Source organism: Schistocerca americana, chromosome 9 (genome assembly GCF_021461395.2).
Source record: "Schistocerca americana isolate TAMUIC-IGC-003095 chromosome 9, iqSchAmer2.1, whole genome shotgun sequence".
Lineage (NCBI taxonomy): Eukaryota > Metazoa > Arthropoda > Insecta > Orthoptera > Acrididae > Schistocerca > Schistocerca americana.
Genome location: NC_060127.1, coordinates 123,232,364 through 123,376,542, shown reverse-complemented (window position 1 = coordinate 123,376,542; position 144,179 = coordinate 123,232,364). Strand labels below are relative to the sequence as shown.

The 144,179-nt window shown below is 40.2% G+C and overlaps 1 long non-coding RNA gene across 2 annotated transcripts; it reads left to right on the top strand.

Moving 5' to 3' along the window:
- Positions 1 to 63,259: 63,259 nt before the first annotated feature.
- Positions 63,260 to 110,379, top strand: LOC124551284. Of its 2 annotated transcripts, none has more exons than XR_006967800.1 (8): positions 63,260 to 63,339; positions 70,462 to 70,514; positions 71,666 to 71,753; positions 73,125 to 73,208; positions 80,086 to 80,139; positions 80,309 to 80,389; positions 86,560 to 86,725; positions 109,655 to 110,379. It is a non-coding gene; the product is annotated as an uncharacterized LOC124551284 (long non-coding RNA). The 2 variants fall into 2 exon arrangements; XR_006967801.1 differs by having other exon boundaries at positions 71,666 to 71,772.
- Positions 110,380 to 144,179: the final 33,800 nt, after the last annotated feature.

Here is a 144,179-nt window from a genome sequence, read left to right as displayed (position 1 = left end):
ATTGATCTATGGTGCGGTTTATAGGTAAATGCTGAATAACAAGTGATTAACATTGAGAATTACTTTTAAATGTTAATTCACACAGTAAAGGTGCAGAAAAGATTTAATAATGTCACGTAGAAGGTGTAATTAGCTGAATGACGGACACTAACTTGACATCACGAGGGTTTATTCAGCACTTGCACATACAAGAGCGCCAGAACACATACAGTATATATACAGCTACAGAACATACCCGTACAATGATTCTTCACATTTATGGATACTTCTAGAATGTACTCGAACCAAATATAGAAATTAAAATCGTACAGTTAAGGTGAGTTTTGAACTCACGACCCTCCGTGCAATAGTTTAGTATCATAACCACAACACCACGGTGTTACTCAGCCTAAGTTGCGACAGTATGTACACGGTGAGTCATCTAACATTACCGCTGGATATATTTCGTAAACCACATCAAATACTGACGAATCGATTCCACAGACCGAACGTGAGGAGAGGGGCTAGTGTAATTGTTTAATACAAACCATACAAAAATGCACGGAAGTATGTTTTTTGACAAAAACCTACGTTTTTTTAAATGGAACCCCGTTAGTTTTGTTAGTACATCTTAACATATAAACAAATACGTAATCAGTGCTGTTTGTTGCATTGTAAAATGTTAATTACATCCGGAGATGTTGTAACCTAAAGTTGACGCTTGAAACCTCCGACGTTCAGTTGCGTGTTGTAACAACCACGGGCCACGGTCGGCGAGCAGCATCTGCAGGGACATGTTTACGATGACGAGCGTGTTTAGGAGTGTGGGTGTAGTGCATTGTTGTGGTTTGGTCTAGCTGTCGCAGTGTCCGCATGTAGCGCTTGCTGCTATTGTTATTCTGCATTCGTCTCCGCACGCAGACCAACTGTAGTACACCGTGTTACCAGACGTCTGTGATAGTGTAGTGTTGTAGGAACTGTGACCATGGTGTATTCGAACTCTGACAAGGCGGAGATGATACTCATCTATGGCGAGTGTCGACGAAATGCAGCTGAAGCCTGCAGGGTGTATGCAGAACGGTACCCGGACAGAGAGCATCCAACGTGCCACACATTGCAAAACATCTACCGCCAACTGTATGCAACAGGTATGTCGTAGCACGCAAACGGGTCCGTAACAGGCCCGTCACAGGAGAAGCGTGTGCAGTTGGTGTGTTAGCTGCTGTTGCCATGAACCCACACATGAGTACACGGGACATTGCGAGAGCCGGTGGACTGAGTCAAAGTAGTGTCATGCGCATACTGCATCGTCACCGCTTTCACCCGTTTCATTTGTCGCTACATCAGCAATTACATGGTGATGACTTTAATCATCGAGTGCAATTCTGTCAATGGGCATTAACAGAGAATGCGTTGCAGTTCTACCTGTTTACCGATGAAGCGGGTTTCACAAACCACGGGGCAGTGAATCTACGGAACATGCATTACCGGTCCGTGGACAATCCTCGCTGGCTCAGACAGGTAGAGCGACAGCGACCGTGGACTGTAAATGTACGGTGCGGAATCATTGGCGACCACCTCATTGGTCCTCACTTCATTGCAGGGGCCCAAACAGCTGCAACATACATCGCGTTTCTACAGAATGATCTGCCAACGTTGCTCGAAAATGTCCCACTGGAAACGCGTCGACGTATGTGGTATCAGAATGATGGTGTACCTACACATTCCGCATTTAACACTAGACTGACCCTTGACAGGATGTTCGACGGGCGTTTCATAGGACGTGGAGGATTCATAAATTGGCCAGCCCGTTCTCCTGATCTTACACGTCTGGACTTCTTTCTGTGGGGTACGTTAAAGGAGAATGTGTACCGTGATATGCCTAGAACCCCAGAGGATATAAAACAACGTATTGTGGCAGCCTGCGGCGACATTACACCAGATGTACTGCGGCGTGCACGACATTCATTACGCCAGAGACTGCAATTGTGTGCAGCAAATGATGGCCACCACATTGAACATCTATTGGCCTGACATGTCGGGACATACTCTATTCCACTCCGTAATTGAAAACGGAAACCACGTGTGTACGTGTACCTCACCGCTCATGGTAATGTACACGTGCGTCAGTGAAAAAGACCAATAAAAAGGTGTTACCATGTGGACGTAATGTGCTGTTCCAGTCTCTTCTGTAGCTAAGGTCCATCACCGTTCCCTTTGGATCCCTACGTAATTCCGTGCTCTCCGATACACACGATCAAACAGCGGAGGAGTGGTACTCAAGCGTCAACTTTAGGCTACAATATCTCCGGATGTAATTAACATTTTACAATCCAACAAACGGCACTGATTACGTATTTGTTTATATGTTCAGATGTGCTAACAAAACTAACGGGGTTCCATTAAAAAAACGTAGGTTTGTGTTAAAAAACATACTTCCGTGCATTTTTGTATGGTTTCTATTAAACAATTACACTAGCCCTTCTCCTCACGTTCGGTCTGTGGAATCGGTTCGTCAGTATTTGATGTGGTTTACGAAATATGGGTGACTCACCCTGTGTGTATGTATATATATATATATATATATATATATATATATATATATATATATAATATGTTAGTAATAAAACTGCCTGAAGATAGATTCTATAAGTGATTGTCTTATGTTAGCCATCATCTTAGTGGAATATTTCAGCGGCAGTTTTAAACTGAATTTTTAAACAGACATCATTGATCGACGTTATTGCGATAATAATTCTGTATTGGTGGTCCAGAATCCACTCAGAGGTAATAAATTCCACTTAGATTGTGAATAATGTGTAACTATAGTGCAAACAGCATCTTACGTGATAAAAATTGTTCTATGCTTATGTATGAAGCCAGGTTATTTCGTAACAACTTTCATGAAATGCTTTTATGAGGAAATAATACGTTAGTGTTGTGCGCATGTGGTATTGTGTGTCAAAACTGTTCATTCCGCTTAAAGAAAAGTGTTGCTACCTCGAATAAGAGTAGCGGTAAATTGGACAGACGAGCTGCAACTAGTAACGAGACTGTTATGCAACGTGTGAGGTAGCGGGGGAGTCGTGGCGCCCTGGAAATATTCAGAGTTCAGAGTGGGCGGCCACCCCTCTGGCCGCTCGGCAGGCCCGAGATCGCTAGCATCCACGTGGTGGCTCTCAACGGCCGGACCACGTGGTCCATCCAGCACGTGGCTGGGAGTTCCTCGGTGACGCTGTGCGCCGGGAGGGCCAAAGATGGCGGACTTTGTGATACCTTAATGGCAGACGTTTCACAGTTCGTATGGAAATTAATAGTAACCAGATGAATTATGATACATCAAAAAGAAACAGGTGCATTACTATTATTTGCACGACGATTCTGATGGTGTAATCAGATTTTCCACTCATTTATTAGTTTTAAGTTTAGTATCTGGCGGTAAATTATACAAGTAACACAGAGCAACGAATTTACAATATATAAACGCTTCATCCGATTTTGTCAATCACTACGTCTGTAGGAAGCTATTAGTGTAAACCAGTGTATAGATTTAGGTGTCAGGAAGTCGTTTCTGAAAGTAGTAGTAGAAGTGAAACATGGACGATAAATAGTTTGGACAGGAAGAGAATAGAAGCTTTCGAAATGTGGTGCTACAGAAGAATGCTGAAGATTAGATGGGTAGATCACATAACTAATGAGGAGGTATTGAATAGAATTGGGGAGAAGAGGAGTTTGTGGCACAACTTGACAAGAAGAAGGGACCGGTTGGTAGGACATGTTCTGAGGCATCAAGGGATCACAAATTTAGTATTGGAGGGCAGCGTGGAGGGTAAAAAACGTAAAGGGAGACCAAGAGATGAATACACTAAGCAGATTCAGTAGGATATGGTTGCAGTAGGTACTGGGAGATGAAGAAGCTTGCACAGGATAGAGTAGCATGGAGAGCTGCATCAAACCAGTCTCAGGACTGAAGACCACAACAACAAGTCGGTATGACTTACAGGCAGGTAGCTTAAATAGTATTTCAGTTATTGAAGGTCAAAGTGGCCGATTACTGTCGATCGCGTCAGGCCATAAGTACTCCACAGTTACACGAAAAAAGCGGTAGCAGCATGCTTGTAAATATATTTATTCATCTATGTCTTTCTTTATACCCGATATATACTAGTCATGAAGAAATAGATTAAATATTTACTGTGTTTAGAAAGCACAGAGACATTATGCTACTGGCCTACCTTTTGTTCCATTCCTTTGATACATGTTTATTTAATTTGTTAATGTATATAATAACGTGTTTTAGAGCATGTTTTTGGTTCAGCCGTAGGAATATATTTAATTTAAAGTTATTTAAATATAACTTCAGTATTTCGAATATGTTTCATTATGTTTGTGAGTGTACGTTGGCTTGGACACATGGAGGGAGCGCTCTAGCCAATCACAGCGCTCGTTACTAAGAGAGACGCATGTAGGCTGGGAAGGAGCATCGTTTCCGGAGAGGACACGGGGGAGTTCCGAACAGTACGTGTGACGGTACATCACGTAAATATTGACATTTTTAGCGGTTGTAAATCGCAGTTTACGTATTTTATGAATATAGTTAGGGTAAAAGATATAGTTAATGCTCTTGAAACATCTGATATGCAGAGATAATTTAATGTCTATGAAAATGAAAAAAGATCGAGGGAGACGCGATTGTACGGCCGAGGAGGAAGGACGCATTTTATGAGACACACAGTGTTTCGTTTCGCTATACGGAAGGCAGCCATTGAGCGGCTACACATATTTTATGTAAGTTATTCGTATTTCTGCTTAAATAAACTTGTTATTATTATTAAAAAATGAATTTCTTTGTAATAGTTGTCACCTCTAATGTTCGCAGTGGCTAATTATTTTTAATAAGCATTTTTCAGTAATTTGTGCTGCAAGAAGCTCATCTTCCGATGCAGCCTCTGGGCGGCCATTACGCCCCGAACTATTAATTTATTTATCAAAGTGTTAACAGTGAATGTAAATGCGAGAGATTTCGTTGTACGAACCTTTTAAAATTGCAACAGATAATTAATTTACGTCAAAGTTCATGTTTTTAAACTATACAGATTCCATGAGTTCAGTAAGTTTTATCTTGGCCGCTCCACGGCAACAATAGAAATTCTCTCAAGTCTTGCTTTGCAATCAATAAATAGAAATTAACAAAATTACATTCAATTCAGTTAACGGCTACTATATTTTAGTCATCACGTTCAAAATCTACAGTTGGTACGCGAATAACTGAGGCCCTTCAAGAACCAGTTTCATATTTACTTATGCACGTAAGTAAAAGTGATAAGAAAAGACAATATCCCTGAGAGAAAGAATCATGCAGATAAGTTATATATATATATATATATATATATATATATATATATATATATATATATATATGTGTGTGTGTGTGTGTGTGTGTGTGTGTGTGTGTGTAATTTCCCTTTGTATATAACGAATAACGAATCCACACCGACGTCACAAACGGACGTCACATACGGCAGAGGACACGAAAAGTGCTGGGCGCGACGGCGTGGCAGACGTACGGTCGCGAGAGAGACTTGGAGAGAGTGGAGCGGTTTGCGCGTTGTCGCGGCAGATAGAAATACTTTGGAGTGCCGGCTTGTGCACTTGTGAGATTTCCGTGGCTTCTACAGTGAAGAAGTAGTGTGCGTTTAGAAGTGAATATCTCACGAGCTGTGTTGTTGTTCATAATTAATTACTTGCTGTAGGTATCTATTGTTTCCCTGTTATTCAACTTATATTTTATTCAATTGCTGGACCATCGACACCTATAAGTGTTTTGCAGAAATGTACCGCATTCTCAAAAGTACTTCTACTATCGTACTCATCATTTAAAGTCGTTAAGATAGTACCTGCAGATTTTACACTCCTGGAAATGGAAAAAAGAACACATTGACACCGGTGTGTCAGACCCACCATACTTGCTCCGGACACTGCGAGAGGGCTGTACAAGCAATGACCACACGCACGGCTCAGCGGACACACCAGGAACCGCGGTGTTGGCCGTCGAATGGCGCTAGCTGCGCAGCATTTGTGCACCGCCGCCGTCAGTGTCAGCCAGTTTGCCGTGGCATACGGAGCTCCATCGCAGTCTTTAACACTGGTAGCATGCCGCGACAGCGTGGACGTGAACCGTATGTGCAGTTGACGGACTTTGAGCGAGGGCGTATAGTGGGCATGCGGGAGGCTGGGTGGACGTACCGCCGAATTGCTCAACACGTGGGGCGTGAGGTCTCCACAGTACATCGATGTTGTCGCCAGTGGTCGGCGGAAGGTGCACGTGCCCGTCGACCTGGGACCGGACCGCAGCGACGCACGGATGCACGCCAAGACCGTAGGATCCTACGCAGTGCCGTAGGGGACCGCACCGCCACTTCCCAGCAAATTAGGGACACTGTTGCTCCTGGGGTATCGGCGAGGACCATTCGCAACCGTCTCCATGAAGCTGGGCTACGGTCCCGCACACCGTTAGGCCGTCTTCCGCTCACGCCCCAACATCGTGCAGCCCGCCTCCAGTGGTGTCGCGACAGGCGTGAATGGAGGGACGAATGGAGACGTGTCGTCTTCAGCGATGAGAGTCGCTTCTGCCTTGGTGCCAATGATGGTCGTATGCGTGTTTGGCACCGTGCAGGTGAGCGCCACAATCAGGACTGCATACGACCGAGGCACACAGGGCCAACACCCGGCATCATGGTGTGGGGAGCGATCTCCTACACTGGCCGTACACCACTGGTGATCGTCGAGGGGACACTGAATAGTGCACGGTACATCCAAACCGTCATCGAACCCATCGTTCTACCATTCCTAGACCGGCAAGGGAACTTGCTGTTCCAACAGGACAATGCACGTCCGCATGTATCCCGTGCCACCCAACGTGCTCTAGAAGGTGTAAGTCAACTACCCTGTCCAGCAAGATCTCCGGATCTGTCCCCCATTGAGCATGTTTGGGACTGGATGAAGCGTCGTCTCACGCGGTCTGCACGTCCAGCACGAACGCTGGTCCAACTGAGGCGCCAGGTGGAAATGGCATGGCAAGCCGTTCCACAGGACTACATCCAGCATCTCTACGATCGTCTCCATGGGAGAATAGCAGCCTGCATTGCTGCGAAAGGTGGATATACACTGTACTAGTGCCGACATTGTGCATGCTCTGTTGCCTGTGTCTATGTGCCTGTGGTTCTGTCAGTGTGATCATGTGATGTATCTGACCCCAGGAATGTGTCAATAAAGTTTCCCCTTCCTGGGACAATGAATTCACGGTGTTCTTATTTCAGTTTCCAGGAGTGTATTTAACTGCAATCTTTCATTTGTAAATTTATATGTTACATTCATAATTCGCAATTGCCGAGTGATAGAAACCTTCGACCATTCGATTCATGTGTGTGTTCTTACCTTGCGCTGTAGACTCAGCAGTATTTGGCCTGTAATGCGGCAGCTAGGTATCGCAGCCCCTGGACAACGAAACCAGCCAAAACTTTTAGTATTTCACCATTGAGTTGGAGGGTACGTAGTTAGGGGCCACACCATCATTCATTTTCTTATTGTTTGAAAGAACGCAAACAGCACCAAAGATTGCTAAAAATCCTTACTCTTGTATTGTTGAGATTATTTAATGTGCATGTAGCTTGTTTGCTGGTCCTATAAGATCACTTTTGTGCGTGAACTTAGTGCCATTTACACTGCCTGACTGACAACATTCCTACACGATCCCAGGTCGAGATTTCTTTAACAAAATAAAGATTATTAGCCGGGAGAAGCAGCGATTAAATTGAACCTCATGTTACGCTAATGATAAGTAACTGGTTTTTTTGTAGTCTTGCCCAAAATTGTACAATACCAATCTACCACGACACACTACAACTCCTTACATCCATCAGAGTGCAAATGTTCGGTTCCGGAAGTCACGACCATATAAATTACATTACGGTGGTGGACTGTCCTACCGAAAGATGACGTTCGGCTGAAGGGGAAGAAACTGAGTGACAGCAAAGTGCTCGAGCTTGTCCAGATAAACGATTACTGTTCCTGTTTGCTTGATGGATAAAAATGGTCCAGCAGTGCTGTATTTCTTCAGCACACACCCCACACTCATCTCTTCACTGTCTCTGACATGTACCCGAAAAGAGCCGCGGTTTTAGGAGCCGGAGATGCGAATAACGTGCCGATTAACCTTCGCACTTCGTCAGAGAAGACGAAGTTTTCTAGATAGCTACGGTTTTGGCCGATCCAGTCCAACAAATCAGTAGCAAATTCGTGGCGAAGCTGCAGTTTGTTCCGCTTCAATGTATGTACAATTTTAACTTTGTATGTTTGCATGTGAAATTGTGCATGCAGCACCGTGAGAACTGTTGTGCGAGAGATATTAGAACTCGTGATGCTCCTGAATTGACGTTGCTGGGCTTCTTTGGGAGGTCTCTCTGATCTCCTCTACCATTTCATTAGATGTGCGTTTTCTGTCGAACCTGATGGTTTACACTGTCATATCGAGGCCTAATCGTCTTAACGGGCTCCGGAAAGGCTCAAAATCATGAAAAGTTCAGTTTTTACTTTTTTGCGTTTTCTGAATCTGCAGACTATTACCTTTTAATAGATATATAATTTATTCAATTCCGAAGACTACAACTATTTTTAAATTTTTTTTGAAATGTCTTCTACATGGGCGTGACCCACTGTGGCGCTGTTAAACTGCTGTCCAATGGTGTTATTATTAACGTCCGTGTTCATCAGGTACATTTTAGTGATGTGAGATAAAGTATGTGTTGTGGCTAGCCTGTGATGGTTCAATATATATCGCTGGTGTGATTGTCGATTGTTTCATGTTTATTTACTCTGTCGTTATCTCGAAAATATTCGTAATTAATTCTGTTTCTTGAGTCTCTGTTTTGTTGAAGTATAATAATGAGTAAAAGTAAAGTTATTAGAAATCCTCTGAAGGCTTTTAAGAAAAGGAGAAATGTTGGAAAGCCAAAGGTATGTGTTATTACTGTAAACAATAAAGACGATAACCAAGTGAGTGAACCTAACCTCCCAAGTACACCTGCCCATAGCAGTCAAAGTGGGAAAGAAAATACTTCACAGAAGAAGCTTGGTTCAATGAGTGAAAACTATGAATGTTTTATGGGCGAATCAGATGTGAATGAAATATTTGATATGTCGGTTCTCAAAGGAATTTTTTCAAACTGTGTAAGATGTATTCATTGTAGTGAAGTTGGTCTGGAAGTCTCCATAATAAAGCACGTAGGACTTGCTAGTGAAATACAACTGAAATGTGATAAGTGTTCATACATGACCACCTTTTGGAACAGTGTTGCAGTAACTGCAACTGAAGAAAATGGTAGCAAAATCTACGAACACAACAACGAGCGATGCTTGCTTTAGACAAGGAACACCTTCGGGCTGCAGACAGGGCTGTAAAGAGTCTAGAAATACAAGCAAGAGTAAACAGGAGGAGGAACAAGAGGAAGCTGGAGGAGGAGTTTGCAGAGGATGAAGATAGTCCATCCTATGGACCTGGAATGCACTAAAAAGTTAATCCAATCTTTGTCGCTCGATTCCCAAAACTTTTATTTTCTCATACTAATTACATGTTTTCTAAGGATCTTCCAAACATATTTGTTTCAAACTTTCAGTAAATGTTACACAGTACCTTCTGCATAATTTAACACAGCCCTTTTCCAAAAAACTGTATATTTTTGAATATATAAATAAAAAATTGCAAAAAAATGTTGTGAATTTTCATTACAATTGAAAAAAATCATCTTTAATAACTGAACTAAAATTTTGTAAAATCCCTGTGTTAAGTTGTAGCCCATATTCCAATAAATAATCTGTAAAAAGTTCAACTTCCTATCTCAAATATTTTGTGAGGAAAGATGTAATTTATAAGCGTTATTTTAACATTGCAAGTATAGGGCGTTCCGGAGCCCCTTAACGTCGTGTGGCTCCCTTTGAAATTTACGTAGGAAATTTCTTTGGGCAGCAGTGGGTGATTTCGTGTCCGCTTACTGCGCGACGCATTTGGCTTTCTACTGAGGTGTAGTCAGTTCTTGCTTATGACCGAGCACCTGAAACAAAACAAATCGTTACGGAAAATACCAGACAAGTGAGAGTAGAAGTTACGCTTTGAGGGTTCCACATAGGCTTAATTATATATGTAGATAATAAAATATAATAAAGTTTGTAACCCTGTGCAGATATATATTTACAGGCGCCGGTGCCTATAACTTTGACGCTCTCTAGGTGGTGGTGGTGGTGGTTAGTGTTTAACGTCCCGTCGACAACGAGGTCATTAGAGACGGAGGGAAGGATTGGGAAGGAAATCGGCCGTGCCCTTTCAAAGGAACCATCCCGACATTTGCCTGAAGCGATTTAGGGAAATCACGGAAAACCTAAATCAGGATGGCTGGAGACGGGATTGAACCGTCGTCCTCCCGAATGCGAGTCCAGTGTGCTAACCACTGCGCCATCTCGCTCGGTGCTCTCTAGCGTCGTTGGGTGACATTTCAGGGTATGGTTTACTACGTAAAGCTTCTTCTACTAAGTCCCCTCTACAACCTCTACATGCATGTGTAACATGGATTGTGAAACACTATTCACATAAAAGATTGAGGGTATCTATTGATCAGTCGGCCGCTGTGGTCGAACGGTTCTAGGCGCTTCAGTCCGGAACCGCGTTGCTGCTACGGTCGCAGGTTCAAATCCTGCCTCGGGCATGGATGTGTGTGATGTTCTTAGGTTAGTTAGGTTTAAGTAGTTCTAAGTCTAGGGGACTAATGACCTCAGATGTTAAGTCCAATAGTGCTTAGAGCCATTTGAATCATTTTGTATCTATTGATCAACAGTGAAAGTTAGTGTAAAACTTAAGTAATCTGCTTTTCAGATTTATGCGCCATTAAAAGTTTGGCTTTAAGTACCTTATCTAAGCAATGCCAGTGTCGCGGTCCCTAAATGCAAACCATGATCAGCTCAATGCAGAGCTTCATCATTAGGCAGTGAATAAAACTGATGTTACAGACAGAAGAAATATTCGATAACGATTTTAAAAGTGCTGTTGAACACAACTACAGTGTTAGGGCCACCTTATGACATACTGATTGATGCTCTACATAGTGTAATAAACACGTTTCATTACTGCGTAAAGTAATCACTATAAGCTAGTGAAAAGTAGTTCGTTGCCAGTATTTTCCAGGAAGTAGGTTAACTTATACCTGTTGCTTTCTTAGTACATACTACCGTGTTCGTATCCTATTACAAACGTCTTCCATAATTATGAATAGGTAAGAACATCAGAGGTATAGAAGGCAATACAGGTGCTACGTCAGATACAGCAGTTCGTACGACGTCTAATCTGCTAATTGAATCATCGACGGCGTACGTTATTTGTGACTTTCTCTACAAGAAGCACATTGTACGCAACATGTGAAGTATTAGACAAGATTTACGTTGTGATTGCATTATAAACTGTAGTCTCATTTAGTAGAAGTGCCTTAGAGGCCCCCATATCATGACATCCATCCATTTCCGTATCATTTTCATTACCCTCACAATTACGTTTTCCTCACCGATCCGTTCCCTGTTCATTCGTTTGCTTCCTTGTATATCCCTATAATAACTGACATGCATCTCTCCATTTCTGGCTACACAAACCTTAGCTTTTCTACGATCTTAACATTGACTGTCTAAAGTGAAGACTGCTGACTTGCATTGATTCTAAACTTTCCTTATCTTACAGTTAATGTAATTGATTATTTGTCTTCTTTCATCCGAAATGTGATACTAATAATTCTAAAGTTTTCAGCGAGTCAAACTCTATCTACAACTTGTCCAGAAACAAAACTGCAGTTATAAACAGTTGGAAGACGTGAAAAGGGGGCACTGGTAGAGAATGGAGTGAAATAGGTGTGCAGCCTGTCCGCAATGTCATTCGATCTGAACGTTGGGCAAGCAGTCAATGAAACCAAAAACAAATTTAGAAAGGAATTAAAATTCACGGGGGAGAAATAAAATCTTCGAGATTTACCGATGATACTGTAATTCTTTACTTTTTATCACAAAACGATCTTATGTGACAAAATTTTCTTTTTTCTGAAAACACGATATTCAAAGTCAAAAAAATAAAAATACCGTAGTCCAACGTTTACAAAGCAGGAATGTATATTATTAATACGTCTAACGTGAGAAGTTTCCCATCTTCCACGTTATCTTGTTTTTTAAAGCTAATGATTTACCTTTAATTATTTCTTGGCCACTCACTTCTCTTTCTCTTCCGGGCCTTTGCAGAGGAAATATGTAAGTTTCTTGTACTATCCCTTACGAAATAATTTGTGATCAGATGACATAACCTGTACCTTATATGAAATAATATTCCCTGCAGTAGATTTATTATTTATCTTCACAGAGACACTTTTCAAAAGGTTGGAGAGGAACTTTTCCTTCCACAAATGATTCGAGCTTTATGTGTTTTATTTTGTTAATTAATCTCTGGAATTCTGGCTACTTTAATTCCTACACTGTTTCGGTGTAGGAAGTTTGTTAAACTTTCATGGTCGAGTGTCACTAAACAATGACGGCAAACAGCCAAAAGATGTGGACGTGAAGCTTTATCATATGTTTCTTTCACCGATGGCCACTATTAATGGTACGTTTTATTATTTTCAGAGTACGACGAGTTGATTGGAGGTGGTGTTAATGCCTATTATAGGACACTAAGAAAATCCCGTCGCCATTGGAATGTGCCTTCTTGACGCGACTTTGAAACATTCGCATTTCGTAATGTAATTTCGCTGGGGCTTGGTCGACTGCAGAATTTTCTCTACCGAGAGGGCACCTTTCAATTCTCGGAGTTGGCAAAGGATTTGAAATATAAGTTCAATGGAATGGATAGCGTATTGCGTAGACGTTGTGAATATCACTAAAGTAAGACAAGGGAAATGAAACGCAGAAATCAAGTGATGCTGAGAGAAATAGAAATTAGATTAAGAAATAAGACACTATAAATAGGAGATGGGGTTTGCTCTTTGGACAGCAAAATAACTAATGATGGCTGAAGTAGAGAGGATATAAATTGCAAACTGCCAATATCAGTTAAAAACCTTTCTTAAAATTGTAAATACGTTACCCCGTAACGCAAATTTCAATGTCAGGGACTATTTTCTGAAAGTATTTACCTGGAGTGTAGGCCTGTAGGGAATTGAAACACGAATGATAAATAGGTCTTCAGACAAGAAGAGAATAGAAGCTTCTGAGATGTGGTGCTTCAGTAGAATGTAATTCAGTGAGAAGAAGCTATTTTATGTTTCCTTCAGTCGAGTACGATAATGAAAAGATACTTATCCATCCAGAGAGCTGCAGATTAGTCGGCTGCTTTTGCACTTCTTTCCCCATTCATAATTTCTGTTATCACCATTTTTTACTCATAGAGTATTCGCCTGGACAAAGATGGCGTTCAGAATTTCACAATGACAGGTCTACTGACATTGATCATACACTATGGATCACCTGTCTATCTCTTAGTTTCGTGACGTTTTTAAGTCTTTTGACGCTGCAGACCTTGGCTGAAAGTTATTTTATGTTTTGTTTTCTAGTTTAGGAAGACAGACGCATCTGATGATGCTCTCACAAACCTAAGCCGGTCATAAAGTAAAGCAAAAATATTGCTTTAAAAGACTGTTTTGAATTTTAAAAATTTTAAGCCTTAGGTCACTGTGTACTCAATGTGATTTTTTCCGTGCAACGTAATTTGCGTCTAAAATGTTTGATTAGTAACATAAAAAAGAATAATCTACATAAGAGAAAAATGAAGAATTCGGTTTGCTACAATACGCTTTTGGCAAAGTCTATAAAACTTTTCTTTAAATTTTGTTACTGAAATTACATACCACAACGTAGGTTACTGCTCAAGCTGTGGCTGATTAGCGAGCAGAAACGCTAATTTATCATCTAGGTGTTTAGATTTTTATTAAAAAATGAGAGATAAGTTTCGCCACACCAGTATGACCGCTCTGGTAACCACACTGCATGTTTTACATGCAGCGCTGAAACGCTAGTATCAACCTACCATATACGTAAGTCATCACACATCAGTTATTTATTGACTGTTGTTCGTAATATATATTGCGCCGCAAAAAAAGCGTCCAACCCAAAACTTTCTGTTGCAGCGATATCAGCGGCATTATGACCTACAATTTCAGTGGGAATCGGGAAACACCCGGATGCTGATAAAGCTTAGGGAAACATCATCACGTATGTAATTGATATACTGACATTTTCCTCGTGTTGAAATTACTTATGTCGGAACATTATGACACGCCGAAGTGATGTCATCTGATAAGACTCTCTAAACGCAAGACTTTGACATTTTCCTGTAATATTTCATGGCTTATTGAGCGAGAAATGCTTATCGATCTTTATATCTACCCTTAACAAATCTACCCTAGTTAGGTAATACAGTACAGGATTATTACATTATCTGCAGTTGATTTTTTTTTATCCAGTAGTTACGTTAATTTATTCATTTTCCAACTACTTTCATTTTTTCGAATATTAAGTTACCACAATGCGGGAACATGTGTAATTAATATAGAAGACAGTACACGAGGAAGAAGGCATAAAACTGAAAGCAACAGAAAGTCAAATTAAACTGCTTTTACGGTACAGACATTACAGGAGCATGCTAACTGGTAACTGGATGAGTGAAGAATAAACAATTTCAAGGTTTAGTTAGTTACATCTTCCATACATCATTTGAACGAATATCTTATTGAAATGATGTAGAACGAGTCACTTTACGGGCAATATATACATGATTGGAGTTAACATTAACGAACACATTATTTTTTCAGTACTACTTATTCACTTACACATAAAACACCCTTTACTTTATTTATTTTTTAACTGGTTACCAGTTTTTTGATATAAATTAGTCTGTTGAATAGAAGGGGTGGACCAGCAGAAATTATTTTAGATTTAAAACTTGCATTGCTTCCAGAAAGACATTTTATGATACTGGCCTCGTGATAAAAAATTTTTATTGCTGCATCTTGAACTCCGTTCTGAACCACTGACGGCTTTAAAAATGTATAATAACAGTAATTTCACCCCCTAGTGCTGTAGGTATCGAGGTCACTCTTCTTCTCAAATTGTGATGGATTATTTGTGACGAATAGCGAATATATTTCAGCGAATATATGTACTGTGATCGCGAAGTTAAAATGCCTTCCTTCTTGAAGAGGTACCTAAATAATTTAGGTAGAATAACACCGCATGTTATACTTACCGTTTGCTGTTATAAAATCAGTACTTTATCTCTAAGTGATGGGCTGGTGCAGAAAATTGTTTCATAAGGCGTCACTGAGTGGAAAAATGCAAAAAATGTGAGGAGCTTAATTCATTTCTTTCCAAGATTAGCAATCGTACGAAGCTCAGTAATATGCTTGTTCCAGTTCAAGGTTTCACCAATATATAGACCAAAAAACTTGGAGCATTCTACGCTATTTACTGACTCCTGTCCATGTTCTACAGTTTTTGATATAATGTTATTCGCTGTGCAGAACTTAATGCAATGTGTATTTCTTTCTCTTTTTTTTTTTTTTTTTTTTTTCAAGCTTTCTGGAGAGTACGTTTTCTGACCAACACTTGATAATTCCTTGCACTTTCTCTCAAATGACACTTATCGTCACACTAGTATCGTCAGCAAATAGTATCATTTCTGTTTGTTGAATGTTGAGTGGAAGATCATTCTCATATATAAGAAGTAGGACTGTATCCAAAATTGAACACTGTGAGATTCCCTTTGTGTTTTCCCCCAATCACTAAAATTTTCTAGGCTTCCAACATTGTTTGAATTATTCTGCACAACATTTTGCATTCTATTTGTGAAGTATGAATCAAACCACCTGTGTGTAAGGGCATCATTTCCATTGTAGTGGCAAGGCGAGATTGGAAGCAAAAGTTATGCTTGATATGCAGCAAACTTAAATTAGAGGTAAAGAAATTGATTGATTAAATGCTTCATGTGGAGTGCTTTTCCGTACGGCTGTTAAAGCTGGGCATTGAAAATGATAAGAAAAGGAGAAAATTGAAGCATTAGAGATGCAATTTTGGAGTAGAATAGAGAAAATAAAATGCGTGGATAAACTTCAGAACACTAAAGTACTGGGAATGATAAAGGAGTCAAGAACTCTCTTAAATATAGTTATGAAAAGGAAAGCTGAATGGGTAGGACATACTGGGAGGAAACAGCTTGTCAAACGTACAGTGGCAGGACAGAAGAAAATAGGAAGAAGGTGGAAGAAGGATGAAGGATGAGGAAGGATGAAGCGAAAAGAGGAAGATGCCATGATACGAAGAAGTTGGCTTGGAACGGGCCACATGGAGATAGCAGCGGTGTTAGGAACCTTCCAATGGACAGAACATCTTATGGTGACGATGAAATTTAGGTAGGTCATCTTCGCTTCAAACATTTGTGATGTAATGTCCAGAAAAATCTAATTAACTAAAGTGCAATCATATTTGTTACAAATAAAGTTTGCACTGAGGGTATTTTGGTAGGTAGGGCGCAGCACATTATCTCGGACGGGGAGTCATCGGCAGAAGTAACTGCAGGCATGTTCCAGGGAAGTGTGTTGCCACCTTTTCTGTTAACGCATATGACATACGGAAGTTGTGTCTGGCCCAAAGTAGTGCGCGGGTAGCCTAATGGTAAGGCGAATGCTCGCAATAAGTGGAAAATCCATGTTCGACTCACCAGTCCGGCACAAATTTTTACTGTCGTCATTCCATTATACAGATGGGAATACGTTTCATGTCCTCCTGTTAATGTTGTTGGCCGTAAAAGTGTAGGGGTGTTTGAAACTGTCGAAGCTTTTGAGAAACAAAAGAGGAGACAGCGAAGGGCAAATAAATAGCACAGCCAGTAGGAGGCAGAGCCGGGTCGAGGAAGTAATCCTATCTGCAAACCTTCAAAGCTTATCACTTACTGAGTAATGTCAGGGTCGTCCTTAGTGTGTCAGAGGAAAACGTTCCGAGTATATCAGCAGCGTTAGGCTGTCAGTATCTGGAGCGGTGCTTCCCCACGAGGACAATATCAAACACTGGTGACCTCTGCCAAGGACAGAGAGGGCCTTTTCTTTGTATTTGTCCAAGAGAAATGGAAAGGATCAGTGACGACCAATACCAACGCCTCCAGATCGAGCAGTGCTTGACACATAGCCAACATTTGTTTAGGAAACATCGTTCCTGTGAAACACAACTATCGCCTCCAGATCGAGCAGTGCTTGACACATAGCCAACATGGGTTTAGGAAACATCGTTCCTGTGAAACACAACTATCTCTTTATTCACATGAAGCGTTGAGCGCTATTGACAAGGGATTTCAGATAGATTCAGTACTTCTGGATCTCCGGAAGGCTTTTGACACTGTACCACACAAGCGGTTCTTAGTTAAATTGCGTACTTAAGGAATATCGTCTCAGTTATGTGACTGGATTTGTGATTTCCTGTCAGAGAGGTCACAGTTCGTAGTAATTGACGGAAAGTCATCGAGCAAAACAGAAGTGATTTCTGGCGTTCCCCAAGGTAGTGTTACAGGCCCTTTGCTGTTCCTTATCTGTATAAACGATTTGGGAGACAATCTGAGCAGCCGTCTTCGGTTCTTTGCAGATGACGCTGTCGTTTATCGACGAAAAAATCATCAGAAGATAAGAACAAACTGCAAAACGATTTAGAAGAAATATCGAAATGGTGCGAAAAGTGGCAGTTGACCTTAAATAACGAAAAGTGTGAGGTCATCCACATGAGTACTAGAAGAAACTCGTTAAACTTCGGTTACACGATAAATCAGTATAATCTAAAAGCTGTAAATTCAACTAAGTACCTAGGTATTACAATTACCAACAGCTTAAATTGGATGGATTGGATTAGGGAAGGACGGGGAAGGAAGTCGAGCGTGCCCTTTCAAATGAACCATCCCGGCATTTGCCTGGAGCGATTTAGGGAAATCACGGTAAGCCTAAATCAGGATGGCCGGAAGCGGGATAAAAACGTAAATTGGAAGGAACACATAGAAAATGTTGTGGGGAAGGCTAACCAAAGACTGCGCTTTATTGGCAGGACACTTAGAAAATGTAACAGACCTACTAAGGAGACTGCATACCCTACGCTTGTCCGTCCTCCTTACCAGATAGGACTGACGGAATACGTCGAAAAAGTTCAAAGAAAGGCAGCATGTTTTGTATTATCGCGAAATATGGGAGAAAGTGTCACAGAAATGATACAAGATTTGGGCTGGACATCATTAAAAGAAAGGCGTTTTTCGTTGCGACGGAATCTTCTCACGAAATTCCAATCACCAACTTTCACCTAAGAACGCGAAAATATTTTTTTGACACCGAGGGAAATCGGAGCTCGTACGGAAAGATATAGGTGCTCATTCTTTCCGCGCACTATACGAGACTGGAATAATAGAGAATTGTGAAGGTACCACGCACTTGAATGTGATTGCAGAGTATCCATGTAGATGTAGATGTAGACTCACAAGTATGAGCAAAAAGTTTTCTTAAGCACTAAAAATTGTGAGATTCATGTGTCCAGTAATTGGTTCTAAACGTTCTTTTCAGTCATATCAGCCCATGGTAAAAGTTGGTATTGGTGCATTACGTGAATCATTTCTCGCATGCTAGAAAATGTGGCAAGCGTAGTAGAATTACAGCTGAGCAATAAAGCTAAATAATTTGTGGCATTCACGTCACAAGGTCTTGACTCCGTTAGTGTCGTCGAGGTATCGCATATTTATATATTTCTTCGATCAAAGATGTTAAAGTAAATAATCCACAAATTGAATCAAGAGCAACTGCGAAGATGAATACTAGTAATTTAAAAGTAGATCCCCTTCGATTATTTTATACAGGACTGTCTTTTGCTCTAGACTGTACAACAATTAGGTTCCGAAATAATACGACGAAATGTCTCCATTTTTAGCAGTCGTATAAAAACTTCCTCTCAACGAAAGACACATATGTTAAGATCGGAAAGTTATGTAGAAAACTTTAACAAACAAGCAATCCGCAAAATTATAAACCTATCTCATTAAAATCTATTTATTGTAGGATTTTGGAACGTATGGTCATAGATACCTTGAAGAAAAGTCTGTTGACACACATCTGACAAGAATTAAGAAAAGGCGTTCTTCAAATGGTTCAAATGGCTCTGAGCACTATGGAACTTAACTTCTGAGGTCATCAGTCCCCTAGAACTTAGAACTACTTAAACCTAACCAACCTAAGGACATCACACACATGACAGAGGCAGGATTCGAACCTGCGACCATAGTGGTCGCGCGGTTCCAGACTGTAGCGTCTAGTACCGCTCGGCCACTCCGGCCGGCCAAAAGCATTCAGGTGAAACGCAACTGTCTATTCACCCCAACTAGTGAATGTTTTTGACATAGTGCACCGGAATAATTCTTTCAGTAACTTACAGAATCGAGCAACATTTTTATAAAGACATGGCAGTTCACAAAGAGCGACCGTGTTAATATCCTGTGAAACTGCCTTAATATCACGAGCTGTTGCCACCACTTGTTTGTCGAAAACATAGTATTCAAGGACATTCTGTGATGATTTTTGTGACTTCCAGGAATGGTGGAGAAGAGGACATGTTTCAGTCTTTGAGGTAACAGACCCTGGTCCCAAAACGATTGGGTCAAGAGTTATAAGTGAAAATCGTTCTGGTACCTCTGACAGTGGATTACATATACCTTTACTATTATAACAAAGATTTTAGGGTAAATATCTTGTTAAGGTACTTATCAGATCGTAAATAGTTTATAAAATCCATGACAAACCAATTCTGGTTTTATTTATATTTTACTCTGACAGGTTTCTGACATAAACTGTGTTCACAGCACCGTACGAACCAAAACAAAAATCGTGTCAATTACATGAAGAAATGGCCAAGAGGTCACAAGATTATTTCGAATGGTCATACTTTGCTATTGATCCTCATGTGATATTCTCTTATTGCCTTAGATGTAGGTATTTGACTTTTTGTTTAAGTGACAAATACGTTTATTGAAGGTACTTAAATTTTATTGCTCTATGTGTAGGTCTGCTAATTTCTAGCTTTGCATGTCAGCATGAAATAATTAATTACACTCTATGTTATCCTAAGCTAGTATTTTTATACTTTACACTTAGCAAATTGAATTTTGCTTCATTTTCGTACATTTTTTTTGCGAAAAAGGCATTGTTAGTAGGGCACTCTTGACAGAAACATTATGACCATTCTTTGTATCCTTGAAAGTTGTCCCTTATGATTTTGTGAACGTATACTCTCTGTTGATTTGGTATGCTATTAGTATATCACTTCTGAAGGATTTGATCCTAATTATGCCATGGGATAGCCCACTAACGAGTCTCATCTGTTCTCATCGTTTTTCATGAATTTGACTATGCCAGTTTCTGATAACCTTTGCTGTAGATGTATCAGATATTGGGTTTAATGTGTTGCTAGATGGTACTTTTTTCCATAAAAATGTGTAAACTGAAGTAATACCTTTTAGATATATATGCCAGCACGAATTGGATATTTGCAGTATGTTATTTACCCAATTCTGATAAGTTTATATTATATTGTAAAGATGTAACTCTTTAGTCTTTACGATAAAGAATGTTGTTATCGTGTGTAAAAAAACACTTACGTAATATAATTTAAATTTTTATTACTTTGTTTTGTTGAAAATTTTTGTCTGGATACAGTTTTGTTGCGAGATGTATGATTAGTGTTATCTTCATCCTGGCTACAAATGTATTACCTTTGTAGTCCTTAATCTTCGTGTTGTTTACTATAAGTTTTGGCCCTGTACTGTCTCGTTTTGTTCTCTTCAGTTTGTTGCTCTTCACACTGATATCATACTTGTAATGTTGGAAATGAACGATACTTTTAGTTTTTACGTGTAATGTTTGCTGCAGATTAATTTTTCGATGTAAGTAGTTTTTCTGTTGTTACATTCGAAATAATCTTGTAACCTTGTGGGTCATTTCCTTTCTGCAATTGACTTGATTTTTGCTTCGTATTATATACAGGACCATTAACATGGTTTATGGCCGAAACCGGTCGGAATAATATATAAATAAAGTCCGCATTTGTGTATCATGACTTTTTTGGGGGAGTTTGTAGGGTAGACACTTTTCAGTGCTGGACCAAAACATGGAAATAAGTTTGTTAAACAGAGGCTCTGAAATATATACCTGAGGAGCTATGTCGTTCATCTTCAACTGAACAAGTGTTCATAGCTCTTAGGGTATGCATTTTAGAGTCCTTGTTTTTTCAGACGTTTGGATATGCTGTCAATTATTTTGCAGTTCGTTTTGATCTTGTGTAGACTTCAACAAATTTTGAAAGAAGGAGTTAAATGTAAGAAATCTGAGAGCGTTGCTCAGATATTTCTAAATTATTTATAAACATCAAAAATAGGAAAGGGTCAGTCATATGTCATTGGGGAATGTCAAATATTAAATTCCGCTTGATGAGATTCCATTTGTTAATACATAGTGTGACCCTTCTGACAAAAAATCACGTTTTCAGTCAGTGCTGCGAAAAAACGTATGGGGTGAATGAAGTTCTTTCCTGCACTACTTTAAAAAATATGTATAAATGGAATGATGAGTCATGTGGCTGTAGTAATGTTTGTTATTGCGTAGCTTAGTGGATGATTTGCTAATGAGCTTAGGCTCGAAACTAGTCACCAGGTAATGAATTAAATGAATACTGCAACTTCGAAGGCCCTCTCCAATTTATTGCATAATTTGGTACTTTTGTGTTATCGCTACATAGGGAAGAGAGAGTCACGGATATAGTAAGTGTACTGGCATGGTAGTCATAAAAGTGAAGGCGTGTTTCTTTGCCTATAAATCTTTGTACCAAATTTCAGTCAACGATTTTCTTTTCCCAATGTCAAAATATTTTTCCGCCAAACACTTATGCAGCATAGAAGGACGATAACAGTGTAAGAAGAGAAATCAGGGTTCGCACGGAATGATTTAGGTATTCACTCCTGCCACACCCTTTTCGACACTGGGGTGGTATAGATATAATTCCAACACCTGCAAGCAAGTGCGATTTGCAGAGCAGTCATGTAGCTATAATTATATCAGAGGAGAACTTGTGACGTAAAACTCATTAGACATTGTGCAAGATGAAATATGGCTGAATTGCATTCACAATGCTACAAGAAAAACTATGTTAACATTACGCATATTCCACTTCTTTTCGTTTCTAGGACAACAGTCTCTATAAACGATGAATTTTATTTTCAAATCCATAACTGATACACACCTCACACAGCAGTTCGCACTGCAACGCCTTGAGTAATGTATAACACGATATTCCATACTGCAGTTCACTTCATAACTCCTTGAGGGATGTATGGCATATTCCAACAATACAATACATTACCTCACAGTTTAGTTTCCGCCACAGCACCTCGACGAATTAATGGCACATTATAGAAGTATATCGCAGTAATGTACACTGCAGTTGGCACCACACCGACTTGTTGAATATACAGCAGAATCCAGCAGTATAATGCAGTAACTCACACTACAGTTCGTACCACACTGCCTTGTGGAATATAGGCAATATTCCAGCACTATAACGCAATAGCCCAAACTGCAGTTCGCACCACGCCGCCTCATGGAATGTGTGGCATAATCCAGCAGTATAATGCAGTTACCCACAATGCAGTTCGCACCATACCACCTTGTAGAATGTGTTGAAAATTCCAGCAGTATAACATAATAGCCCATACTGCAGTCCACACCACAACGCCTTTTGAATTGCATGGCATATTCCAGCAGTATAACACAATACCTCGCACTGAGTTCGCGATCCCACCACCTTGTGGAAAGTATGTGCTCTGAAATGCTTATCTTTTCATCTTACCATCTTATTTATTTATTTCACATGTTCCATTACATTGTAATATCACATCTGTGAATTTTAGATTAACAAAAATAAGACAACTCAGCTCATGCAAATACAAAATAAGATTACATCAAGACTTAACAGTTTACTGAAATGTCAAATTATATTTGCTTGTACAGATCTTCATCTTGACTTATGACTCGCAATCTGTTAGCCATCTAGCATACATTCGGGTGTTTAAAGATATGTATAAAATTACAATTGATACCAAAGAGGATCAATATAACTGAGAATCTTATTGAATTACAAAAGTTGTAAATGTATCTTATGAATTTACTAACTAAGTCTGATTTATTGATCGGCCGTCATTCACGCTTTTCAGTTATTTGCTTTCTGATAGTGTCCTGTCTGTCATAAAATTACTGCAGTCTAAAAGCATGTGGTCAATATTTTGGTTGTTTCCTCCATTGCAGGTGCACAGTGCGTCATCAATTATGTAGCACCATTTACAATAGAGTTTTAGTTTTCCATTACCCATTAGATGACTCCAAAGTTCGCTGATAGTGGTAGCTTAATCGTTAAACGTCTGAGGATCCTAGGAAAACACGGTTTCGTATTTCCTTCCTTTTCCACTAAATCTCCTATTTGATGCTGAACCCTTCTGTCAGACTTCCTTTATTCCATGTGAGGTATTTTGTTGCATGTTATTGTTTTCCACGATTTGGCTGTTCTGTTAGCCAGGTTATCAGCTTGCAAATTGCTCCACATTCCTGTACAAGCTGTATTCCGTCATAAACCCACCTATCAGTTTCTGCATCAGAAATCTTCTCATTTGGCATCGTATATCTTCAACCAAGAAGTTATAATACTTTGGATTTCGTAATTGTCAGTGTGGATTACTGCAACACTTCAGAGTGGATTTTTGTATGTAAGTTGTATGTTAACCAGGGTTATTGTGCGGTTCGGCCCCAGGTGGACCCCCCTCCCCCCCACTCACCACGGAAAGACTCACACCAGACGAGTGTAGCCCCAATGTTTGGGTGGTAGAGTAATGATGGTGTACGCTTACATGGAGAACTTGTTTGTGCAGCAATCGCCACGTAGTGTAGCTGAGGCGGAATAAGGGGAACCAGCCCGCATTCGCAGAGGAAGATGGAAAACCGCCTAAAAACCATCCACAGACTGGCCTGCTCACCGGACCTCGACACAAGTCCGCCGGGTGGATTCGTGCCGGGGACGAGGCGCTCCTTTCCAATCCGGAAAGCCCTGCGTTAGACCGCTCGGCACCAGAGTGGATTACTGCAAGTCTATCAATATTCATTAAATTGTTGGCTGACTCAAGCGGATTTAGAATGCAAATTGTTCTGCATTGTTATTTGAGCATTCATTATGCAATATGGGCCGTAATTTATGACGAAGTTTCTTATTGATAAACATTGCTACCCCTGAGTCCACTCCGTCGTTTGATTTGCTTCCAACTCCGTATATGCATGTCCTACCTAGTTTGATATTGGCTGCGTGCCGCATTCATGGTGCCGTAATTTTAGTTGTCAGCAATGCATCTCAGGAAACCTGGGAGAGAATGCTGTTGTTTCCAAATTCAACAACCAGGAAGCAGTCGAGCGGTACTATGCAGTGGTTGGCGAAGCCCATCAGCGTCATTTATTGGTGGCATGCCAGAAAGTGGTACCGTCACATCGACGCCACTGAAACCTGTTACACACGCGTCGCTGTCATGACACTGCAGTATTCCACGGACTGTGGCGTCATTCAGTTTGCACTCGTCAACATGCTTGGATCCACTCTACAGGCAGACACGTGACTCGCCCCGGCTGCTGACGTGTCAAGTGGCGGAGGCATTTGTCACTTGCAGGCGCCGGGCGTCGCTGCCAAAGTGGGCGCCCACAGCGCCGCATCACCGTCGAGACGCTTCTAATTAGCACTGAGCGCCAGCGAGTCACTGATCACGCAGTGCTCGTCTCACTCACCCACTAACTCATCATTCACTTTTTTTAAATGTCTTACACTACGTGATCAAAAGTATCTGGACACCTGATTGAAAATGACTTACAAGTTAGTGGCAATGCTGGAATTCAATATGGTGTTGGACAACCCTTAGCCTTGATAACAGCTTCCACTCTCGCAGGCATACGTTCAATCAGATGCTGGAAGGTTTTTGGGGAATGGCAGCCCATTCTCCACGGAGTGCTGGACTGAGGAGAGGTATAGATGTCGGTGAGGCCTGGCACGAAGTCGGCGAACCAAAACATCCCAAAGGTGTTCGGTAGATTCAGGTCAGGACTCTGTGCAGGCCAGTCAATTCCAGAGATGTTATTGTCGCGTAACCACTCAGCCACAGGCTGCGCAATATGAGCAGATGCTTGATTCAAAATTGTTTAGGCTTTCGTGGCCACTTGTTGACAAACTGCCTATAGGCATCTGTCTCGGGTTCTTCGGCCGACGTTCATCTAATGATTTTACTGTCGTTTCGCCAGCACGAGTGCCTGTATGCAGTATGCCAGTATGCAGTTCACCACCGGCAATGGGGGGTGAAGCTTTGACAATGCCAGCCACTCGTGCTGGCGAAACGACAGTAAAATCATTAGATGAACGTCGGCCGAAGAACCCGAGACAGAAGCCAATCAGCAGTTTTTCAGGTGCTTGATTTGTTGAAAGATACAATCGCCATCCCCGAATTTCTCTTCAACAATGGGAAGCAAGATGGTGCTTAAAACATCAGTGTAGGCCTGGGCTGTGATGGTGCCACGCCAAACAACAAGGGGTGCAAGCCCCCTCCATGAAAAACACGACCACACCACAATACGACCGCCTCCGAATTTTACTGTTGGCGCTACGCACGCTGGCATATGACGTTCACCAGGTATTCGCGATGTTCACACCCTGCCCTCGGATCGCCACATTGTGTACCGTTATTCGTCACTCCACACAACGTTTTTCCACTAATCTTCTTACACCAAGCGTAAGGTGCTATGTCTGGCTTATCAGCATCCGCTCGACCATGAAACTCAGGTTTTCTCATCTCCCGCCTAATTGTGGATCTGATGCAGTTTGGAATTCCTGTGTGAAGGTCTGGATAGATGTCTGCCTATTCTTCATTACGACCCTCTTCAACTGTCGGCGGCCTCTGTCAGTCAACATACGAGGTCGACCTCTACGCTTTTGTGCTGTACATGCCCCTTCACGTTACCACTTCACTATCACATCAGAAACAGTGGACCTAGGGACGTTTAGGACTGTGGAGATCTCGCGTACAGACCTATGACACAAGTGACACCCAGTCACCTGACCACGTTCGAAGTCCGTGAGATCCGCGGAGCGCCCTATTCTGCTCTCTGACGATGTCTAATGACTACTGAGGTCGCAGATATCGAGTACGTGGCAGTAGGTGGCAGCAAAATGCACCTAATATGATAAACGTATGTTTTTGAAGGTGTTCGGACACTTTTGATCACATAATGTATGTGATGTAACAGACCAAGGAATACTCATTGAACTAAACTATACCACACCAGGCATACCACCAGAGCTACGTGCGTTTCACGTTTATAAATACTCCGAGTAATAACTTCGTTTATTCACATGTGCGCGTTGCTGATCAATATTTTATGCTCGAATAGAAAAAACATTATTATTTTACGTGATCCAATCACATTAATGTGACCACCTGTCAAAAGCCTGAATAACAACTTTGTGCAGCACGGACGTGCAGGAAGAGGGTTACGGCGGTTCCGGAACAACCGATATGGATGTGGAGGTGGTGGTAGTGGTGGTGGTAGTTAGTGTTTAACGTCCCATCGACAACGAGGTCATTAGAGACGGAGCGCATGCTCGGGTTAGGGAAGGATTGGGAAGGAAATCGGCCGTGCCCTTTCAAAGGAACCATCCCGGCATTTGCCTGAAACAATTTAGGGAAATCACGGAAAACCTAAATCAGGATGGCTGGAGACGGGATTGAACCGTCGTCCTCCCGAATGCGAGTCCAGTGTGCTAACCACTGCGCCACCTCGCTCGGTATGGATGTGGAACCATACCAGTTCCAGTGCTGTGGCCAGCTGTAATAGGCTACTGGGTTAAGGATCTATGGCAAAAACATCCCAATCGAGTTGGTCCCATTGATTCTCGATTTGGTGTAACTTCGGGCAGTTCGATGTCTAGGGCAGTAAACTTATCGTGTTGCTCTTAGAACCACACATGTACACTGGCAAGCCGTTTATCACATTGCATTGTCCAGCTGGTAGCTGCCATCGAGGTGAGAAAGAAACAAACTGCATATAGGCGTGGACATAAGGACACACGCATACTTATGTTGATCCAGTGTGTCTTCCGGAATGACGAAATCACCCAGGGAATTCCAAGATAACATTCCACAGACCATAATGCTCCCTCCTTTGGTCTGGAACTATCCGACGATTGTAACAAGGACACTCTCTGCGCAACCCACCCACCATTTTGCACGACAATGCGCGGCGCATACAGCGCAAGCTGTGGCTGCTCTACATCGCTGGCAACGGGTTCTACACAACGCTGGTGACTACTTTGAAGGACACTAACAGGTGCAAACATGTAACTCTTTTGCATCCGTGTTGAAAAAATAGTTGCCACTATTTATGTTCCAGCCCTCGTATTTTGCTTTAACATGGTGATGCATGCAGTAACTTCTAACGATTTTGTTGTAATATGGTGATGTATGGAGCAATTTGTTACAATTTTTCTGGGACATGCTGACGTATGAGACGATTTGTCATGGTTTGGCCGTAACATTTCGGTGTATGGAGCACATTTTTAAAATTTTTCTGTGACATGGCGACGTACATGTAGTCTACACTGCATTATCAGCAGAAGATGAAACATTGTGTACTGCAAGGTAATGTCAGTACCCCAAGATATGGTCACCATAAAGTTTAGGGGACTATGGCATCAGTCATAGGCGTCCTAAGACGAGTTTTTGCCCAATAATTCATACAGTTCAGACCTGAGAATAACATTGTTTACTTCGGCACAAAGATAAACCTTTTCCTGTTGATAGGTGTAAGTTAGATTAACAACAGTGCTACATGTATTTTGCAGTGGTATAGAACAAATCATTACATATTTTGATGAATAATACAGACAACTTTGGTTTCTTTAATGTGTGGTATGAAAATCAAACTAGCTCATGGATATGTTCAGGTGCTACTTAAGCCCTTATTGAGATTAACAGTGCCACTATCCTTGCCATATGGATTTTTAGTGCTACAGAACAGTAACTTACAGCAGTAGTGAATGTGTGCCATGTGTGTTTTATATTCGAAATCTTTGTATATTTTGATAACTAATTTCTGATAAGTAATCTCATTTTGGTGTAAAGACAGAAGTGTAATTTGTAGCAAGAACTCTGTAATTATACCTATGTACTACAATACACAAACTGTATGTGTTTTGTACTTATCTTTATGTATTTTGATAAATAATTCTATTTTGGTGCAAAGATAACATTTTCAAGATATCCAACGTTCCTATCTGTGAGGAAGCTTGTTCCATTATTGTCTTTGGCCATGTTGTATTGTGTTTACAATCATGTTTCATGTATTATGAAGTTATCCTTGCATATTTTGAAACTATGTACTCGAAGTGCCACAATACATTAAACATTTCAACAAAACAGTTCTTTTAGTGTGGGTTATTGTTATAAACAGTTTGAAAATGTGGCATCGGTGTATAGATCACATGTGGTACCTAAGCACTATTGTGTTCAAGATCAGAACGTAATTAAAGAACCTATATTATCTGGTTGGTATGTTTTTCTAGAGTAAAACATGATATGTTTTCTTCTTCCCCCATAAAATAGTACTTGGTGAGGTGAAACATTACTGAAAAACTTCTAAGAACATCAGGTGACGATAGTTCTATCAATGTACATGCAGTAAAATATAGTCTCAAGTAAGTCAATGATCGAAATGCCAGCACATTTTACATACTGGGTCAAATATTTTAGAGACTAACTCAAGCCTCTCTACAAAAAATGGGACACCACAGATGTCAGTAACTACTGGCCAGTCTCCATCCTTACAGCATTTTCCAAAATTGTTCAGAAAGTAATGTATTCAAGAGTGGTTAGCCATCTCAACAGAAATGGGATACTTAGTAAATCACAGTTCAGATTTCAAAAATGCTGTTCTACTGAGACAGAAACATACAATTTCACTGCCCACATAGTAGAGTCTTTAAATAATAAAATGTCACGAATAGCAATTTTCTGTGACTTATCCAAATATTTTGATTATGCAAACCATGAGATTATGTTACAGAAATTACAAGTCTATGGTATAAATGGAACAGCAAATGAGTGTTTTAAGTCATATCCAAAGAGCAGGAACCAAAACGTTTCTTTATATGGCTTAAGTGATTTAAGGAAGTTTCCCACTTCATCTAACTGGAGTGAAATTATATTAGATGTGCCACACAGTTCGATCATGGGTCCCCATCTGTTCTTGATATACGTGAACGACATCCCTTCTTATCTGAAACAAGAAACTAAACTGTCATTGTTTGCTGATGATTCATGCATCATTATGAATCCAGTAAAAGAAACTGCAAAAGGAAATCATACAAATAATGTCTTTGGAAAAGTTATTAATTGGTTTTCTGTGAATGGGCTTGGTCTGAACATCGAAAAAGATAGCACATCCAATTTTCTCCTGCAAGGAGTACAGTTTCTTCAGTAAATATATCAACAGAAGTCAGTAGCCAGGGTAGAGCATACTAAGTTTTTTGGTGTACATATAGATGAGAGCCTTAAATGGAAAATTCATATTTTGGGTCTCCTAAAACGACTAGGTTCAGCAACTTTTGCAATCAGAATAATTGCTAATTAGTAAGCTAACATATTTTGCATACTTTCACTCTGTGATGTCATATGGAATAATATTTTGGAGAAACTCAACATGTAGGCAAAAAGTATTGACTGCTCAGTAGAAAATGCTTTGAATAATATATGTGGCTCATAGTTGCACATCTTCTAGGCATCTGTTTAAAAGATTAGAAATTCTTACAATAGTCTCACAATATATTTAATCAGTAATGAAATTCGTTCTGAACAACTTGGACCAGTTTCAAAACAACAGTGACATTCATGATTACAATACCATAAGAAAGAAAGATTTACGCTGTCCTCTACTTAATCTACCTTTGACACAGAAAAACGTAAATATATGCTGCTGTAAAACTTTTCGATAAATTACCAAATGGGATAAAGTGTCTGACAGACAGCAGTAACAGTTTCAAAAATAAACTGAAATCTTGTCTCTTTGACCACTCCTCCTATACCATAGATGAATTCTTGAACAGGAATAAATAAATCTATAGGTATAATATGCGCACTTTGTTCCATTTACGGGAATGAGCTAGGTAATAAATATTTTAAGCTTAAAGGAAAGAAACTTCTTTCTTGTGTGCATTTCTTATGCACTTGACACATTATGCATCGTAACAGTGACTGTGAAATTGATCACTGGAACACTTAACATACTAACATGACAAACAGATTGCAAACTTGGCATAAATACTGTGTGCGTTATTGATGTAGGTTTTAATACGTATTTTAGGCATGCAAATACTGTTAGTTACACTCTTAACATTTTTGATGGGCGTTTTAAATGTGAAAATATCATTTTGACTCTTGACATAGGCACAGTGTGTGTTTTTATCTTCTTTACTGCTAAAATTATTCTTGGTCATGTTTATTTCTGTGCATAGTGCCATTTAGGCATAAGACGAAACGTCAGCAGCTTGCTTAGCATCTTATTTAAGTAGAATACATGTGTTTTGTAGAGTTATATATACATGTACAGGTGGAAATTATGTAAGCTGGAGACTGCATGTTTTCAGAGATATTTTAGACATAAAAGTTACACATTGTGTCTATGACATAAATGTTGTGTTGCTGATGGATTCTTCACATATGTGTTAGATGTGGAATTACTGTAAGTTACGCCCTTTATGTATTTTAGATGTGGAAAAAACATTGTGAGACCTGACTGATGCATTCACTGTGTGTGTGTGTGTGTGTTGCTGTCATATATTTTGACATACATTTTAGATGTGGAATGAAAATTGTAACACTTGACATAAAAACTGTGTGCATGTGTGTGTGTAAGTGTGTGTGTGTGTGTGTGTGTGTGTGTGTGTGTGTGTGTGTGTGTGTGCTTACATATTTTTGATAAATAATAGGTACAATTTGATATGAATATATTTAATTTGAGGACTCCATAACGCCTTACATCAAGTGTGGTACAACAGACTGAACTAAGTTTGTTGACAGATGGTGAGTAACCTTAAAGTTAGATCACTAGCGCCAAGATGAAGATGTATTGTCATTATCTTTACATTCTTTCTGATAATTAATCGAATGCTTTTGATCATGAGACAAAATTCAACTTGTTTGGATACTTCTGAGCATTGCACATTTTAGATACATAATTTGGATGTCGAAATACTTACTATTAAGTAACACCCTTTACACGTTTTCAGTAAATAAGTCTTATCGTTTGGGCACTTTTGAACAGGGTGCAAAATTCAGATCGTTTGTATCCATTTGAACATGGAATCATAATGACTGGCAGAGAAGTTGTTGTTTTCACCGCCTTAGATTTCCTTGTAATTTCCCACAAGCGCAATTGAGCTAGTTCTGCATACTGCAATTTTTTGAAATTCCCGTCTCGCCATTTTGTGTTTTTTAATTACCTGCCATGCCATATTGCAGTTTTATTGAATTTGCCATAACCCCACTAAATATTTTTGAATTTCCTACTACTGCTATCTCATATTTTTTGGCGATTTCAGTACCGGCTATTGGTGGTTGCTTGAGCTGTTGAACAACTTTGCCACAGCCATTCAACTGTCAGTGCTTGGTTAAATGGTTAAATGATATGAAGATTGGCTATGAACTATAATGGGTGATTCATGTTAATGAATATCATGGAACCAATGTTTTCTCACATAGATCCCGTGAAGTTCTTATGTTTACTCATCATAATTCAATTCTCCAGGCTGTAGTGGCTAATTACTTGTAAACTGTTTACAAGTGAGCTCTCTGATACTAAGTTTCCCTCCAGGTGACTGCTGTTACAGAGTTATTTTCTTCTTATGGTTGTAATAGATGAAGTGGGGGACTTGTCAAAGGAAAGGTTGACCAACATTTAAATTTATTCTAATTAGTAAGGCATTCTTCTTATTTCTTTGGTGTTTTTCCCATATGTGACGTTTTAATAACGCAGTAACGCTGTTGACTCGAAATAACTTTTATGTCATGTACCTTATATTAGAGATGACCACTGACGACGGTGCTGTGCACAAATATGCATAGCATGCGATTTTTGATGCAGCAATGATGACGTATTTGTGCTTGTAACTTAGCTAACTACTGTGTTTTCTTAATACTGCATCTGATGTCGTTGTAGTACGTTCATGTAGCTCTCTTACCTTAGTATGGTGTGTTGTTGTATTTTTAGATGCACTTGACAATGGGCAGTCCCGAAACTAGTGGTGGAAATAACATCCTTCTTCAAATAGTATGGGGTTGTTTGATGTGAGGGAGCATCATGTTACCTGAGGACTTGTTTGTATGGAAGACAATGAAATGGAGTCATTGACGATGGTTATGAGGATATTGCGATTTTCCAGCTGCTATAAGAAGAGCACTGAGCCATTAGATGAGTGATTGTGATTTGATGATGGGTGAGAGTAGGCCCATATTTGGTTAATTGAGATCAGTAAAAGGAAAGAGACTGATAGCCTAATAATGATAAACAAAATACATTACCTAATACTGATCATGATGAGATGTAACCCAGTATGAGTGGATACATTATTTTACTTACAAAATGTTAGGAGCTGCACTATGAATTGATTGTTTTGAAGTTGTAAAGCACATGAATTAGTTGAGATGAAGCGAGGCTAGCGAGAATATTAGTGATCAGTATTGTGTATGAAGACAGGGAAAAGGCAGAAGCTGGAGCACTGAGAAAATGTATAAATTGTAAAGGTTCCTTCCTCTGTCACTTAGATAAATGATCACCCACTGTGAGCCACCACTTAAAAATACCAACATGTAGATAGAAGACAAGTGAAGGTTTTCAATGTTTTAATGACTGCAGTATTGTGGTAAATTGCTCGGACCAAGTTTGCTTCTTCGTTGAATATGAGATAGATTACTGAAATTTCGAGTGTTTAATTAATGATTTGAAATGAAAGGTGATGATAGATATTTTCCAGACCTTGATTATTTTCCTGGTACTTATTTTCACAGTGATCTGAATTTTTATAAAAGCTGTACCAACCAGCAGTCGCACAAGTCAAATTGCGTTCCTCCATTTACCAGCTGTATAAGAATTGGGTGTATTGAAATGATAATGCTATAATTTTGCATGTTTATGTGTAAGTAATAATTTTTTTCTTTTTAGCTGTGTAGTTTGATTTCTATGGATATCAAAATGTAGATGATACATGCGTCACCTATGTGTGGTGTTGTGATATAAATTATTTTGTTACTAAGAACACATTTTGTTGACATACCCAGCGAGTACTATGGTACTCTTCTATCGCTTGACACTCTCTTACAGGTGGTGACTTTTTTATGTATGCTCTGAGCTCAATGATTGTTTCCTTCCCGACAGATCGAGGAGTGACATCCGATTACAGATTGACCATTTAGCTATTTTTAGACATAATCACCATTTCTGTCGATGCATTTTTGTAGATGTTGTGGCAGTTTTTGTATGCCCATGTCATACCAGCTCGCCGCCATCCTATTCAGAAAGTTATGAACCCGTTCTTTCACCTTGTCGTCGGAGTTGAATGGCTTTCCGGCCAAATATTCGTTTAACCTAGGGAACAGGTGATAGTCACTGGGCGCCAAGTCAGGACTATATGGTGGGTGGGTGATTATATTTCACTGAAACTGTTGCAGGAGAGCACCGGTTTGCCGAGTGATGTGTGGGAGGGCGTAGTCATGGAGAATGTGTACACCCTTGCTGAACATTCCTCTTCTCCGGTTCTGAATTGCCCGTTTGAGTTTTTTTCAGAGTCTCACAGTACCTTCCAGCATTAAATGTAGTCCCACTGATTCAGCTCCGACGACGAGGTGAAAGAAGAGGTCCATAACTTTCTGAACAGCGTCTACAAAAAAGCATCCACAGAAATGGTGACTATGTCGAAAAATAGCTAAATGTTCAAGCCGTAAGCAGATGTAAACCATTGTAGAAATAGACAGGTCTATGTAAGAAATAGGAGACCTTACTTTTGGGATTACTCTCGTAACCTTTAGTCGTTGGCTGACGGACTGTCATACGATTCGGTTTAGCATGGTCTTTGCATGCTACTGACTTATCATCTGCTGCACATCATTCAATGGCCCACCCAACGCCATTCTCCACATCCATAATTGGCGGCATCTTCTGTCATAATAACCCCAACAGTCCCTGTGATGTGTCAGTGTGTACGATCAAGTGTGTGTTGAGTGTGCAGGGTAAGTATCCCTCTCTTTCTTAGAAAAACGTTTTGATGCTAGGATGCTATATATTCGATATACGACTTTAAACTGAATTATAGCAAACAGTTTTTCCATCAAGTTATCGTATCTCAAACACTGACTTAAAATTATCAACGTAGTTTCCGTTTTATTTAAAATTCCTGTTTGTTATTCTTATCTTAAGGTTGTTCCTAGGTTATTTCAAGCACTGCCTTGAAATTAGCAGCAGATTTTTCTTTCTTTAATATTTCCGACGTATTTTGATTCTTCAAAAGATAAGAATGGCGCTTGCCAAGTTGCTGGAATGTCGTACACAACATAAAAACGTAAAAGGTTTCACACAATTTATTTTTAAATGAGAGAGGAAGGGACGAAGTGCGTCTGCTTTTCGAATCGAACCACTAACCAGCTCAAGCAGGTCAGGCTTTTACATCTTCCTCAACGCACTACTGACTAATTGTCTCCACTTCCCTGTACCTCTCATTCTGCAATGATATAAATTTCTCCGGACTCAGCAGTTAAAATGAAAAACATCCACAGGTACAACTTCTTCAGACATGTGTAAAATGCACCTCTTTCAGATTAAAAAAAAACACTCCGTCTTCAGGCCACGGGTGGCCTACTGGGACCATCCGACCGCCGTGTCATCCGCCAAGGAGGATGCGGATAGGAGGGGCGTGGGGTCAGCACACCGCTCTCCCGATCGTTATGTTGGTATTCTTGACCAAAGCCGCTACTATTCGGTCGAGTAGCTCCTCAATTCGCATCACGAGGCTGAGTGCACCCCGAAAAATGGCAACAGCGCATGGTGGCCAGATGGTCACCCATCCAAGTGCCACCCACGCCCAACGACACTTAACTTCGGTGATCTCACGGGAACCAGTGTGTCCACTGCGGCAAGGCCATTGCTCCTTTCAGATAACATCAGTAAATTAAATTAAAAAAATACTTACGTACATTAAGGTGACAAACGTCATGCAGTAGAAATATGCACATATACATTTGGCTGTAGTATAGCGTTCACGAGGTATAAAAGGACAGTGTACTGGGGAGCTATCATTTGTACTCATTCGAATCGTATGGTTTCCGACGTGATTAGGGCGCGCGACGGTTATTAACATACTCTGAAAGCCGAATGTCTTCACTTAACGACCTAGAGCAGCGGTGATTGCGTAGAGTTGTCACTGTTAACACACAACGAGGACTGCGTGACGTAACCTCAGAAATCAATGTGAGATTTACGACGAATGGACCCATTATGACAGCGTGGCGAAAATTGTTAATGGGCTATGGCAGCAGATGGCCGACCCACGTGCCTTTGGTAAAAGCACGCTTCTCCTGGGCTTTTGGGTATATCGGTTGGATCAGACTATAAAACTGTGGCCTGGTCAGATTAATCCCTATGCGACTAGAAAACTGTGGCCTGGCCAGATGAGTCCCAATTTCAGTTGGTAAGAGCTAATGGTGGGATTACAATGTGGCGCAATTCGCACGAACCCATGAACACACGTTGTCAACAAGGCATTAGACAAGCTGGCGGTACCCCCAAAATGGTGTGGGCTATGTTTGCATGGAATGAACTGGGTCCTCTAGTCCAACTGAACCCATAATTAACTGGAAATGGTCATGTTCGGCTACTTGGAGACCACTTACAACCGTACTTGGACCTCATGTCCCCAAACAATGATGCACAATGTTACTGGGCCACAACAGCTCGCGATTGGTTTGAAGAACATTCTGGACAATTCGAGCCTATGATGTGGCCACCTAGATCGCCCGACACGAATCGCATTGAACATTTGTTGGACATAATTGAAAGGTCAGTGCGTGCACAAAATCCTGCAGCGGTAATAATCTCGCAAATATGGACTGTTATAGAGACAGTTGTTATTGTTTTGGTCTTCAGTCCAGAAACTGGTTTGATTCAGCTCTCCGAGCTACTTTATTCTGTGCAACCATCATCCTTATGAATCTGCTTAGTGTATTCATCTCTTGGTCTCCCTACACGCTGCCGCCCAATACTAACTGGTGATCCCTTGATGTCTCAGAGCATGTCCTACCTACCGATCCTTTCATCTAGTCAAGTTGTGCCACAAATTCCTCTCCCCAATTCCGTTCAGCACTTCCTCATTAGTTACGTGATCCACCCCTTTAATCTTCAACATTCTTCTATAGCACCACATTTGGAAAGCTTCTATTCTCTTCTTGTCTAAACTATTTATCATCCATGTTTCATTTTCATGGCTGCACTCTATACAAATACTACCAGAAAAGACTTCGTCACACTTAAAACTGTACTCGATGTTAAGAAACTTCTTTTCTTCAGAAACGCATTCCTTGTCATTGCCAGTCTACATTTTATATTCTCTCAACGTCGACCATAATCAGCGGTTATTTTGCTTCCCAAATAGCAAAACTCATGTACTCGCATTTCCTAATGTAATTCCCTCATCATCACCTGATTTAATTCAACTACATTCCATTATCCTCGATTTGCTTTTGTTGATGTTCATCTTATATCCTCCTTTCAAGACACTGTTCAGTTCAACTGCTCTTCCAGGTTCTTTGCTCTCTCCAACAGAATTACAATGTCATCCGCAGACCTATGGCAGTATGGCTCAGTATTCCTGCGGGGACTTCAAACGACTTGTTGAGTCCATGCCAGGTCGTGTGGCTGCATTATATCGAGAAAAAGGAGGCCCGATACGGTGTTAGAAGGCATCCCATGATTTTTTTCATATCAGTGCAACCAGGCACGCAAAGAATAATTTCGTTTCAAGTTGGATTTTCATGTCACACAACATTTATAAGAAACTGCCAGAAAAGGGTAATTTCTAGACAGTCGAAGACAGAATATCAGGATTCTCCATATACAGTGAGAGAAATCAGATGAGCCATGACTGGGCAATCAGTTATTTACAAAGCCTCAATGTAATTTTAAACGTAAGATAAAAATAGGCGTGCGTTAAAAGCTTCGCAAGAATCTGCAGAAAGGACGAAGTTCTTGTAAGTGTATACTAAGAGTAGATTCTGTTGTCTTCACTTTATAGAACGGCACTTAAAGTAATTCACGGTTAAGATTAAGTTCTTGTACTATCTTCGTCTTTGACATAGTCTAATATCACAAAATTTTTCTTGTTTAATTTGTGGAGTGCACGTTAATAAGGTATATATGTCTAAATCTTTCACCTGTTGGGTAGAAGAAATAGAGACTTACATCTTATTTTCATATAGGTTTAATTTTATTTATTAGTTATTTAATGTCATTGCAGAAATGAAGATCATATTAGAAAATAGAGAAGCAGTTTTACATGAATCACAGTAATTTTGTCAAACCAGCTAGCTTCTACGTTGATAACTTATGACTGGGTTTAGCACAACGAAGACAATCCTTGGGAAAAAAAACACTCTTGGAGATTACAATGTGGATTCCGCAGCCGCAGCCTGTACATTGACTCTCTTTGCCAGATTTTTCTCGGCAGATGAACACAATTCTTGCCCTGGACCGATGACATCGGGGTTCCACCGTGCTAGTAGTCTCTCCCTGAGCAGAGGGAGAGTTGCACTGTTGCAAACGAATAAAACGAAAAGCAGTGGACCCTGTACCATCGTAGCTACATGGACATAGTACACGTACTGCGCTATGCCTTGTGCCTGGTGGAAGCCAGTTCTAATAATCGTGCCTATGCCACTTAAAGTGACAGTCTTAGCTGACATGTAAAGAATTAGTGTCTTTGAGCCAAACGTCTCTTTACTATAAATTTTGAGCTGCCGCATGGAATTACGAGTACGTCGGTACATGTATCCCACCAGTCCAAGACAAACAATATTGTAAGCTACTGACAGAGAAATTGCGACGATGAATATTATACGACTGTGAAACAGGTAATATTCGCTCGTTCTTTCCAAAGCAATGGTTGCCACCAGTACTACGCTCCAGGGTATTAGCGAACACAACAGCTGACGGCGGAATACCTTCCTTACTTCAGCACGTTCTAGGTCGTTAGGAAGCCTGAGGTGACGAACGCATGCGTACATTTGGTAGCAGAATGAGTTGAGCCAGATACAGTTCAGAAGAGTTAGTGCGCTATCAATCTGCACCGTCGTAGATAAGTCAGGGACACCTGCCATACGATACAAGACCTCAGAAAACAAGATCTGGACCATACCTGTTATCTGAAAGGACAAGAATATCTTTCCGGGCAAGTTACGTAAATTGGGAAGGTACACGTACACTGCGGCAGTCAAAATTCGGAAGAGAATATTCACTGCTACAAATGTTATTTCTAAAGGTTCTAAGCCCTCGATTTTAAAATCCTTGTACTTCAAGGTGCCACTGTTTAGACTGTCTTTGTAGCTCAGTATTCTGTTTGTCGGCTTGTCTTTGCCCTGTATATAATATCCACAGTATGGTGAGTACCAACCACGGTGGTCCATGGGGGCGCGACATGCCTTGAGATAACTTGTGGAAGCAAAATCGCGACACTTCAGCAGGAGAATAGCCCTGCAAACAGAGCAGACGGCGTCGGTTTCGTTGAGTTCCGGACAGGGTTGGTCGTCAGGACCACCGAAAACGCAGCGGGCATCGCGCACAGACTGAATCATGCTAAAGGGGACATCCTGGCAAATGATGATCGAGTTGACAGTCATCCAGGCGAAGAGGCAGAAGTTGACGTTGGCCCTCTGCGTGTAGGCCAGGTAGCTGGTGACGGGTATGTGGGGCGACCCCTGTGACAGGTCGTGCCACAGCTGCACACGGCACTGCTCGCACCGCTTATTGTTAGTGGTTTCTGGAGGCCGGTCTTCCAGTGGGCACGTGGGGTGGTCCAGGGCGTTGGCCAACAGCTGCATGCAGCCAGTGTCCACGGACAGCGTAGCGTTGCTTTTGTCCTCCAGCTGCCACTCCTCGCCTGCAAGATCAATGACAGCAGTTGGGTGGTGGTTCTCGTCGTACGCGGACAACTTTCCACCATAAACGGTTATCGTATTATGCATGTCGCTACCAAACAATCCCATATATGAGTATCTCAACTAAGCACGTCATTCTTACACTGCCAGCTGGTGTGAATTGAATAAGTGTTCTTCAGTATTCTCAGACACTTACGATGATTATATGAAGCTGGTATCTGTTCCCAAAAGAACAGTTACCACTGATGACCGCGCAGCTTCTCTAGAATAAAATGATAATTAAACCGAAACCCTTAGCTATCGATAGGTGTTGTTGATATACATCAATGGGGACACCTGAAGATATGTGCACCGACCAGAAGTCAGACCCGGGATGTCCTACTTACATTGAAGATGCTCTATCCGTTTGAGCCACCGAGGGCACAGAGGATAGTGCGAATGCAGGGACGTATCCCTTGCACGCTTCCCGTGAGGCCCATATTCCCAACTGTCCACAACCTACATTTGTAGTGTTCCTAATATGAGGGACACTCCAAAAGGAATGCATACTACTTTTTTTTAAATCCATCTTTTATTCTACATGTCTGAAAGTTTCACAGTGTGTAGATACATTCTTTAGGAACAATATTTTCATTTCTCTACATAATTTACATCCCTCTCAACTGCCTTACGTCATCTTTGAACCAGCGCCTATATACCCGCACGGTAAAATTCTGGACCAACCTGTTGGAGCCACTGTTTGACAGCGTGCACAAGGGAGTCATCATCTTCAAACCTTGTTCTACGAAGAGAGTCTTTCAGTTTCCCAAAGAGATGATAGTCACATGGAGCCGGGTCAGGACTGTAGGGCGGGTGTTTCAGTGTTGTCCATCTGAGGTTTGTGATCGCTTCCACGGTTTTTTGACTGATATGTGGCCGTGCATTGTCGTGTAACAGCAAAACATACTGCTTTTGCAGATGTGGTCGAACACGACTCAGTCGAGCTTGAAGTTTCTGCTGTGTCGTCACATGCATCAGAATTTATGGTGGTTCCTCTTTGCATGATGTCCACAAGCAAGAGTCCTTCGGAATCGAAAAACACCTTAACTAAAATTTTCTAGAAGAAGGTGTGATTTTAAATTTATTTTTCTTGGGCGAATTTACATCATGCCACTCCAATGATTGCCTCTTGGTCTCTGGTGAAAAATGAGGGAGCCATTTTTCATCACCTGTCACAATTCTTCCAAGAAATTCATCTCCACCACTCTCGTACTGTTCCAAAAGTTCGCTGCATAGCGTTTTTCTTGTTTCTTTGTGAGCCACTGTCAACATCCTGGGAACCCACGTGGCACAAATCTTTTTTAACAGCAACACTTTCAGTATTGTGCAAACACTTCCTTCCCTTATCCCAACGTAGCGTGACAATTCGTTCACTGTGATGCGTCTGTCAGCAGTCACCAATTCGTTAACTCTCTGCACATTGTCTGGAGTGTGTGCAGTACGAGGCCTGCCGCTGTGAGGACAATCCTCAATGTTACCGTGCCGGCTTTCATCACCTAACCTGCTTGCCCACCGACTAACTGTACTGCGATCGACAGCAGCATCTCCATACACCTTTTTCAACCTCTTGTGGATGTTTCCCACTGTCTCGTTTTCACAGCACAGGAGTTCTATTGCAGTACGTCGCTTCTGACGAACGTCAAGTGTAGCAGCCATCTTGAAGACATGCTGTGACGGCGCCACTCACGGGAACAGGTTGAACTAAGTTTGAAAACAAGAGGGAAGGATGTATCTACACACTGTAAAACTTTCACACATGCAGAATGATAACTGTTTTTTTACAACAATTGTGTGCATTTCTTTTGGAGTGACCCTCGTAGATATTTGCCCATTCAGTGGTATCTGTTCTTTCAGGAACAGATACCATCTTCATACAGTTAAAGGCTACCCGGCCACTGACCTCCTTCTGTGCGAATGCGCACACTTTGCCCAAAAAATTTAAAAGATTTGTTCACGCCCCTCAGGGGGCTCACAGTTTTTTCATGAGTTTTTGTGTGGTGCATACTGGACCCTGCGTTATTGCAGCACATTTTTCCTTCACTGGCTGCATTTCCTGCACCCTGTACCTCTCTCCCTATCCTCGCTCCTTCCCCGCTGTCCCGTTCTTCCCCCTCTTCTGTGTTCTGATTTATGTCAATCTGGCTATCCACTTGGTTCGCTGTATTGCTTGCAATTTTGTTCCTCCTGCCAGTTCTTTCGTCCTTCTTGGTGTGTAGGTCCCCAATTGATGTTTGACCTCCATGTCTAAATTTTCTGTTTCTAGTCTGAGCCTTTTGATCGAGAACTTTCTCTCTAGTGTCTATGGCATGAATTTCTCTCCCCCTTCCCAGGTCTTCATGCTTGCAATGATCTTGGCATGTCCCAGTATCTATTACCCCTCTCCAGTCTCTGAATATAGTCCAGGGAATGGTTTTTCATAGGGACCTCATTTGGAAAATTGATCAGGAACTTTAGACTAATCTGGAGTGATGCGGCGATCATTATTTTTTTAGGTGTGCAGAATGGTCTTAAAGATGAGCGAACCAATACTGGTGCCTCCAGTCTGGCTTTTGAGGGGGATTCCCTCCCAGAGAAGGTCAAGGTTATGTGCTACAAGTGTGATGCAATGCCATAACTCCCACCACCCAAGAGGTGCTTTCAGTTCTTGCTTTTAAGGCATAAGTCTTCCCGCTGTACGGAGGACACTCTGTGTGGTGGTTGTGGACATCCACTCCATGACAGAAGCACCCGTGGCCTTCCACCTGTGTGTGTCAGTTGTCATGACCTGTACTCTCCTCACTTGCCAGATTGCCCAACTTACAAGGGAGAAGAGAAGATCCGAGAGTACAAGTCACTGGATCACCTGTCTTCTGCTGATGCTTGACAAAAACATGAGAGACTCCATCTGGTGTCACTTTCATCAACTTCTGCCTCCATTACATCCTTTGCCACTGACAATGCAATTTTGGCAGAAACAGCAAAGGGCTTGGAAGAGCAGTTGAACGGAATGGACAGTACCTTGAAAGGAGGATATAAGACGAAGATCAATGAAAGCAAAACAAGGATAATGAAATGCAGTCGAATTAAATCAGGTGATGTTGAGGGAATTATATTAGGAAATGAGACACTAAAGGAAGTAAATGAGTTTTGCTATGTGGGCAGTAAAACAACTCATGGTCAAAGTACGGAGGCTATAAAATGAATACTGGCAATGACCAGAAATGCATTTCTCAAGAAGAGAAATTTGTTAATGTTGAGTTAGGATTTAAGTGTCAGGAAGCCCTTTCTGAAAGTACTTGTATGGAATGTAGCCATGTATGGAAGTGAAACATGGATGATAAGCACTTTAGACAAGAAGAGAATAGAAGCATTTGAAATGTGGTGCTACAGAAGAATGTTGAAGATTAGATGGCTAGAGGACATAACTAATGAGGAGGTATGGAATAGAATTGGGGAGAAGGGAAATTTGTGGTACAACCTGTCCAAAAGAAGATATCGGTTGGTAGGGGACATTCTCTGAGTCAAGGGGTCACCAATTTAGTACTGCAAGAAAGTGTGTGAGCTAAAAATTGTAGAGGGAGATGAAGAGATAATATCAGTAAGCAGACTGAGGGATGTAGGTTGCACTAGTTACTCAGAGATAAAGGAAGCTTTCACATGATAGCGTAGCATGGAGAGCTGCATCAAAACAATTTTTGCACTGAAGTCAATGACGACAACAACAACAACATCCGTTCCCACTCGTACCTCTTCCTTACAACAGCCCTATCCTCCTCTCCCCTCCCTGTCTGCTGCACTTCCCATGCCCTCCCCTTGAGGAGCCATTTCCCCTCCCCTGCTGAAGAAATGGCCCCATTCTTTGGCACCTGCAGGTGATTGCACTCACCCCCCCCCCCCCCCTGTGGATCGGCAAGACAGCCAACCCACTATGACAGGAAGCCGAAAGGCATGTGTTTAAGCTCATGCAGGCTGGCGTGAGGTCTGGAACTGGACAAGGAAGTTAGACTTTAGCAAAAAAGGTCGTAGCTGTTGGAATACTTAACTTTAATCCATAATAGGTGAACATCCCTCTTGACGGTACATGTTTTACAGCATCAATAGTAAGTAACTGGTAATGGCGCCCTGCTAGGTCGTAGCAAATAATGTAGCTGAAGGCTATGCTAATTATCGTCTCGGCAAATGAGAGCGTAATTTGTCAGTGAACCATCGCTAGCAAAGTCGGCTGTACAACTGGGGCGAGTGGTAGGAAGTGTCTCTAGACCCGCCATGTGGCGGCGCTCGGTCTGCAATCACTGACAGTGGCGACACGCGGGTCAGTCGTATACTAGCGGACCGCGGCCGTTTTAAAGGCTACCACCTAGCAAGTGTGGTGTCTGGCGGTGACACCACCCCCCCTCCCCCCGTTCCCTGGAGCCCCTCTCCACAGTGTCTCTTGGACTGGAAAGCAACTACCGTACCTCAGCCATGAGACACACCATCTATCTGTGCATACTGGGATTTCTTGCTCTCTTTCGGTTCTGGATCTTTCACAAGCCTACCCTCCCTCCGTGCCCTACCCTCCTCCACCTCCGAAAGAGAAGAAAAAGAGATGTAAGTCCCAGGACAAGCACCCCTCCTGGTACCCCCGGAATATCAATCTCCCTCTTTGAAAACTGAGTCTGATGACTTGTGACAAATTTGTTATTAAAAACCGCTGTAATACAAAATACACACCAGCCATGCAATTAAAAGGTAGCAGGGAAACAAAGGTGGAAACTTTAAAAAACAGAGACAATCCTTTAATCTGCCTCTTCTTGGAGCATTGCTACAGAACAGACGGCTTTAGTATCAGTGCTGTAAACTTTGATGTGAAGAGAGCAGATTGTGTGAAGGATCAGTTTGCATGGTTAGTTGTCTTGCATTACTGTGTTGTGAGTAATTTTATATTTTTGACTTTATTCATTCATAAATATAACATCTCTAAAAATGAATACCTGTTTGTCTTCTATTTGTTTTCATACCATTCAACTGATTACAATTAAGCAGTAATGAGTTGTGCTCAGCCTGTGAGGATAACAACAACTAGCCACCCATAGAGATAGGAGTGAAGAGCGAGTGACACAGAAGCTTAGCTCAGGAAAATTTCGTGCAATTTCACTCAGTTTTGTATATTTATGACTCATGATGTGTATAAAAATACTGTCAAGGTAACATACCTGAATCATCCTTAGGAAAGGCATTGGGGGTGTGGAGATGTGGCATAAAAAATTGATAAAGATCAGTTACATATTAACTAGCAGAAGGAGCCACTATGAGCTGCTACTGTAAATTATACTCATAACAAACCATGGTAGCTGAGAAATATTATCTCTGGAAAAAGCCTCTGTGCTTCTTCTTAGATTGGCAGTCTGCTGTTATTATCTACTGATTCAAGCTAAGCATCTCTGTAACATCATGCACAGCCAGCACTTACTTCAAGAGGTCAAATGTTTAGCATTGTGAACAGAAACACACAAAAGTAGAAGTGATGACACTGTTCTTGCTTTAGGAACAAGTAGTTCCTTACCTGGGGAAGAGAGGAGGATAGACTGAAGAAAGTTAGAAAGGAAAAGGAAAGGCAGACCCATTGTGAGAGACGCCCATGTGTGGTTATAGTTAGGATAGGCACATGTGAAGGGGTAGCCACCTGAGAGTGTATGAGGACAACAATAATTGATGGTGAGTGAAAAGGGGGTATAGTGAAGAAAACAGCAGGAGTGGAATTTGCTTACGTATATTATATTGGGGAGGTTGTTGAGATGTTAGCATGGCAGGTGGTGAGATCCTGTCTCTAGAGTTCATGAAAACAGGTCTGTCTCAGCCACCCGCCAACCAGCCATATATCAACATCCAGTGGGTAGCCATGTTGTCTGTCACAAATACCTTCTAGCTAAACCTGGCATGCACTCACCTCGTATCTTAAGTACACATACCAGACAATGACCACAGAGGCCGATTTGTTGTCTGCAGAATCTGAGGCAGCCACCACGAGAGGCATCTGGCTCACTGCCAGTAGAGTTTGCTTGGTCTAATTTAAATAAAAATTCTAATATCATAAAAATGTTAGTATTTCACACTCAAGTATACTCTCAAATGCTTGAAACTATATCTAAGTACTGTTAAATCCACTTAATTAAATTACAGTAACCTAATTTGAAATGAAGTATTCTGTAAGCTGCTACTAGTTAGCGTGACTACGGCGAGATCATGTCACTGCGCATGTGTGCTTGAATTGGCCACCAACTGTATCAGCTCAGGCCAGCCACTGGAGGCCCCCTACGGGAGGTTTGAGCGCCATGCAGTCTCCAGCAAGCCGTCTGCCGGGGACTTGTGCATATAAATGCGCAGAGCAACACTGAGTGATCTTCTCTGTTCTTCTAGTTGTACCACTCACATCATTTGTTCTGTGTCTTGTTACATGTGGATTGAGAGGCTTATTTCTGTTATTGTTAGGAGGTTATGAATAAAACCATATTTGTGTTACTTGAATTGTTTTTGTGTATTACTTGGTTACTACACATTTCTTTATAGAACAACAAGAATATTGCAAAATATTTTAGATCATCCTAAAACATTCAGGAACATTTCAAAATGTTCATATGTCTAATGGTAAAAATGTGAAATAGAGTGAGCAGTGTAATTTCCATTTGCTCATTGCCAATGGAATATACTTGCAAAAATGTATAATATTTGTTTGGCAATGGTATGATCTCACTCCATGCCACTTCCCCATTAATTGAAAACAGAGCGATGAACTGATGTTCTTCACTGATCATGTAAGTAGCACAAAATGATGCTATTTCAAAGGAGATATTGCTTGCTCTCATATTTTGTAGAAAATGTTCTGACTTGGGATTTTCCCCAGATATCATATAATTATTCTAGAGATACCTTCAGTGGTATTAACTGAAAATTTCTGCTCAAGGAACACATTCCTGGTGGTTCACTAAAGTGCCACCGACCTGAAGCACTTGATCCATTTTGCAAGTGATGATGTGTTTGTGTTTGTAGTCTTAAGTGGTATCATAATGGAATGATCCATCTGCCAAACTATAATCTCCACGTCTCCTTTTGATTTCTCATACTCTAAATTTCTGCTCCTGTGCTTGTGATCGATGCGTTTCATGAACTTAACTAATTGTAACCATATGTATTCTGCTTCATAATGTTGTTTGTTCAGCAGTTTCTCCATGTCAGATTGCTGAGTGTCTCACTTGATCCTCTTTCCTAATTTCATTTTTTTTGTTTTCTCTCAGTTTGTTCATTCTCTTAGGTTTTGAAGCTAAACACACTTCTCACTCCTGATTTGTTTCATTTCTTCACTGCTCTGTTCCTTTCTTGTCATTTCACCACAGGCAGTATCTTCTCTACTGTTACATAACAGCATCCAGATAAATGTTAATCTTGCATAACACACTAAATGCCACTTTCTACACAGTTCACTATCTTAAACAATCCACTTCCACTTAACATTATTTCATTTTCACTTTCCCTTGATTGACCATAATAGATTTCCAAAAATACAGTAACACAGTGAGAGGATACAAGATTTTCTGTGGTGTTATCAGTAATAATCCTGAGTAAAATTACTGGACCGATCAGAAAGTCCCTCCCCATCATAGATCATAGAATATAAATGAACCATGACAAACTTCATGTTTGTGAGAAGAGGGGTATCATCATCGTCTTGTGAAATAAAGTTACTTCTACATGAAATGATGGTTTCTTTGGATTATAACCTGTCATTCTGATTGTCTGTGGTATTCCTTTTGAGCTTTGTGCAGCACTGAGTATAGTTGAGCTGCATCTGGCATCACCACAAGTGCACCACATTGTACACTGCTCAAAGGAATATCGACGACACGAAAATCGAATGGAAAGTAATGTCATCTGCATTGATGGTTATTTGTATGATATTTATTTTGATCACTAATATGTGAAAGTACAAGTCTGTCACTGCGTGATGCAGAAGAGAAGGTGAAAATGTGCTTTTATCCTCAAGTTGACAGAATACTCCCTTGGTAAGGCTGCTAACTACTGTAATGAATACATAATTAGTGTCTGGTCAGAGTCCATAACTTTTACTGAATCCAAAAGCATTTGACAGATGGGAACTCATGCAGCAGTTGTCTCATCATTGCCTACATATACACTTCTGACACACCTAAACCTCCAGATGTCAAACACTCTGGTACTAAACATCATGTGTTGATAGAGTACCAACCAAAACACTGATTTAGTTTGTGATGTATGCTGTCATCCAATAGAAGATGCATGAAGAGTAATTAATAGTAAAATCAGAAGTACAGAGTATAGGGAAAACATAACTGTGTAAGGGATAGGGAAAGGACATTTCCGAGTTTGTAGCAATGACCTTTTGACAATCTGCTTTCGCTTCATTAGTTCAAACTACCAAACCTATAGTGTATATTTGTATAGATAACCACACCTATTTATACAGATGTACACTGTAGGTTTTCTACTTTCAACTAACGAAGGAAAAGCAGGCAACCCAAAGAACACTGCTACATACTCTGAAAAATCCTTTTACATAGCAGAAAAATGTTCTCCCATATAACAATTTTACATGTCATCTGTTAAAATAAATTGCCAGCAGAGGGTTTTGAACTCATGACCTTTACTGGAATGATCTGACACTTTACCAACTCACCTACCAGAGATGTTCACATTTAGAGCTTATAGATACTGTTTGCCTAGACAGTTCACCCATCTTCTGCTGGACGGCAGCACACAGCACAAACTAAGTCAGTTGTTTGGTTGATATTCTATTGACACACAATGTTTGGTACTGATCTGAGAGTCTGACATCTTGAGCTTTGGGTGTGATCTGGTGATCACCAACAACACAAAGCAGGGTAATGAAATGTTCGATAGTGCTCTACAATGTACTGAAACATTCTGGAAGATTTTCAAACCTTCTGGAAGTCTTTACCACATTCCAGAACATTGTAAGCCATTGTGCAACACTCTGGCCAGTCACAGAAACTTCAGCACTCGATTCGCAGCTGCTTCGCACAATTCTGTAATAAGCGCATTGATATGAAGCTCTCATTTGGTATCTATATCTTTGAAACCTATTCATGCAGTTCCAAAACAAAACCACTTTCATGGATGTGGGATGAAGGGCTACCATACCATCTAACCCCTACGGTGCTACACGAATATGGTGCGCAGCTATAGTGAAATATGAGGACATGCCATTTTTACTTTTATTACATGTGTTGTAGATTATCAGCTTTCATGGATTTTTAAATTTTTATTCAGAATTTTGAAAGGTTTTGTTGTATTTACAGGTAATCTCTGTGTGTTTGCTTATTTGAATGACAGTCATTTGTTATTGTTGTGGTAGTGGATCCTAGAAAGCTATCCGATGGTTCTGATAAAGTACTGTATCTCCGTTGCACATAATTCTATTTGATCAGTTCATAAAAGGGGGATAGAAAAAAATATGGTACAACAATAGGAGGCCAAATGTTCTGGATGTCACAAGGGGTGTAGTGCAAAGCTTCTTCATTGTCAAGTGGTTTTTTGTATGTGTCCACTCTATATCCATATGCCACGATATATGTTATAGCTGGAAAAGACTTAGCCACACTCAAGTATCAAACTGAAAATCACCTTTGAGGAGTCAGTACACAGTTAGTTATGAAGACACTGGTAGTATTCTCTTCTCTTGTGTAGTAAAGATGACAATAATGGTGCTCGCATGCAGTGTATCGATCAATGCCCAAGTGCCTTTTTCTGCTGTCCTCTTTCATCTAAATTGTGTAATATTGTAATAAATAATTCACGACAAACAAGAAAACAATTCTTAGTTGGCAAAAGAAGGCAATCAGATACAATTCTAGACTGAAAATTGAAGAATTGTACACCATACTACAAAAAAAGAAAAAAAAAAAAAGAGTACAAATAGTAATGTCCCTCTTTATTCTAAATTGTTCAAGACACACATGGGGAGGGAACAGCATCATGAACAATGACAGTTCATCAACATCAGAGGAACCCAAAGTAGCAGACAGACATCCCAGCTGCCACTAATGGTTACATACACTTAGGTTTACAGTCACTAATACTTAACAGGCTGCCAGCACATGTGTGAGGTCTGACACTGTACTCAAAACACCACAAATAACTGGCTTAGACAGCACACATTTTATTCAATGCAAGAACTTAATATTGGTCCACAAAATACTAATGAGCAATACTTGAGTACTAATGTTGTGTTAGTTATGTTGTATGTTTATATATGTATGAGTTCACCAATCATACTGTAATCATTGGCAGATACTTTAATCACCCAACAATTAATTGAGAAAATTACAGTTTAAATAGTGGAGTGCATGATAAGATGTCCTGTGAAATTTTACTAAATGCCTTCTCTGAAACCTACTGAGAAAAGATGGTTTGGAACCCCACTCATCATGCCAATATATTGGATCTAATGGCAACAAGTAGATCTGACCCCTTTGAAGATATTCACATCAAAAATTGTATCAGTGACCATGATGCACTTGTGGCAACAATGATTACCAAAGATTTATGTATGTCCTGTAAACTACATAAAAAATCAGTAGGAAACAGAGATTAATGCATATGGCTATAGATAGTGAGATACGGAATGAAAAGTATTTGGCTGTGTCGAAGGCAATGTGTGAAGCCTACAGTGCCATAGCAGAATACTGACCTGTGATCTTTCACAAATCCAAAGAAATTCTGGTCATATGTAAAGGCTGTTAGTGGCACCAAAGTTAGTGTCGAGTCGCTAGTGAATGAGACAGGAACTGAAACCGAGGGAAGAAACACTTAACTCAGTTTGCAAATGTTCCTTTACAAAGGAAATCCCAGCTGAATTACCCCAATATAATCCTAGTACCAATGAAAAGAGGAGTGAAATAAGTATTATGTCAGTGATGTTGAGAAAAAGCTGATATCATTAAGAATGAACAAGGATCCTGGGCTCGATGGAATCCCTGTTGGATTCTATACAGAATTTTCAGATGATTTCCCCCCTCCACCACCACCACCATGACCACCACCACCACTACACCTTTCTTCAAACTATAATCTATTGTAGATCACTTGAACAAGAAACAGTGCCCAGTTTCTTGAAAAATGCATTGGGCACACCCATGTACAAGAAGGGAGGTAAAAGTGATCTACAAAACTACCATCCAGTATCCTTGACATCAATTTGTTGTAGAATCTTTGAATATATTTGAAGCTCAAATGTAATGAGATATCTTGAACAGGATAATCCCCTCAATGTAACCAGCAAGTGTTCCTGAAATATTAATCATGTGAGACCCTACTCACACTTTCTCCAATGACATACTGAAAGCTTTCTATCAAGGCAATCAGGTAGATGCAGTATTTGTTGACATCTGAAAAGCATTTCACTCGATACCATATCTATACTTATTGCCAAAATTATGATCATATGGGGTATCAAGTGAAATTTGCGACTGGATTGAGGACTTTTTGGTAGGGAGGACACAGCATGCTGGTTTGGGTGGAGAGTCATTTTCAGATGTAGAAGTAACTTTGGGTGTGACTCAGGGACATGTGATGGGAACCTTGCTGTTCATTTTCTATATTAGTGAACTTGCAGACAATATTAATAGTAAAATCCGGTTTTTGCAGAAGATGCAATTGTTTGTAATGAAGGTCTATGTGACAGAAGATCCTGATATGATTTCAAAGTGGTGCAGAGATTGCTTTAAATGTCCAGAAATGTAAAATTTTGCACTTCATAAAATGAAAAAAATGTAGTATCCTATGACCATAATATCAATGATTCACTGCTGGTGTCGGCCTACTCATACAAATTCCTGGGTGTAGCACTTTGTAGGGATATGAAATGCAATGATCACATTGGTTTGGTCATGGATAAAGCAGTGGAGACTTCAGTTTATGGTAGAATACTGTGCAAGTTCAATCAATCTACAAAGAAAATTTCTTACAAATCACTCGTGTGATTTGTTCTAGAATATTGCTTGAGTGTGTGGGACCCATACCAGATAGGACATATACACAGAAGGGCAGCATGAATGATCACAGGTTTATTTAATCTGTGGGAGAGTCTTGCAGAGGCACTGAAGGAACTGAACTGGAAGACTCTTGAAGACAGATGTAAATTATCACGAGAAAGTCTGCTAAAAAATTTCAAAAGCTGGCTTTAAATTATTACTCTAGGGACATATTACAAACTCCTAAACATTGCTCACATAGGGATTGTGAAGATGAGATTAGAATAATTACTGCAAACACAGAGGCATTCAAATAGTCATTCTTCCCACACTCCACATGTTAATGGAACAGGAAGATATGGTAATAACTGGTACATTGGGCATATCCTCCACTGTGGACATCATTGTGGTTTGCAGAGAGTAGATGTAGATGTAGGTGTAATGTACTGTTACAATATGAAATTGTACTGTGATGATAATGGCTTTGAATATTCATTTCCCTGGTGCGCAAGATATACAAGACAGACTTCAAGACCTAGCGAGGTGGCGCAGTGGTTAGCACACTGGACTCGCATTCGGTAGGACAACGGTTCAATCTCACGTTCAACTATCCTGATTTAGGTTTTCCGTGATTTCCTTAAATTGATCCAGGCAAATACCGGGTTGGTTCCTCTGAAAGGGCAAGGCTGACTTCCTTTCCCGTCTTCCCCTAATCCGATGAGACCGATGACCTCGGTGTCTGGTCTCCTCCTCCAAAAACAACAAAAAACCTAAGAGACTTCAAGAAGACTATAATAATTTCAATTCTAAAGAATTCGGATGCTGACAAGTGTTAATATTACTGAACTAAGAATTTAATAAGTAATTGTTGCAAAATATTGATGTGGGTTATTTACAGAAGAATAGAAAAACTGATGGAAGCCAACCTTCACCAAGATCAGTGTGGGTTTTGGAGAAGTGTAGGAACCATGTGAGACCATACCAGCTCTACAAATTGTCTAAAAAGACAGGATAGAGAAAGGCAAATATACATTTATAGCATTTGTGGAGTTTGAGAAAGCTTTTGACAATGTTGACTTCAGTACACTCTTCGGTATTTTGAATGTAACAGAGATAAGATACAGAAACTGAAAAGTTATTTATATCTTGTACAGAGACCTGACTGTAGCTATGAGTCATAGGACATGAAAGAGCAGCAGTGGTTGAGAGGGGGGTGAGACAGCATTGTATCCTACCCTGTATGTTGTTCAGTTTGTACTTTGAGCAAGGGGTATAGGGAAGCAAGAAGAAATTTGGAGATGGAATTGCAGTATTGAACTTTCCATGCAGATCTTATGAACTATGAGGGTTGATCCTAAAGTAACATTCCCAAAGATCTCCAGCTGCACTGGAAGGTGCTAGGAAAAACTGTCAACACTGCTGTGTGCAGCTGTATTGGCTCAGGAGCCATCAGCAAAGGAAGTGCAATATTCATTCATAATTCGCTTTTGCACATGTAAGGGACTCCATGCATGGATATTCATTGTCAGTTGACGCAAGTGTATGGTGACAAGTGTATGTCCGTTCAGTGCATTTGAAAATAGTGCACGGAGTTTAGTGCGAGTCAGAAGAAGGTCCACAATGAAGAACAAAGTGGAAGAGCTTCATCCTCTGAGGCAGTTACCGAAATGGTCCAATGCAAAATGCTTCAAAATAGGAGGTTCACTATCCATGAACATTTTGCTAGGATTCCTGGGAGTTCTTACGGTACAGTTGAAAGAGCTTTGATGGAAAAATTGGGGTATCACAATTGTTGCCCTTGATGGGTTCCATGTATACTGACAGCAGAACTCAAGGATATATGACTTTGCTGTGCTGGCCCATTTGTTCAACAGTAGGGAAACTCAGGCAAGCTATGCAGAACCACCAGAGAGGACAACTGGCAGAGGGTGTAATGCTGCTTCACGATAATGCCCGACCTCATGTCTCCCACCAAACCCAGGAACTTTAGACAAACTTTGGTTGGACTGTAATGCCCCACCCATCTTAGAGTGCAGACCACGTGCTTTGTGATTAACACTTATTCCCTGAGTTAAAGGAACATGTGGATGGCCACCACTTCTGGAGTGACAATGAAGTGAAAGAAGAGGTGAAGTGCCTCAGCGGGTTGGTGGCAGAGTTCTATGGCATGGGGAATCAGAAATTGGAGCACCATCTACAAAAATACATGGAAAAAGTATGTGGAAAAATAGAGATAAAAAGTTTCTTCTTTCGAACAGTGTAAATTCCTATGAAAATAATCAAACCTCGTACTTCAAGGGAGTGGTTGTTAAGAACATTGCCTCTCTGGCTATCTTGTATTAATGGACTACTTTCTTTGTTATTAAAGTCACCACACTGCTTAACTGATTACTCCTTCAGCTATTGCTCATATAGTTTTAATTTTATTATCTCAGGTGTTGATTTCAGTCAGTATACAGAGATTTTTGATCACTTTCTTGAGTACAGCACAGTGTTTCTCGGAATACAAAGTCAGTCCTACTTTATCATTTCAAACAGTTTCCTTTCCCTTGCTCATATTTTGATTCCTTTTATAATCCAGAGCTTATTTGAACCATACTCTGTCATTTCATTGGGAAAGCAGCTGCTAGAGCTTGATGGAAACCAGTAAATAAATACATTCACCTAGCTGGAATTTAAGTTTTTCACATTATATACACCCTCCTAATCAATCTTTTGTAGGGCTGCATTGAAAGTTTCTGTTGTTTGTTCATTTATTCGTATGTTTTGTATGATACAATTTAGTATGGCTAGTTGTGCATCATGGCCAGAGAGACCATTCACTATTGGATAACATTTATGTCACTGATAAAAGTTTACTTATGAAAATGTTGTATATTGTTATATTGCTTTCCTGTGTAATTCTGGTGGAAAGTTATCATTGTAACTCATGTTCATGAGTGGTAAGCAATATTCTCAAATCATTCATTTTATCTGAATGAACCAGAAAAGTAATATTACTGTATTATACAAAGAGTGTCATTACAACACTGTATGAGCCTGAGTTATTTTAATTTTGAGGCCAGTCTCACTATGTTGTATTTATGTTGGTATAACACATGTCTGTCTTCATTTTGGAACACGTAGTAGGGCTAATGGAATTTTAAGAGTAAGGCTTCTTTTGCTTAGATGTCTTTCTTGTTAAGTCTCCCTCTGCAGTTTCTTGAGCATTCCTGTGACACTCAAATGCTGCCCAAGGAAACATGAGACAAGCACAGCAACTCTTCTCTGAATTTTTCTGTCTCTACAGTTAATTAACTTCGGAAAAGTTCCCACAACAAGAAACAATATGCAAGTGATGGTTGAATGATGGATTTATACATGACATCTTATTCTCCCCTCTCCCATTTTCACATACATTATCATTGAAATAACAATACCTGTAACATGGTCTCTGTTGTAAAATTTAGAGAGAATAACCTGTAGAAGGCTATAGAACTCAGCAAGATGTGGCTGGCTGACAGTTAAGAAGAATCCGAATTTTACAGGATAAATGTATCTCAACTACTCCAGTTACCTCAGGAATACATGTAAATCAACTCAAGTTCCTGCTACTTTAGTTCAAGATTGTACATAAATTTGTTCAGATGTGGCAACACGAATGCCCATTTCAATTTAGCTTTTCCTGGGTGAAAAACCTGTTGTGATATAGGCTTAGCTGCTTCGATCCATGGCTTTCGAGATGCAATGTGAGTAAAGCACAAGTCAGATTTTGCACAACTGATGGTTTCCAAAATGCTGTTAGTTGGCACAGAGAAGGTCATTGTACCTCTTTATGTTTGTATTCAGAATATATTCCAAGACTGATATTCAACTTTACTGTTTCATTCTTGTAGTAGTTTTGATGTAGTATATGTAGGATATGGAAACTGTAGTGCTTACATATTTATTTCAGAGTTAATTATATGTATGTGACTAACATTATTTAAAGGTAAGACTAGTTGACGGATCTATTGTACGTTCTGTAAATCAAAATTTTTTTAAGTTGTTTTGTGGAACTTCTGTGAACCCTTTTTGTAGATGCACTACAAATGGGAATATCTCTACCAGGTATCTGCTGGATGTTTGTATTGCTCTTCGATATGGGGAGATAGGTGGAGACTTGCCTTAAGTTACCTACTGTATGTTGCAATAAAATGGATGGTCAAGTTTGTAAGCTTAGAAACACTCTGTATGGTTTAAAGCACTCCCTCAATTTATGAATGTTAAATTTGACAAAGCAATAGCTGAGTTAGGATCTGTGAGCAGTTGTTATGAGGATTGCTTGTATTTAAGTCTGAAAAGAGCAATAAAACGTACTTGTTTACATTGATGATCTGCTGGTAGCTTCCACTTACCAAAGTGGAATGGATGACTTACAGATGTTACTAAGTGATAACTTCAGAATTAAGGATTAAGGTCTGATTAGGAACTTACTGGAAATGAATTTTTTTCAAAATTTAGTGAAGGGTACTGTTACGAATTGTGGAGGTTCCTCTCTTGAAAAAGTATTAAAAGTTTTTGATGTATATTAAAGTAATTCTGTTTCAATTCCCATTTAGTAAAGAGTGATGAAAAGTGAATAATATGAAAATTAAAACATTGAGAACTGATGTAAAATGTTAATGGGATCATTGATGTATGTCACACTAGGTTCCATACCAGATATTCATGTAGCAATAAGTATTGTGACCAGGTACCAAACATAAGATAGTCTGTGTTTCTGGAATATTTTAAAATTTGTGCTGCATTGAATTACGTGAACCATAAGATGAGCTTGTTGTGTGCTAAGGATAAAAACTGTACTGATACCATAATTGGTTATGTTCACTCTGACTGGGCTGGTCACAGAGGACATAGAAGTCCACAAGTGGTTGTCTTTTCAAAGTTTTGGGTTGCATTGTTTCTTGGGCATCTAAGAAACAGCCTACAGTGTCCCTGTAGTCAACAGAATCAGATTTTTTAGCCTTAAGTATGGCGAATAGTGAAGGCTGTCACCACAGTACTATGTAACATAGTGTTTCTGGCAGTCAAAGAGCTGTTGTACTGCATGAAGATAATATGCCCGTAACAAGCTTTTGCAAGACCACACAGCTCCATCAAGTTTATGCATATATATGTCAAAATTTTGCTTGTGAGGGGTAAAGCTTTTGTGAAGAAGTTGTGTTAATGTATGTTAGCACAAATGAGCGACAAGCTGATGTTCTGACACAGCCAGTATGTGATAAAATTTTTGGAATTTTACGGCCTTGCTAGGACTTACTCAAATCTTATAATTTTTGTAACGCCAATAACTAACATTGAGGGAGGGCATTAGCGTTAGAATGTGAATATTCTTTTAAAAAACTCTATACAGAGACACTCATTAGTGAGCTTGATTTACGGCATCTGATTACAAAAGACCTAGATATGCTTTGTGACAGTACACTAAAAGTACTGGATATCCCTGAAACAGTTCAGTCAGTTTGTCCTATGCATATCATCTTCGAAGGGCTAAGCACATTTCTCCGTTTTCGTCCCAACGAATCAAACTACATTTCTTGTGTTTTCAGATTCATTCCATGTTCACAATCCATTACCGTTTTACCTCTTCTCTGGTACTGCATGTAAAAAAACACCACTCCGTGTACGATTATTTAGAAGTGCGGTAAAAAATGTTAAACTAAAAGCCAAGATGGCAGCAAGTGTACGCGTAACTTTAAACCGCTCTGCAGTTTTTGAGGACTTAATTTCAATCAAGTGTATTGTTTGTGACGAAACAGTGCTAAATGGAATTAGAATATGCGTGTTTAAACAAAAATGGTGCCATTCACACTGTTTTGCTCAAGAACATTTACAAATACAGCGTAAATGTGACATAGAGTGTAAAAGCCGCGAGATCGCGAGTGGAAAGTACTACGCGGGAATAGAAGACAGCGTGCATGACGAACTTCAAAAAGAACTTGACATTATAAAAAAATATATAAAAACAATGGAAAATTTGGTACTAACCATACGGGAACTGTCTGAATCGTCAAGGCAACAAGATCTCATTAATGCTAGCCATAAAATTCGTAGGTCTGCACAACCAAATGTACAAAGTGTAAACAGTACGACTATAACTAGATATATGAACGAACTGATCACTCAAAAAGACACAAGTGAATTAAACGCAAGAAAAGAAAGTGTTAATAGTGCATCTATGGATAAAAATATGAACAAACTATCCACACAAAAATATACAAGTGGATTAAACGGGAAAAACACAAGGTAAATATTCGTAAAGAAAAAAAAGTAAACTACCACGTTATGCATAAGCAAGGACACAAGCAACACACATATATTATTGCAGATAGTCATGGGAGAGGAATTACGGAAATTATGAGAAGAAATCACCCAGACCTTAATCTAACAGGCATAATCAAACCATGCGCGCCATACGCGAGATTCTGAAAAACAGTGACAACATATTAACGACCGGTAACAGCTGCATCATAATAGAGGCGCAAATGATGTTTATTGTAATGAAACTTGGCGTGCAACGAGAATACTAAAGGAAACTGTCAAAAGGATGCCTCGAGTGCATTTCTACATTGTTAGTATCCCCAGGAGACACGATCTGATGGAAAACTCGTGCGTAAACATCGAGATTGTTACAGCAAACAGGCTATTTGAGAAAATATGTAGAGGTTTCCAGAATACGACTTTCGTAGAGATAAACAGTGTTCACAGAGAGCACTTCACAAGACATGGTCTCCACATGAACGTAAAAGGGAAAAAGATTATTAGTGCCGAAATACTTAAATTTATTAATGAGTCATCTGTAATGGATGGGTCTCCAATCCCAATTCCGCCAAAACAAAAGTCGTCTGTAACAGTGGAACCATCATTTTCTGCAGGAGAGCTACAACAAACACCAGTAGCAGCAGCAAAGGCTCTGATATTCTCAGCAGCAGTGTCAGATAAACCAATAGCAGCAGAATCACCATAATCATCAGCAGGGCTGCCGTCATCAGCAACAGCATCCAGAACAGCAGACCCTATAATACTACATGAAAATGCATGTTAGGGACACATACAAGGGTCATTAGCCGCAGCAGCTAACAAAGAAGGGCAGTCACCAAGTCGGGGAGCACAGGAGCCACCTGCAACAGCAACCACACAGAAGAGGTACCTGAGGCCTGGGAGATCAACAGCAGAAGCAGCTTCCAATCAAGACAGATGCCTGAGAACTAGGAGACCTGCTACACTAAGTGAGGATTTTTTATGGTACCGAGTAAGCAGAAAGAGAACATGGAAAAAGATGTAAGTAAAACTGTCCATCTTAAATACCAGTGTGACAATAGTGAGAGGAACATAAACACCGGACAAAGATACGATCCAGGTTTAATGACACAAACTGAAAAAAATCACTGCATAGTACCAGAAGCAAAGGCAGCAAGTGAAGTGCTTAGTATATTACAGGAAGGGGAACTATTACATTTAAAGCCAACTGTTAGAATACTTCACAAAATGTTCAATACATAAACAATAAAACAGAGGAACTAGAGGTAATATTACAGGAGTATAGGTCAAACATTCTAGTAGTTACAGAACATGGGCTAAAAGAAAATCACATAGAAATGTACAACTTGAAGAATTATGTGAGAGTAGCCAGTTTTTGCAGAACCTCCTATAAAGGTGGTGGAGTTGCCATTTTTTCTAACTATAAATCAACTAAAGCCATAAATATAACAAAATATGCTATAGAATTGAACTTTGAAGCTACAGCACTGGAAACTAAAATTGCTGGTAATTTATGTTGTGTATTAGGTTTGTATCGATCACCAAATGGTATAATCAAAACCTTGTTTGAACAGCTGGAAGATATAATCCAACACCTCTCAAAAACATATGCTTATTTGATAATTATAGGAGATCTGAACATAGACACAAGTAAAAATACAGACAATACTAAGACCCTATTGGAATTATTGTGCATATACAACCTAAAAATGAAAATAGATAAACCAACCAGAGTAACAAAGCATAGTGAAACTATAATTGATCATGTAATAACAAATATTCCTACATGCTATTGTGACACACAGGTAATAAACACGTTAGCAGACCATTTTGCAATCATGATAGACATAAATATAAAGACTAGTGATTCAGTGCAGAAGATATGGGACATGAGAAGGCAGAACTACCCACATAACATAAATCTGCTAAAAAAGATGTTAGAGGCAGAAAACTGGGAAACAATATATGCAGCTAAAGATGCAAACACCAAATGGAACCAGTTTTTTCTTTATTCAAGTATTATTATGATGTTACATGTCCTGTTAGTAAAAGGCTTGTCAAACAGCAACAAAAAAAGAAAAGCTGGGTGACTGGAGAAGTAATCCATGCCAGAAATAATCTGAGAGTGTATTACGACCTCTCCAAACAAAAAAATACTGAGGCCTACAACACACTGTATAAAATAAAAAAGAAAGAGTACTGTAGTTTTATCAGAAAAAACTAAAGCATCATTCATCAGGATGTCTATAGATAAGGGAAAGAACCACTCAATAGGTTTATGGTCGTTCATTAATGAAGAGAGAGGAAAAGTAATAAATTGGGCAGAGGACATCTGCCCACTGATGAGTGGGAAAAGCAACGCAAACCCTCTAGAAGTAGCCAATACTTTTAACAGATATTATTTTACTGTAGCAGACGAATTAGTAAGTCAAAATAAAACAAATGCAGTAAGTAAATTGTTAAATCCCCCACATACAAATCATACTATGGTTTTCATACCTACAACGAATGCGGAAGTGTCAAACCTAATAAAACAACTTACAATTAAACATTCATCTGGCTTGGATGGTGTCACATCGCATCTCGTAAAGGAATGCAGAGAATGTATTTTAAAACCATTGACACACATGCTGAATGCTGCGACAGAAGAAGGTATATTTCCAGATTCACTGAAAGTAAGTGAAGTGAAGCTAATATTTAAGAAAGAGAACAGGGATGAACTAGGAAATTACAGGCCAATATCATTGATCTCAACATTTGCTAAAATCTATGAAATGATAATAGATAATAGAATTGTAAGTTTTATAACAACATGGTTTCAGAGAAGGGAAGTCAACAAAAACAGCATCTACAGACATAATTGATCACATTCTTAATTTACTTGACAGGCAACAAAAGACTTGTGGGATTTTTATGGACCTATCTAAGGCATTTGATTGTGTGAACCACTCAAAATTAATTATGAAATTATATCGGTATGGAATTAGAGGAAAATGCTATGACATACTTAAATCATACATTACAAATAGGAAACAATGCACAGAAATCAGACATACTAGTGGGGGAAATATAACAAACTACAGATCAGAATTACAAACAGTTAAACACGGTGTGCCTCAAGGGTCTGTGCTTGGGCCAATACTATTAATACTCTACATAAATGACTTCCCTAGCTATATAAATCAGAAACTTATAATGTATGCTGATGACACAACAATCATTTGCACAGCTGACTATCGAAAATGCAAATAAATATTTAATACAAAACAGCCTGTTTATGAATCAGTCTAAAACAATGAATGTAGTATTTCAGACCAAGCATAGTGAAAATTATAATATAAATGTTAATTTAAATGGAAAGACTATTAAAGAAGTAACTATAATAGAAGAAACTATAATAGACAAACATTTGGGATGGGGGGAGCACATAGATGCACTGTGTAAAAAGATAAACAAACAGATCTTCATCATGCATAAAACAGCCAAGACTGTGGATGATAAAATACTCAGATCAATGTATTATGGACTTGTCTTCCCACATTTGTCTTATTCAGTTCATGTATGGGGAAGTGGACAAGCTGGCTACCTAAAAAGAATATTCACAATTCAGAAAAGGGCAGTGAGATGCATTGCAAAAATACCACCAAGACAGACCTGTAGGCAAGCTTTTGTACACTATAATATTATGACAGTATATTCACTGCACATATACCAAAGTATAATGGCGGTAAGGTCAAGTGATAAACACCTCCTAAATAAAGATATACACAAACACGGTACAAGAGGAAATGAAAATTACTACATGATAAACAGAAATCTAAAACTGTCTATGACTGCCCCAGAAGAAGCAGGCAAAAGGTTTTTTAATAAACTCCCCAAAATCATTAAAAAAGAAACAGACCTAAAATGTTTTAAAAATCATTTGAAACAATATCTCACAGAGAAATGTATATACAGTTTGAGTGAATACTAAGATGGTGTTTAATATGTTATATCATTACTGAAACGTACGTTTAAAATTATCATGTATGTTGTTTGGATTTGTGTGTGCATATAATGTGAAACATGTAATACCTTTGTATGATTGTGGACTATTTCTGTTTAATCATTTGTTTCATTTATATATAATGAAATCAAGTATGATGTTAATAGCCTATTGTATGACACACCCAATACTCTCGCTGAATTTTCAGCTGGAGTCCATGGGCAAAGAATAAATAAATAAATAAATAAATGTTATTTATTGAGTGGGAAACACGTGCTGATAAAATTTATAAATTATATAAATCTGAAATAAAAAACCAACATTACAATATCATACTGTATCACATTTTATTTAGTACTTTTAGAGGAGCTGGCATACGCCTTGTCTTGTGGCGATCGAGGGAAACTATGTCCGTACACATATCGTAAGATACCGGCATGTTACATATTTCATTATTCGCTTTTTAATTTACGTCCATATCATGGAAAGCTTTCAAATGTCTGTACAAATCCTTCGTGATTGTAAAATTGAAACCATATATTCTGCACAGTGCCTTCCAAAAACACGTATTTCGACTATATCTGAAATAGAACACACAATACAAAAATTTTTAAGAGGTCTTATATACGGGTCAGTTAATTTTTATTAGAAAAACAACACAGTTAACTGTTAATTATATCGTACTTCGGGCCAGAGAACTTATACGTTGCGATTATCATAGCAATCTTACTTCTTAGCAACATTTTCGCGAACTCGGTTGTCTAGACAAAGATCTCTCCCCACAGCTTCCTTCTCAGGCTATCGTATGACACCAACGCCACCTAGGTGGCATTGATGACACTCACGCCAGATTGTATTTAAGATATTTGTCAGTGGCCTCTATGTTGCTTCTCTGTCGACTACACCCGTGTTGGGCGTTCTTGATCTTTCGAGAAAAGAAAATGCACAATTTTGTTTTGTCATATCTATCACCACTCTCGCTTTAGTTTAAAAATAGCTCATTCGGAAAACCATCGTCATCTCAGTAAATTGATTATCTCCGTCAACGAAACATCTTATACGAAATCGTTTGCGGGAATACGAAAAATTAACACAAATGCCACATATTTCCGTGCATTCAAGGGTCGCTGACAACATAATCCTAATCACACTACGCCGTGGCTGCGGTACATAAAATTTAATCGGGTAATAATATTATCTTTCGTACACTGCTCGTTATTTAAATGGTTTTACTATTGGTATTTTTTTCCGTTACTTTTTTTTTTTTTTTTTTTTTTTTTTAGTAAATGTTGATAGTTGTACCTTATTACGGAAACAGGTTGAACCATCGACAAAATACTTCACTATTATTCCGTTACCGCTGCGGATATTTGTGGGATTTATGTCTTTAAAGCAGAATTTCATGTTCTGTGGATTTCCTGTCATCCGTTATTTTTTGCTCTGTTGTCGAATTTGTTTATGATGCTCATTACCTACTGTTGGTGCAAAATAATCCAGCATGTAATCGATTATACCACAAAACATGGCGTAAGAAAGTCGTATGTGTTGGCATAGCTGAAGCAAAGATGATTCACTTTACCTCAGGCGAGTAAAGGAGCGCAGTTCTATTCTTGCTGTATCAGGTGTAGTTGGTGTTTGATAACGGAATAACGCATTCGTAATGGCTGATGGTAAGCGTTGCAAATAGTATTTTGTAAATAGTTTAGACGGCAGAGTCTGTTCAGTGATGCAGAACGCATTGCTAGTCGATTTGAGTAGTATGCATGTGGTATTTTCCCCCCCTGCGGGTTCGGGGGTTAGAATAGGCCCGCGGTATTCCTGCCTGTCGTAAGAGGCGACTAAAAGGAGCCTCAAACGTTTCGGCCTTATGTGATGGTCCCCTGTCGGGTTTGACCTCCACATCTCAAAATTTTTCCGAAGAGCGAGCCGATTGGGGAAGGGCGCCTTACTTGGTGCATTGTGTCCGTGTTGTGTTGAGAACTTTCGCCATCTTATTCGTCGTTGCATTGCAGTCTTGCCCGCTCTCCATCTCTTGGGCATCGATGCGCCCCTGCGTGCACTTTCTGCCAAGCACTGTGCAGGGCCATTTTCTGCACTGACGACGCCCATGGACCACATGTCACCTAACATCCAGCACGGTAGCCAGTCCGTTGTGGTGGGGCCGCCATGTACCCTCTTGGTTGTAGCCCCCTGACAACACAGGGATAGCTCTACTGATGCCTGCGCCGTTCACTCCCCACGTATGCCGAGGAGTAGATGCCCATCTCCCTGGGGCATCAGGACTCCCGGCAATGGCCATCCTGCCAGGTGGCTATTGCTGTGGCTGGGTGGCGCCCGTGGGGAGGGCCCTTGGTCGGAGTAGGTGGCATCAGGGCGGATGACCCGCAATGAAGCGTGGTACATCATCTCTCGCTGGCGGCCAGCCGCCAGCAGTCTCTAAGCGTTCTCGGGCTCAATTTAATGCTCAGAAGTACGATCCGAAAACGTTCCCTTCCCTGGCCACGCCGTGGGAAGAGCGTAAGTCTCAGGATGGAGTTAACAGTTATTCGCCCCGATTCTTAGTTTGCACGCGAGCTGATGGGGAGTCTTTTCTCTCCACAAAGCCTCAGTTCTTCGTCGAGCATTTAGAGGACAAGTTTGGGGAGGTGGAGGGCTTGTCTAAAATGCGCTCTGGGTCAGTACTGATACAAACGGCATCCTCCGCCCAGTCCCGCAGATTACTTGTTTGTGACAAGTTGGGGGATGTTAACGTTTCTATTACACCACATAAGAGTTTAAATATGGTCCAGGGTGTTATTTTCCATAGGGATCTCCTTTTGCAGTCTGATGACGAGCTGCGTGCCAACTTAGAACGTAGAGGTGTTCATTTCGTCCGGCGTGTTCATCGGGGTCCGAGGGACAATCAGGTTGCTACCGGTGCCTTCATCTTGGCCTTTGAGGGTGATACGTTACCGGAAAAGGTCAAGGTGATGGTCTACCGATGTGACGTCAAGCCCTATATCCCTCCCCCGATGCGGTGCTTCAAGTGCTGGAAGTTCGGCCATATGTCTTCCCGCTGCACTTCCAGCCTCACATGTCGAGATTGCGGACGCCCGTCTCATCCCGATACTGCATGTGCCCCGCCTCCCATCTGCGTCAACTGCGGGGAGCATCATTCACCTTGCTCGCCTGACTGCACAGTCTTTCAGAAAGAGCGCAAAATCATGGAATATAAGACCCTGGACCGGCTGACCTATACTGAGGCCAAACGGAAATATGACAGACTCCATCCTGTGAGAATGACATCTTCGTATGCAGCTGCTACAACAACTGTGCTAGCTCCATCAGTTTCGAGTCTTCCAGCCAGCTCGATAAGCAGTACGACTCCTTCTGCCCCCTTGCCCGTGGGGGGCTCTCCCCAACTGGTTGCTCCTGCACCACCTACCTCAGGAGCAACCTCCTCCCACCCATCGGGGACGTCCGTCCCCGCTTCTCAGCCGGAGAAGCGTCTAACTTCTTCGGCTACTCTCGCCCGTAAGAGTTCCCTTGGGACCCTCCCTTCCCAGGGTTCCACCAGCGGGAAGGATGACGGCCACCAGTGGCATAAGTCCTCACCAGCAGCCGGACGTAGGGCTTCACGATCCTCCTCTGTCCCGGAGACTGAATCGGTGAAGCCTTCCCAGCCGGTGAAACCCAAGGTTCAGCGAGAGAAGTCCAAGAGAAAGACCTCTAAGGCTAAAGAACTTGCGGTGGCACCAACCCCACCGCACCTTTCGCGCTCTGCGTCTGAGGATGAAGTCGAGATTCTAGCGTCCGCTGAGGACCTTGATCTCGCTGGCCCCTCAGACGCCATGGATGCCTCTCGTACGGGTACTGAATCGGTGGCAGTGAGTGAACAAGCGGCGTAAATTGCCTTCCCAGTCCTTTCACGCCTTTCTCAGCCATGGACAATACCATCCTCCAGTGGAACTGCGGCGGTTTTTTCCACCATTTAGCTGAGCTCCGCCAACTTCTCAGCCTTCGCCCTTTCTTCTGCATTGCTCTCCAGGAAACTTGGTTTCCAGCGATGCGAACCCCCGCCCTCCGTGGCTATCGGGGTTATTACAAGAACCGAGCCGCTTATGAAAGGGTGTCTGGTGGCGTCTGCATATATGTCCTTCACACTCTGCACAGCGAGTCTGTCCCTCTCCAGACGCCTTTAGAGGCTGTCGCTGTACGCATGTGGACGCCACAGTCTGTTACCGTCTGCAGTCTTTACATTCCACCGGATGGTGATGTCTCGCAGCATGTCCTGGCTGCACTGGTCGCCCAATTGCCGCCACCTTTCTTGCTATTGGGCGACTTCAACGCTCGTAACCCTCTGTGGGGTGGGTCAGTGGCAACAGGTCGAGGCGCCATCATTGAGCATTTATTGTCGCAGCTCGATCTCTCGCTGTTAAATGATGGTGCCTTCACACACTTCAGTGTGGCGCATGGCACCTACTCCGCCATTGACCTTTCAATCTGTAGCCATAGCCTCTTACCGTCTGTCCAATGGAGTGTGCATGACGACCTGTGTGGTAGTGACCATTTTCCGATCTTTTTGTCACTACCACAGCGCCACTCTTCTGGGCGCCCTAGCAGATGGGCTATGAATAAGGCTGACTGGGACTTGTTCTCCTCCACTGCCGCTTTTGAGCCTCTCTCTACCGATGACATTGATGCGGTGGTTCAATCGGTCACCACCGGCATCGTTACTGCCGCCGAATCTGCCATTCCCCATTCCTGTGGGTCCCCTCGGCGGAAGGCTGTGCCTTGGTGGTCGCCTGAGATCGCTGAAGCGATTAAAGATCGCCGGCGGGCGCTCCAGCGTCACAAGCGACATCCCTCCCTCGACCACCTTATCGCCTTCAAACGGCTGCGTGCGCGGGCCCGCCTCCTTATCCGCCAAGGCAAGAAGGAGTGCTGGAAGCGGTATGTGTCCACCATTGGCCTCCATGTCACTCCCTCGCAGGTCTGGGCCAAGATTCGCCGCGTCTACGGCTATCGGACCCCTGCCAGCGTCCCTGCGCTCTCACTGAATGGAGCCGTTTGTACCGACTCCGACGTCATTGCAAATCGCTTAGCAGAGCATTTTGCTATGAGTTCCGCTTCTGCGAATTACCCCCAGGCCTTCCGCTCCATTAAGAGCGGCTGGAACGTCGGAGCCTTTCGTTTCGCAGCAACCACCTGGAATCTTACAATGCTCCATTCAGTGAGTGGGAATTTCGCAGTGCCGTAGCTGCTTGCCCTGATACCGCTCCTGGGCCAGATGGCATCCACTGTCAGATGCTGAAACACCTTTCAGTGGACTGCCAGCGGCGCCTTCTCGATCTTTACAACCGTCTTTGGGTCGAGGGGGAGTTTCCGTCGCAATGGCGGGAAGGCATTGTCATCCCCGTTTTGAAACCTGGGAAGACCCCTCTGTAGGTGGACAGCTACCGTCCCATTAGCCTCACCAACGTTCTTTGTAAGTTGCTTGAACGGATGGTGAGCCGGCGCTTGCATTGGGTACTGGAGTCTCGGGGCCTTCTGGCTCCGTCTCAGGGTGGGTTCCGTAAAGGCCGCTCCGCCACCGACAATCTGGTGAGTCTGGAGTCGGCCATCCGTACTGCTTTTGCCCGCCGTCAGCACCTGGTCGCTGTCTTTTTCGACATGCGGAAGGCGTACGATACGACATGGCGTCATCACATTCTTTCTACGCTTCATGGATGGGGTCTTCGGGGTCCTCTGCCGATTTTTATCTGCAATTTTCTGTCGTGTCGTACCTTCCGCGTGCAAGTCGCGGCCTCGTATAGTTCCTCCCACGTCCAGGAGAACGGTGTGCCACAGGGCTCTGTTTTAAGTGTCTGTCTGTTTTTAATAGCCATTAACGGGCTTGCTGCGGCCGTGGGAAATTCTGTCTCCGCTTCCCTGTATGCTGACGACTTCTGCCTTTATTACAGCTCTACTGGCATTTCAGCTGTTGAACGTCAGCTACAGGGCGCTATTCGTAAGGCGCAGTCTTGGGCTGTAGCGCATGGTTTTCAGTTTTCGGCTGCCAAGACCTGCGTTATGCATTTCTGCCGGCGCCGAACAGTCCATCCTGAGCCGCGGCTTTATCTTGCCGACGAACTCCTTGCTGTGGTGGAGACCCACAGGTTTTTGGGGGTGGTTTTCGATGCCCGGTTGACTTGGCTGCCTCATATCCGGCAGCTGAAACAGACGTGTTGGCGGCATCTAAACGCTCTGAGATGCTTGAGCAACAGCCGCTGGGGCGCCGACCGCTCTACACTGTTGCGGCTCTACCAGGCGTTAATCCAGTCCCGTCTGGATTATGGAAGCCTGGCTTATGGCTCAGCATCCCCATCTGCGTTACGGGTGCTGGACCCGATTCTCCACAGCGGGATACGCCTTGCCACTGGTGCTTTCCGCACCAGCCCTGTGGACAGCGTACTAGTGGAGGCAGGTGTACCTCCACTGCGGTTCCGACGCCAACGTTTGCTGGCCGCTTATGCTGCCCATGTTCTAAGCTCGCCCGGGCATCCAAACTATCGCCTCCTGTTCCCGCGGTCGGTCGTCCGTATGCCAGAACGTCGGCCCCGGTCTGGTTGTACAATAGCGGTCCGCGTCAAAGAGCTTCTCTCTGGGCTCCAGGGTTTCACTGTTCCACCTCCTTTCCGGGCTACTTTGCATACACCCCCATGGTGTGTTCGTCGCCCTAGCCTTCGGCTCGACTTGGCACAGGGCCCTAAGGACTCGGTCCCTCCAGAGGCCTTCCGCCGCCGCTTTTATTCCATCCTGGCCACGTATCAGGGCTCTGGTGTTGTTTACACTGACGGTTCGATGGTTGCTGGTCGTGTCGGATATGCGCTCACTCTAGGGGACCTTTCTGAACAACGTTCCTTGCCGGATGGCTGCAGCGTTTACACTGCTGAACTGGTCGCCATCTTTCGTGCCCTAGAGTATATCCGCTCCTGCTCAGGTGAGTCCTTCGTTATCTGTAGCGATTCCCTGAGCGGTTTACGAGCTCTCGACCAGTGTTTCCCTCGTTCTCGTTTGGTGATGGCTATCCACGAGTCTCTGCATACTCTCGCCTGTTGCGGCCGCTCTGTGGTCTTTGTGTGGATCCCCGGTCATGTCGGTGTCCCGGGTAACGAACATGTTGACCGCCTGGCGAAAGAGGCCACCAGTAAGCCATCTCTGGACGTTGGCCTCCCAGAGGCTGATTTGCGGGCAGTCTTCCGCCGCAAAATCTTGGCGCTATGGGACGATGAATGGCGCGAACTGCCAATGCGCAATAAACTCCGTGCTGTCAAGGAGACGACGGCTGTGTGGCGTTCATCCCTGCGAGCCACTCGCAGGGACTCAGTAGTTCTTTGCCGGCTCCGCATTGGCCACTCCCGGCTGACACACAGTTATTTACTGCACCGCATTGGCGCTGTGGGGCAGCTTTGACAGTGGCCCACATTTTGCTGGCCTGCCCCCTTTTAGCTGTGGTCAGGCAGACATTTGCGCTGCCTGCTACGCTCCCTGCCCCTTTAACAGACGACTCCACTATGGCTGACTTAGTTTTACGTTTTATTCGGGCAGGGGGATTTTATCATTTACTCTGAGTGTTTCTGTTTTCTTTTATCGTTTTGTGTTGATTCTGGCCTTTGGCCTATGGTTTTACACTGATTTTTTAATGTGTTTCTAAGTGGTTGGCCTTTCCTTTTTTATGTCTATGGTCGGCCAACCACCGTCACACTCTGTGTGGTTTTAGTTTGTTTGGTCTTGTCTTTGTCTCAGTATCTCTTGTTCTGTATCGTCTGTGATCTCTTCTGTTCCTTGTTTTTATTCTCTGTGGGTGTTCTTTGTCTTTGGAAAAAGGGACCGATGACCATGGCAGTCTGGTCCCTTTAATCCCCCAAACCAACCAACCAACCAACCATGTGGTATTTTATGTAGCGTCAGTTGTAGTAGCGTGTTTCCCTAAACAGACGCCTGCATTTTGTGCACAGTACGTTAGCTGTAAAGCGGGATAGGTATACACGTGGTTTATTTCCGATTTAGGATAGTGGTAGAATCCTAGCACTACTACTTACATATGTTCTCGAGCGAAAGAGTTCAAGCACGATGCGGAATAGAAGTGTTAGCCAGTGAAATAAAGATCGAGAAAATGGTTTCCGTTTCGTATGCCGTTTAATATTGAACAGCGTGAGCCATGTTACGTATATTATCTTACCACATGTTGGCTATTTTGGATCTGTAACATGGTTTTCATCCTAAATCGAGTCACCGGAAACAGGTGTAAGCTCATGTTCTACTTAAATTTCATGCTTAAGTTTAGAACGTCTACTTCTGCTGTAGATATGCTACACATGTTACGTATTTACTTGGCTATGCCACTGTATCCTTTCTTCATACCAGATATAATTTCGTTACCAATTTATTCATACAGTATATCGTTAGATGATTTTCCAAAGTAGATGCATTTTCTTCCATGTACTATAGCTTGCTTCAGTTTTCTGCTGTAACCGTACTGACAACTTTCACGAATAGATATGATGCGGAGTAAAATGAACGCAACTATTCCTTTGAAAGCACTTTGGAACAAATAATGGCATCAGAAAAAACTGCTCTATGTACTGTTACTAAATTTAATGTAAAAATATATGGCTATAGCTGTAAATTAATTGTCATATACTTACAGACATGTCATAACTGATACAGTTTTAAATATCTTGGAATTTTGCAAAACGAAGTAAGAATTATTACTTAAAATATGTTGTTCAAAGTCTCGCCGAAAATTAATGTTCTTTCTTTCTCTGCAGGCAATTGACTGTCCCTGCTGTGAGTTACCAGAATGGCTGGAGATCTTTGTACGGTACAGTATGCTTAACCTATATATTCTATACAAGTTCTTAGTTAATGATTTTTTCGGTACTCATTTATTTTTACCATAGGTTTCGCTTTAAATGTGTTACCTGTTCTTGAGTCCAACCAGCAGTACTGGACCCCTGATTTGATGTGTGATATAATGTGGCATGTGACGTCTACATGCAGAACAGTCCACTTAACTGTCTTTGCTTATCTAGTAAATGACGTGGTTCAATGGTATAGTCTTCGAAGTTCCTTTTGTGGGCTCCTGCAAGTATCTGTAGTTTGTTATAGATGGCCAGATGTCTATTGTTTGTCTTTACAATATCATTTAAATCTTGTGAAAAAGGGTGGGGGGGGGGGGGGGGGGGAGGGGAGAGTGTCTGTTGTTCATGAAGTTTGATATAAGCACATACATTTATTTGACATGTTTGCTACATTTGTCATCATTATGCTGTTCTCCTACCATCAGTGAAAACATTCTTTACCTTTTTTGTTTTTGAGGATGTTGGTGTGACACAGTGTACTGAAACCAGAGTTCTGGATTAGGTTGGATGAATTATCAGTTGACCTATTTTGCTCTTTTCTTCTTTTAGTGGAGACAATGTCACCTAGTCTGAGGTCTTGACTATGTCGGGCGGTTGCTTGAGTTGATATTCCAGATCCAAACAATGGAATGAACAATATTATTACCTGTAATGTTATTTATTTGTAGTGTCATTTGTGTAAGCGATTGGCTTGTATGTGGAATGAGTCACAGCTTCCTGTAAGTACTGGTGCATGAATAACTGTAATATTAATGTGATAATGAGTATGATGAGTAATGTGTAGAAACAATGGGATAAAGCGGAATTGGGCAGTACTTCCTTAAATCAGCCTTTAGCAAGGATGTTTATTTCTTATGTCTTTCCTACGATCTGGCATGTGAGATGTTAGCATCTTGCACCAGAATATTGTGCTGTAACAAATTCGATGAAACAGGCTGACGTCAAAATGCTGCAGCTACTAAAATGGGGGGATCACTGTGTTAAAACAATTTGTGCCTGGAGAACATTAAGTTACTGGATGTTAATAGTGGAATATTATTTTAGTGTAAGGTACATAGGAACCATTACCTCTTAAGTTAGTTTAGGAGGTAATAGAATTTTTTCATTTCAGGTTTTTACACTCTGTGTCAAAATCTAAATTACTCTGCCACCAAGCCAACCCAAATCTATGTCTGTCAGCTCAAATGGAGCCACTTGTGGTATGTACGGAGAATGAAGGTACAGTGTCCTATTTTTGCTTTGGGAGTGTGTGTTGTGCTGTGAAATGATGAATTTATATTTGTCTGCTTCCATTCTCCATCTGTTAGTTACTGTTTTCCATGTTTTGTGTGTTGTCTTTCTGTAGTATATTAATGCAGTATTGGTTGTGCTGTTGAACCTCAGTGTAGTGAATCTGAGTGTGACTATTGTTAAAAGCAGAATATTAGTGTTTTTGATGATACTGAGCTTTGCTTATTGTCAGTGTTCCATATTTCATATAGAGATCAATGTACATTGTAGACCTGGTGCACTAATTCACAATCTGCATTGACTTTGTGGATAAAATGCAAAACCATAGCATTGATATTGTGGATAGTGCGTTCATAGATTCTGCCCAGGATGGAAAACTGCATCCCTGCTTCTCAGTTGATCCCAGTATTTTACCATGAGTTGCTTATGTTGTGTATGAAGTAGGAGCTTTGAAAGTTTTCTCCAATCCATGTGATGCACAAAAATAATTAATTTTCCTATATCCCAGAACTCAATTATGCTGAGCATGTCAGGTTTAAGCATTTACCTTAAGCTTGAAAATAAATTTTGGGGGAAGGATTGTTCCTTGAGAGAAGACAATATTTTTCTCTTTCATCCCAACATGGTCTAGTGAAATTTAACCTGTTCATCTATACGCCTGAACTGCAGTTGGTCTGTAGTTTTTTGCGTCCACATTTCCACGACTCCATTAAACTACTAACACACTTTCTGTATGTGAAGTGTTCAGATTGTCTGCTGTCTCATTTAATGTTCATGTATGAATAAAACATGGTGGAGCTGTTGAATATTTCATAAACAGTGACACTATGTATGTTCGGCTATAATTTTATATGCATGACAGGGTGGTATCGGCATAAATGGCAGTGATAAAATGGCATAAGCTGCACTTTCAACAAGGCAGTTAAATGGATGACAGTAATTGCAGTTGCAGGGACTAGATGCTGATTACGCCTGCAGTGCCATGCCTCGAATCTGCAGGGTCCACCCAAACTTTAGAAAATTTCCCTTGTATCTTCACACTTCATTAGAGCTACCTTCCCATAGCTAATGTAGTGCTGTAGAAAATTGAATAAAGCTTTAATATGTAATGAAGTATTTCTGACTTGCCAGCAGAACTTTCATGTATATTTGTGACACTTCATTTTAATGCATGTACAATTTTTTTAAATTGCTCACTCAATGTTAAAAACTGCAGGTTCATGGTACCACTTCTTAAACTGGGATATCCTCAAACTGAGTTGTTGGTTTTTACTACAAACTTTCTCTTACCATTGCTGCACTGAAAAAACCTGCTTTGACAGTTAACATTGTTTTTGCAGTGTGCAGACCAGACAATCTATTCTGCAGAGCAGGCTGGAAGTCGTACGTCCAGGATGTACTGCTGAGGGCTTGGTGGAAGTCAGGTATGGTTTGTGTAATAGAATGGTTTATTAAGCTTATTTCTGATGCTTTGTTTCATGTTTGCCTGATTGGCAGTGCTAATTATATTATGTGGCAATATCAATTTATTTTCGTTATGAGATAATTATTAATGAAACACTGAAATTCACAAATAAGAAAAGCTTTGTTATTATGGGTAAGTTTATTGCTATGGCTACAGTGAGTGCTATGTATACTTAGATACGAAAACCTGTTTCTACTAATGGAGGTAATTCTTTAGTGTTTGTGTATTGTTCAGTCACTCATAAAACTGAGCTCTTAGCTGTGGAGTATATAGTCAGAACTCTTCAGTTCCAAAACAAGTGCTTCATTGTCCCACTGTTAAATTGCCAGTTACGACCTCCTGGTATTCGGGTACTTCACAAAAGTGCTATACTGTGAGGAAGGCATTCTTCTCTGTATTCTACTTGCTCTGGATTCTGGGAAGTTTGCATCTTCTAGTGGTCTACTTTATCTATGTAACAACTGATGTGGACTGCTAAGGCAACCAGTCCACAGTGACGGGTAGCCGAAAGAAAGGCACGCGTACACACACGCCGACTGGCGTGAAGTCTGGAACAGGATAACTATTAAATGCTAATAAGAAAAGTATGCAGCTCCTCGAATACTTAACTTTATTCTTTGTTGGTTTACAACGTTCTTCTTGAGACATTTATACGATAACTCTCTAACTAGGTAAAGCTAATGGCGCCTTGCTAGGTCGTAGCCAAGGACTGAGCTGAAGGCTATTCTAACTGTCTCTCGGCAAATGAGAGGAAGGCTTCGTCAGTGTAGTCGCTAGCAAAGTTGACGTACAACTGGGGCGAGTGCTATTCCGTATCTCGAGACCTGCCTTGTGGTGGCGCTCGGTCTGCGATCACACAGTGGCGACACGCGGGCCCGACATGTACTAAATGGACCGCAGCCGATTTAAGCTACCACCTAGCAAGTGTGGTGTCTGGCAGTGACACCACAACAACAATATTACATTAGCAGAACTGTTATCAAATGCTGGTTAGGGTGTTTTGATAAAAAGGTAGTAAACATTCAACACTAGCTTCTCTTGTCAAAGACACAGATTTTAGCTCTAGCTCCTGATAATTTACTTTCGTCACTGATATGCAAAATTGAAGATTGGTACCACGAATGTAACAGAATTATCTTTGTGATTAGTCTGTTGGGTATATTGAGAAAATTGTAGCTTTGTGTAGTACCAGTGAGATGTGCATAAGGGTTTACATTTTTATAATCTTGTGGTAGGTTTGATGTTGCATATTCCAGTAGATGGGATTGTCTTCCAGAAGAGGATTTGTAATTGGTGCATTGGCCATGTGTGAAGGGCACTGAAAACTATAGAAGTTGGCTCTACAAAGCTAGTTACGTTAATTTTACATGCTCAGTTAATGTGGGTATACATTTGTTGTTTAGGTGTTATGATCCTTTCTGATGTTTCTCAATTTGTTAGTTTTCAAAACTGAGCATACAATTGAGCATCCAGATGACCTGATATTTATGATGTATGGTATACCCTTGTTTAAATGAATTTAAAATGGTTTTTATTCACTTTTCATTGGCATTTGTTGATGTACTAGGTATCAGCTAGGGTGGCCCCTGGGTGGTGTGGTCTAGGTCAGTTCTCTCACCCCCTCATCTTCCCTTAGGATCTAAAAAGCAGAGGGAAGACTTTGGGGTAGCCTGATCTGGCTGTGATTCTAAGCTCACACCGTTGGCATAGTATTATTTCTGCTAAAAGTGCTGTTTGGGGAACATTGGATGAAGTAATGACATTCCGACCCACACCTGTCCTTCAGAGTATTCATGTGGCAATACTGCACTTAATTTGTGCTGTTTCTGGCATGGTTGTGCAATTTTAGTGCTACACAGTAACCAGCATTTGCTTGTGTCATCATTGCGTGGAAGTGTCTGCAAAGAGAGCAGTGATGTGCATTGGTTAGTATTGCTATTTTGTTTGAGAGGTAGTCATATGAGGGATTTGAATTTTTTCACAAGCTTAAAGATAATGACAGAAGGGGTGAAATAGCATTGGAACAACAGACTGAGTCACCCAAAGCATGTGGTGTTCCACTACAAATTTTACTGAGAAGCTTAGCAGAAGTACATGCAATGGAATACTGTGGTCAATAAGTTGTTTCTGTCTTCGGAAAGATACTAATGAAGAACTGTCACTTATTTGGACGATTTCCAGCAATACATCGTTCATTGTGCTGGTTGGAATTTTATGACTACTGCTTGTTTTCTGAAGCAAAAGGTGGCACATGTTTCAGTACAGTAACACTGGTACAGAAAGTGCAAGGCTAGAAAGGCTGGTTTTGATTCGGAGTTTCTGACGTTATAGTAGCCAGGGCTAGTTTTCAGATAAGACAAAATGTCAAGGAAGATCTTCACTTTGGCTCAATCAAAAAGATGATGCCAGAAAACACATTCGACAGGATTCGGAAGGTAATGGCAGGATGAAAGCACTGTCGGGCAAAGAAAACTTCAGTGGGGTAATCTGAATATCACTGCAGGCTAATACTTGCATCCTGGAAATCCAGTTATCAAGAAGAGAATAGTGATGTATAGGAAATTCATGTGGTTCATAACAGAATAGTGTTGTTATGGATAAAACCAGTTATCATCCACAAAAACAGAAGAAACTTCCTAAAGGACAATTAAACAACAATTCTATCAACCCAATAGCATTCAGTTTCTTATTAATTTACATGTATTCTTAATTTCTGGAAAACAGTATTCTGGTGGCCCAATTTATGGAAATATGAGGAAATTTAATTTACTTAGGGCATAAAAGAAAAAAAAAAATTGGGTCATTCTCATTTTACGATGCTAAGTGCTTGGCAGTTTTCACCTTACACTGCTTTGTAGGAAAGCGGGTAGTATAAGGAAATTGATAATAAACTGATAACATTTCACTATTATTGTTTATTTTACAATAACTCGCATTTATAAAAGATTTAACCTATCATCTTTCCAAAACAAAAATTTAATTAAGGCCAAATGCTATGTTTGGAAAGCATTTGGTAGGGAGCGTAACATTCCACTCACCACAATATGTTCTAGCCTTTCCTTTACAATTCTCAGACTGGCATAATCTTCGCTTTTCTCATTTCTCTGACACACAGTTTGTGGTCGTATCGTGCTGGGGCATGACAAGGGATTCATAAGTGTTCCATTAGTTGACATTTGATATGTTCTGGCAATTTGTTTTCTGAACCCTTTCCCTGGGAGAAGTTCCTTCATTGCCCCTCTTGGAAGCCAGTTGTGCATTTGTAACCATCATATCTACAGTTGTTGTAAAAACAAAAAGGAACCGGTATCGCTGTTAACCATGTACTGCAATTGTGTATTTCTCTTTTTAGACATTCATGAAGATTGGCACCTCCATGATATTATTGTGTGTTCAGTGCATGTTGTTTTGGAATACTGAGCTTTTGTTTCTGGGATGAATTTCTACGTTAGACTTTGACCGTGGGGGGTACAGGGTCAAAATCAGTTCCTAGTACAACATACTTCTTACCATTCCATTTTGTGACAAAGATTTCCTTCTCTATCAAATCAAGCTGAGAACCTCCCCTCCCCACCTTTCTTTTTCATTACCTTATCTGGTGATAAGAATGACATCTTTGTTCTGCTTTCTCTTAGGGTGGCACATGTACAGAAGCCTAGTCCCTACTGGTGGATGTGGTCATGACTAATAATTAGTGACAAAGGACAACATATCCAAAAGTACTTTGGGACTCACTGTAGATCCTCATTGTCATCATTCTGGTCCTTCCCAGTATATAGAAGAAGATTTAAGGCCCATGGTTTACATCCAAAGTGTGTGTGGACTTGAGTCTGATAAATTGCTTTATAAGATGTATCCCATATTGAAATATAATTCAGGTTTCAGTTCAAGATACCTATTATGATTCAAAGAATCTTTCACCGTTTGAACACCAAGGTCATCATCCTCAGACCAATAATTTCTTTCACTGCATAATTTGATAGCCAGTAAAGATCGACAACACAACAAATACACGAATTTCATTACGTACAACCGAAGAATGTGTTTTATTTTTACATTTCCCAGCATATCTTGAGTTTCCTCTCCAGTGATGCTTACTGTTGTTCAGAAGTCTGGGAAGAACAAAATACAGAACATTTACCAAGGAAGTGTTGGCAAATGAGGACAGCAGGCTTTGATGCACTGGAACACAAAATACAATAAAGTATTGACCTACACATACTACTACAGTATTATTTATGCATCAACCAGAAAGTGACAGTGTCTTACCATAGGTGCTGCCACACTAATAAAAATAGAAATAAGCAGCAGGTTCTGAGAAGGTCTACTCTTTTTAACAGTCTTGAACTGTATAACTGTAAGAGAAATATAACATAAGCACTCATTGTCAAAGGAAACCTCACCTTACCACAATGACGGCATTCTTTGTTGGAAGCAGCGTGCATTGTAATTGAGGGCAATGGCCACAGAAGGGTTAAACATTGTTCATTCATCTCCAGAAAGCCTTTCCTCTCTTCCCAAAAAATACGTAAATATCTGGCAGACGGACCATTGTACATGCACAGCCTGTGTTGCTGTCACGTTTGTTGAAGACCCTGGTTTTGTACTAAGATTAATATCGATGTGAGAATCTAAAGAATGCTAAACATTCACATAATCAAAGCTAATTTACTTTATAATTTAACAGATTAGTAGCGATAGAATGAATTGTTTGTAGTGTGCCTCCCAAAACCATAAGGGAGAAAATCTAATGCTGCATGAAATACATCCTCTCATGATTTTTTCCACACTTCTTCTATTTTGCAGCCTACTTCCAAATTTTTTTTCAACCTTAGGTGCACCGTCTCAGAAGGTTGCAATAGTACAGTGTAGAGCAAATGTATGCAGTGTAAAGAAACATTGCTGTTGCCAAGTCGGCTTACTAAAATCCTGGTGTAGTGAGAAAACTGTTAAGAATGCATACAGTTCCTACTTTCATTCTCACCTTTAATATGGGGTCACTTTTGTGAAACTTCAAAGCAGCTATGAGCACATTGAAACTGCAAAACAAAGGCAGTTAGAATCATGTTTGGATGAAAGCCTACTCTTATGTAAAACTATGAAAAAGATTTCTGGTATTCCTCTTTTAACCATGTACCTACATTACAGAAAATAAAAGTAGAAGGGAAGCACAGTATATTTAAAAAAATGGATCACCACCACTTTACCAGGGAAAGAAGAAAATTATACATCACTCACATCAAATTTGCAGCATCGCTGCTTTCACACCATTCGAAAATATCTAATTTTATTAAATGTACAGTGGGCACACATCATGAATTAAGTGTTATTTGCAGTATTAATGTACGCATAAACTGCTTTCACTTCTGTAACCTACTTACCGGTAGACTTTTCCAATGTCATATGCATAAGCTGCTTTTGTAGAAAATGGGATAAAAATAGTAAAATAGTGGTTTTTATGAGTACTAAACAGCCCTCAACTGGTCTTCATTTGTTTTGAATTGCAGTATTAAGGTAAAGTGTTTTCCCTGAACAAATAGCCTGTTTTTGTGGCTGTTTGTTCTCTTAATCCTCGTGCTTATATCGGCAAACTTCATTTTATGGAGTCATTCAGTGTCTTTTATGTTTATTATGTAAATTCAAGGAGAGAGGGGTGAAAGGGAGGGAAAGGAATATTGACATGTGCTGCATCAGGACTCTGCGCGGCATCAGTGGCGATGAGTGAATATGAGTGCTGGCCTGGGATTCGAAGTTGGGAACCACAGCGCCACCCAGACACAATGTTTATCGCAGCTATCTTGGCACGCCTCTTCCTACCTTGTGCCACCTGTCTACAGTCCCCGTTCATTTCCTCCATGCTTACTACTTTCCGATTCCCAAAGGAGATCGGACACTGAATGTGGTAGATCTATTGCCCATTGAGGCAAATCAGTTTTGAGTGTGTGGTGTGTGTTCTTTTGAAGCTGTCTGAAAGAATGGTCATTGTGGATTTGTGTAATTTCATATTAGTCAATGTGCCACGTACTGAGGCTAGTGTGATGTTGTCTGCCCACTCTTGATTTAGTTTCATTCCTGTTCTGACATTTGCTGACATGATGATCGTTTCAGTTGGTATAAGACTCCATACACAAAGGCATACATTAATGGCATATGCTTCACCATAATCTAACTTTGCGGTTTGCACAATTGAGAGTGTTAACAAGGAATCATCCCACGTAGGTAATGGTTTGTTTGTGTCCAATTTTTTGTGGCCCTCAGCATAGATATTTTTCCAAATCGTGAAATTGTTGCATAGACAAAATATCAGCTGATTTTGGATAAAAGGAATTGTTAGATGCTGGTTAGCTTGAGTGAAGGATTTTACATGTTACGCATACCACAAAATATGTGTATGGCAAAAACGCATTCCATTGCAGCTGTTCCTCAAGGTCCCATATCAGAGGTGATAATTGAATTCATGCTTCTCCGTTCAGGTATTGCTTATTGAAGTCCAAGAACTAATGACACAGCTGCGTACTCAGAAATGATTACAGCTATCTTAGCAGCATAATGAATGGTGCAGGAAATGTCTGCATACAATCTGAAGTTGTATTTGTTTATATCCATGCATCGACCATGTATCTATTTTTATAACTACCTATATCTGTCCAACTGTTGAAATCCTATGGCATGTGAGACAATGGTGTGAATTGCTATTGTATTTATGTTGACTTAGCTATCTTTGGTTTCCCTATTACAGATGTAAGTAGTTGCTTGATTGTATGTTAAAATATGTTCATTTCACCATTTTGGCTGTAACGATATTTCCTAATGTAACACAAATATTTCAATTGCAGTGCGAGAGAGACACAAAAATACTTCCTGAATAGAGAGGCGCCAATTTTCGCGAGGTACGGTATACTCATGTTTGATATAATTAAATCTCTTCTTGTCCACCTAATACTCATACTTGATGCTGTGCTAGTTTTCAAATGTAATTGTAGTGTGTCAACTGCCAAATAGAATTTTCTGTTGATAAACTGTCTCAAATTAATATCAGCAACTTTTATGTCTTTACAGTGCACTCAGCGAGACAGGTCCACATCCTGTGGACCTTTATCCCACATCCACCTTGAATCCATGGGCACCAGTATTCCACGGGTAGAGTGTAATTGTGTTCAGTGCATCATTGACAGTTGCTCATCTAACAGTACCCCTATTATTTCAGTAAAGTAACTGAACTAGAAAGTGACATTTCAAGTTAGGCACTGATAATTCAGACATTGGGACTCGGGATGAGGTGTAAATGTGAAAGACCATTTTAACAAGCAACCCATATTTCAGAAGTGGGACATGAGATACAAAAGGAGACAGTTGTGACAGGCTAGTCAGTGACTGGCAGGTATGATTATACTGCTGATGTTGCAGCTTACTGGGCCCATTTGATACATGACCATTATTGTTGGTGTGTGTGCATGTACAACTGAGAGCTTGGAACCCGAGAAACAGAGGGGCAGTTTTATCATTCTGCCGCACTGTTGTAAACCTGTTCTGAAGGTGGAGGGACTGTCAAATTAACGCTGGTCACTGACAATACGTATATTAGCCTTATTTGATATATGGCTGTTTAACTGAACGAGTAGTTGCTGCTTCTTCTTTGTAGCTTCATACCTCCAATTCTGCTCCACCACAGTGAGACAGTGTTTGAGACTGATCTGTCTGAGATACCAGTGGGACTCATAAATTTAGTGCACGTTACCTCTTTGCACATCATTAATAATTTCTTACCGACACTGCATGGTGATGTTACATTAAATGTATCATGTACAATGTTTCTTGTGTCCTATGAAGAGCCTATAATCATCAGTAACATGAATGAGGCAATGGATGGGAGACATTAGAATTCAGTAAATTGCTCTGGCTTCAAAAAATAGTTTTTTATGACTAAAACGGATGAGCAGGTTATTTATTTAGTCCTTAAAATCCTACGTGAATAGAATATATAGAAGTATATTGGACATAGTTAGTTATTTAGAAGATAAAATACCGTTTGTATTGCAAACCTAAGGACTGGATATTGAAGTAATTTAGCAGAGATTCATACATACAACAAACATTACAGACAACATACAATGTAGAATATTCATAATTTATTTTTATTTTTGTTGTTTGGCGTTTATGTATTCTGTCAGACTGTAAAAGCAATGAGCAGTTAAACATGCCTTTACTTCAGCCTTAAAACTACAGAGTTTACTTGCTATTTAATATGGTTAGGTAGATTATTAAAAATGTTTCTGCCAGTATGCAGTGTGCCTTTTTGGCACAATGATGTTCTCGCCTGTTTCATATGAAGGTCAGATTTTTACCTTGTATTGTGTGCATATATATCTTCATTTTTAATAAGATATCTGGGGACTATCAATATATTGTTTGATGAAAACTAATGTTTCATAGATAAAAATGCAAGCAAGAGGAAGAACTGACCGTTTTATGAATATGGGTCTGCATGATTTCGTATTGTTTACCCCTTCAATAATTCTTAATATTCTCTTTTGCATCCTGAAAGGTTTAATATTTGTTGTTGCATTGCCCCAGAAGATTATGCCATATTTAATTACAGAATGCACGTAGGAGTAGTATACATTTAACAGGCTGGCTTTGCTGCAACAAATTTTTAAGATCCATATCATGTAACAGGTTTTCTTTTCAAATATTCAATATGTACCTCCCATTTTGTGTTGTTCTGGAGCTAGAGTCCCAGAAATTTTGTGCTGTCAACACTTTCAAGAACTCTGTCCTTAAGTTCTATTTCTATGTTTGGGTGGTGTCTTCCTTTTACATTATAGAAGTTCAGTGCTACTATCTTTTCTTTGTTTATAATTAGCTTGTTATAGCTGAACCACTGTTCCACACTGTTCATTGTTTGAATAGTTGAGTATTTTAGTATTTCTTATGTTTTACCACTAATAAGGAAGCTTGTATTGTCTGCAAATTGGAGGGTGGTTTGGCAATACTTGTTGTACATACGATCATTGACATAGAGGAGAAACAGAATTGGTCCTAATACTGATCCTTGAGGGATGCCGTATTTCACATTTTCATATCCTGAACAGTAGTAGTTGATTTTGTTATGGTCAGAATATTGCGCTTCAACCACCTGTTTGCGACAACATAGGTATGTCTTGAGCCACTCATTGGATATACCTCTAATTCCTAATTGGTCAAGCTTCTGCAGTGGGGCATTATGGCCAATGACATCAAAAGCTTTAGATAAATCAAGACACATGCCTGTCACAAACTCACTTGCATCCAGTTTAGTATAGATTTCATTAAGAAATTCAAATACTGTACTTTCAGTTGAATAGCCTTTCCTGAAGCCATACTGTGAAGGAGAGAGAATTTTATTTTTATTAAGAAATCAGACAATCTCTTTAAAAAAAATTCTAAATTTTTGAAAATACAGGCAGTAGGGCTATTGGTCTAATTTGAAACACATTCCGGATTTCCTTTTTTGAAGAGTGGTTTCAGTTTTGCTGTTTTTTTATGCATGAAGGGAAGGTTCCTGATGCCAGTGAGCTGTTGCACAAGTGTGTCAAGGGTTCAGCTAAGGCAAGACAGCATTTTTTAATAATTGCATCTGGTATTCCATCAATTCCACATGAGTACCCTGTTTTCAAGGTTTTTATAACTGGCATGATTTCTTCAGTATTTATGGGTGAAAGGAACAAAGATGTAGGTAGACACATTTCTCACACTATTGCATGATGGAGGTGATAATTTGTTGTGTTCTTCCAGTCCACTCATCAACTGTTCACTTACCTTTGCAAAATATTTGTTGAAGGTCCCTGCAATTTCTGTTGATCAAGAAATCATTTTCCCTTCATAACATAAGTTCATATTTTTATATTGGTTAGTTTCACTTGTTTGATTTCTTATAACTTCACATATAGCTTTAGATTTGATTTTGAATTTTCAATGTATTTGTCATTTGCTATCGTTTTTGTAGTGGACTGACCCGATAGCCAATCCACTAGGACGGGTAGCCGAATAGCACGCGTTTAAGCTCACGCAGGCTGGCATGAGGTCTGGAAAATGACAAGGAATTATAGTAGCCAAAAATAGTACATAGCTTCTGGAATACTTAACTTTAATCCACATTTGTAGAACATCGCTATTGATGATACATGCTTCACAATAATAATTATCAAAGGCTATGGTGCCTTGCTAGGTCGTAGCAAATGACGTAGCTGAAGGCTATGCTAACTATCGTCTCGGCAAATGAGAGCGTAATTGTCAGTGATCCGTCTCTGGCAAAGCAGGCTGTACAACTGGGGCGAGTGCCAGGACGTTTCTCTAGACCTGCCGTGTGGTGGCGCTTGGTCTGCTATCACTGACATTGGCGACACGTGGGTCCGACGTATACTACCGGACCGCGGCCGATTTAAAAGCTACCACCTAGCAAGTGTGGTGTCTGGCGGTGACACCACAGTTTTAGCTTTCCTTACAACATTTTTGAGGATCCTCTTGTAATTCTTCAGGTACAAATGAAATTCATGAGGCATGTTCTGTGTCTTTGCTATATCATGTAATCTTCTTTTCTCTGTACAAGAGATGCTAATACCTGTTGTAATCCATTTGTTCTTTTTGAAGTTAGGTTGACATTTTTGTTTTTTAATGGAAATGCAGCTTCAAAGTATAACATGAAGATTTTCATGAATTTTTCAAACTTTTTGTTAGTATTTTCACAAGTATACACTTAATACCAAGTTTCTTCACTTAGTCTCTGTGTAAAAAGGTTTACGTGTTTGTTAGTGAATTTCCTTGCTTCTTTTACAAGTTCTTCTTTCTCAGTTGTTTCACTTGGTGTGTGCAAAGCAATAAACTGTGCATAGTGATCACTGAAGCCAGTATTAACATTTCCTGCACAGAAATTGTGATTTACATTTGTGTTTATTAACATCTGATGAATTGTTGAGCTAGTTGTTGGTGTAACTCTTGTAGGAGAGTCTATGGTGGCTTTTATGTTACATGTTTCCAGTAGGGTCATCAAGCCTTGCTGGTCTTTTGATATTTCTTGAAAATAAATATTAAAATCTCCACATATGATCACTGTTTTGTTGAAGTTTTTTGTAGTATTTAAAGCTGCTTCTAGTTGATGACAGAAATCATTGAAGTTCCCATCCGGGCTCTTATATACACAGATGATTATTGATTTTAATGCAGAGTATTCAACTGCAGATACTTCAAAAACTTTTTCTTCAGCTAACAGTTCAATGGGTTTTATGTTAGAATGATCAATGCCACTTTTAACAAATATACATGACCCTCCATGACTGGATGTACTTCTAGAGAATGATGATGAAAGATTGAAGTCTGCAAGTTTTGTGACTGACATTGCATCTTTAGGCAGCCAGTGTTCAGTTATACACATTACAGAAGTGTTTTGTAGCTCATCAGTACATATAATTTCAACTTCACTTAATTTGTTTAGCAATGATCGGACATTTTGATGAATCAGCATGAAATTAAAGGATTTGTTAGGCTTTGGCATATTTAATTGATCACTTACCTTTACCTTGTCAATAAAAAATCATTGAGGTGTGCTGGAAGTACTGCTTTCCTTTTCCTGACTGCACCTATTCTTCTACTATCATCTGCAACAGGGTTTTCTTCTGTGTCTGGCTCCCCTGGTAATTGTTCAGCTGCTGATCCTACTGTTGATAATATTGCTGCTGGTGTTAGGGCTGGGTCTGCAATTGGTAGAGCTGTTACTGCATTCATTGTTGTTGCTGTGCCTGAATATTGGAGGCACCTTGTTCCTTCTTTTGTTGTTGATGTTGGTGAGTGAGGTCTTGCTGGCGTTGTTTCCTTCGAATGTTTGGGGGGCCAATCCAGGATGATATTACTTTTGAGTGTTTGATGCCTGTTAATGATAATTTCTTCAATTCTTTCGACGAGCAATTTTTTCCCCATGTTGTTAACGTGCAATCCATGTAATGTGTGGAGTCTGCGTCCGATATTGTTAACATTCATGAGTTCTACATTTCTGAAATGTTTGCAAAGTGATGAAATTTGTTGGTTGGCATTGATTATTTCTTTATTTACGCATGACTAAGACGGCAAGTCATGCCGATGTGGGATGTTCAGCACTGAAACATTTGTGTGTGTCAACTGTCCTAAACACCTTTTTAGTTCTTGTTTTGCTTTGTTGAGTGTTTCGTTTTTATATATGTCATTTGACCCACAAATTAGCACAACAAAGTATTTGCAGTTTCATATTCGGCTCAGAAGTTAGTTTTATCACATTCACAATCTTTCTTATCTTGCACAGTTGATTGCTCACTGAATCTGCTTGTAAACACGATATTACGCTCATACAATAAGCTTCGTTGAGAATGAGGGACTTTGTTTTTCACTTTGCCTGGAATTTTGTGGTAACTGTGAGGCAAGTTTGATGTAGGTTCACACTTCCCGGATGCAAGTTTTTTTAGTTCGCTCATCAGAGTATTAATGGTTGGATGCAGACTACTTACACGATCATTTACCTTTCTGATTTCATCACTACAATTCGTGCACACACTGTTTTGTTCGGTGTAATTTTCACTTTTTTCGCATGAACACTGTACATAGACACTAGCCGCCATCTTGCACAACCTGGTTACTAGTTTTATCAAAAAATTATAAGTGAGATAAAAAATATACTAAAAAGAGTCCGGTCATTCTTAAAATCCGTCCTGCTTCGTTACGGACTGCATGATGGATGGCTAATTAAATGTTTTAGTGCTGATGCTTGTGCGGTATGTGAGGATACACAGGGTGCCCGAAATTAATGTGGGCCGGAAACTAAATCAGGCTGACATGAAATACATTGACCTGGTTAATGAATGTTACATTGAACGTGACAGAATTTGGCACTGTTTTGAATAAGCTACCAAACTGGTACCACAAAACTTGCATTGGGATGGTTTTATTTTAGACAGCCTTTAGCCTAGTAATAGTCTTGCAATCACCTGCTGTCATATTCTGCTCTAAATAGTGTGCTGCTGTGGCATACTGTAGACTGCACCAGACTGTTGCCAGTAAGTGTGCCACAGTAAATAGAATTAGCTGAGTGTGCACCCTCCAAATTCAAATGGCACAGAATACTCACCCAAATATATTAGTGCTATCTTTTCCACATGTTATACGTATCAAAAATAACAGTCTGTAATTTGCTTCAGCCATATCCTGTCACCCAGGATGACGGAATTATATAAAAAGTGAAAGATAAGATATAGTTATTGGTAGTTACTGATTTGGTGGCAGTTGAACTAACAAGTGTAATGTTGCAGGTAAAATGTGGCCTCTGTCGGTGTAAAATGGATTTTGGATTCTCCACCCACACTGAAGCAGAGAGGATGTGGATGAATCTCTGTCATGAGGGATTTTTGCCACATTCTCTAGTGCGCACGTGAAAGGGAAGTACTGACAAAGGATGTTAATCCTGAACACATAACGGTAAGAATTAAATCAATATGACCTTGATTTTTATGCATGATTAGTAGTAACATTTGTCTTTCAAATAATGATACTTGACACATCATGACTAAATGTAGTTCAGGATTACAGTTACATGAATATATAAACAAAAGAAGCGATTCTCTGTATGTTACATAATGTTTAGCTTCCAGGTACTGTTACACACTGGATTAAAGATTTACTTCGAAAACAGCCATATTTGGTTTCATCTGTGTGTACAATGGCAGATTACTGTGTAGGAAGCATGTTGCGTTTATGGATTCTGATGGTCAATTTTAGCAGATTTGCTTCAGCTTGATTACAATTTTCCCTTGTGTTAAAATAATAAGTATGTGTTTAATAATGCAGCACACTTAGTTTTTACTTAAATATTGATTTCCTTTCATTGCAGTGATCATACTGTTTAGTCTTTAGTAAAATTGCACTTAGGTTGTTGGTGGCTTTAGCATTGTGTACTGACGTTAGTAACAACTCTCTTGACAAACAATGAGAACTGAATCTGATGAGTCAGGAGTTAGTTGTCAGTAGCCCACCTGAATGCTCATACCTATATTTAATAGTTTGTCAGTAAAGTTAGTTGGCTTTTGTTCCATTAGATCAGAATTTGACTAAGTTGTCAGAATTTGAGACAAAATCAGAAATAAGAAGCAGTACGTTATTGCAATGATGAACATCTCTCTCCAGCTACACTACCTGTCAAGCTATTAGAACTCTCACTTTTTCTTGTTGGCTGTGGGCACCTCAACCAGTGTTACATTCAAACCTAACATAGGCCTTGGACTATGCTACAGGTCAGTCTGTCAGCAGTTTTGTCATTAAGAAAGTACATAAAACAGTAACCAAATTTGCAATTCATAACCATACAACCAAAAATTACTCTGGTGCTCTGCATATCGAAAAGAAATGTAATTAATTTGTGCATTCCACTGAAGAAAGCCATTAAATTCAGTGATTCTCATTGGCTCTTGAATACAATCACCTGTTTGGCTGTGACCAACATTCACAATTTGCCAACATCTGCACACAATTTGGGAGCTGCTGACACTGAAAGTGCCCTTTAGCCTTAATGTTTGGTTCCATAAATCTGTCTGTAAGAATATTTAAGAAGTCATATTTTAGTATATCTTACAGCTTTCTTTTTTAGCTTCACTTATGTTTGTATGTGTGTTGTGAATTAAGTAGCCCATGGTACGCTGTTAGTAGTGTCCATGTGTATGCTGTAGTGACATTTTTTCATCAGAAATGTTGTTGAACTTGTAGCGACACTGCCGCGCATTAATTCAAGCTCACCGGTGTGTGTGTGTGTGTGTGTGTGTGTGTGTGTGTGTGTGTGTGTGTGTGTGTGCAGTGCAGTGCGGTCGTAATTACTGTACACGACGTTTGCGTAGTTCCGCGCCCAGCGTCTAGAGGCGCTGTGTTTTCTAGCTTTTATATACGTTCTGTTTATTATTATTATTCCTTGTTTTTTTTAGTTAATTAGTAGTTCCGTGCCTCCTGGCTTGTGAGGACAAGTACTGTTTTCTCTCTAATAACCACGGAAGTTTTCCCAGGATTAAGGATCCTTCTGTAGAGGCTGGAAGCAAATTTTGTAACTCCCCATCAGTCCATGCATGCTGGGTGTTGTCATATACGCGCTCGCAATAAAGTTATTGTTGCTGAACTGAAGGTCTTTATTCTTCTGAATCACATTAAGCAAAGGTCGGACAGCCACCAGTTAAGCTGAACCCGACAAACTCGATTCACGGCAGATGTTGTTTATTATTGTCCCATCTCGAGTACATATCCATAACCACACCCTGGAATTATTTTAGCTCCAAAGAATTTTTCAAATAGTTTTCCTATCATGTATTTGCTTATGTGTGGATTTGTTAATATTTTATAAAAGATAAATATTATTGAAGTGACTGTTCCCAGTTTCATATTTTGAGAATGTTTTGTTTGTAAGTTGACTGTTAAACTGTAATTACAAGAGGTGAAGCATTTCCACCTACTTTGATGCACATCATTTGCCTGTAAAAAAGGAAAAGCAGTAGGTAAAGTACTCGCACACATTCTTCGGAAATTCCTGAAAAATGATTAAACTGATTCTTGTGTTACAATGTTGATTGAGCTAATATACAAAAGCAGAATGTTGCATAGATAGAATTGGTGTACATTTTAATTGTCCATCATTAATTTCCGGACGTCAGTTTGATGTACTGACCCACTCCATAACTTGGAGATTCGCTCTTCCTTTTCGTCGTACAGAACCAGATGTGTAGGACGAGGAATGAAAGAAATTCAAAATTATTATGGAAAGGATAGATTGCTATTCACTATAAAGATGACATCCTGATTTCCAGGTAGGCATGATGAAGACTATTATATATAAGCTTTGAGTCAAAGCATTCATCAGAAAAGAGAAATGTGCACTCATTCACCAAAGTAGACGAGTGTACACGATTGCTACCTCTGAACTTTCTTTTGCAGTAGACTCTCTCATACTAGCTGTTTGCGAAAGGATTTTTAGACTTCGTATTCTAGAAATGAAATGGAGCAAAGAGGCATTAAGTGTCCTAAATCAGACATACAGTGAGGAAAGGTGTATGCATGACCCACTGTATCGTAATAAGGTAGTAGAAAATAATTTCTTCCCGAGTAATATATGTGTAAAGTTATATGGTGATTTTTGATTTGTATCGTAATACCTTATCTTATGAAAGCTCATATTTGATGTGATTGCATCTCGTCCTTTATTTCAGCATGCCAGAAAAAAGAAACTGGCAGTGAAAGGGAGAAAGTCCTTGCAGTTTCGCGTAGTGTGACAGATGACTGTGAAACTGAGTAGCGCCCACTCATACATAGTCCAAACATGGATGAGTAGCACAAGTACACCTTTAAGTACTGGTTCTTTAAAGTGTTGCAATCTGCAGTGCATATATCCCCAACAACTTTTGAAATAGTGTGCTGTGCTATTCTGTGGCTAAAAGTCAGACTCTTAAGATTGCCCAGTCGCCAGTAAACATAATGTTAAATCCAGCCTGCAATGTAACAGGTCATTTACCGGTATTTTATTTGTGATTTAGGTTGGTAAAATCATGAAATGTATAAACATATGGATTAATTCTTATTTTCGAGAATGTGAGACAGCCTTCCTCGTGACTGTCACACTTGCTAGTTCCATCTTCTATTATAGACAGCAACTTCTCGAAACAGGCCATGTCCATCCTCACGAAGCCCCGAAATTCGCGCACATCTTAGACCCTCAGTTCTTTCATAAGCAGTGAATATAATCCCCTGCCTTTGTCCCTCCTTTTCAGCCAGCTTCCAACTTGATGACATCTGGATTTTTATTTTTGTCGTTCTGCCCTCATCCGAAGATTTACTGTCACTCCCGCGGCAAAGGGCAATAGCTCCAAATGCAGATGGGTACTCCATGTGCAAAATGTTGTGTAAATAGATATACCCGTGCAACCGAGTGTCGTAATATAAAACTAACTGTTGAGTCTTTAATTCAGAACAGTAGTAACCTACATAAGAGAATAACAGTTACTTGATAAATAATGATATTCATTTTCTTATGAATAATTCAAACGGATGGCATTCCAATATGTCACACAGTCCACCTTTGTTTCGTGCAGTAGAACGAATGACTACAAGAGATAAGACAGTTCTGTTCATGTTCCATGTGCATGCATGCCAGGTATATCCCACATGGTGTAATGGGTCTTTGTGAACCTGCCGGTAGTTACAGAAATGAATGCATGGGGCGCTGGTGCACAGGTCTGCGGTTTAGGCACAGTGTGGAATAGGGACTTGAGAGTGTCTTTTCTGAAGAAGGTTTGGCTGAAAGCTGATAAGTCAGTCTTTCCATCATGTCTATCTGGATCTCAATGGTTTGTCTTCACAGTGTGTACCAATGTATCCTTTCCATAATAATGTTTATATTCTGACCTAGAATTTTCGCTGTTTAAATAAATTAAAAATTTGAACAGATACTTGTAATAGAGCTGTTGACTTTTCTTTCCACACATCTTCATTTTCCATGGATAATTTTATACCAGCCCCCTTCCCCAGTACACAGTCAAGGAGAATATCTAGTAGTATATGTTGTGGCACACACAATGCCCACTGAATAGTCAAGAAATATGCCACAAACCTAGTGCCTTAGTTACAAAAACTAAACAGACAGCTGTTGTTCTGGTAGATCTAAAATTCCTAAACCCATGCTGGGCATATTTCACCTATAATATTAACTATTGGCTTCAGTTACATTCTGTTGTTTCAGATAATGTTGGTGTAGTAGTTGTTGGTCTGTAATTTCCTGTATCTTCCTGACTGCCGTCTTTGTGTACTAGTATCACTTAACATTGTCCTCTTAAACGTAATGTGAATATTCCTTCTTCCATAGCTAAGATAAGAAGAGCTGTAGGCTTTGCTAGCCACTGCAGACAGCATTTAAATAGTTCAGCAGACATATTGTTTAGTCCCTCAGTAGACTGTCTTTAAACTGTGTTCTATTTTTACTGAGTCAGATGATGAATAAACATTGTCTTGTGAGTAGTACTTTGTGTGCATTTTGTGACAGTAGACTTTTACATAATTAATTGGTTAAAATGTTACTGGTTTACTGAGAGCCCATGATTTTATTCCCATTATTCTTGATTATTACGTTCCCATTGTTCCTTGCATCTACTCTTTCTTTGTGTGACCATACAGTCTCTGTGATATTAGTGCAGCCCATTTTGTTCTGATTCAATTTGGTTTCTTCGAACACTTACTTGGATTATCTCTTCTTGTCCCTATAGGTACCAAAGTTCACTTGCATGTTTAATCTGACAAGTATTAACTGTAGTTTCTAGTTATTCCTTCTTCCTTATTATGTGTGTTGTGTTCTAGTGTGTGCTTTACTTTCCATTTTTATTTCTGCTTACTACTGGACATGCAAGATTTATGTTGTAGACCAATGTTCTGCAAACTGATTATCATCCTCTGTTTCCTATTAAATAATCTTTGCAGTTTGCGTAGGCTTGCTGACTTTGTCGCAATTCATTAAAGCTGTTGTGTAGCATTTGTGTCTTGTCTGGTGCTTTAGTAATATCCCATAACAATCTGCAGTGGCTCTATTTAAGACCTGTAACTCGACTGTAAAGTGGTAAATTGATAATTACATGATCTGTCTCTCTGTAATTTCACTGCACCTTGTAGGGCTGTTTCAGTACCACAGTTGTCTTTCAGTGAGTTCATGTCTAGATCACCTGCTGCCATTATGCAAGAGAATTCATTGACAGTCCAGTGTGTCCAGTGTGGAAACAGTTCTAGCTCCTTCAGAAACCCCTGCCCTGATGTCAAACACTTATCTCTTTTCAGGATTGTCAGTATTGCTGCTAATTCAAATTATTACATTTCTTTTCACTTGTCCACCGACCATGGAATGCAATTCCTCCTTTCATGTGCTGCAGCCCCTCCACACTTCTATTGATGCTTACAGAACCCCCCAGGGGGTCCACAACTCTTTTGTTGATACGTGCGTAGCGAGCACGGGACCCCGAGCTAATGTGGCCCTCCTTTCTTTCCGGGCTGCATACCTTCCCTTTCCGCATCCTTCCCTCTCCCCCATCTACGCCCCTCCTCCCCTCGCCTCTTGCTCTTTCCTTCCCTTCCCTTTCTCCCCCTCTGGGAGTATGGTTTGTGCCTACGTCCGGAGACGGACGCTCGTAAATGTACCCCATTCCCCGCCTTCTCTGCTTGTATGTCTTCATCCTTCCTTTGTCAGTCTCTTTTCCATACCTCTTCCCTTTACCCTTTTCTCCGCTGCGGCGTTTGAGACCTCTCCTCTTTCCTTTCTCTTTCGTTGTTTTTCCCTTTCTCTTTCTTCCTCCCTGTGCGTGTCTGAAGGCCGACCCACGCATTTTTGTGCGTAGCCGGTGACGGGGTAACGCGTAATTCCCCGCCCCGGGTAGACAGGTAGGACACATACGTACCCCCTGGTAATGGCCAGGCCCAGGGAGGGGTGATTACCCGAGCTGATACCTTCTGAAAGTGCCGATTGGTCCCTCCGTCCGTTTGTCGGGAGGTGTGACCTGAGGTGTGAACAATCACCTAAGGCGGGAGTGCCCTCAGAGAGGGCACCCACAAGGGAGGAGCGCGCCATCGGAGCCGCCGGTAATCATGGGGGATTCTTCCGCAATGGTTTCCTCACCTTCCACTATGTCTGCTCTCAGCCACAGACAGTTCTTCCATCGTTGCCACAGTTTCTTGTTGTTTCTTGGTCTGACGAAGGTCACAACTTCTCCACGGTCAACCCTTTCATTATTCAGAAAGGTGTCGACGCAATTGCAAGTCCTGTAAAGTCTTGTTCCAGATTACGGAATGACACCATGTTGTTAGAAACAGTCAGTGCCCTCCAGGCACAAAAATTGCTGCGTACTTCACTGCTCCACACCTTCCCTGTCCGGGTTGAAGCACACCGCACTTCAAATTCCTCGCGTGGAGTCGTTCATACACGCTCCCTCGGTGGATTGTCCGACGAAGAAATTCAGCACTACCTGTCTGACCAGGGCGTAACAGCTGTTCATAGGGTTATGAAAAGGGTTGACACGAACATCATTCCAACCCGCACTGTTTTCTTGACATTTGACAAAGTTCAACTCCCATCGAAAATCAAAGCAGGCTATGAGATAATTTCCGCTTGCCCTTACGTCCCAAACCCTACGCGTTGCTATCGGTGTCAGCGGTTCAATCACACCAGCCAGTTCTGTTCCAATCCGGCCAAAAGTGTTACGTGTGGCAAGGATGCCCATGAGGGTGCTTGTCCACCTCCATCCCCTCGCTGCATCAACTGTATGGGTGACCACGCTGCTTCCTCTCGAGATTGCCCCATTTTTAAGGACGAAAAGCTCTTGCAGGAAATAAGAGTGAAGGAAAAGGTTTCGACCTTTGCTGCTCAAAAATTATTCGCCAGTCGACAGCCCACCGTGCCTCAGACAGGAAAATACAGCACTGTCCTTGCTTCTTCTCAGCCAACAAAGGAGGCGGCCACGCAGACTTGTGACCTCACCTTTAGTGCCACGATAGTCAGATCGGCCAGCGCGAAGATCGCCCGTTCAATCTCACCACTTTCGCCTGCCCACTCTCTGGCTCACCCTTCGTCGGGTTCTGCTAAATCTCGAGCCCAACAGTCAGACACCACGACTTCGAAAAAAGAGCATACTCGTGAAGATTTTTTACGTACCCCAACTTCACAACCATCAGTTCCTCCTTCATCTAAACATCATACTTCCAAGAAGGCTACAAAGAAACCCAGTTCATCTCCTTCTCTGCCAAGGCGTGTCCCATCTACAGCACCACCTGGCGGAAATCCCCCTCGGCCGTCTTCTGTGTCACCGAGGCGCACTGCTGGCAGCCGATCAACCGGCCGATCGCTGGTGACAGGAGCTGCTCCTGAAAAACCTATGGATCAGGGTCTTCTGTCTCTGGCTGAATGCCATTCCATGCTGTCAGTCGCACGCTCTGAGCAGTCGTTGAGTTGACAACAACCTTGGTCACATTCCTCCATTTTCTGTTCACTCTATATCCATTATCCACTGGAATATGCGCGTCATTCGAGCCAATCGGGATGAATTGTCGATCCTCTTATGATCCTACTCGCCGGTCATCTTCTGTCTTCAGGAAACAAAGCTGTGTCCCCATGACCGCTTTGTTCTCCCTCATTTTCAGTCCGTCCAATATGATCTCCCCTCTGTTGAAGGCACTCCAGCCCATGGAGGACTCATGATTCTTCTCCATGATACTCTCCATTATCACCCAATCCACTTAAACACTTCCTTCCAAGCTGTCGCCGTCCGTCTTTCCCTTTCTGGATACACGTTCTCTCTTTGTACTGTATACATTCCATCGTCCACACCAATGGCACGAGCTGATCTCCTTCATCTTCTTGGTCAGCTTCCACCCCCCTATTTGCTGGTTGGGGACTTCAATGCCCACCACCCACTTTGGGGATCTCCACATCCTTGTCCACGTGGCTCACTATTGCTAGACGTCTTCCACCAAGCAGATCTAGTTTGCCTCAACACTGGGGTCCCCACATTTCTGTCTGCCTCCACGACAAATTTATCTCATTTGGACCTAGTGGTCGGTACTATTCCGCTAGCTCGGCGCTTCGAATGGTTCGCCCTTGGTGATACACACTCGAGTGACCACTTTCCATGTGTCCTTAGACTGCAGCCCGTGATGCTGGAAGTTTACCCAAGGCGATAGGATACTTTTTTCGTCTCTAGTGACATTCGACGACCGTCACTTTCCCAGCGTCGACGATGAGGTCACACATATTACCGACATAATTCTTACAGCTGTGGAACGTTCAATACCACGCACCTCCGAATTGCCCCGGCGCTCCCCAGTTCCTTGGTGGAACGAGGCATGCCGTGACGCAATACATGAGCGGCGACGTGCTCTTCGCGTTTTCCGCCACCATCCTACTTTGGCAAACTGCATCCGCTATAAGCAGTTCCGTGCGCGATGCCGTCGCGTCATCCATGATAGCAAAAATGCAAGCTGGGACTTCTTTACTCACTCCCTCCTTGGAAGTTTGGAGTCGGATTCGACGGTTATCTGGCATGCCTAGTTTCTCCCCGGTCTCTGGGCTCACTGTCGCGCATGATACATTAGTGGACCCCGTCGCAATTTCTAACTCATTGGGTCAACACTTTGCTGACATTTTGAGCTCTTCAAATTACCCGCCAGCCTCTCTCCCGAAGAAACGTGCAGCGGAAGTGCGACCTCTTGTTTTCCCCTTTCAAAATCGCGAAAGCTACAATACTGTTTTCTCCATGCGGGAACTCCAACATGCACTCTCTTCTTCTCGCTCCTCCGCCCCAGGACCGGATGGTATCCACGTCCAAATGTTGCTGCATTTATCAACCCATAGTCTGCGTTACCTCCTTCGCCTTTATTTTCGAATTTGGACCGACAGTACTTTTCCCAGACGATGGCGGGAAGCTATCGTCGTTCCTGTTCCGAAACCTGGAAAGGACAAACATCTCCCCTTTAGCTATCGCCCCATTTCTCTCACGAGTAGTGTCTGTAAGGTTTTGGAGCGTATGGTAAATTGTCGTTTAGCTTGGTGGCTGGAATCCCACAGTCTTTTAACACCTGTCCAATGCGGATTCCGAAAGCATCGTTCTGCAGTTGACCATCTTGTTGCTCTCTCCACTTATATCATGAACAATTTTCTCCGGAAATGCCAAACAGTAGCAGTATTTTTTGATCTGGAGAGAGCGTACGATACCTGTTGGAGGACAGGCATCCTCCGTACACTGTTCTCTTGGGGCTTTCGAGGTCGGCTGCCCCTTTTTCTTCGCGAATTTATGGCAGAGCGCACATGTAGGGTGCGGGTGAACACTACTGTCCCGTACTTTCTCCCAAGAAAACGGGGTACCCCAGGGCTCCGTGCTAAGTGTTGTTCTGTTTGCCATTGCCATAAATCCAATTATGGATTGTCTCCTTCCTGATGTCTCGGGCTCCCTCTTTGTGGACGATATTGCGATCTACTACAGCTCTCAACGGACCAGTCTTCTTGAACGACGTCTTCAAGGCTGTCTCGATCGCCTCCACTCTTGGAGCATCCACACCGGCTTCCGTTTTTCTCCCAGTAAGACCGTTTGTGTTAATTTTTGGCGACGTAAGGAGTTTCTTCCACCCTCCTTACATCTAGGACCTGTCAATCTTCCGTTTTCAGACGTCGCTAAATTCTTGGGTCTTATGTTCGACAGAAAACTGTGCTGGTCCTCCCACGTTTCCTATCTTTCGGCTCGCTGTCTGCAATCCCTCAACACCCTCCGTGTCCTGAATGGTACCTCCTGGGGAGCGGACCGAGTGGTCCTTCTCCGCCTCTATCGCGCCTTAGTGCGCTCGAAATTGGACTATGGAAGCATAGTCTACTCCTCTGCTCAGCCGTCTATTCTTCGGCGTCTCGACTCTATCCACCACTGTGGATTACATTTAGTGTCTGGAGCTTTTTACACCAGCCCTGTGGAAAGCCTTTATGCTGACACTGCTGAACCTCCGCTATCTAATCAGCGAGCAGTCCTTCTAAGTCGTTATGCTAGCCATCTGTATTCCATGCCTGCTAATCCGGCCCATGACATTTTTTTCGACGCCTCCTTCGATATAGGGTATGCAGGCCGCCCTTCCTCCCTACTACCACTGGGAGTCCGCTTCCGTCAACTGCTCCATTCTCTTTCCTTTCGCTTTCCTAAAACCTTCTCGACAACTTGGGGTACAGCACCGCCTTGGCTCCATCCCTGGATCTGCCTGCTCCGTGACCTTTGTCAATTTCCCAAGGATGGTACCCCTTCCTTGTTTATCGTCGGGCATTTGCTGCTCTATGTGCACAAATGAAGGAAGCCACATTTATTTACACTGATGGCTCGAAAACATCATTAGGTGTAGGGAGTGCCTATATTGTTGGCGACACCCCAAATCAATTTCGGCTTCCCGACCAGTGTTCGGTTTACACTGTGGAGCTTTACGCTGTTCTCCAGGCTGTCTACTACATCCGCCGCCATCAGCAGATACAGTATGTTATTTGCTCAGATTCTCTCAGCTCTCTCCTCAGTCTCCAAGCTCTTTACCCTGTCCACCCTCTTGTCCACCGGATTTCAGGAATGTCTGCGCTTGCTCCACCTGGGGGGCGTTTCGGTGGCGTTCCTCTGGCTCCCGGGACACGCTGGTATCTGTGGGAATGAGGCAGCCGATATAGCGGACAAGGCTGCAGTCTCTTCTTCGGCCAGCTATTCAGTCGATTCCCTTCACAGATCTACGGAGCGTTTTATGTCGTCGAGTTGTTCTTTTATGATACGCACATTGGTCGACACTTCCCCATAATAAATTGTGGGACGTGAAAGCTCATCCTTGTGCTTGGACCTCTTCCTCCTGAACGCGTCATCGGGAGGAGGTAATTTTAACTAGACTCTGGATAGGGCGCTGTCTTTTTAGCCATCTACATCTTTTAAGCGGCGATCCTCCCCCACTCTGTCCCCACTGCTCTCAGCTGTGGACGGTAAGACACCTTTTACTAGAGTGCCCCTATTTTACTCCGTTACGTGCCCGTCTCCAGCTGTCGCCTGATATATCGTCAATTTTAGCAGATGACACGCGCTCGGCCGATCGCGTTCTCGAGTTTATTAGTGTCAGTGAACTGACGTTAGTCATTTGAAGCTTTTTTTGGGGACCATCAACCCCTTTCTGTAGTGGATTTTTAAGCCTTCTTTCTGCTTTTAGTTTCTCCAATTTTTTGAATTTCGTTCCCGTTTCTGCTGTTTTCCATTTTCGGTTTCTATTGTTTCCTAGGTCACGGACCGGGCGCTAATGACCATAGCAGTTTTGCGCCCTAAAACCAAAACAAAACAAAAACAAAATGTCTACAGAAATCGGCCACCTTTTTATAGTTCTGTTTGTTATTAAATAATATTCATGTACTATAATAGTGAAATTTGTTAGTACTGCTGCTACTGCTACTGCTACTTCTGTTTCATCTGTTTCATTCCATGCATACTGTATAGTGTAGTGTAAAACTTCAACAGTAGAACATCTGTATTTCTATCCATATATTGGTTACCCCCACCCCTGCTGAGGCTGGTGCAGAAAACCTAGTCATTTAGATTTTTGTGTTTCTTGGTTCTTTCTCCTCCTTCCCCAATTTCCTGTCATGTGCTCTGTGAATGACAGTGCTTTTTCTGGTGGGATCAGTGATGCCTTCTTCTGCAGGTCTAATAATGAGTCTCCTTCATTTTCCTAAGTCAGTGATTGTTGTCGTGGGAATATTGATTACCGTTTCTTTAATTGTTGACAGTGGGATTGGTCTGTGTTTCTTTTCTTGGACAGATTAAACTATCTGCCATTTCTTTGCACGGAATGGTATTTCAAATCCTTCCTGTGCTGGACATGTTCCATGAAATGTTCCTTTTCTGAGCTTGTAGCTCCAGGAAAGAACATAGCTACATATATTCTTGAACTTTCTGTTTGTACTTTCAGTCTTTATTTACACACCAGGCTTCATTTAGACCATGCCTCTGTGGTATGCTTACAAGAAAAAACACTTGCTGCATGTGGAATTCTTTCTGAAGTTCCTTTTACACCCTGTTTGCATTGTTGTTTGGAGTTTTATAGATATCTTTTGCTCTTCCATTAATGATCATTGAATACTTTTCATCCCTGTCTCACATGTTTTAGTGTTTCCTGTAGAGGGATGCCAAGCTTGTTAATGCCAATTACCTTGTATTTGATTTTCAATGTAGCCCTAACACTTGCAGAGCCTCTTACATAGATATCTGAAAATATTTAATATTGTCCCTTCTTATTCATATTTGGTGATGCATTTTGCTGATACATGATATTTTCTTGATTGTGTGCCGGCTGGGGAACTCGCCATGTAAAATGTAGAGTAACGCATCATTCTTGGTACCTCTATGGTGATGTGGAAATCCAAGTGGTGTTAATAAGGTAAATAATTTGTGTACATGTTTCTCTTCACTTTCATTGTTCACGTCTTTATCCTACTATGTGTAACTAACAAGCCTCAACTGAAATACATAGCTAATTTTCAGTATTAACTGGACTGAGTATTTTGTAGTGACAGTGGCTTCACTGCTGTTGAAAGGTGTAAGTATCCACTGAAGTCCCATAAAAAAGTGTATTGTGAACACTGTAACACATTGTTCGTTGTCATTGAAGGTCTAAACACTGTACTGCAACATTGTTCTATAAATTGATCTCATCTTTTAGTCAGATGATGCCATAAATTGTCCTCAACTAAATTGAGTACTGCCTCACTAGCTGTTAAATTTATTCATAAAACTTTCACCGTTCTCCAGTAACATTGATCCAAAACTGTTACTTACACATTCATAAAGTTAATGAGATTTCAGCCTGTGTAATTTTTTTTTTTTTTTTTTCATCTGCTTCAGTGAATACTTGCATATCAAGATGGAATATGTAGGAGACGAGATACTGGCAGAAGTAAAGCTGTGAGACCGGGCGTGAGTCGTGCTTCGGTAGCTCAGATGGTAGAGCACTTGCCCACGAAAGGCAAAGGTCCCGAGTTCGAGTCTTGGTCCGGCACACAGTTTTAATCTGCCAGGAAGTTTCCAAATTAACTTGGTTATCAGAAACTACATGTGGGGTTCAGTGTGTAATAGTACTGTGCAAGCTCACTAATTTCTCCTTTTTCATGGTTGTGGTGACAGACCAATCCACAGTTCAGACCCAGGTATGGATAAGTTTGAAAGGTGAAAAAACTGTTGCACAGGCAACAAATCTGATATGGAAATAATGATTGTGGTTATAAATTGCAAATTGGTTTGTAACATAGCTTGATGTCTACATTTATGCCATATCCAATGCACTGTTCATTATAAAATCTGAAACTGCCAGGTGAATAGAGAAAACCTTCATAGAGTAGAGGAAGAGTTCCCGAGAAGTATTTTGGCGGATGTACATACGTCATCCATAAACTCAAGGAGGGGTTGGCAATCACTTTCAACCCCATGTAGGAAGAAATTGCCATTTATTTAAGGGCAATTTGTTAATAACATTAAATTCAGTATAACATGGTTAATACCCTCTGCAACAACAGAAATTTTAGGTACCGTAATACTAGGACCATTTTTTTCACTTTTGCTGTTTCTGCTTCAAATGCACAGTCAGATGAATGCATTGGCGCAATAACCATATAAGTTAAATTTTTCATATTTTCAAATAAAACACTAATTCCTGCAATAGAAGAACTTCATTAACTGGTGTTGTCTTCATCCAACCTTATTTAGACTACCAATACAGTTATAATTCCCTATTTAATGAATTGAAGAAATTGGACTAGTATCGCTTTTGCACCAAAAAGTTCTTTTTAATGTTCAAAAAGTAAAGTAACTAAAACAAACAACTATTGCCACATGAAAGATTACTGAATATTATGAGCAGAATTGCTACGCTAGTGAATCATAAGTACATATGGTACACAAGTTCATTATGCTTCTCTAAGTGGCATCTGTAACTGTTGTCACAGATGACATTGTCATAAAATCCATGTCAGATGCTGGCAAGTTCTTGTCCAGCCTCGTGATCTGTTTGTTTGTCTGATTTAACTAGCAGAGGCACTTCCTAAACTTCCTTCTCAGTTGTTGACTTTCAACTAGAAGATTAATATTGAAATCACCACAAAGAATAATCAGTTTCTTTTTTGTAAAATGTATTTAGCAACAATTCTAATTTATCAAAGACTTCTATGTTTCCAGATAGTGAACTATACACTGTTATGACTGACTTTTTTCATCAGGCCATATAGCTGGACAGCACCTGCTTCAAAAAACTTTTCAATACATAAGTTCTCTACTTCACATCTCTTTTTAAATTCTAACTCTCGTGTAATTACCGACTCCATCACCTTTTGCAATTTTCCTACTATAATGATTTGCCAGTTTAAATGGATTAATATGAATACTAATAAATCATGGTCCTTACAGCAATGTTCAGTAATACACAAGACATCAGGTTGGGTGTTACTCACTGCTATTTCAATTTCACAATATTTGTTCTTGATGCATTGCACATTTAGAGTCATAATCATTAGAACAGGGGAGTGAGCACCAATGGTATTTCTCCTTTCGTTTAGCACTGTTATCTTGGAGTTTTCATTATGGCCGGATACCAAAAATCCTGTTGTACCACAGGTTTCTGGTTTCTGTTGCTTTTCCTACTGGAAGTTATGACCACACATAAACAATTCAACTAGAATAACAAACACCTCCAATAGCCTCATAGATGACATTTTCTCAGATATGTCAGCAACTGACATAGAGGTAACAAACAGATTTAGGATTGTCTGATCACAATGCTCTCACCATAGAAATCCCTTTAAGGTCAAAGGAAGATCAAGGTGTAAATAATATTTACAAAAGAAACTTCTCTGTGGACAGCTGTCATCAGTTCATAAGTATCTTAGAAAATAAAATTTGGTTAGATGTTACGAAACAAACAAGTACAGATGAGGCATATTGTATATTTGCATTGATTTATATAATGAACTTTGAGATGTGTTTCCCAAAGAAACTGACCAGAATCAAGTCTACTGGACACATAGTCAAGTTCTTGGATGCCTCTTGGCATTAAGAAATCATGTTAAAACATGAAAAAAACTGAATTCAGAGTTGAGGGAGTGTACAGATACTGATTTTATAGAATATGTAAAAAGGTATAGGAAAATATACCGCGGAGTAATTGCAAATGCAAAGTTGCTAAGTAATGATATGGAAATAAAACAGTCCAGAAATAAAACTAAAACACCATGGGCAATTGTGAGAAAAGAGACCACGGTGCCTATCAAAGACAAGGAAATTATTCTAAAAGATGAGGAGAATGAAATGGTAGACAAATACGCCATGTCTAATTATATAAATTACTTTTTATATGTACCCCAGACATTAAGCAGGAATTTTGGGGAGCAGATTAAGATGGAAGCACCCAAGGCAACCAGCAGCATGGTGGCAGTTCAAACAAACGAAAAGGATGTTTTAAAAGTGATTAAAAGTCTCAAGTCCAAGATGTCTGCTGGAGTAGATGAGGTGCCAATAATACTAGCAAAGAAAACAGCTAATCAAATAGCGAAACCATTGGCGCACATAGCAAACGTGTCAATGGCTCTGGGCGTGTTTCCACAGAAGCTGAAAATTTCTAAAGTCATTCCCCTGTTGAAAAAGGGTGATAAGCTTAAAATAGAAAACTACAGACCTGTCTCACTTCTCCCAACTTTCTCTAAGGTTTTAGAGGTACCAATGAAATAGTCACACATTATCTTAATATCCACAATCTGATAAACAGTAATCAGCATGGATTTCAAGCTGGAAGTAGTACTGAAACAGCTGTACTGGAATACACAAAAGAAATAATCACTAAATTGGAAGAGGGAAAAAGTGTACTTGGGATAAATCTAGATTTGTCAAAAGCCTTTGACACTGTTGACCATGCCATACTTTTGGAAAACCTTGAAGCTATAGGTATCAGAGGACCACTAAAAAGTGGTTTGAGTCTTATCTGGAAAAGAGGATGCAGGTGGTTGAAATTACAGCACCAAATATTAATCAAAAAATTAAACTAAGATCAGATCCAAGGGAGGTCACAGTAGGAGTACCCCAAGGAAGTGTATTGCCCCGTGCTGTTCCTCATTTACATTAATTATATTCAGGTGTCAGAGAGAAAAGTTAGAAGCATGTTATTTGCTGATGATACTAGTTTAATAGTTAGTGATATGAAGCAGTCATTGCACAGTACTGTGGACCATGTCCTACAAGATATATAAAAATGGTTTAGTGCTAACAAGCTAACACTGAATGCAAAAAAACTAATTATGTGCAATATGGAAAAATAAATGAACATGACGACCTAAATCCCACCATGAAGGGCAAACAACTTGATAGAGTACAGTGTGCAAAATTCCTGGGTGTGCACATTGATGAGAACTGGAAGGACCATGAGATGAGCTTAGCACTAAAACTAAATTCAGCATGTTTTGTACCTAGAATAATTTCAAGAGTTGCAGTAATGACTGTACCAGATTAGTATATTTTGGCTATTTTCAGTCCATTGCATCCTATGGGATAGTATTCTGGGGAAAAACAAATTGCCGTCTACATGAGGTTTTCAAATTACAAAAATGCACTATTCGGATAATGACCCAGAGCCCACCTCAAACACATTGTAGGCCCCTTCTTAAAGCATTGAAAATTTTAACAATTCCATCATTATACATTCTAAAATATCTGTTTGTGATGAAAAGAAATCAGGACAAAATGAAAACCAATACAGACTACCATAATTGCGATACACGGCAATGTAAAGATCTCTACATACAAGCTGTAGCAAGGACCTGGAGTTAGAAACGTGTATGTAATCAAGGCATCAAACTTTTTAATGCACTACAAAACATATCAAAAGGCTGGAAAACGAGGATAAATTTAAAACTGTTATAAAGAACCACATGCTTGAAAAATGTTATTACAGCATAAGTGAATGTCTCTGCGCAACAGTATAAGAATATGACTGTATAAAAATATAACTTAATGTGAGAAATAAAATGACATCAGTGAATATGTCTGTCAAGCACATAAGAAATAATGTTATAAAGACACTTATTAGTTGTATATTGTATTAAACATAAAATGGATTCATATGAATTCAGCACAGATAAAAATTTTGTAAAGATATTATATAGTTGTTAAAATGTACCCTGACAAATCCTATATCACAAATGTGATCATTGGGATGATAATAAATGAATAAATAAATAAAATAGACAGGATGTCATAATGAAGCACTACAGCAAACTAGAAGCAACTTTGCAATGGAGTACTGACAGAACCTTTATTTTGGAGAAGTAAACTTCTCGTTATCAGCTATCTTAGTGTTCAGCTGATACAGCACTTTTGAGGGAGACGAGAAGTGTAAAACTACATCTTGTGTAACATCAACCACAGTGAACTCTTTGGATGTATTTCACATGCCAGAATGGCTATTGTTCGTTGCAGTGACAGTGCAAGCTATTGACATGTCTGGTTCTTGCCCCAAAGACCCAGTGTCAAAAACTCAATTCCCTGTGCTACTTGGAATTGGTTACATGGAGAGGTCTCAATCTTGCACGTGTGATGGAGCGATTTTCCAACAATGTAGTGGTACTAAAATCGTATTTTTGGCCAAAACTGCACATTCCTGGCTAATGCACCAATGCCTTCATGAAAAGGGAAACAGTCAAATTTCAGAGGCAAGTGCTACTAAGGTCTGAATACATTACGTTTATAACAGGTTGCAAAGATAGGTACCAAGAAACAGTTTGAAAGCCCTTTTAGTTGATGTAAGCAAATGGTAATTAAAAGGTATGGTATGGTACTCAAATAGTGATGTATACAGTCATAATTTGCTAAATGCTAATTATTAAGCATATTATACTACTTCAACTCTTGCGATACAAATTTGACTGGAACCATAAAATTTATGTTGTGTACGGATCCAATGAAAATAAATAAATCAAATAAGCTACTGTGTCTGCCAAGAGAAGAAATGCTCCTGAAAGCAGCATTGGTATCTTTGTCTGTCTGAGTAAATAATTTTGGTGACAGGATCCAGATGCATTGCAGTCAAGAAGCTAGGTGCAGCTGTATGTACACACTCTTTGTGATTCCCCCAGGGTGTCCACAACTCTTTTGTGGATACGTGCATAGCGAGCACGGGACCCCGATCTAATGTGGCCCTTCTTCCTTTCCGGGCTGCATACCTTCCTTTTCCGCATCCTTCTCCATCTCCCATCTTCGCACCCCCCACCCCCCACCCCCCCCCCCTCACCACCGCCTCTTTCCTTCCCTTTCTCCCCCCTCTGGGAGTATATTTTGTGCATATGTCCGGAGACGCTTTCTCTGCTGGCAAGTCTTTGTCCTTACTTTGTCCTTCTCTTTTCCTTACCTCTTCTCTTTACCCTCTTCTCTGCTGCGGCATTTGAGACCTTTCTTTTTCATTTCCCATTCTTTGTTTTTCCTTTTCTCTTTTTTCCTCCCTGTGCGTGTCTGAAGGCCGACCCACGCATTCGTAGCCGGTGACAGGGTAACGCGTAATTCCCCGCCCCGGGTAGACAGGTAGGACACATACGTACCCCCTGGTATGGTCAGGCCCAGGGATGACTGATTACCCAAGCTGATACCTTCCGAAAGTGCCGATTGGTCCCTCCGTCCGTTTCTCAGGAGGTGTGACCTGAGGTGTGAACAATCACCTAAAGCGGTAGTGCCCTCAGAGAGGGTTCCCACAAGGGAGGAGCATACCATCAGAGATGCCGGTAATCATGGGGGATACTTCCGCAATGGTTTCCTCATCATCTACTACGTCTGCTCACAAGCGTAAGCTCAATGAGTCTCAGCCACAGACTGTTCTTCCATCGTTGCCACAGTTCCTTGTTGTCTCTCGGTCTGACGAAGGTCTCAACTTCTCCACAGTCAACCCTTTCATTATTCAGAAAGGTGTCGACAAAATTGCAGGTCCTGTAAAGTCTTGTTCCAGATTATGAAATGACACCTTGTTGTTAGAAACAGTCAGTGCCCTCCAGGCACAAAAATTGCTGTGTACTTCACTGCTACACATTTCCCCTGTCCGGAAGTGCACCACACTTCAAATTCATCACGTGGGGTCGTTTATACATGCTCCGTCAACAGATTGTCCGATGAGGAAATTCAACACTACCTGTCTGACCAGGGCGTAATGGCTGTTCATAGTTATGGAAAGGGTTGACACGAACATCATTCCAACCCGTACTGTCTTCTTGACATTTGACAAAGTTCAACTCCCATCGCAAATCAAAATGGGCTATGAGATAATTTCCCTTCGCCCTTACATCCTAAACCCTACGCATTGCTATCGGTGCCAGCGGTTCAATCACACCAGCCAGTCCTGTTCCAATCCGGCCAAATGTGTTACGTGTGGCAAGGATGCCCATGAGGGTGCTTGTCCACCTCCATCCCCTCATTGCATCAACTGTATTGGTGACCATGCTGCTTTCTCTAGAGATTGCATCATTTTTATAGACGAAAAGCTCATTCAGGAAATCAGAGTGAAGGAAAAGGTGTCTACCTTTGCTGCTCAAAAATTATTCGCCAGTCAAAAGCCTACTGTGCCTCAGACAGGAAAACACAGCACTGTCCTTGTTCTCCTCGGCCAACAAAGGAAGCGGCCACGCAGACTTGTGATCACACCTTTAGTGCCACGGTCGTCAGATCGGCCAACGCAGACATTGCCCGTTCAACCTCCCCACTTTCGCCTGCTCACTCTATGGTTCACCCTTCATCGGGTTCTGCTAAATCTCGAGCCCAAAAGTGAGACACCAAGACTTCCAAAAAAGAGCATACTCGTGAAGATTTTTTACGTACCCCAACTTCACAACCATCGGTTCCTCCTTCATTTAAACATCATGTTTCCAAGAAGGCTAATAAGAAACCCAGTTCCTCTCCTTCCCCGCCGCGGTGTGTTTCATCTACAGCACCACCTGGTGGTAACCACCCTCGGCCGTCTTCTGTGTCGCCGAGGCGCACTGCTGGCGGCCGATCGCTGGTGGCAGGAACTGCTCCTGAACACCCTATGGATCAGGATCTTCTGCCTTCGGCTGAGTGCCATTCCACGCTGTCAGTCGCAAGCTCTGAGCAGTCGTTGAGTTGACGGCAACCTTGGTCACATTCTTCCATTTTCTGTCCACTCTATGTCCATTATCCATTGTAATATCTGCGGTATTCGAGCCAATCAGGATGAATTGACGATCCTCTTACGATCCTACTCGCCGGTCATCTTCTGTCTTCAGGAAACAAAGCTGCGTCCCCACGACTGCTTTGTTTCACCCCATTTTCAGTCCATCCAATTTGATCTCCCCTCTGTTGAAGGCACTCCAGCACATGGAGGACTTATGATTCTTTTCCATTATCACCCAATCCCCTTAAACACTTCCTTCCAAGCAGTCACTGTCCGTCTTTTCCTTTCTGGATACACCTTCTTCTCTCTTTGTACTGTATACATTCCATCATCCACACCAATGGCACGAGCTGATCTCCTTCATCTTCTTGGTCAGCTTCCACCTCCCTATTTGCTGGTTGGGGACTTCAATGCCCATCACCCACTTTGGGGATCTCCACATCCTTCTCCGTGTGGCTCATTATTGATAGATGTCTTCCACCAAACGGGTCTTGTTTGCCTCAACACTGGGGACCATTTTTGTCTGCCTCCACGACAAATTTCTCTCATTTGGACCTTTCGGTCAGTACTGTTCCGCTAGCTCGCCGCTTCGAGTGGTTCGCCCTTGATCCGTCTACAGCTGTCGCATGATGTATCTTCCATTTTAGCAGATGACACGCGCTCAGCTGATCGCGTTTATTAGTGCCAGTGACATGATGTCAGTCATTTGAAGCTGTTTTCGGGGACAATCAACCCCCTTCTATAGTGTTTTTTTAAGCTTTCCATTTATTTTTAGTTTCTCCAATTTTTTGAGTTTGCTAATGACCATAGCAGTTTTGCGCCCTAAAACCATAACAAGTGAAGACCTTACTTGTCTCTCTTTCTTGTGCCTATCTGTGACTCATCTCTACTATAAGGTGAGTAGCAACATCTTTTTCATAAAATTGTCAATAAACCATCCTGGATTTTGCATTGTTAAATACAGATCAGCAGCTCATTACCTCAAAAATACTTTCTGGCTCATCTTGATAAATGGTAGGAGTAGGCAAGAGGCATGTCAGTCTTTACAAAAGAAACATTATCTGCTCTGAAGTTGCCTATATGTTCCAATCTTGTGATTACAAATATTGTGTATGTGTAATCCATTTAGCCTGGAAAATTTCACACTGATCTTCTTGAAGACCACTTTGGAAAGCAGAGAATTGGCTGGGTCACATTGACATGTATCGATCAGGCTAATACTTTTAGCGCAGAGAAACTGATTTTCTACATTTTTGAAGATATTAAATAAATCTGTGATAGGTAGACCAACCAAAGTAAATTATTTCTGTGTTTCATAACCATAGAAGGGATACTCACTATTTTCTCACTGTTCTGCCTCTCCCTGTGAATCAGATTCTGACACTAATGGTGTTAGCAGCTACTTACCATTGATCATGTACCCCAGTGGCTGCAAGAAAACTGAAATGCAATGTGTGCTAGAATAGTCTAGTTTTTCACAGAATCATGAATTATGAGGAGTTTGTTAGGCATATATGGTATGGAGATAGAAGTGGCCTACTTGACATAAGGCCATTTGTCATTAAGGTTGTCAGCTATATCACTTTTTCAAACTTGTTCATCTTTAATCTGAAAAAAGCATATTGCAGGATTATAACCAAACACAAGTGCTGAGGGTTTGATATTGTGTATTTTGTCATCAAATTTTGAGCAGCCTAATTTGTGTGACAATCAAATGATTGAAAACATTCTGAAAATTATTCTATGTTGCAACAAATTTCTTACTGGTGTAATAAAAAATACACACCAGGCATTCAGTCAAAAGGTAGCTAGAGGAAAAAGCTGGAAACTTTAAAAAAGTGACAATCCTTTTTAATATGCCTATTCCAGTAGCATTGCTACAGAACTGAAACTTTCAGTATCAGTGCAGCAAACTGCGATGTGAAGAAAGCAGATTGTGGAAAGGATCAGTTTGCATGATTGGTTGTCTTATAGTACTGTGTTGTGAATAATTTTCTAGTTTTGACTTTACTCATTCATACATAAATACAACAACTCCAAAGACGAATACATCTTTGTTTTTCTTCTGTCTGTTCCTATACCATTTGACTGATTGCAGTGAAGCTGAAAAGCTTTAACACTTTGGGTCCTGAGCTGTTGCGCGTGGATGTGTATCATAAAGACTGGCTGATTTTAACGTATTTTAAACTACTACAACTCACGAAATGTTTCAGGTATAGCAATAAAATTACTCTTATTGAAAAACCTAGACTTTCTTGTTTAAAACCATATATAATACCTTTCTCTTGAATTAATACATACTTTTGACAACCATTATTATTATAATATTGTTTTTGAAAAAAGGAAAAATTGGTCAAAGGTATATTCATTGTATTTTCTAGAAAGAAATTTTTTTATTTTACACAAAAATTGTAATTTTGATGGATACAGTATGTCTCATCTACAGTAACCTCCTGTAACTATTTTAGGATGCAATTTTGCTCTTTGTGTGGTGAATTTTGAAGCACGGCATTTTGCACAATGCTACTTTATATTCACTACACTTGTAGCTTGTGTCTTTGTGCCACACTTTTCCAGTCAGTTTTTTCCTCTCAGAGAACACACTACACATTGTGTTTGTTTCTGTTTCTTACCTACTTCTGTCTCAATCTTTTCCAGGAAATGATTTCCAGTTGGTAGTCCTGAGAGTCCAGATGGACCAGGTCGGGGTTAAAGATCTTAGCTTTGTGCAAGATCTGCACAGATAACTGTCATGAAGTGAGATGTTGTGAGGCATTTTCCAGTAACTTTATTGTATAATATGCAGGAATTTACAATCGCAATTAGTATAACGTGGAATGCCAACTTTCTCCACCACTTCGCCGTGTCGACGCTACTGAGACCGCCTGGGAAAAAACCGCCGCTCACAAAACCCAACAAATAAAAAGGGAAGCACACCCTTCCACAGCATGCCCGCACCATCTAGTGACCAATACTCGAACTACAGTCCATGCAGCACCTCCAGAAAAGTGGGAGCCATAAGAACACACAAAGGAAGGAAGGGGAAGAACGAGAACATGCGCTCGTAAAATTATGGGCGCCGGACTTTCGGGCGGGCCGTGCACTCCCATATTTTTACGGGCGTCGGCACCTAAGTGTTAATGAGTTGAGCTCATGCCTTCAAAAGTTTGTCAGGATAACAATGTGTAGGTACATGGTGAAAGATGTCCTGGATGTGGTAAAGTTAGAATTTATTAAAGAACAAAAAAATAAAGCGGCGATCATAACAGAAGCAAGGACTGACTATGTATGTGATCAAAGCCGTGGTCAGTAAGGAGCATACAAATGAACAAAAAACATCATTCAATTTTCTTTGTACATTCTTTGTTTCACTCTCTCATATGCAGGACTGCTTCAATGTGTTGCTCGAAGTAAGATTTGCAACGAGTGCTTTGTATTATATGTGATTCTGAATAAGAGAAGACTTAATAACAGCATTAAATATTTTTATTGAAGTGAAGAGGAGTGAAGACGGGAGGATTTCCTTCATCTTGAGAGGCACTGGTGTCCTTGGAGTCAACTGCCTGCATCTACAATTGAAATATGAGAGGAAGTCCACGGTCCTATTTTGTAAGATAAACATAAGTATAAGAGCTTTCCGAAGATGACATAATAAAAATAAATAAATAAAAAAAGGATGCAAGCTAAAGTGAAGGAAGACTAGCACAGTTTCGTACACACAGATCATTTACTGATAATGCAATTGCACTATCCATTAATTTTTTTCCCTTTATATTACTGTTATAATAAAACTAGTGAGATAAGTACCACTAATTCAGCCTACCAGTTGTAAGTAGGGTTTGTTAACTATTGTTATAGAAAGAGATTTCTGTGACATTGTTATTACTCATAAAAACTAATCATCTGTATTACCTGTTTACATGAATCACAATGGGGAGCAAGTAAAGCAAAAAGGAAGAAAATTTTGGAGAGAAATAAAAATTGGACCCAGGTTACATGAAATTTTCCAGAGTAAGCAGTTTTGTTCGGTGCAGCAAAGATAGGATGGCTTTGCAAGTTGCTTCTATGCTTAGGCTTGGTAGTGCCACTTTTGATGTAGATACATAGCTTTTCCTTATTATTCCCTTTCTTGAATTTTATTGTGGAAAATGTACCGGAATTTTCCAGTGTGATACACGTTGTCAGTAAAACATAAAGAATTGTGACAGAATAGTTTGCATATCATAATAGATGTAAAACAGGCTTTGACATCTTGTAAATTACAATTAAGTGTTATAATTAGCATAGAAATTTCAGAAATTTTGTGAAATTTTTATTTTTGCATATTCATAGATGGCAGAAAAATGTGTCCATTGTCGATAGCAACAGAGAAAACGCAATCAGTGCGATGGTATAGAACAATTGAAGTTCAGGTGCCATGCATGTCTACCGCAAAAAGTTTAAGTAGGTCAGAGATGGGTTTCCCAGATGTGACAAATGATAATGGTGCTCCACAGCAGAATAACCTTGACGACACAATGTTTACAATTGACAAGACAATGTCATGCAGCTTCCAGAGTGACATACTGCTTACGAATGAAACAGAACAATACATATATAAATCTGGACAACACATTACAAAGCTGACAGTAACCACAGTAGTAAAACTGATGGACTGCTATGACAGTTATTACCTAACATAAACATGAAATTAGATAATGTGTACACCAATTTCAGTGATACGGGACAAGATCCGAATGCTGAAGTTGATAATTTGACACAAGATATGAACACAGTGAAACAGCAACAAAAGTGTTACACAAAATCTAAATACAATGCAACAAGAATAAAAACAAGTATTTGTGAGTCACAATCCCACAGAAGTTCAATGACTTCGCCAAGAATTTTCACACTGAAGAAATATTGAATGATACGAAAAACAAGCAAACCTTGAAGTACTTTCTGAAGTTAACAACAACATTACGGAGTTGAAAGAGAAGGTAGATTCTTTTAATGACCATCATGACTAGTAGAGCAACAGATAAAGAAAATTGCAGATGTGAAGACAAATATCGAAGCAACACAAAATGAGTTGTGTTAGACAGTAAAAAAGTTACCCATGTTGTTCAACAAAATAAACAAACTATGAAGGTATACCTCTAGCTTATAACGTTCTTAACTACTTGTAATAATGGGGTTGTTCATAGTTACTCATGATGTGCCACAGTCGAAGTCCTGAGTACATTGACAGTCACTGTAAATTAACTACTGGAGAATTAATTTAGTTCAGTCTTGTGTTAAGTTTAATCATTTTCATTATACTTTCAAAACAAAATCAAAGTATTACTGCATTTGCCTACAATACAAAAGGAACAGCTACATGCTCATTGCTCAAAAACCAAAACCAGACTGATTTACATTGCCAACATGGCTGTAACTATTTATACTTTCTTAACAATCCCAAACAATCCTTGGCATTGTTTAAAATGATTATTTGATTAATTAACAAATAAAACTCTCATCCTAAAACAAATGACACATTTCAATGATTGCCTTGATTTTTATATATTAAACACAAGTGAATTCTAGTCTCTATATTAATTGTATCATGTATAAACACCTAAGTATCAAATATTAACAATACACTTGCTATATTTACTAATTACAGAAGATTCATATCATGTAAAATCTTCCTACCAATTAACAGACTCCTACACATTAGTGTTATTAAGATTCTATAATTATTTTCTTCGTAACTTTTTTCACAAGTACATATTTCCATAAACCTCTGTCAGAAATTACTCTTGATGGTTAAAATTTGTGTGTTTATATTAGTTTCAGTTAGACTATTACTGTACAATTGGACCATTTGTCCAAATCAGGAAGTGGAAGAGGTGAATTTGTACAGAAAAGTAAAAAAGGATGTGACTTGAAAAGGAAAGAGTCACACAAGCTCGAAGCCTTGGGTTCACCACCCCCAAATTGCAAAAAGAGCTTGCAACCTCCTGAGGAAAGAGAATTCTTGTGATGTTATGTTAGTGATTAAGGCTGTTTTTATAATTTCAGGTGCATAACATTCCTGAGTCCAAATAATATTTTTTACGTAGGATAAACAAGTCTATAAGCATTTGGTGCTGGTTTACAACAATTTCAAATTGTCCTATATAAATATCAAAAGATTTCTTTATTTCTCTATTTAGTGCTTTAGATTTGGTGTACATTTGTGTCAAAACTAGATCCCCAACTTTGAAATATGTGTATTTTTATCTGTTTGTCTTGTCATTTCCTTCTCTTTTCATTATAATCTTTCATAGTTCTTCTAAATGTCTCCTCTCTTTCAGCTGCTGTTATACTTTTACAAGCTGGAAACTCAATAAGTTCTTTGATTAGGTAAGGAAGTTTTTGGTCAAACATGATCTCATAAGGAGAGTATCCTGTGGTAGTATCTTGTAGGCTATTCATAATGTCTTCAAATTCATTAAAATAACGTAACCAATTTTTGTGATCTTTCTGAAAGCAAGTTCTACATAATCTATCAATTTGCATCATGTACCTTTCAGTTGGGTTGCATTTAGGTGAATAGGATGATCTTAAGATATTTCTGGTGTTATGTTCTTCTACAAATTCCTTCCAAAATTTTGGAGTAAATTGGCTCCCATTGTCAGATAAAAGACCCTTAGGTGTACTCACATTAATGAAGTAGCCCTTTACAAATGTAGAAGCTATTTTCTTACTAGTTGCTTTCTTTAAAGGATAAAATTTCGCATATTTAGAAAACAAATCACCGATGACGAAAGTATACTGAAATCCCCGTTTATCTCTTGGAAGTTGATCATACAAATCTATCCCTATCGAATCCAACTATTTATGTGGTACCACATTTTGTAAAAGTCCCTTGTTGGTTTTGTTACTAACTTTTCTTCCTTGACATCTATCACAGTAGGCGAGCAAGGTCCTAACTCTCCTGGACATATTATGAAAATATATACACTCTTGTACAAAAATTGCAATGCGCCACAGTGTCCTAAACTTCTATGTGTGTACTTTATCGAAGTATTTATGTGAGAATCTGGCCAGCAAACTTTCCAGGCATCACTATCTGTGCTGTGTCTATAAAACAGAATACCTTTGAAGACCTGATAATACTTTTGTACTTTCTCGTGACCTTTCTTCCCTAAATAACTTTTAACAAGCTTCCACTGATAACCACCATTTTGATATCTTCTCAATTGATTAGATTTTTCTAATTTCACTTTCCTTTTTGACATCTTTAGAATACATTATTTTAAACTTTCCCTCCTGACTATTGTTTCCATTATCATTTTCATTCCCCACTGGCATTCTTGATAGGGCATCAGCGATGACATTTTCCTTACCTTTTATAAAATGAACTGTGTATTTAAACTGCTGTAAGAACATGACCACCCGGTAATTCTCCCATGATACAATTTACACTCTTGTAAGTAAGTTAATGCTTTATGATCGGTATAAACTTTGACATCATGCCCAAACAAATAATTTTTAAATTTTTTGAATCCCCATACAATTGCCAAAAGTTCCTTTTCAGTTATGTAATTTCTCTCATGTTTCTGTAAGGTTCTGCTTGCAAATGCTACAGAATTATGTTCAATTTTCCCATTCATTTCTTTTTCTTGGAATAAATGTACCCCCAGTCGATAATCACAACTGTCTGTCATCAAACAAAATGGTAAAGATAAATCAGGTCTGTGGAGGATTTCACTTTCTGGCATTCATCAGACCAATCCCACGCTGCATTTTTTTCTTAACAGGTTGTTCAAGCGTGGTGCATAAAGTGCCCGTGTTTTTACATATTTTTGATAAAAGTTTACTAATCCAAAATAAGACTTTAGATCTTTTTTTTTTTTCTAGGTTTTGGGAATTTTGCAATGGCCTCAGTCTTTTCTCCATCAGGCAAAATCCCTTTTTCATTTATGCACTGGCCAAGAAATTGTGATTGTTTCATTGCAAACTTACGTTTTTCTAATTTCAAAGTCATTTACTAATCATATTACCACCTGGAGACTGTTCCATATTTTTCATGACAATTTTATCATCTGAGTACACACTTTGACAAATTTCACTTAAGACCTTATACTTTTGATCACCATACTGACATTTGTTACTATAGTCATTGACTACACTCAGTACTCTATCACTAATTAGATCTTTTCCATTTTCACAAACACATTCAGATACATCATCACTAACATCAACTGGTAACATTAATCTATCAGGCACTGCTCTACTGCTTTCTAACTCATTACTTGAACACACATCTGAATTTGCTGAGTCATTCAGCATCAAATAATCAACTTTAACTTCTACATATACCATCCCAACTAAATCTGTAAGTAAAATCATCATCATCATCATCTGAAACATTCTCATCAGAAACATTATCATCACACTTAATATTATTTCCAACATCAAACACATTTCACTCTTCACACACTTCAACAACCTCAGCACTGTCACTACTCTGGTCTACCACATCCTCATTTTCCTGTCTATTATCTACTGCAATTTCATCTGGAATTACTGTCATTCTCATTTCCATTACCAAGCACATGAACATCAGCTTCCACAGATACAGCTCATTTCACAGTCACTCAACATTCTCACTAAACCAAACTCATCAGATCTGTTCTCATCACAATCAGCAATTACTACTGCATTACTACTGTTAAAGAAATTTGTCCATCTAATTCAGATATTTTACCATTTTGTTCATCTTTGTTTTCAGATGAAACATTTTCCCAAAATTCCCTATCAAACGTCATTCTATTCACTTCAGGTTGTATTCTGGGTACAAAATTTTGTTATGTCCTATTTGTTCTGCCCCTTACCCTTCTGAAATTACTGCAATGTGCCTGATTGTAATTCCCATGTCTATTTGCCCCATTTTGCCAGGCTACAAAAGGGGCAGGTCTTAGCTTATCAGATCATTTCTTCTATTTTCAAAATTGTTGCTGTTCTTACCCTGATTTTGTCCCCACTGCCTATTTCTTGGTTTGAAATTCCTATTCTCAGGTCTCTGCATATCATTCCTTTCTCCATTTCTTCTGTCATCATTTCTGAATCTGCTATTGAAATGATCATTGAAAACTGTTATTGTTATTTCTGCTATCATCAGGTCTGTCATGACAGATGTCATTTCTCTCCCATGCTAAATCCAGTTTATCTATATATCTAAGAAATTGTTAAATTGTATCATCAGGTCCATAGACGAGACTCCACTCTACCCTGCTCAGCAATCTAAGTTTTAATGCGCCTATTTGGATCATTTCATTGAGTGGTTTATCAAGATGTACTAAAGTTCTTAACTGTTGTTCACAAAAGGTTTTCATGTGTCCACTACCCGGTTTGAAATTTGGCCCAATCAAAAATTCTGACTTAATTCTGGTTTGTTTTAGTTTCTGACCAGAATTTGTTCATTAAAGCTCGTTCTACTTAATTAAACGACATTTCGGGTTTGATTGCTTGGTTCGCCCATGTAAAAACTTTTAAAAAAATTTAATTTTCAGATTATCGCTCATTTTATCATTGAAATTGTCTTTTATCTGGTACATGAAATCAACTGGATGTGTATTTCCCTCCCCTCAAAATGGTTTTATGTTAACATTGTTCCACATTGGACTGTAACTACAGAAAGATTTCACAGCAACGGAGTCTTCTATTTCTTGAAATTTAGATTTGAAGTTCGAAATTTCGCCTAAACAATTACCTTCCTCTTTTAACTCTGCGAAATTCTCATTTGCAGTTCGTGAAATTTTGGTCAGTTTCTGTGAACTTCTTTACGAAATCTTTGTTGACCTTTTCCAATTTTAACACTTCTACAGTAGCAACTTTTTCGAAATTTTCCACGGAATCTAGCCTCTCTTCGAATTTTTGGTATTCCTGTTTTAAGGTACAATAATTTTCCCTTCTATAGTCGACACAGTTTTGGTATTCTCGTCTACTTTTTCTCAACATCTGTCAACTCTCTTTTGTCTCGCAAATCTGGGTTCATACTTGCCTAATTTTCTATCGATCAAATCAACCTTTTGATCAAGAGTGATTCTATGCTCGTCAATTGACCATTTTTGTTCATCAAACGATTTTTAAATTGCCTTTTTCTGTTCTTTGATTGATCTTTTTTTTCTTCCATAAGTTGAACTTACCTATCCAAGGCTGATACATTAGGTTCAAATCCACGAAAGGGTGAACATCCACTACCATGATCCAGGGCCGGCGGAAGCCCAAGTGCCACCCCGTGTGAGCTGCTTAATTGCGCCCCCCCCCCCCCCCCACTTTTTTTTTTCCACAAATGTTTTGTAAAATTTTATTTAAGGAAATCTGTAGGAGATTCAGCAATCTATCTCAATGTTGACGGTTACGTTCAGCATGACGGTATAGGTGTAAACATAACTCAGAGCATTGACAATAGCCACACTGTGCCCAAAATCTATGTGGATGTGGAAAATAAAAACAAGAATTGTGACTAATTGGTGACATTCTCTACAGATTTGTACAAAACAGTCAGTACCAGCTCAAAAATGGGGTCACAACTGATTGAAGAAATCTAGCTAATTTTAATAAGCATTGTGAATTTACAAACATGTTCAAATGTGTGTGAAGTCTTATAGGACTTAACTGCTAAGGTCATCAGTCACTAAGCTTGCACACTACTTAACCTAAATTATCCTAAGGACAAACACACACACCCATGCCCGAGGGACGACTCAAACCTCAGCCGGGACCTGCTGCACAGTCCATGACTTCAGTGCCTTAGACCACTCGGCTAATCCGGCATGGCATGAACTTACAATTAATGTAAATAAACATTTTTCAATGGTTGTGAATACATAATGCATTCAATGGAAAACAAAATATATTTACCATGTAACAATAATTTGGTTTGAACATTAATATTTACAATGTTGAACAAAATAAGAAACAACATAGTAAATAACAAAGACACTGGTCATATGAAAATTTAAAAAAATACTAGACAAATCGAACCTTCCCGGCTTTTGCTAGTGCAAACTCTTTCGCACGATCTGTGTAATTTAAGTCCTCTGCAAGCTTGTGCTCAATTGATATTGTTGCAAGATCATTCAAACAAGTTTGGTTCATCGTTGATCGGAGATATGTCTTTATCAATTTCAGTTTTGAGAAACTCCTCTCTCCACTCCCAACTGTCACAGGGAGTGTTAAGAGAATTCTCAGAGCAATGTTAACACAAGGGCAAAAATTATGTCCTCCTATAAACTTCAGTGTCTTTTGGACCTATTCCAGGTTTCAGCAATGTTGAAGGCACTTTTAGTTCTCCTTCCCTCAACTCCAGTGAATTAATGGCGCTTGACTCATGATCTCACAAAATCGCTGAGAGATTTCTACACTTCGTGTCCAGGCTGTCAGGAGGTGCAGTCTTCAGCTCAGCTCAGCGATGTCGTAGAGAAAATCAAAATATCACAATGAGATTTCAGTTGATTGAATCTCTCATCCGAAGATGTGGTTACTACATCAAAAAGATAATGGTAGAATTCAATCTTGTAACGTCTTGTCAGGTCATGTATTGCCTCATCCCTTCCTTCATAGGTAAAGTGTATTGGCTTCTTACTTTGTCGCTGGGAAACACTCATCCGTGGTAATGTTAGATCTTCTAGCTCTAATTCTGTAGCTAATTCTTTGGAATCCGTCAAAAAAGACACGAACTTTTCTTCTGTTCTGCAGGTCTCAAAATATGCTTTCATTTTTTCAAGCATTCACAGCATCAGGAACATTTATGTAAATGGTCTGGAGGATCTTACTGACTACACTGATGTGAAGCAGAATGTCGTACCAGATTACCAGGAAGTGAGAAAGGTGTAATTTTTTTATTTGATTTGCAAGTGAAGTTGCTTCGTGAGTGGTCATGCCATCGAATTCTTCTGATATCTGAACCAGTGCATCATAAATGCCTCCAATTTGAAATGTCAGGGGAGTAAGAGCATCAGTGCGATTTTCCCCCATAGTATCACTCAGTGGCTTCAGTGACAGGTTAGGTAGATAATTCTTCAAGACATCTCAACGTCAAACGGAGAACGAGAAGACGTCATACAAGCTTTTCACTGTCGAAAACATGGAAACAGCAGGCTGAACGAGTGTATCTGTACTTCCTCTCAAAGGCAGACATGGCAGACCCAGGAAATGAATTATTGTTCTTAAGCGCTCAAGAACATTTTTCTAATGGTCGCTTTCAGTATTCAGAAGCCTTTGATGATGGGCGTCGACAGTTCGTGACTTTTTCAGTCCCTCAGAAAAGATGATCCACTTTTTATGTGAATGCAAATGATGGGTAGACTTCCTGTGACTTTCTAGATACGAAGCAAGGCTCTGCCAGTCACTTATACCGTTCTTTGCAATTATTACTGTAGATGACAAAAAAGTTTGCAACAAAAGCAGAACTTAGCATCCTTGCTCTTTGAGTACACCAGCCAATGTCTATCCCCTTCTTCTAAATTCTTCAAAGAATAGCTGTAGTGCACAGGGCTGACATGTCGGTTGCCCACGTTTTTAGGATATTCGTCAGCTTCCTTAATGTGCTTGGAAGGACCTCGCATGACCAAAGTCATTTGAATGCAGTTGGTAATAATTTCCGGCCATCTCCTGGGATCTGAGTCAATTGCGTCTTCCAGTTTAGGCTCACTTTCAATCCCTTCTCTGGTGGTGAGTACCTCGGCTGATAGTCCTCTGGTATTTTTCGAATCAGGTCGCCTAATGTCAGTTCTGCCTGATGTTTCAATCTCGGAGCTTTCGTCACAAAGCAGGTCTTGAGTCCAGATGAGGTGTATTGAACATGTTGCGGATGGCCCACTGTCAGCATTGCAGTACTGTCTTCATCAACTTTCTGGTCAGGATCTATTTTTCCACCCTCACTGCTGCTAGGTCATTCTCTCTTTGGCTTGAAATATTGTTGTAGTGCATCCTTTTGCTTCTTATCGTCATCTTCCTTCAGCGCCCATCTTTTCTTATCTTCACTGCAAGACAGTCTTTTTCTACCATTGGACATGTTCCGATCCAGCCTGTAAAGAACAATTATGTGAATCTAACTGTTGTCAGTATACTAACTTTATTTGCAACACTTCGCAGACAATTTCCTGATATTCCACTGCACGTAAACGGAAAATTATATTACTGTAGGATACATTGTTCAGGAGACGAAGTCATAAGAATTGAGCCATGTGAAATTGAATTTCAGGCCGAATTTCACTACAGACGCAGGTGAAATGGTCAGGTGGGGCAGAAGACAATGGAGAGAGGAAGAATAAGGAGATGGAGTAACATAATAACAACTCACTGCACTGCAGTTTTTCATTTCAAAGAACTGACACTCGACATCTGTCGAAATTTCCAGGTGTCAATTCTTTCCTGTCTGATCATGGAATAAGGGGTAACAAATTAGTCATTGCCATATTACTTCACTTTTCTTCACTTTTATTTTCATTCTGGCTATTGGGACGACGCGTGCTTATTTGCTGACTTGTCAATTTTTGAAGTAACAGATCATAAGAAAAATAAATTTTGCCTTTGTCCAATCTTGAAGGAGAAAAATTCTAACTTATGAGTAACGTGCATGCACAATACTAATTGTACGTTACACGAAAAGCATTTACCTATTACATCCCAAACTGCAAGAAATTCAGACACACAAATTTTTCTGTTCTTACGAAATGCAATGAAAGTGCTTCTGACCAGTCCTGACTCCCTCTGCCAACTACCGTAACGAATTCTGTAGTTTTCGTTGCAGAGAACACAACAATACCTATTACCTGGAAAGGCGAAGTGGTGATGTGGCAGGTCACATGACGACATACAGCGAGGCTATGGTTAAACTAGCGCCCAAGAAGAAGAAGCAAGAAGCTCACAATAAGTATGTCACCAATGATATGGATAAATGTATTATCAGGCAGCAATTTCTATGGTGTTACGAACAATAGAAAGAAATACGAACTTTGAGAAAGCTGCACAACTTATGTCAAACAGAAATGAGCTTTACAGCTAGCAAGGAAACTCTTAGAAGCAATATTTTGTCTATGGATTTTCGTTTTAGAAGGTGTCAAAATTAACATCTTGTTTTGTGTGGATGAGAGGGCATTGTAGCTAAAAGACCAACTTTCTCAGGTTTTCATCAGAATCAAAGCGACCAGTAGTTTACTAAGATGAAACGCGGATTCACACGCATTATACAGTAAATAAATGTTGGCAAAGTGATAGTGTGCGAGTAGTATTGTCAAACAAAAGTGTCGGTCAGGGTTTAATTGTTGCATGCGGAGACAGGTGTTTCATGGCTCAAAAACCAAAACGTCTATCAATCAGAAACGGTTAGCAAAAATTTTTAAAAATACGTCGAAACCCAACTTATGCCAGGCTTATTAGCAATGTCTTTATCCATTGTAATCACTCACAGCATATTTACCCATTCTGAATACTTCTAGCCATTGTAGGTGTTGGACGTCTTTAACTGTAGCAATGCTCAACCATTTTTTTTTCATAATGTAGGAAGAATAAAACACTCGGAAACTGCTATTGAAGGGTTTAGCAAAATTGCTTCAGGCTTAACATGTAACTGCAGTATCAAACACTGCATTCAAATTTCCAACTTAGATTTCGTCTTCTGCAAAATTAATTGTGAGTAAATGCACGGCGCATAACTGGCTGGCAGCGCTCCACTCATAAAAATATTGGCATGTACACCAAACTGCTTCCCCCTCTGTGTTCCTCCAGCGTAAACACGACGGTCCTGCCACAGTGGCGAGGAAGAAATTAGTCCACCTCCCTCCCCTTGTTAAACAGGGGCACCCGGCAGGTACTCGAGGCACCATGCTACAATTCCCGAAGCCACCGCCTCTGGGGCAGCAGATTTGCTGCCCCATATGGCCGCAAGTTTCGCACGTGCCTTGCACCGGCCCTGCTGTGATCACTATCCTCTTCGATTTCATTGTCTCAATCAACTACATTATTATCAATAATATCTATGCTGTTTTGCAAGTTTCCATTAACCTCCCCCTCATCGTCAACTTCCCCATTGTTGTTAACCTCCCTATTGTCCTCCATAATGACATTGCAGTTGCAATTTCACATAAGTATCATTACGTCCTTTGTAGTGTTACTCACTTTCTTCTTTGTACTGGTCTCAAAAAATGGATTATTATTTCAACATTTACTAATTACAGAAGAATCATATCATACAAAATGTTCCTACCAATTAAAGGACTTCTGCACATTAGTTAGTAACAGAGTGTAAGTTATACATAGATGTAGGAGAAAAAGCTATTCAGAAAAAATAAAATGAAAGTGAGCAAGGTAAACATTAACCCATAAGCCACGGAAAGTAGGATCGGCAATCTTTTAGAAGAAAATATTACCAGATCCCGCAATAATCATGTAAATAAGGCACAGGCTAGGGAGCACCACAACCTGTCAGTATTTATTTGCAAATCATGTCCTATAGCAGGTACCAGTGACAGTTGTATAGCGCAAAATGTAAACTTAACCACAACTCCAACACCTGAGCAATTACCAACTGGAATTACAGGTAACTACAATAACAACATAAATATGACCGAAAATGCCACATGTCTATCAACAATTTTTGCAGATGAAGGTTTGCTGAGACATCGACAGTTTCCTACATTCACTACCAAACGTAAAAGAAAGAATCAGGTAGTTTTTATCAGTGCTTTTTGTCATGTATTTCCATGCAACTGGACAGAAACACAGAAAATCAGATTTGTTGTGGAATATACACGAGGTAATGTACTTTCATGGGCAGCTGAAATGCTACGGTTGCAGGTTTGAATCCTGCCTCGGGCATGGATGTGTGTGATGTCCTTAGGTTAGTTAGGTTTAAGTAGTTCTAAGTTCTAGGGGACTGATAACCACAGTAGTTAAGTCCCATAGTGCTCAGACCCATTTTTTTTTTGCAACTGAAATGGCCAAACGTTGCAGCACTTGCACACAATATGAATGAGCTTTCCTTGTCAAATACTGGTCTGAGGCAGTACAAGACAGACTCGGACACAAGGTTTTCAACCCCACACCATTCAATGGCAAATAAGTAGCCTACATGAATACTTTGAACAATACCTCAGCAAGACACATTACTGGATGAACCCAATATCACAGGTAGACATATTAAAAATTTTGAAAAGTCGTCTACCATGGAACATTAGAGAAAAATTAGTCACAATGCCAGAGCATGACACTGCATATTTTCTGTCAGTGCTTGATTCTGTCGACTTAATGTATCGAGAAAGACCTGTTCTGAATAGAGCAACAGAAAATCAGGCACAACTGCATAGTTACATAAATCAGGCCATGGAACGTGATCTAAACACACAGCAGTGATCGTAGGCATAGCAGTACAGTTACATACCCAGAAGTAACAAGTACGGGAATGGAAAATACATAAGATTTAAAAGAAATTTTGAAAACAGGAGTACTTTTCGATACATGATCAAATTACAATTCACCATCAAAATGCCTTACGCCAAATACAAACAGTCAGCCACAGCAGTGGCCAACATGCACCAACAATGACACATACAGCAGCTAACTTTTGGACAGCTAAGTAACGGCACAGCAGTTTCTACCAATAACACGGTCACTCACAAAGAAAGATCATGAGCAGCCAACTACACAACTACACTCCAGGTAATGAATTAAGTCACACTAAGCTGTCAGGAAACCCCAACAGGTTGTTATTAAGCACCAGGCTATTGACTACTGTGGGAGTGAGGGCAAAGGTAAACTACAAACTTTTTTCATAAGATTTGACAAACAAGGCAACGTCAAGGATGTTCTATATCAGCATGAGTTAGATATAATGAATAATATGCAGGTAGAAGAAGTACGAGCAATTATTAAGCTGAAAATATTAAATATTGACACACAGTTAATTTTAGATACAGTTTCATATACAAACCTAATGTCAAAATAATTTTTCTGTGAATTGAAGAAGAGAGGCAAATTTCCAACATACCCTGTCCAGAATTGCAAGGTGTGAACTGCTACAGACAGTAACACAAAATTGCTGACACATCAGGCACTTATTCCATTACAAATTGAACATTTTACAGACAAGTGCAACTTTCTTATAATTCACAAGCTTATCGTTGTCATATTGGCACGGACACATTTAGAAGATACAGAACAGATTGACATAGGTAATGGTAAATACCACTTTTACGTAAAGGATTAGATTTTTTTCTGTTGATTTAGTCAAAACACCTGATAAAAGTAATTAAAAGAAACACCAGATTCAAATGTAATAGTACAATATCCATTTCCAAATCTGAATTTTACAAATTTGATCCCGAATGAGAAGCAAACACTGACGTTAGTAACGAAATGGTAGAGCAGACACTATGTAAATCACAGGTACTAAATGATCTGCAATGACAAGAACTTTCAAAGTTGTTGGTTAAGTATGCAGATGTTTTCAGTAAGAAGTCTGTAGTAATCAAACACTATGAATATAAATTTGAAGTTAATCCACATGAAACATTTAGTGTAATGTCATATCCTATTCCATGGACAAAATGAGAGGCAGTATGGGAAGAGATGAATCACATGATTAAATGGGTAATTAAATACTCTTCATTTTCACCCTATTGGAGACCTATATTACTAGTAAGTAAACCAGATGGATCTGTAAAGTTAGTTCTCTATGCTAGAGGTATCAATAAGATTTTAGTAACAGTGTGTATGAGATCAGACATCTTGGACCTACAGCTTTTAAAGTATTACAATACAAAATACTTCAGTATACTTGATCTCGAGGTGTCCTACTGGCAAACGAAGCTCCACAAAGAATGTCGATAAGATACAGCTTATGTTTGTGGCGGCAGGAGGTATGAATTCTGTGTTCTACCTTTTGGACTGAACATCAGTGCAGGCATGTTTATATTGGCACTGGACAAGGTCTTAGTACCAGAATTGCTTAGCAGAGTCACTGTTTATATAGACAACATGCTAATAGCCACACCCGCTTGGTTAGACTGGCTGACTGGACAGGTAGTTGAACTATTGGCAGATCACGGAGTAACAGCCAATTTAAGAAAGTCTAATTTTGGTAAGGAACAAGTCAAATTTTTAGGACATGTCAGAACAAGCCGTATTACTTGACCTGGTAAAACTTAATGCTATATGCAATTGTCCGGCTCCAAGGAATAAAAAACAACTAAAAGCTTATTTATGACTAGTATCCTGGCTTTGGGTATGGGATGATAAGTGTAAGGAGGGATTTAATATTATTAAGCAGGCATTAATTTATACAAGCATTCTTAGCCACCCTTACATGGCCAATAATTTTTATTTACGCACAGATGCATCGTCTCAGGGTCTGGGGGGCATGCTTGTTCCAGATGTGAGAAGGTGAATATTTTTTGTGGGGTAAAAATACCAAAGTATGTTGTGATCATCAGTCACTGTCATTTCTTTTAACATTTAAACAATTGCACCATAGATTAGCTATGTAGTGTCTACTAGGTGGTGTCTATATTTTACAAGAATTCGGTTTCAGGATCATTTATATTAAAGGATGTTGATGCAGATGCCTAGGTTACCACAAGATTTTGAGGAATTTAGTGAATTAACAGAGCAAGATAAAGAAATTAAAAATGTTATAAAGGCAAGGTACTACACAACCATATGGTTACCACAAGTTTTGTAAGGAAATGAAAATTATACAACAGCAAGATTGCAGTTGGAGTAATGTCATGCAAACCTTAAGCAAGATGAAGGTGGGAAGGTAAGTAAATGGCTTTAGTAATACAAGGAGCAGACAAACGAACAAAGAACATCATTCACTTTTCTTTCTACATTATTTTATTTCACTCTCTCATATGAAGAAGGATGGTTGAGATGTATTCCTCGAAGTATGACATGCTACAAGTGTTGGTTATTAGATGTGATTCTGAATAAGAGGAGACTTAATAAGAGTATTAGTATTTTTATTGAAGTGAAGTGGAGCCAAGTTTGGAGGATTTCCTTCATCTTGAGAGGCACTGGTGTCCTTGGAGTCAGCTGCCTGCATCTACAATTGAAATGTAAGAGCAAGTCCACGGTCCTATTTCGTAAGATTAACAGAAGTATAAGAATTTGCAGTAGGCGACAAATATTCATATATATAGTGACGGAAGTGAAGGAAGAATAGCACTATTTTGTACACACAGATCATTTACTAATAATGCAATTGTACTATCCTTTAATTTTTCCATATTAATTATATATCTTTAACTATTATTATTATTCTTATTATTATACAACAACTACTTAAAACTCATATTGGTAGGAGTGATGAGGTGGTGGGACAGAAGGTTAACTCAGATGCATTTGAAGCAATTTCAGTCAAATTTTGTATGTTCATAACTCATTATGTGTATAAGAATACTGTCCAGGAGTCATAACTCACTGTTAGGAAAGGCATTGTGGGTGTGAAGATGTAACACTGAAAATTATGATAATGATAAGTTAGACATTAACTAGCAGAAGAAACCATTGGAAGCTGCTACTGTAAATTATACTAATGACAAACAGTGACAGGTGAGAAGTATCAGCTCTGGAAAAAGCATCTCTGCTTCTTCTCAGATGGTCGGTCGCTGTTATTACCTACTGCTATACATCAAGTATTTATGTAACTTACTTCAAGAGGTATGGCCAGCACTTTCTTCAAGACGTGAATAGAATCTCATAAAAGTAAAAGCAATGAAACTATTCTGGCTTTTGGAACTATTAGCTTCTTCCTTTAGTAGGAGAGATTGATAGACTGAAGAAATTCATAAAGGAATTGTAGGCCCAGTATGAGCGACACCCACATGTGGTTATGGTGAGGGTAGGCAAAGACGAAGGGGGAGACACCAGAGAGAGTACAAGGTGAAAGATAGTATACTGGCAAGCGCTGTGTCTGCTTCAGACCAGAGATGAGGGCAGAGTGAGAAGTAAAGATAGACTAGGTGAAGAGCAATAGTCCAATGCAGAAACAGGAGGGGAGAGAAGAAACAGAAAGATATGAGGAAGGACAAGAAAAATGGATGGTGAGTGGAAAGGAGGCTTAGTGAAATCAAGTGGGAGTAAATGGATGTGAAGTCTAGGAGGTTGTTGGGCTCTGAGTGTGTTGGATGGTGAGCTCCTGTCTCTGGAGTTAGGGAATCTGTTGGTCTCAGTCACTCGTCAATCAACTATACATCCATACTAACTTTGTGGCCATGCTCCAGGTGTTAACTGCCACAACCAGCACAAACGTCAGAAGCTAAACCCCAACCTGTGCTCACCTCTTATATTAGTAATCTTTCCAGACAGTGACCATAGAGGCCGAATTGTTGTCTGTGGAATCTCTGACAGTTGAAATGAGAGGCACCCCATTTTGCTGGTGGTAGAGTGTGGATGTTGACCACATTGTTGCTATCACAGTCTCTGTTTTACTGACATCATGTCATGTGCCCATTAGCAGGGCACACCGTACCTACATACCACAGTGGTATTTATGCACGTGCATTAACAAAGAATGGCTGTTCAGTCTCAGACATCGAATGAGTTCATGTCATGGGTGCTCTGGACAGTTGTGCTGACTACTGCCACAGTTCCTCAGTGCCTCTCTGTCAGTTATCCTGCATTTCCAAAACTGATCATGGACAGAGTTGCAGCCAGCATGCCCTTGGGACAGCCACCTATGAAGGAACTTGGAGCTGCCAGCATTTTGTCATTTCCATGCATAATTGGTCTCCACAATTTAGCACTTCACACACAGTATTGTGGCCAACTAGCGTATTTGGACTCGGAGACTTTCATTCTGTAGCGTGGTTCTTCATAGTTAGGTTTTGTTACTTTTCCATGTACTGGGTCTAATAGATGAAACAGACCAACTTTGCTTGGCCTAACTTCATTTGTTTCCTGGAAACATTCAGGATACCTCAAATACATTCAAGAACATACTAAAAATAAAAACTAAACAATTTTAAATAGTTAGCATTTCACACTCTAAGAATGCACTCACGAGTATCTTTAAGTATTCTTAAATTGACATAATTAATCAAGAATAACCTAATTTGAAATAAAGCATTCTGTATCCACTTACAATTCCTTTACAGAACATTCCAAAACATTTGACAACATCCCAAAACATTTGAGAAAAATACAAAATATTCATAAATAACATCTGAGGATGGAAATTCTGTTTGTTTGTCACCAGTTAAATACACTTTGAAAAATTTAACAGATTTGTTCACCCCCCTCAGGGAGCTCACAGTTTTTTCATGAGGTTTTTGTGTGGTGCATACTGGACCCAGTGTTATTGCAGCCCATTTTTCCATCACTGGCTGCATTTCCTGCACCCTGTACCTCTCTCCCTATCCTCGCTCCCCCATTCTTCCCCTTCTTCTGTGTTCCGATTTATGTGAATCTGGCTATCCACTTGTTACCCTGTATTGCTTGCAATTGTGTTCCTCCTGCCAGTTCTTTCATCCTTTTTGGTGTGTAGGTCCCCAATTGATGTTTGACCTCCATGTCTAAATTTTCTGTTTCTAGTCTGAGCCTTTTGGTCAAGAACTCTCTTCCTAGTGTCTGTGGCATGAATTTCTTTCCCCGTTCCCAGGTCTTCATGCTTGCGATGATCTCAACAATGTCCCAGTATCTATTACCCCTCTCCAGTCTCTGAATATAGTCTAGGGAATGATTTTTCATAGGGACCTCATTTTGAAAACTGATCAGAAACTCTAGACTAATCTGGAGTGACGCGGCGATCATTATTTCTTTATGTGTGCAGAATGGTCATAAAGACGAGCGAACCAATACTGGTGCCTTCAGTCTGGCTTTTGAGGGGGATTCCCTCCCAGAGAAGGTCAACGTTATGTGCTACAGGTGTGATGCAAAGCCATAAGTCCCACCACCCATGAGGTGCTTTCAGTGCTTGCCTTTTGGCCATAAGTCTTCCCGCTGAATGGAGGACCCCCTGTGTGGTGATTGTGGACATCCACTCCATGATTGAAGCACCTGTGTTGTTCCACCTGTGCCTGTCAGTTGTCATGACCTGTACTCTCCTCACTTGCCAGATCGCCCAACTTACGAGGGAGAAGAGAAGATCCGAGAGTACAAGTCCCTGGATCGCCTGTCTTCTGCTGAGGCTTGACAAAAACATGAGAGACTCCATCTGGTGTCACTTTCATCAACTTCTGCCTCCATTACATCCTTTGCCACTTACAATGCAATTTTGGCAGAAACAGCAAAGGACTTGGAAGAGCAGTTGAACGGAATGGACAGTACCTTGAAAGGAGGATATAAGATGAACATCAACGAAAGCAAAACAAGGATAATGAAATGTACTCGAATTAAATCAGGTGATGTTGAGGGAATTGTATTAGGAAATGAGACACTTAAAGTAGTAAATGAGTTTTGCTATGTGGGCAGTAAAATAACTGAGGGTCAAAGTAGGGAGGCTATAAAATGAAGACTGGCAATGGCCAGAAATGCATTTCTCAAGAAGAGAAATTTGTTAATGTTGAGTTAGGATTTAAGTGTTAGGAAGTCCTTTCTGAAAGTACTTGTATGGAATGTAGCCATGTATGGAAGTGAAACATGGACGATAAGCACTTTAGACAAGAAGAGAATAGAAGCATTTGAAATGTGGTGCTACAGAAGAATGTTGAAGATTAGATGGCTAGAGCACATTACTAATGAGGAGGTATGGAATAGAATTGGGGAGAAGGGAAATTTGTGGTACAACCTGTCCAAAAGAAGATATCGGTTGGTAGGGGACATTCTCTGAGTCAAGGGATCACCAATTTAGTACTGCAAGAAAGTATGTGAGTTAAAAATCGTAGAGGGAGATGAAGAGAGAATATCAGTAAGCAGACTGCGGGATGTAGGTTGCACTAGTTACTCAGAGATGAAGCTTTCACAAGATAGCGTAGCGTGGAGAGCTGCATCAAAACAATTTTTGCACTGAAGTCAACGACGACAACAACAACAACATCCATTCCCACTCGTACCTCTTCCTTACAACAGCCCTAATCCCCTCTCCCCTTCCTGTCCGCTGCACTTCCCATGCCCTCCCTTGAGGAGCCAATTCTCCTCCCCTGTTGAAGAAGTGGCCCCATTCTGTGCCACCTGCCGGTGATCGCACTCACCCCCCCCCCCCCCCTCCTCCCTTTCCCTGGAGCCCCTCTCCACAGTGTCTCTTGGACTGGAAAGCAACTACCGTACCTCAGCCACGAGACACACCATCTATCTGTTCATACTGAGATTTCTTGCTCTCTTTTGGTTCTGGATCTTTCATAATCCTAGACTCCCTCTGTGCCCTACCCTCCTCCACCTCCGAAAGAGAAGAAAAAGAGATGTAAGTCCCAGGACAAGCACCCCTCCTGGTACCCCCGGAATATCAATCTCCCTCTTTGAAAACTGAGTCTGATGACTTGTGACAAATTTGTTATTAAAAACCGCTGTAATACTAAATACACACCAGCCATGCAATTAAAAGGTAGCAGGGAAACAAAGGTGGAAACTTTAAAAAACAGCGACAATCCTTTTTAATCTGCCTCTTCTTGGAGCATTGCTACAGAACACACTGCTTTAGTATCAGTGCTGTAAACTTTGATGTGAAGAGAGCAGATTGTGTGAAGGATCAGTTTGCATGGTTAGTTGTCTTGTATTACAGTGTTGTGAGTAATTTTCTATTTTTGACTTTATTCATTCAGAAATACAAAATCTATAAAAATGAATACCTGTTTGTATTCTGTTTGTTTTCATACTATTCAACTGATTACAATTAAGCAGTAATGAGTTGTGCTCAGCCTGTGAGGATAACAACCAACCACCCATAGAGATAGGAGTGAAGAGCGGGTGATACAGAAGCTTAGCTCAGGAAAAATTCCAACAGTTTCAGTCAAATTTTGTATATTTATGAGTCATGATGTGTATAAAAATACTGTCCAGGTAACATACCTGAATCACCCTTAGGAAAGGTATTGAGGGTGTGAAGATGTGACATTAAAAAATTGATAATTAGCAGTTACACATTAACTAGCAGAAAGAGCCATTGCGAGCTGCTCTGTAATTATAATAATAACAAACCATAGTAGGTGAGAAGTATTATCTCTGGAAAAAGCCTCTGTGCTTCTTCTAAGATTATCTGTCTGCTGTTATTATCTACTGATTCAAGCTAAGCACCTCTGTAATATCACGCACAGCCAGCACTTACTTCAAGAGGTCAAATGTTTAGCATTGTGAATAGAAATACAAAAAAGTAGAAGTTATGACACTGTTCTTGCTTTAGGAACAAGTAGTTCCTTACCTGGAGAGGAGAGGAGGATAGACTGAAGAACGTTAGAAAGGAAAGGCAGTCCCAGTCTGAGAGACACCCATGTGTGATTATAGTGAGGGTAGGCATATGTGAAGGGGTAGCCACCTGAGAGTGTATGACAACAATAATTGATGGTGATTGAAAAGGGGATATAGTGAAGAAAAATGCAGGAGTGGAATTTGCTAAGGGATATCATGTGAGGGTGGTTGTTGAGATGTGAGCATGTAAGGTGGTGAGATCCTGTCTGTGGAGTTCAGGAAAACTGGTCTGTCTCAGCCACTCACCAACCAACCATACATCAACATCCAGTGGGTGGCCATGTTGTCTGTCACAGGTGGCACAAATACCTTCTAACTAAACCAGGCCTGCACTCACCTTGTATCTTAGTACACATTCCAGACAATGACCACAGAGGCCAATTTGTTTTCTGCAGAATCTGAGGCAGCCACCACGAGAGACATCTGGCTCACTGCCAGTAGTTTGCTTGGTTTAATTTAAATAAAAATTCAAATATCGTAAAAATGTTAGTATTTGACACTCAAGTATACTCTCGAATGCTCGAAACTATTTCTAAGTACTGTTAAATCCACTTAATTAAATTACAGTAACCTAATTTGAAATGAAGTATTCTGTAAGCTGCTACTAGTTAGCATGACTATGGAGAGATCATGTTACTGCGCATGTGTGCTTGAATTGGTCGCCAAATGTATCAGCCCAGGGCAGCCACTGGAGGCCCCCTATGGGAGGTTTGGGCACCATGTAGTGTCTAGTGCACCATCTGCCGGGGACTTCTGCATATAAATGGGCAGAGCAACACTGAGTGATCCTCTCTGTTCTTCTAGTTGTACCACTCACATCATTTGTTCTATGTCTTGTTACATGTGGATTGAGACTTATTTCTGTTATTGTTACAGGTTATGAATAAAACCATATTTGTGTTACTTGAATTGTTTTTGTGTACCACTTGGTTGTTACACATTTCTTTACAGAACAACATGAATATTGCAAAATATTTTAGATCATGTAAAACATTCAGGAACATTGCAAAATGTTCATGCACTGAAAGTTATGAATAAAACCATATTTGTGTTACTTGAATTGTTTTTGTGTACCACTTGGTTGTTAAACATTTCTTTACAGAACAACATGAATATTGCAAAATATTTTAGATCATGTAAAACATGATAGAGTGAGCAGTGGAATTTCCATTTTCTCATTGCCCCTGGAATATTCTTTCAAAAATGTATAATATTTGTTTGGCAATGGTATGATCTCACTCCATGACACTTCCCCATTAATTGAAAACAGAGTGATGAATTTATGTTCTTCACTGATCATGTAAGTAGCACAAAATGATGCTATTTCAAAGGAGGTATTGCTTGCTCTCATATTTTATAGAAAATGTTCTGACTTGGTATTTTCCCCAGACATCGTATAATTCTTGTAGAGACACCTTCAGTGGTATTAATTGAAATTTTCTGCTCAAGGAACACATTCCTGGTGTTTCACTAAAGTATTTCTTGGTGCCACAGACCTGAAGCACTTGATACATTTTGCAAGTGATGATGTGTTTGTGTTTGTAGTCTTAAGTGGTATCATAATGGAATGATCCATCTGCCAAACTATAATCTCGACATCTCCTTTTCATTTCTCATACATTAATATACTGCTCCTGTGCTTGTGAATGATGCCTTTCATGAACTTAACTCATTGTAACCATACTTATTCTGTTTCATAATGTTGTTTCTTCAGCAGTTTCTCCGTGTCAGATTGCTGAGTGTCTCACTTGATCCTCATTCCTAATTTCATTTTGTTCATCTGTTTTCTCTCAGTCTGTTCATTCTCTTAGGTTTTGAAGCTAAACACACTTCACACTCTTGATTTGTTTCATTTCTTCACTGCTCTGTTTCTTTCTTCTCAGTTCACCACAGGCAGTATCTTCTCCGCTGTTACATAACAGCGTCCTGATAAATGTTAATCTTGCACAACACACTAAAATGCCACTTATTACACAGTTCACTATCTTAAACAATCCACTTCCACTTAACATTATTTCATTTTCGCTTTCCCTTGATTGACCATAATAGATTTCCAAAAATACAGTAACACAGTGAGAGGATACAAGATTTTCTGTGGTGTTATCAGTAATAATCTTGAGTAAAATTACCGGACCGATCAGAAAGTCCCTTGCCATCATAGATCATAGAATATAAATGAACCATGACAAACTTCATGTTTGTGAGAAGTGGGGCATCATCATCATCTAGAGAAATAAAGTTACTTCTTCTTCTAATAATTTCCGGGTATGCAGCCGGATCCCGTCGACATTCTGCCACGATATTTCGGCCCAGAGACGTCCGGCCATCATCAGGTGAGTACACAACTACTGAAGAGCCCAGGGGCAGTCGCGGTACTTATGCCGAATCTCGCGCAAGTGAAATGTACTGGCATCCTACAGCGCATGCGTCAGGTGTTGACATGCGCAGCATAGCCGAGTTGTATGTGCTGCCCTCGGTGGTGGAAATAAAGGTTCATCTAGTCATTGAGTATCGAATGACACTGTCGATTCCGCTGTGATTGTATAATTTTAATAACAGGATTCCAATTTTTATCCAGCTGAAAGCCGTTGTCACGATTTATAAGATTATTGGCAAGACGTATTTCCACTGATTCCTTGATTCGGCATAAATACCGCGACTGCCCCTGGGCTCTTCAGTAGTTGTGTACTCACCTGATGATGGCCGGACGTCTCTGGGCCGAAATATCGTGGCAGAATGTCGACGGGATCCGGCTGCATACCCGGAAATTATTAGAAGAGGAAATACGCCGGGAAAATTTCAGAAGTCACAAAGTTACTTCTGCTTGAAATGATGGTTTCATTGGGTTATAACCTGTTGTTCTGATTGTCTGTAATATTCCTTTTGAGATTTGTGCAGCACTGAGTATAGTTGAGCTGCATCTGGCATCACCACAAGTGCACTGCATCATACACTGCTCAAACGAATGTAGACGACATGTACACCCAATGGAAAGTAATGTCAACTGCATTATTTGTATGAGGTTTATTTTGATCACTAATATGTTTTCCAGTACAAGTCAGGCATTGTGTGATGCAGAAGAGAAGGTGAAAATGTGCTTTTATCCTCGAGCTGACAGAATACTCCACTGGTAAGGCTGCTAACTACCATAATGAATACATAATGAGTGTCTGGTCAGAGTCCATAACTTTTACTGAATGCAGACGCATTTGACAGATGGGAACTCATGCAGCAGTTGTCACACCATTGCCTACATATACACTTCTGACACGCCTAAACCTCCTGATGTCAGACACACTGGTACTAAACATTGCGTGTTGATAGAGTATCAACCAAAACACTGATTTAGTTTGTGATGTATGCTGTCATCCAATAGAAGGTGCATGAACAGTAATTAATAGTAAAATCAGAAGTACAGAGTATAGGCAGGGCATACCTGTGTAAAGGATAGGGAAAGGACATTTCCGAGTTTGTAGCACTAACCTTTTGACAATCTGCCTTTGCTTCATTAGTTAAAACTACCAAACCTATAGTGTATATATGTATAGATAACCACACCTATTTATACAAATGTACTCTGTAGGTTTGCTACTTTCAACTAACGAAGGAAAAGCAGGCTCCAAAAAAAACTCTCCTACATACTCTGAAAAATCCTTTTACATAGCAGAAACATGTTCTCCCATATAACAATTTCACATGTCATCTGTTAAAATAAAATGTTCTGAACTCATGACCTTTAGTAGAATGATCTGACACTTTACCAACTCACCTACCAGAGATATTCATGTTTAGAGCTTATAGATACTGTTTGCCTAGACTGCTTACACGTCTTCTCCTGAATGGTAGCATACAGTACAAACTAAGTCGGTGTTTTGGTTGACACTCTATCGACACACAATGTTTCGTACTGATCTGAGTGTCTGACATCTGGAGGTTTGGGTGTGATCTGGAGATTCCCACCAACACAAAGCAGGGTGATGAAATGTTCAATATTGCTCTACAATGTACTGAAACATTCTGGAAGATTCTCAAACCTTCTGGAAGACTTTACAACATTCCAAAACATTCTAAGCCATTATGGAACACACTGGCCTGTCACAGAAACTTTGGCACTCGATTCCCAGCTGCTTTGCACCATTCTGTAATAAGCGCATTGATATGAAGCTCTCATTTGACATATATATCTTTGAAACATATTCATGCAGTTCCAAAACAAAACCACTTTCATGGATGTGGGAAGAAAGGGCTACCATACCATATAACCCTTACAGTGCTACACAAATAGGGTGCACAGCTATAGCGAAATATGGGGACATGCTGCTTCTACTTTTACTACATGTGTTGATTGATTATCAGCTTTTGAGATTTTTAAATTTTTATTCAGAATTTTGAAAGGTTTTGTTGTATTTATAGGTAATCTCTGTGTGTTTGCTTATTTGAATCACTGTCATTTGTTATTGTTACGGTAGTGGATCACAGAAAGCTATCCGATGGTTCTGATAAAGTAACTCTGTTGCATTTAATTCTATTTGATCAGCTCATACAAGAGGGATAGAAAAAAAAATGGTTCAACAATAGGAGGCCAAATGTTCTGGATATCACAAGGGGTGTAGTGCAAAGCTTCTTTGTTGTGAAGTGGTATTTTGTATGTGTCCACTCTATACGCATATGCCACAATATATGTTATAGCTGGAAAAGACTTAGCCACACTCAAGTATCAAAGTGAAAATCACCTTGAAGCAGTCAGTACACAGTTAGTTATGAAGACAATGTTAGTATTCTCTTCTCTCGTGTCGAAAAGATGACAATAATCGAGCTTCTAATGAACATGTGATTGTTTACGTGCGCGTGCGCACACACACGCACGCACGCACGAACGCACGCGTGCGCGCACACGCACACACACACACACACACACACACACACACACACACACACACACACACACACACGCTCTCTCTCTATTACTGTATGCAGTGTATTGCTCAATGCCCAAGGTGCCTTTTTCTGCTGTCCTCTCTAATCTTAACTAATCTAAATAGTGTAATACTGTAATAAAGAATTCCCAACAAACAAGAAAACAATTCTTAGTTGGCAAAAGAATGCAATCAGATACAATTCTAGACTGAAAATTGAAGAATTGTACACCATACTACAAAAAAAAAGAGTACAAATAGTAATGTCCCTCTTTATTCTAATCGTTCAGTACAAATAGTAATGTCTCTCTTTATTCTAAATTGTTCAATACATACATAGGGAGGGAACAGCATCATGAACAATGACAGTTCATCAACATCAGAGGAACCAAAAGCAGCAGACAGACATCCCAGCTGCCACACTTGGTTACATACACTTAGGTTTACAGTCACTAATACTTAACAGGCTGCCAGCACATGTGTGAGGTCTGACACTGTACTCAAAACACCACAAATAACTGGCTTAGACAGCACACATTTTATTCAATGCAAGAATTTAATATTGGTCCACAAAATAATATTGAGTACTAATGTTTTGTTAATTATGTTGTATGTTTGTATATGTATGAGTTCACCAGTCATACTGTAATCATTGGTAGATACTTTAATCGCCCAACAATTAACTGAGAAAACTACAGTTCAATTAGTGGTGTGCATGATAAGATGTCCTGTGAAATTTTACTAAATGCCTTCTCTGAAACCTACTGAGAAAAGATGGTTTGGAACCCCACTCATTATGCCAATATATTGGATCTAATGGGAACAAGTAGATCTGACCTCTTTGATGATATTCACATCAAAAATTGTATCAGTGACCATGATGCACTTGTGGCAACAATGATTACCAAAGAACAAAGAACAACTAAAACAAGCAGAAAGATTTATGTATGTCCTGTAAACTACATAAAAAATCAGTAGAAAACAGAGATGAATGCATAATATGTGTAAATCGAAGTGTAGGGCTATAGATAGTGAGATACAGAATGAAACGTATTTGGCTGTGTAGAGGGTAATGTAGCGTTTAGTGCCATAGCAGAATACTGACCTGTGATCTTTCACAGAACCCAAAGAAATTCTGGTGATATGTAAAGGCTGTTAGTGGCACCAAACTTACTGTCGAGTCACTAGTGAATGTGACAGAAACCTAAACTGAGGGAAGAAAAGCAAAAGCTGAAACAACTCTTTTTGCAAATGTTCCTTTACAAAGGAAATCCCAGAAGAATTACCCCTATATAATCCTAGTACAAATAAAAAGAGGAGTGAAATAAGTATTACTGTCATTGACATTGAGAAAAACCTGAAATCATTAAGAATGAACAAGGATCCTGGGCTCGATGGAATCCCTGTTGGATTCTATACAGAATTTTCAGATGATTTCCCCCCTCCACCACCACCACGCATTTCTTCTAACTATAATCTATTGTAGATCACTTGAACAAGAAACATTGCCCAGTTTCTGGAAAAATGCACTGGGCACACCCATGTACAAGAAGGGAGGTAACATTGATTTGTGTAGAATCTTTGAATATATTTGAAGCTCAAACGTAATGAGATATCTTGAACAGGATGATCCCATCAATATAACCAGCAAGTATTCCTGAAATATTAATCATGTCAGACCCTACTCACACTTTCTCCAATGACATACTGAAAGCTTTTTATCAAGGCAATCAGGTAGATGCAGTATTTGTTGACATCTGAAAGGCATTTCACTTGATACCATATCTATACTTGCAAAAAGTATGATCATATGGGGTATCAAGTGAATTATGTGACTGGATTGAGGACTTTTTGGTAGGGAGGACGCAGCGTGCTGATTTGGGTGGAGAGTCATCCTATGAGTATAATATCAATGATTCACTGCTGGAGCCAGCCTACTCATACAATGCCTGGCTGTAACACTTTGTAGGGGTATGAAATGGAATGATCACATAGGTTCAGTCATGGATAAAGCAGTGGAGACTTCAGTTTATGGTAGAATACTGGGCAAGTGCAACCAATCTATAAAGGAGATTTCTTACCAGTCACTTGTGTTACTGGTTCTGGAATATTGCTCGAGTGTGTGGGACCCATACCAGATAGGACATATACAGAGAAGGGCAGCATGAATGGTCACAGGTTTATTTAAAATGTGGGAGAGTCTTGCAGAGGTACTGAAGGAAATTAACTGGAAGTCTCTTGAAGACAGATGTAAATTATCCTGAGAAACTCTGCTAATAAAGTTTCAAAAACTGGCCTTAAATGATTACTCTAGGGACACATTACAAATTCCTACATATTGTGAAGATAAGATTAGAATAATTACTGCACACACAGAGGCATTCAAACAGTCATTCTTCCCACACTCCACATGTTAATGGAACAGGAAGAAATGGTAATAACTGGTACATTGGACATATCCTCCACTATGGACCCCATTGTGCTTTGCAGAGATTAGATGTAGATGTAGGTGTAATGTACTGTTACAATATGAAATTATACTGTGATGATAAGGGCTTTGAATATTCATTTCCCTGGTGTGCAAGATATTCAAGACAGAATTCAAGAAGACTACTATAATTTCAATTCTAAAGAATTCAGATTCTGACAAGTGTTAATATTACTGATCTAAGAGTTTAATAAGTAATTGTTGCAAAATATTGATGTGGGTTATCTACAGAAGAATAGAAAAACTGATGGAAGCCGACCTTCAGCAAGATCAGTGTGGGTTTTGGAGAAGTGTAGAAACCATGTGACACCATACCAGCTCTACAAATTGTCTAAAAAGACAGGTTAGAGAAAGGAAAACATACATTTATAGCATTTGTGGAGTTTGGGAAAGCTTTTGACAATGTTGACTTGAATACACTCTTCGGTATTTTGAATGTAACAGAGATAACATACAGAAAGTGAAAAGTTATTTATATCTTGTACAGAAACCTGACTGTAGCTATGAGTCTTAGGACATGAAAGAGCAGCAGTGGTTGAGAGGGGGGTGAGACAGCATTGTATCCTATCCTGTATGTTGTTCAGTTTGTATATTGAGCAAGGGGTATATGGAAGCAAGAAGAAATTTGGAGATGGAATTGCAGTATTGAACTTTCCATGCGATCTTATGAACTATGAGGGTTGATCCTGAAGTAATGTTCCCAAAGATCTCCAACTGCACTGGAGGGTGCTAGGAAAAACTGTCAACACTGCTGTGTGCAGCTGTATTAGCTAAGGAGCCATCAGCAAAGGAAGTGCAATATTCATTCATAATTTGCTTTTGCACATGTAAGGGACTCCATGCATGGATATTCATTGTCAGTTGATGCACGTGTATGGTGACAAGTGTATGTCCATTCAGTGCACCCGTAAACATTTTCCTGGGAGTTCTTATGGTACAGTTGAAAGCTCTTTGAGGGAAAAATTGGGGTATCACAATTGTTGCCCTCGATGGGTACTGTGTATTCTGATGGCAGAACTCAAGGATATATGACTTTGCTGTGCTGGCCAGTTTCTTCTACAGTGTGAAGAAGATAAAGACGGATTGTTGGACTCCATAGTCATGGAATACGCCATGTGGGTGCTTAATTCACTCCCGAAGCGAAAGAAAAATCCAAACAGTGGTATCATTCAGGGTCAACAGACGCAAAGAAGTTTAAACAAACTCCTTCTGCCTGCAAATTCATGATGACTGTCTTTTGGGATTGTAAGGGGATAGTGGTATTAGACTTCAAGGAATCTGGGACAACAGTCACTCATACAGTTATATTGAAACAGTAGGGAAACTCAGGCAAGCTATGCAGAACCACCAGAGAGGACAACTGGTAGAGGGTGTAATGCTGCTTCATGATAATGACCGACCTCATGTCTTCCACCAAACCCAAGAACTTAAGACAAACTTTAGTTGGACTTACATGCCCCACCCATCTTACAGTGGAGACCATGTGTCTAGCGATTAACACTTATTCCCCAAGTTAAAGGATCATGAAGATGGCCACCGCTTCTGGAGTGACAGTGAAGCGAAAGAAGAGGTGAAGTGCCTCAGTGGGTTGGTGGCAGAGTTCTACGGCATGGGGAATCAGAAATTGGAGCACCATCTACAAAAATGAATGGAAAAAGTTACAATTAAGTGTAAAAATATAGCTAAAAAGTTTCTTCTTTCTAACAGTGTATATTTCTACGAAAATAATCAATGTCGTCTGTTTGTAAAAATGAAGGGAACCTTACCTTTCGATCAACCCTCATTACTTCAAGGGAGTGATTGTTAAGAACATTGCCTCTCTGGCTATCTTGTCTTAATGGACTACTTTCTTTGTTATTGAAGTCACCACACTGCTTAACTGATTTCTCCTTTAGCTATTGCTCAATAGATTTAATTTTATTATCTCAGGTGATGATTTCAGTCAGTATACAGAGAGTTTTGATCACTTTCTTGAGTACAGCACAGTATTTCTCCCAATACAAAGTCAGTCCTATTTTATCATTTCAAACATTTTCCTTACCCTTGCTCATATTTTGATTCCTGTTATAATCCAGGGCTTATTTGAACCATACTATGTCATTTCACTGGGAAAGCAGCTGTTAGAGCTTGATCGAAACCAGTATATAAATACATTCACCTCATTGGAATTGATGTCTTTCACATTACATACATCTTTCTAATCAATCTTTTGTAAGACTGCATTGAAAGTTTCTGTTGTTTGGTCATTTATTCGTATGTTTTGTATGATACAATTTAGTTTGACTAGTTGTGCATCATGGTCAGACAGATCATTCACTATTGGATAACATTTATGTCACTGATTAAATGTTTACTTAACGAAAATGTTGTATATTGTTATATTTCTTTTCTGTGTAATTCTCTTGGAAAGTTAACATTATAACTCACGTTCCGAGTGGTAAGCAATATTCTCTAATCATTCCTATTATATGAATGACCAGAAAAGTAATATTACTGTAATATACAAAGAGTGTCATTACAACACTGCATGAGCCTGAGTTATTTATATTTGAGGCCAGTCTCATTATGTTGCATTTATGTTGGAATAACACATGTCTGTTTTCAATTTGGAACATGTAGTAGGGCTAATGGAAATTTAAGAGTAAGGCTTCTTTTGCTTAGATGTCTTTGTCGTGAAGTCTCCCTATGCAGTTTCTTGAGCATTCCTGTGTTTCTTAAATGCTGCCCAAGCAAACACGAGACAAGCACAGCAACTCTTCTCTGAATTTTTCTGTCCCTACAGTTAATTAACTTAGGAAAAGTTCCCACAACAAGAAACAATATTCAAGGGATGGTTGAATGATGGAATTATACATGACATCTTCTCCTTCCCTCTCCCATTTTCACATACATTATCATTGAAATAACAATACCTGTAACACGGTCTCTGTTGTAAAATTTAGAGAGAATAACCTGTAGAAGGCTATAGAAGTCAGGAAAATGTGGCTGGCTGACAGTTAAGAAGAATCTGGAGGCTGACAGTTAAGAAGAATCCAGATTTTACAGGATAAATGTATCTCAACTACTCCAGTTACCTCAGGAATACATGTAAATTAACTCAAGTTCCTACTACTTTAATTCAAGATTGTACATAAATTTGTTCAGATGTAGAAACACATATGTTGTTGTTGTTGTTGTCTTCAGTCCTGAGACTGGTTTGATGCAGCTCTCCATGCTACTCTATCCTGTGCAAGCTTCTTCATCTCCCAGTACCTACTGCAACCTACATCCTTCTGAATCTGCTTAGTGTATTCATCTCTTCGTCTCCCTCTACGATTTTTACCCTCCACGCTGCCCTCCAATGCTAAATTTGTGATCCCTTGATGCCTCAAAACATGTCCTACCAACTGATCCCTTCTTCTAGTCAAGTTGTGCCACAAACTTCTCTTCTCCCCAATCCTATTCAATACCTCCTCATTAGTTAAATGATCTACCCACCTTATCTTCAGCATTCTTCTGTAGCACCACATTTCGAAAGCTTCTATTCTCTTCTTGTCCAAACTGGTTATCGTCCATGTTTCACTTCCATACATGGCTACACTCCATACAAATACTTTCAGAAATGACTTCCTGACACTTAAATCTATACTCGATGTTAACAAATTTCTCTTCTTCAGAAACGATTTCCTTGCCATTGCCAGTCTACATTTTATATCCTCTCTACTTCGACCATCATCAGTTATTTTGCTCCCCAAATAGCAAAACTCCTTTACTACTTTAAGTGTCTCATTTCCTAATCTAATCCCCTCAGCATCACCCGATTTAATTTGACTACATTCCATTATCCTCGTTTTGCTTTTGTTGATGTTCATCTTATATCCTCCTTTCAAGACACTGTCCATTCCGTTCAACTGCTCTTCCAAGTCCTTTGCTGTCTCTGACAGAATTACAATGTCATCGGCGAACCTCAAAGTTTTTGCTTCTTCTCCATGAATTTTAATACCTACTCCGAATTTTTCTTTTGTTTCCTTTACTGCTTGCTCAATATACAGATTGAATAACATCGGGGAGAGGCTACAACCCTGTCTCACTCCTTTCCTAACCACTGCTTCCCTTTCATGCCCCTCGACTCTTATAACTGCCATCTGGTTTCTGTACAAATTGTAAATAGCCTTTCGCTCCCTGTGTTTCACCCCTGCCACCTTCAGAATTTGAAAGAGAGTATTCCAGTTAACGTTGTCAAAAGCTTTCTCTAAGTCTACAAATGCTAGAAACGTAGGTTTGCCTTTTCTTAATCTTTCTTCTAAGATAAGTCGTAAGGTTAGTATTGCCTCACGTGATCCAACATTTCTAAGGAATCCAAACTGATCTTCCCCGAGGTCGGCTTCTACCAGTTTTTCCATTCGTCTGTAAAGAATTCGCGTTAGTATTTTACACCTGTGACTTATTAAACTGATAGTTCGGTAATTTTCACATCTGTCAACACCTGCTTTCTTTGAGATTGGAATTATTATATTCTTCTTGAAGTCTGTGGGTATTTCGCCTGTCTCATACATCTTGCTCACCAGATGGAAGAGTTTTGTCATGACTGGCTCTCCCAACGTCATCAGTAGTTCTAATGGAATGTTGTCTACTCCGGGGGCCTTGTTTCGACTCAGGTCTTTCAGTGCTCTGTCAAACTCTTCACGCAGTATCTTATCTCCCACTTCATCTTCATCTACATCCTCTTCCATTTGCATAATATTGTCCTCAAGTACATCACCCTTGTATAAACCCTCTATATACTCCTTCCACCTTTCTGCCTTCCCTTCTTGGCTTAGAACTGGGTTGCCATCTGAGCTCTTGATATTCATACAAGTGGTTCTCTTCTCTCCAAAGGTCTCTTTAATTTTCCTGTAGGCAGTATCTATCTTACCCCTAGTGAGACAAGCCTCTACATCCTTACATTTGTCCTCTAGCCATCCCTGCTTAGCCATTTTGCACTTCCTGTCGATCTCATTTTTGAGACGTTTGTATTCCTTTTTGCCTGCTTCATTTACTGCATTTTTATATTTTCTCCTTTCATCAATTAAATTCAGTATTTCTTCTGTTACCCAAGGATTTCTATTAGCCCTCGTCTTTTTACCTACTTGATCGTCTGCTGCCTTCACTACTTCATCCCTCAGAGCTACCCATTCTTCTACTGTATTTCTTTCCCCCATTCCTGTCAATTGTTCCCTTATGCTCTCCCTGAAACTCTGTACAACCTCTGGTTCTTTCAGTTTATCCAGGTCCCATCTCCTTAAATTCCCACTTTTTTTGCAGTTTCTTCAGTTTCAGTCTGCAGTTCATAACCAATAGATTGTGGTCAGAATCCACATCTGCCCCTGGAAATGTCTTACAATTTAAAACCTGGTTCCTAAATCTCTGTCTTACCATTATATAATCTATTTGATACCTTTTA